Raw genomic sequence first — 144,179 nt, 5'->3', positions numbered from 1 at the left:
ACAGAGTCCATACCAGGATCTCTTCCAAATGTCAAGCGGTTAGAGCAGCAGTGGAGGCAGGCATCAAAGGAGAAAGAGGAGGTGATTAGACAAATGATCAAGCTAAATTGGGAAGCATACTAGCAGTTCTTAGTCAAACCATACAGTGAGTGGATGACCTTGCGATGCTTAAATACCTCCACACAAAAAATGGTGCTAGTACTAACGAATGTTATATTTGTTGGGCAGTTGAAATCTGCGATCGACCAACCGACGCAGATAAAGCCAATGCCAGATATTTCTGATCTCAAAGATCGAATGCAAAGGAGTTAGTTACTTAGTTTTATTTTCGCATAATCTGAGGAAGGTCGTTTAAAGCTCCTCAACTATTTTTTGTAATAATCTATTTTAGGACCTATAGTTTAGTATTTAAACCCCTCACATGCATTTAGAGAGGGGTCCTGAATTTTATCAGAATCATTCTTCAAGACATGCACTTTTGTACCTTTGGGCAGGTTCTGATGAAATGAATGGAACATGATCTAGTTTCTCTTAAATATCTAGAATGCTCTACTGAAATGCACTTTTGTACTCTTAGAATGTGTTGGATAGATTGGAATTAGGTGAATATTGCTCAAACACATGAGCAGGACTTGTCATAAATGGTACTTTTATCTTATGATCTTGTTTTATTTATGTATCAGGCAATAATTCTTCTTTAAATTGTTTTATGTGTGAAAGTTTGAATTATAGTTAGCATTATTGCACTTTTGTATGGTGTTGGCTTTAACTTTACTGTTGAATACATGAATGATTCTATATGCGATATATATTTGACAATCGTTTTGGCTAACTATTTATCCAAAACGATTATTGTTAAATGATTTCACTTCTTATTGCAGTTGAATGATCTTTATTTTTTTTATTATTACAGGAACGAAGCTTTTATATTAATCTTGGGCAAAATGCCAAAATCTGATTACATTATGAGCTTCTTTGTCCTGATGCATTTCTTCGCTAAGAATGTAGCTGAAGCTTACAAGTTTCTTCCTTGGATAGACCCCCGCTGAGTTAATTTCAGAGATTTTCCCCCACTTGAAAATACAAACAAATTGGTTTAGTAACAGACAGTAGAACATGGCAGCAGTCTATTTATGGAATGGGTTCCCATGATTCTTCTTCCTCTTTCAGCTTGATCCCGGCAGAGAGAAGGACAACTTTATTGGCTTCGATGTCCGCCTTTTTATTATGGATTCTCAACACGTGGTAGTACTTCAAGTCCTGAAAGTTGTTTTCCATACCTTTGATCCTGGTAATCAGCCTTGCTAGATTGAGGTCCGGTACTGGAATGTTGGAAACCATTGCATTTATAATGACTTGAGAGTCGCCTATGATAATTGCTTCATTTATGTCCAGTTCTTTAAGGGTCTTGAGTCCTTGGAAGAGGGCTAAGGCCTCAGCTTGAATGCTGGTAGTGTAACCTAGACCCCAAGTGTAGGAGTGAATTTTTTCCCCGGTTTGATTTAGGACAACACCTCCTGCACCAGATTTGCCTAGATTTCCCTTTGCTACTCCATCAAAGAAGAGGAAGTGCCTTGCTTGCGATTTAAGCCACTCCTGAAAGTCATTCTCTGGTTTTCTTATTTGCCATTCTTTGATAGTGGGGGATTTTTTGACTGTTGGATGAAATTGAAGTTCTAGCATTGATCCCCATGCTATATCCTGCTGTCTGAGATTGGAGTCGTCTTTTATATCAATCAAGCACTCCTTTATGTGACTTTTAATCTTGGTTTCTAAGACTTTGTGACTCTGTTTTGTATTTCTAAAAATTCTTTTGTTACGCTCTATCCATAACTGCCAATAGATAATTTTTGGGAGGACAGCCCATGTTGCTTTGATAATCAGATTTTTAGGAGGAGGACCTGGAAATCTGTTTGACCATTCAGAGAAAAGTTCAGAAGTGGAGCAAGGGACAGTGAAGTTAGGATCCAGATCATGAGTAAAATAGGACCAGATCTGCCTGGAGAAGTTGCATTCTAGAATTAGGTCGACTGTTGTCTCAACGTTTTCATTGCAAAGAGGAAAGATGGATGGGTCGTGGAAGCCTTTATTCTGCAAGTTATCATAAGTTAAGATTTTTCCGTGACAGTAAACCCAGGCAAAGAAATCAACCTTGGGCCATGAGGGCTGGTGCCAGACGCCTTGCCAAGGAGCTGGATTCGGAGGAACGTGAGGTCTCTCGATCAATTTAGCATACCCCTGTGCGACTGCATATCCTCTGGCTTTTGGCCCCCAGCCCATCTCATCTCTCTTCCTCGAATGCGTGGGTGCCAATCCATGGAGGGAGTCGAGCAGCGTGGTCCACTCGGTGTTCAGGTTGTCCGGCACATTTAATCGCTTCCAGCCTGCCCATATCGAGTCATTCCAGCATGAAATATCCCACAAAGTTTGCATTCCTTCTCTGTCCATCCAACAGCGCAGCGAATTAATGGAGGCTCTGGCTTCTATTGGCTCCTTGTTCATGATTCTGTCCGACCAGATATTGATTTTTTTCCCGTTGCCTGGTATCCAGTAAGAGTGGGCGGTGATTAGAGATGCGGCTCTGTCATAAATTTTGAGGAATGTCGAGTTTGGCAGATGAATCACATTTTCTAAGCATCTGGATCTTGGACCTCTGAAATATTTTTTCGAGAGCGCCTTTTGGGCCCAGCCAGGATTGGGGGCGATGATCCTCCAAATGATTTTTGTAGCCATTGCCACGTTCTGTTGACGAAGATTCTTGAAATTTAGGCCACCTTCCCACAGCGGCTTGGAGATGATATCCCAGCTGACAAGAGGGATCTTTTTTTCATTTTGTTTCCCTCCCTTCCAGAAGAACCTCCTTATGTATTCCTCCATTTTGTTTAGAATGGATGTCGGAGCGAGGAGTCCTGCGAATTGGAATAGAGGCAAGTTGTTGAGAATAGATTTTATTAAGACTGTTTTGCTTGCAGCATTCAGCCAGGAATATCCCCATGCTTGAATCTTTGCCTTGAACTTTTCTAACTGTGGGAGCCAATCTTTGTTAGTTGGTCTCTTGTGAGATATTGGGAGGCCTAAGTATTTAAAGGAAGACCAGGAGGAGGAAGCTTCAAATCCCAAACATCTGGAGATGGCAAATAGAAGCCTAGGCGTAGTATTCCAACTGAAAATATGGCATTTTCTCTTGTTAACAACACTGCCTGAAGCTTCACTAAACTCATCCAGGACCTCTTTCAACTTTGTGGCAGAGGGAATAGAGGCGGGACCCAACAGCAGTGTAGCATCCACAAACAAAGCATGGTTAATATTTTTGGTCCCTCGTGCAATGCATAGACCATTAATTTCTTGTTCATGCAACTTTTTATCTAGCAGGAAGCTGAGGGCTGAGGCCTGGATGACAAAGAGCAGGGAGGATAGAGGGCACCCCTGCCTGAGTCCTCTCGAGGCTTTAAAGAAGTCTGTGGCTCTTCCATTAACAAGAGGAGCTATCCATGGCTCCGAGATGCATGCCTGGATCCAATTGATAAAGTTTGTTCCAAAACCAAACTTACACATAACATTTAAAAGGAAGCTATGATTGACTCGATCAAAAGCATTTGCTAAATCAAGTTTGATCACCATACCTTGCTCTTTTCGAAGTAGACTTGAGTGTATTGCCTCCTAGACCAGTAGAAAGTTATCCACGATCTGCCTTCCATGGATGAAGCCTCCTTGATTCTCTGGAATTATTTTGGGGAGGATTAACTTCAATCTGTTTGCAATTACTTTGGTGATCAATTTGTACCCTGTATTACATAGAGAGATCGGCCGAAATATGTTGAAGTTATTGGCACCTTTTTCCTTGGGTATGAGTGCTAAAAACGCAGAATTAGTACTGCCTCCGATTTTCTGAATATTTTGGGATTTTTGTACCATTTTGAGTAGATCTTTTTCAATAATCGGCCAGCAAGCTTGGAGGAATCTAGCAGAGAAACCATCCGGCCCAGGGGCCTTATCCGGGTCCATGTCGAAGAGAGCCTTTTTCACCTCATCTTTAGTGACTTTGGCCTCCAGAGATTCATTACTTCGCTGAGAAATTACAGAGGGTATATTTTCTAACAGCTCCGAATAGTGGCTTGGGTCCTTGTCTTCACTATATAAGTTCTGGAAATGTGTAAACGCAGCTCTCTTTATGTGATCAAAATCCTTATGGATATCTCCCTCTTCTTTAATCTCTGAGATAGTGTTGAAACATTTCCTTGCCTGGGCTTGTTTATGAAAATAAGCAGTGTTCCTATCCCCTGCTTTAAGCCAGAGGTTCCGAGATTTCATTCTCCAATACTCTTCTTCAGCTAAGCAGGCTTTGTGATATTGTTGTTGTAGCTGGGTTTCTTGTTCTAGTGAATCCTTTGTGGGCATTGCGTTTTCCATACCATTTTGATGAGAAACAAGAGCTGCTTTAATGGTTTTCCTTATTGTGGCTGGATTGGACAGCATTTTGGCCCATCTTTTTAGAGCTCCTTTCACCCTTTTGAGTTTTTCCTCCCAAATATAGAATCGTGATCCTTTAACTAGTTGGTTCCAGCATTCCTTGACAGTTTGCATGAAATCAGGCTCCTTTACACAAAGAGGGCTGAATCTAAATGGGATGGGGTCCAGATCATGGTGAGCTAATAGATCTAGCTTTATGGGTTTATGATCAGAGATGCTGTTGGCAAGGATATGCATTATGGGCTCTAATCCTAGCAGCAGATAGCAACTTTGAATGATAAACCTATCTAACCTGGCAGCAATGTGTCCAGGGCCCACTCTTTTATTAGACCAAGAGTACTTACCTGAAGAGGGTTTGATGTCCAGCAAATCCCAGTCTTGCACTATGTCCTCCACCCATTCTCTAGCCGGATCTCTAACTATGCTGCCTCCCCTTTTTTCTGATGGGTGTAGGGTAAGGTTGAGATCGCCAGCAATTATTATGTTTTCCAGGTCTATCAAATCTGCTTGATGTCTTATAGAGTCCCAACAATCTTTTTTTCCCCAACGTTGACTGGAGAGTAAACATTGAAAAGGCAGAGAATTTCCTTAGTGTCCAGGTTCTGCATTTTCAGCATCAACCAATGGATATTTCTGGCCTCAAATAGAGTTATAAATTTATTGGCATTCCAAAGAGTACCTATCCCTCCTGAGGCACCCCGGGCGGAGATTGCTCTTGCTTCGCTTTTATTCCAGAGTTTCTTGCTTGTTTGAAGGAAGACTATGTCTTCCAGCTTTGTCTCCTGGACGAGAAGTAGATCTGGGGTTTCTGTCCTGATTAGACTTCTGATGGCTTCTTCTTTAGTTTTGCTCCCAATCCCTCTGCAATTCCAGGAGATGACCTTCATTATTTATGCTTCTGGTGGGCTCCCTTGGAGCCTTGGGGCGGATTTTTCAATATCTTTGGCTTTGAAGCTAGCATTTTCTCCAAGGTTGGTTGACTGCCCTGAAGTTTTTCTTTGTAAGTCTCCTGCTCCCTTTTTTCCCTATCGGTTTTCCGGCCTCTTGTTGATCTTCTTACCGGGGTGTGGGACTCTCCTATTTCTCCTTCCTCTTCTGATTCTTCCGTTTCCTGCTCTTCTTCTTCATCTTCTATGGTCATGCCTTTTGGATCTTCAACACTTATTCCTTTGAGAGAGACTGAGGGAGTACCTTTGCTTGTGGGTTGAGCTTCGGTCTCCTATGTTGCTTCTGTCTCCTTTTGAGCTTCGCCCTCTTGTGTGCTCTCTGGATGCGTACTCAGGGGATCAAACTTGTTTTCAGAGTTGGGTTTGGAGATGATCTGCTGAGTAGTGGTTTGCTGGATTCCTTTGCCATTGGGGCCTCCTTGCTTCTGATTCTTGGGGTAATTTTTGGATCGCTTGACTTGGTTCCATCCATCCTCTTTTCCCTGCTCAGCCTCTTTGTTAGATGGGCAACCTCTGGCGAAATGTCCGTAAACATGACATTTCCGACATTTGAAGGGCAGCTGCTCATAGTCCAGTTTCTGCATGTGCGTCCAGCTTCCGACCTTTATTGTGATGGCCTCTGGTAGTCCCACCTCCAGATCTACTTCTACACATATCCTGGCACAGTCGTATTGATCCTTGTTGTTCGCACGATCTATGAATTTTCCCAGGGCGTTTCCAATGTGTTTCAGTGAATCCCAGTTCCAGCAGTGCACTGGGAGATTTGGGAGCCTGACCCACACCAAGACTGCTTTGGGCACATCTGTTGCCGGGTCAAAGTTCGGGGTCCATTTGTTCAGGTAAATACCCTGAGGACCCATGAAGTAGGGGCCATTTTGGAAGATCAGGTCTTTATCTTCTTTTGATGTGAATTCGAAGAGGAAATAACCTCTCCCCAGAAAGTAAGAGGTGACGCTTTCTTTGATCAGAGGAGCCCAATTTCTGTTAACCCAGCTTTCTGTGGTTTTTGGAGACGGCCATAGCCCGGTGAACTGGCCGATGAGAGCCCTTTCAGCCAGTGACAAGGCAACTTGGATCGGGGTTTCTGGAGGGAGGGAGATCACCGGTATATCGTCCAATCTCTTGACAAACTTCGCAGCTTCAGTGTTTTTCTTCTTTGGCAGTCCTGCCAAAAGCCTGTTAAAAGCCTCAGAAGATGAGGATGGCGGAGGAGGCGAATGAGGCGCATGAGGGGTTCCCAACCCCTCCATGGTCATAATCTCTGAGAGCGGCTCTGTTAGTCTGCTGGACGATCCATGCAGGCAGACCGCAGCAAGCAGGAGGCTCACCAGCGGGCGGGATCGCAGGAGCTGGGCCAGCAGAGGGCGGGGCTCGCTGTCTGCACCTTGTGGGGGCTGCGGATCACGATTTGCAGGGCCAAGGGTTGCAGAGCATGATCCAGTCTACAGCGTTCGGGTGGGAGGAGTGATTGGCACCAGACAAAGTAGAAAGAATTGAATGAATGATCTTTATTACCAACTGCTATAGGACATTATTGTAGATCGCATACTTTATTTTATTCTCGGGTTTATTTATAGTTAAATAGTGTTTAAACTAGGATATATGCATGTGTTTAATAGTTTAGATTAAATTACACTTAGCTAAATCATTCCCTCTGTTACATCATATATCACCCCATCAACGCTATCAAAATATCTTTTGGGAAATTAGTCCCATCATCCCGAGTTAGATTCACTACACCAAATGGAAAAGGAGTTGCTAACCAAGGTCTAGACTGAGTGGTTTTACCCCATGTTGTAACAATGATTTTCGAGGGTTAAACATTTTGGTGTTGGAAGGAGGGCCCAACTATGAATGGAAAGTAAATTCAAAATAATAGATCATTCTAAGAGTAAAAATCCCTCACCCTCTCCTCCAACTTCTCGATCGCATTCCAAATCTTTAATTCTCAAACGAGAAGTTGCAAAGAAACCCTTAGAATCCACTACTGAGATCTCAAAGAAATCAGAACACTCTTCTTCTATAGAGACCCCTCAAGTTCAGTCTTTGATCCATAAGTTACAGGGGATTTCAATATCTCAAAAAGAATTTGATTTATCCCAAGCTAGTGTTACTTCTCAATTCCTTTCTTCTCAAAGGTTAACTAGATCGCAGAGTGAAAATTTTGGGATTCCCCCATTTGAATTTCCTCTCCCAAACCGAAGAAAATCTAAGAAGACATACTCTAAAGCTCATAGTGAGGTTCTCTCATCATCACCTCAAACATCCTCATTCATTCCATCCATTTCATCACAAGACCAACCATCCACCTCACAACTCCAGATCGTGATTTACACAGGTACTGGAGCACAAGCCCCCTCTACCCAATCACCTTCAACCACTGGAACATATTCCTCTATACAGATACCTACAATGGCTCAAAACCCTCCAAGGCCATGGATAAACCCAGGAGATGTACATATGGTAGGACCCTTACATCCATTGCTAGCCCATCCAGAAAAATGGTTACCAAAGTTCAATCCTGATGATGGCCTACCAGCTGAGGAACACATAAACAATTTTATGTTGTCCATAAATCTAAATGAGGTAGTGGAAGAAGATTCAGTTGTAAGATTATTCCCTTATACCTTACAAGGATCAGCAAGATCATGGTACTTTTCAGTACCATCAGATTCCATTAATAGTTGGGATGCCTTTCAAGAGTAGTTCCTAACCAAGTTTGGAGATGATAGATCAACGATTACTATTATCAATGATCTCTCCAACTTGAAAGCCGAATTTAGAGAACCAATAAAATACTTCAATTCTCATTTCAATAAGTTATTAAATAAAATCCCAACGACATCTAAGCCCAGCGATGAAGTCCAAAATGAATGGTACATTTTTGTCCTTCCCTCAAACACAGCTATCTCTGTCGATAGAGCTGCCAAACCAACCTTGGCAGAAAACATAAAAGAAGCCATAGCTGTAGAAAAAATGTATTTTGGCCTTAGATAAGAAAAATGCATTAAAAGAACGAAAATCAAAGAAAGTGACTTTTAGGGACAAATCCAAGAAAAAACCACCTAAAGATCCTTTTGATCTTGAAGTTTTACAGAAAGTCCTTAAAACCATGTCCAAAGAAATGGTTGATATCAAGAAACAAGTAGCTGAGACTTCCTCAAAGAAGCCTTTTAGACCATACAAAAAGAATCCCTCCTATGATCCTAAGCCTCCAAGCACCATATCAAATGTTGAATCGGATGTGGAGGAGTATGAAGTCTCAACAATAGAAGAGCAAACAGATGATGAAGAAGTAGTCGAGTTACAAAGAATGTGGGATTTTATTCCTCCCAATGAAGAAACACAAGAAGCACTACCTGTTGCAACCAGGAGTAGAAGCCCTATTGATTTGCCACAAACAAATCCAAAGCAGAAGGTATCAAATCCTAGTCCCAAAGACAAAACAATAGGTAATAAATCTTCATCTAAATCCACTCAAACCACTCCTCCTCAATTAAATTATTCACCTCCATCTAAAACCCTGATAGTCTCCGATGAAATGGAATAGAATATTGTAGATGATATGAAAAAGAATAGGGCAAACATTACCTTTCACGAGCTTAGCAAGTTGAAACATCAACAGAAGTTATTTCTCAAAGAACTAAAAGCAGTCCCTACTTCTCCTCTTGTTGTTGTTGTAATCTCACAAGCTACCCAAGAAATGGGAAGGCCTCCTAATACCTCATTAGACATCATTGATCCAACCGATATTGCTATAATTGGAGGAAGATCTAAATCTCGTACTCCTCCATTTCTTTTGACTTTCGAAGTTTTCAACAAGAATCTACACAACTGTTTAGTTGAATCGGGAGCTTCATCTAACATTTTACCCCGACAATTTTGTGCAAAGTTGAATGTTGAACCCCAAAAATCTGTTGTGCGCATTGTGCAATTAGACCAATCCCAAGTCGTAGTTATAAGAGAGTTAAATCAAGTTACTATTAGGCTCTCATATAATCCTAAAGTGTGTCAAGTCATTGACATTCTTGTGGTTGATATCCCCGAGTTCTACGGTTTAATCCTTAATAGAGTCTGGTCAGAAAAGCTTCATGGCTATTTTGCAACTGACTGGTCCCACATGTGGCTTCCCTATAATGGCAAGCCAAATCAAAAAGGGTTGACTGCGAAAAACACCAAAAGTATATCGTTACAGAACTAGAAGGAAAGAATGAGCCAATCGCGTATAGCAGCAATATCATCAAAAACTATTTAGTTGAAACATTTCTAGGGAGTTTTAATGCCAATACTTCACCCTTCTTGGAAAATTCTGTTGTATCGCAAGTTGAATTTGTTTCTCAAACATATACTTCTAAATGTATAAATTTTGTAAATAAACCTATAGTTAGCTCTTTATTTTGGAAATTATTTTTTGATGGATCCAAATCTAACGATGGAGCAGGAGCAAGATGCATATTAGTTAGCCCAGAAGGGGAAAAAACTATGTTAGCATGCAGACTTGAATTTGATTGCACAAACAACACTGTTGAATATGAGACATTGGTTCAAGGGTTGTATAAAGTCGTCGACCTTAATATCAAACATCTTCGAGTGTTTGGGGATTCAGAAATTGTGATAAAGTAGGTAAGAAATACTATACATTGTTTGTCTGGACATTTGAAACATTATCAATCATTAGTCTAAGACCTTACTTCTCACTTTACAACGTTTAATATTTCCCCTATCCCAAGACTCCAAAACACAAGTGCCGATCTTTTGGCTAATGTGGCATCCAAGCTCATTCCACCAGCAGATTATAGCCCTGATCACTTTTCTATTGAAAATTTTAGGCCTTCCATTCCCGACAATATCACCAATTGGTGAGTCTTTAACAATGATCCAGATATCATAAGCTTTCAAACATCTAAAGGCTCTTATGATGACCAGATAATTGATGAAGATCAACATGACAACCAGCTTAAGCAAGAAGCAACTATAAATGCCATACCTAAGTCTGTGGTTAAGCTGGAAGACTTATATGATCTTAAGGACAGATTCAAGAAGCCCACCAACTCAAAACTTCAAAGTTCAACTTTGAGGTTTGAATTAGTTAATCTTGGAACTGACCTTAAACCTCAAAATATCAATCTAGGTCTTGGTCTTACACCGAATGAAAAATCAGCCTTCATTCATTTGTTGAAGAAATACAAGAATGTCTTTGCTTGGAACTATGAAGATCTTAAGACATATGACACTTCTATAATTCAACATACCATCCCCATGATATCTGATGAAAAGCCCGTGCAGCAGAAGCTGAGAAATATCCTTCGAATTTAGAAAATCAGATCAAATTTGAATTGAATAAGTTGCTTAAAGGCAAGATAATTTTCCCTATCATACATTCAAGGTGGGTCTCCAACCTTGTCCCAATCAGAAAAAAGAGTGGTGATATCTGAATATGTATAGACTTTCGCAATCTCAACAAAGCTTGTCAGAAAGACAACTTTCCATTACCTCCTATGAAACAGATACTGCAATCAATTACAGGCTGAAAACTAATGTCCTTCCTGGATGGATTTTCAGGGTATAATCAGATTCTTGTACATCCAGATGACCGGCTAAAGACTACATTTAGGACCAAATGGGGCACCTATGCTTATCAAAAGATGCCATTTGGGTTAATCAATGTTGGTGCAATGTTTCAAAGAGCCATGGACATAAGTTTCAAAGGATTTGTAAACAAATCAGTAGTAATCTATTTAGATGATATAATTGTGTGCTCAAAAAGGCGCAGTAATCATTTAAAAGATTTAAAACAAATCTTTGAACATTGTCAGAGGTATGGAATTTCTCTCAATCCCAAGAAATATTTCTTTGCTTTAAGAGAAGGAAAACTCCTTGGATTTATTGTATCCAAATAAGGAATTCACATTGATCTTGATAGGATAAGAGAAATTTCTGAAATTCCTTTGCCTCATAACAAAAAATCTATGCAGTCTTTCCTAGGTTAGATAAATTTTGTCAAAAGATTTGTCCCTGACTTTTCACGAATTGTTTTGCCTCTCCAATCCATGATTAAGAAAAATTATATTTTTAAATGGAGACATATAGAGCATGAAGCCTTTAATCTGATTAAGCAAGCAATCATAAATGCTCCATCTTTAACAACTCCGAATTTTTCTAATCATTTCATTTTATATACCTTTGCTTCCGAGAAATCATATGCAATTATACTAACACAAGTCAATGATGACAAAGCCGAAGCACCAATTTCTTTCTTTAGCTCCAATTTGCAAGGGGCTGAATTAAACTATTCAGATGTTGAAAAACAAGCTTTCATTGTTTTCAAATCAATAAAGCATTTCACACCCTTTCTCCTAAAAACCCACACCAAGGTAGTTGTCCCGTTCTCAGTAGTGAGAAATCTGTTAATTCAAAGGGATGTAGGAGAGAAAAGGGAAAATTGGGTAACAACACTGCAAGAATGCGACATTGAGATCAGACTAGATAAAATCATAAAAGGTCAAGGTTTTTGTAGAATGTTAGCAGGAGCATCCAACTTACCAGCACTACAAGATTCAAATGATGATATACAAGTATACGAGGTAAGCCTTAATAATATTGAATCCAGATATGTTGATATCATCTTTTATTTGAGAAATGGGTATGCCCCTACGCAACTAAGTTACAAAAGAAAAAGGGCTTTGAGGCTAAAATCTAGACAATACCAAATCATCAATAATGTGTTGTTTAGAATAAATTATGATTCTGTTTTGCTTAGATGTCTTGAAAAATATGAGGTAAAAAAGGTTTTGTAGGAACTCCATGATGGACCAGCTAGTGGACATTTTGGAGGGGACACAACCGCACATAAAATCCTGCACACTGGCTATTATTGGCCAACCTTATTTAAGGATACACACAATTATGTAAGGAAATGTAAAGTTTTTCAAACAACTGTTGGGAGATAGAGGAAACCCACATTACCATTGCAACCAGTCAACATTGAACAACCATTTGAACAATGGGGACTGGACATAATAGGTGACATCGTTCCTCATTCGTCTAAGCAGCATAAATATATCCTTATAGCAACTAATTACTTCACAAAGTGGGTGGAAGAAATTCCACTTAAGGTAGCCAATTCTGAAAACATTATTGAATTTATTGATCAGTTTATTATTACTAGATTTGGTCTGTCATCTGCCCTTATGTTTGATAATGCATCTTATTTTTCAGGCAATGCTATGACAAAATTTGCTCTTAAAAGAAGTTTTGAACTTAAATACTCTGCTAACTATTATCCTCAAGGAAATGGCTTGGCCAAATCTACAAACAAAAATCTCATAAGAATTATCAAACGAGCCGTTGATTAAAGTTAGAAAAACTGGCATAAATCTTTAATATTTGGTCTATGGGCAGATCGAATAACATAGAAGGCCTCAATAGGCACTTATCCTTTTAATTTGGTCTATGGGAAAGAAGTTGTCCTCCTTACAAATGTAGCTATTCCCTCTCTAGCCTTAGTTCAATTTATTGAAGAAACCCCTTCCTCTTTTATAAAAGTAAGACAATCACAAATCCTTAAGCTCGAAGAAGAAAGGGAAAAGGCCAAAATCACACATGCACATCATCAACAGTTAGTCAAATCTTCATTTGATGCAAATTCTGTAAGTTCAAAATCCTTTCAGCTCGGAGACCTGGTATTGAAATGGGATAAAGCACATGAGGAAAAAGGTAAGCATACCAAGTTCCAAAGAATGTGGCTTGGCCCGTTTCAGATTGTGGAACAAATAGGCCCATCAAACTTTTTATTGCAAGATTTATCAGGCAAGAGAGATTCTCTGCCTATCAATGGGCAGATCCTAAAGAAATATTTTTCATAGAAGATAACCTCTTCTATCCCTTGCATATTATTGCTTTTACCTTTTCTTTTAGAAAAATAATAGTTAAGTAGCATTTACTTTTGGCCTTTTCAAGTCTCTTTTATATTTTGACTTTTCGCTTGTATAAGTAGAGATTGTTAAGAAGATGATTTTTACATTTGAAACATGGGTTAAGTTCTATTACTTTGAAATTACTTGTTCTCTACCGAAATTACTTGTCCTTTGCTAAACCTCAACTTTGTAAAGAAACCTTTGCTCTACCATCAATCAAGAAAAGTATTTGTAACAAAGCAAAGCCTCTCTACAAAAAAACATCTTTAACTCTATAATTGTCATCTAGAAACTCTTAAGGAGTCAATGATTCTCCCCATCTAGTAAGCTTTCATTTTTTAGAGTGTAATTCTAAAATATGCTTAAACTTAAAGGATAAGAGGTCTCATCAAGAGCCGACTTACCATGATCATAGGGAAATAACTAGCCAACATTACTAAACTGCATATCAAAATAGGGTAATGACTTGAAATTGCATCAATCAAAAGACAAGGGGTCTCATAAAGAGCCAGCTTGTTCAGTTAAGTTACGAGTGAGTGCCATTGTCAATTTTGGTCACCAAACTAAAACAATGGCCTTTAAGGAGTAAAATGAAAATTTTAAAGAAAAGAGAATTGTTTAGAAAAGAATAAAAAGAACGATAAGTATATGAAGCTGAACTTCTCTTTAAAAATTGCACTCTTATCTAGATGGGATACTAAATCTTTGTTGGTTAAAAGGTAACCCTGTCGAGGCTATGGACACCTGCTGGTAGTAGAAGCTCTACCTATCATAACTGAGCACATCTAAACGTTGGTTTGTGAGAGTCCCTTGTTTTTATCTTCAAAACCAAGTAATGACTGATGTAGACAAAACAACTTTCATATTGAAAAGGATGATAGTTAGGTAGATTTTGTTTTTATTATTCAGAGTAATGTTACTTATCTTATATTTCAAGTATTTTTATTTTCTGAACTATCTTTATTTTGGAAGTGTTTAGAAATTTCAAAAAATTGTCAGAGATAACTGGTTCTTCTAGCGAATCGCCAATTGTTGTGCTATTCAACACCCCACCCATTTGTTAATATAATAGCTAGTATTCTATTAATAAATGGGGACCCTTAAAAAATCCTTCATTTTTTTTTTAGCATTTAGGCATTTTCATGTTAAATTTTTGGAATAAAGCAAGATATCAAGACAAAACCCTTTTGAAAGCTAGCAAATACTCGCATTTTTGCATATCGCACGACCAAGCGTGTCAAAAGCCTTATTAACAAGCAAAACTCGCGAAAAGTGATAAAAAGGGATTACCACGCTTAACCTATATATTATTAGGCTTTTTCATTTTAACTAAGTCCTAAGGCATTTCTTATTAAAATAAAGCTTGCATCACAGATCACCACTTATAAAGGGTGCACCCTCACAAAGTATCTTTAACCATGCGAAATGCGATATTGCGATGACGTGGTTAACCTTATTGCATCGCATTGGAAATACTTAAGAAAGGTCTGAAACCTCACCAAACGTGCGATATTACAAAATGTGATAGAAGCCCGGACTCGATTGAAAACTATGTTATAAAATAACACTTAAGTCCGTTGCGCAATGAAAAAGGCTTTATAAATAAAATCCTATCAAACAAGCTATGCTTTAAAAACAATAAAGAGCGTCTCGTATTTCGCATCCCGTAGAAACCAAAGGAACTTTAAAGAAAGTGCAAACACAAAATGTGATAATTCGATTTCCGATATTTTATCGCAATCGCAAAATCGACATTCTCACAGCTAAATCTCGCCACCCTAAAAAGTTTATTTCCTGACTTATGATGCAAAACATTAATGAGCAATAAAGCTACAGATAAGGAACCATTAGTAGGCATTTAGTATGGGTTAATTACATTTATGTTTGAAAAGTGGCTCAACGTGATATGATATCTTCTCACCTACGTTTAATTAAAACTTATTTCTTGTCACCTTTTCAAGGTTATCTGTATCATTCATTCTTATTTTCATTCTTACTTGTGTCTATCTGATAGCTTCTACTTTGCTCCATTTTCAGGAAAAATCTGCAGCAAGAGCCGGTGGGAGCAATGGCAAAGAGGGGAAAGGCAACCGCGTCTGAAAAGTCATAAATGATCCCTTTATTTTCTGATACTACGTGCAGTAAAGACGAAGGAACCTCAACATGGGAAGCCATGTATAATTTATTAGAAGAAGAGAAACCAAGACCTCTGGTAGCAAAGGCCACAGCCGATGCTTATTTTTCCTCTGACGCCTCCTTCTTCGAGACATCATGCTCATTTCTACACCGCATAGCCACAAGACCGAAGATAATTCCATATACAGATATGGTTAAGTGGATAATTGATGTGGTGGACATCTCAGACAAAGAATTCAAGAATAACAGGCAGGAGGTTATGGGATCTTTTTCAGTAGACAACCTACGACTTATGTACCATTTACCAGAGCCACAGAAGCTCTACAATAAACAATTCCTTGAGAAATTTGATAAGCAGAATGAAGACCCAACAGACATTACGCGAGCCTGGACAAAAAATGAAAGCAAGATCAAAAGGATATGACGGGTATGTATTCTACAACATCTATCTCTCCCCCTTATAGTTTTGCAGCAGCGATTCTATGTAGATTGTTCGGCAAGCCCAATAGTACCAAATTTTCCCTATAATGGCTGTCATTAATAGATGTAGCTGTAAATGCAACAATAATGAATTGGGCCCAAATTTTCTCTTATAGTTTGGTGAAAGCCATTATGGAGTATAGGAAAAAGAGGAGTCCCTCTTTAAGGGTTTACCCTCCATTTTTCATGAGTGCCTATGTAATGGACGCAATCTATTTTAGCTCCAAATTTCCTATCATGGGATGGAAGTGGACTATGCAAGACCTGCTTCCTATCCATGTGTACCATAAGAGTTTGTGGGAGTCTCAGTTTCACCCCCATTTTTACAAGATTTGTCAAGGAGTTATGCTGCCCATCCATAAACAAGTCTACAACAAAACTGCCCCTAGGTTTTCCAAAGAAGTTGAAGTGGATATCTTAGTTGTAGCCAGATAGTTTGGGGAGGAAACATTTACATATATTAAAGTATTTGGGAGCATTGCTTCACTGCATGTCCTCCCATACTATGTCCCTGACAAGTTAATGGCCAGGGAGATAGCCTACCAAACGACAGGGGAAGGTGGGTTGAGCAAAGGATTGAAAGAACAAAAAAGGCCATTTGGCCTACATTTCTGTTGCAATGTGGTGCGTTTGCACTACATTATTTTGGACATGCATGCAAAGAGGTAGAGATTATGAAATATCTGAAATTAGATACATTCCCAGGAAGGCAATATGACCCAAATGGCACTGCCAAGGACTTCACTACTATGGTGAAAGTGAAGTCATTCACCCACGAGGAAGATGCCTTTAACGACCTCTTCCTACAAAAAGAAACATTTTCAAAATCTTTTCATGTGTACAGAAAAGAAGATTATTGAAGGTCCCATTGGACCTACTACAAATTGAACCAATAAAGGAGCCAACTCCCAGTGTAAGCTTGGAGGATAACTCCAAAGAGAATTCCAAAGAAGAGACGCAGGAGAGATCTACTCATGAGTCAGAGCACTCAGAGAAAGAATCTCAAAATGGGGGAGGCAATGAAAGCAAAGAGTCTGAAAAGGACACAGCTAGAACTATGGAGGAAACAACCGAGCAAATCTCGGCAAAGAAACAAACAGAGCTTCCCTCTACTTCCACTCGGTTAGCAAAACCCCAGTCACTGATTTGGAAAAGGAATGGGAACACTTCAACAAGAAGATTCATACAAAGGAACAAACATCTAAGGTTAAGAAATAACAGTGGAGAAAACTGTAAGCACTTAGGATGTTGAGCTCATTCGTGCCACCCCCTCTACAAAAATTGTTTTGAGAATTGAGGAAATTCCTCCATTAGATGTGTTTTATAGTCCTACCCACAAAGCCGTCATTAAAAGACAGAGGAAGAAAATAAAGCTAGATGCTATAGCTGTTACGACTCCCGACAATGAACGAATGGACATTGTATGGAAGGACTCAATGAGGACCCATTTGAAAACCTCACAAAACTGTCGCAATATGCAGGAGCCTATGCTACGGCCACTATTGATAAAGAGACAGAGGTCCAAATGCTGCTTAGAGAAAAAGAACAAAAGATTCTGATGTTGGAACAACAGTTAGCTCAAGAGAAATCCAACCAACAAGCAAAGTTATAGGTAGCCCAACTCCAACAACAATTTGAACAGATGCAACTACAACATCAGGCTAGCCTAGCAGAAAGAGATGCGCGGATACAAGCTACAACAGACAAGTATAAAGACAATCCACAAATCAATGAATTCATAAAGGAGGCACTCAGTATTAGCTCTGAACTAATGCATCAAAAGGAAGTTCTATGCCAGAAGATCTTGCAAACAAGTCCTTATTGCGAGATCAATGATAAGCTAATAAGCCAAGTCGTCAACATGAGACTTGAGTATGACAAAATCCATAAAAAGGATTTCTGACTTTATCACCTGGTAAGAAACAGAAGATGGGAGAAAGGTTGATCTGCCAAAGCTGGAGGAATCGCATAAAGATATCTTGTTCACAGACTGGGATTCTCAGCTCAAGCAAGCAGAAGGGGAAACGACGATCGCGGCGGCAGCAACAAACATTAGAAGCCATCAACGAAAATATACATGGCGCCAACCTGGTAGCAGAGTCCATACTAGGATCTCCTCCAAATGTCAAGCTGTTAGAGCAGTAGTGGAGGCAGGCATCAAAGGAGAAAGAGGAGGTGATTAGACAAATGAGCAAGCTAAACTAGGAAGCATATTGGTAGTTCTTAGTCAAACCATACAGCGAGTGGATGACCTTGCGATGCTTAACTACCTCCACACAAAAAATGGTGCCAGCGCTAATGGACACTATATTTGCTGAGCAGTTGAAATCTGCGATCAACCAACCGACGCAGCTAAAGCCAATGCCAGATATTTGTGATCTCAAAGATCAAATGCAAAGGAGTTAGTCACTTAGTTTTATTTTTATTTTTAGTTTTATTTTCGCATAATTTGAGGAAGGTCATTTAAACCTCCTCAACTATTTTTTGTAATAATCTATTTTAGGACCTATAGTTTAGTATTTGAACCCCTCTCATGCATTTAGAGAGGGGTCTAGAAATTTTATCAGAATCATTATTCAAAACATGCACTTCTGTACCTTTGGGGAGGTTCTGATGAAATGAATGGAACATGATCTATTTCTCTTAAATATCTAGAATGCTCTACTGAAATGCACTTTTGTACTCTTAGGATGTATTGGATAGATTGGAATTAGGTGAATATTGCTCAAACACATGAGCAGGGTTTGTCATAAATGGTACTTTTATCTTATGATCTTGTTTTATTTATGTATCAGGAAATAATTCTTCTTTAAATTGTTTTATGTGTGAAAGTTTGAATTACGGTTAGCGTTATTACACTTTTGTATGGTGTTGTCTTTAACTTTACTGCTAAATACATGAACGATTCTATATGCGATATATATTTCACAATCATTTTGGCTAACTATTTATCCAAAATGATTATTATTAAATGATTTCACTTCTTATTGCAGTTGAATGATCTTTATTACCAATTGCTATAGGACATTATTGTAGATCACATATTTTACTTTATTCTTGGGTTTATTTATAGTTAAATAGTGTTTAAACTAGGATATATGCATGTGTTTAATAGTTTAGATTAGATTACACTTAGCTTAATCATTCCCTCTGTTACATCACATATCACCCCATCGACGTTGTCAAATACCTTTTGGGAAACTAGTCCCATCATCCCCAGTCGGAGCCACTACACCAAACGGAAAAGGAGTTGCTAACCAAGGTCCGGACCGGGTGGTTTTCCCCCGTGTTGTAGCAACGATTTTCAAGGGTTCAACAAGAGGTTGTAGAGGTGATCATCAAATGTATGACATGTATTTTGTGTTGTACTTATTTCTAATATGACATTGCTCATTTGCAGGTTGCCCCCTTGAAGATGAATATATCCTTTTATAAAAGGATTATTGTATGGTGTTACCCTATCTCAAGGGTTTTGGATTTAATACGTATTTGAACTTTCTTGGAATATTCAAGAATATATGATTTGTTATTCATCTTAAACACAATGTTTATAACAATTTATTTGCAAAAATGATAATGTTATTTGCGTAAAACATGAAGATGATAACTAGCCTCAAGAGGTGAATGACTACACATCCTACTTCCTTCAGACAATCTTTTACCTTATATATATGTAAATTTTGAAAAGAGCAAGGAACAAAAGGCGTCCTTACTTGACCCTTATATTGTACCTAATTTATTTTATCCAACTTTCATTACTCATGACTCTTCCTATAACCTTATCCTTGCAATTCTTAACTAAAACAAGACTTAACATTTCCTAATCTCAATTAATTTAAATAAACATATTAAAATATTTGTAAAAGTCTATATTTTTATCGTAGAAAAAACAAATTTCTAAAATCCATCAAACAAATAAACAAATAAATAAATTTCTAAAATCCACGAGAGAAATAGATAATTGTCTTTACTATTTTCATCTTTTCATTATAATATTAAAAATAATTAAATAACCTAAACTCAAATAATAACTTTGAAAACTTATACATATTTCTTATCATAATTTTTTAATTGCAAATTAATTTTTTCACGAAAATTATATTATATAGTGTTAGTGGAAAAATTATCCCTATGTTACATGAATAAGAATTGCCAAATACCCCCAAAAATGTAAAATTATACTTACAATTTAGTGATAAAATAACCAATCATCTCTTTTTTTAAATAAAGATTATACTAAATTGTGTCTAAGTTGGCTTTTCTAGACTGTCTGGACTGTTTATGTCGTTGTCTGGGGCTGGTCGTTGTAGTTTTGCACGCCAATTTTAGAGCAGAGTTTCGAGCTAGTGGTTAGAGTTTTTTTTTTTCAGGGCGAAAATGAGCTGAGGAGGTAGCGGGGGCAGAACTTCTACAAAAACCCCAACAAATTTTCTCAAATCCATAAGAGGGCGCCCAATGGTTGTCAAACTCAACTCTAGCATAGATTACAGAGGTTAAGCTATATACCACTTCCACGTTTAAATTATGCATATACCACCTTAAAGTTTTGTTTACACTATATGAGCAGAGATAGTTCAATTGCTACGATTATTTGTTTTATAACGAACATTTGTGCGGTGACTATGAATATTTGTTTTGTAAGGTCAAAACCCTTCAAACGTAATGTATTTGTAGTTTATTTCAATAATGAGAAACAAGGGTTAGGGTTTTTGATCAAGGTTTGAAGGGTTTTAATGAGAAACAAGGGTTAGGGTTTTTTATCGCCAATTAGAAGTCAATTTTTCTTTCTTTAGGGGAAAACCTGGAATGTAAGAAAACCCTCCGCGCATAGGGTTGCTACTTGCTTCTTCTACTGGTTTAACAACTGGATCCACTAAATAAGATGCTACCCATGCCTTAGATGTTGTTATCGAACCAGTATCGGGGCCATGAACTTCAACTTATAATAGTGGTGGTTGAACCTCATTCGCTCTGCCCAGCTCCAAGACCTCAACCTCCTCTGTTATTTCAGGATCCTCGACGTTAGCTTCTTGACCCTATGCTCGAGTCTTCGCTGGATAGGATTTCTTTCCCATAGGCCACTAAAGTATAATCCACCCAGGGACTGTTCTGAAAGCTCGTTATCAAGATCGATCCCACTGGAGTGCCCCACAACTGGATAATCAACAAACCACCTCGCATCAGGCTTACGGATCGACAACTCCTATTTTTCGCACTTGAGAAGGGATGTGGAGTGAGTCTGTTAATTAGAAGTGGAATTAATAAGTCTGGACTGTTTATGCTGCTGTCCGAGGCTAGTTGTTGTAGTTTTGCGCGCCAATTTTAAGGCGGAGTTTCTTAATCTGAATTCCTACTCTAAGCTATCTAATTACTACTTCCTTCTACCAACTAAGATTGTGAAAGAAGACCCTAACCTTTATAAGGATAATAAAAGCTATCTAATCCCTAATTACTTATACCCTTCTAATCACTTTCTACTTTCTTTCTAGTCTAATATTACTAATATTAAGAATAGTAAACTTGATGAATTGTCCTTGTATTCCTTGTCTAGTTCTAGGAGTGTACCGGTAAAATACCCTTATCACGGTGGCCCCGATAGTACCGCAATCTCATTACCACATACCCATTCAGGACACATCCAGTTTTCCTGTCAAGTACACATCACCTAGGAAGGCACAATACACTTTTAGGAAGCCTAGTGGTTAGAGCTTTTTTAGAGCGAAAATGAGCAGAGGAGGTAGCGGGGGCAGAACTTCCGCAAAAACCTCGACATATTTTCTCAAACCCATAAAAGGGCACCCAGTGGTCGTCAAACTTAACTCTAGCATAGATTACAGTGTTTAAGAATATGTACCACTTCCACCTTTAAATTATGCATACAACACCTTAAAGTTTTGTTTACAATGTATGAGCAAGGATATTTCAATTGCTATTATTTGTTTTATAACGAACATTTGTGCGGTGACCATGAATATTTGTTTTGTAAGGTCAAAACCCTTCAAACCTAATGTATTTGCAGTTTATTTCAATAATGAGAAACAAGGGTTAAGGTTTTTGATCGCTCAAGGTTTGTCGTTAGTTTGCTGGTGGTTACGAGTTCAGTTACATTGAATTTGCAAATTACGGATTTTAGGTGTCGGTGCCTAATAGTGGAGGTCTTTGTTGGAAGTGAATTGATGCTTGCGATTTTTATGACACACGTAACCCTAAATAGTCACCAATGCGGTGCCAAACAATAAATTGTAGGAATTTACAGGGTAAGTTCCTTAGACAGAACACTAAAGGACACTGCTCACAAACAGATCACAGATCAATACATCAGTATTGTTGACGTGGTTAGAACCCTCAAAGAGGGAAACAGTCCACGGCCTGAGCCAACACAGCCACTTCAGGCAATTTATTAATAAAAGAATGAAAAATTTACATAAGCTTCTCTCATGAACGGTTACCCTACAAATGACCCTCCATGCTCTTTAAATAGAGATCATGGACCAATCGGGTGTTAAGCCACGGATCAAGTGTCGGTAATACCGAGAAGAGAATGAACCATTGGATCACTACATATTGTGACTGTCGGATTGTAAGTTACAAAAATACATAGTAAAGAAACACACTTTACCTAACTCTACACTAGACCAAGTTATACTTAACTATTTCCTATGTGTCGGAATATCCTAACATCCCCTCTTAAGAACAATTTGGGATAAGATTGAAGGATGTACAAATATGACACAATAGGAGAAGGAAGGAGGCACTAGAGCCTATCCCCCCTTAGCGACAACTTCCTGAACTCCAACCATAAATCGAAGTTTAGTAAACTTCGCCTTTGTGAGAGCCTTTGTAAAGATGTCTGCAACTTGATCATTTATTGAACAATATTGCACTTCAAGAACATGGTCGTGAATGAGCTTTCTGATGAAGTGCATGTGCAGTTCAATGTGTTTGTTGTGCTGATGTTGGACTGGATCTTTGCATAGTTGAATGGCACTTTGACTAACACACCAAAGTGTAGTCGGATGCTGCTGTTGAAAGCCAAACTCCGACAGGATCTGACGAAGCCACAGGGCTTCATTACAAGCTTCTACGGCACCACGATACTCTGCTTCTGCTGAAGAAAGAGAAATGGCACTTTGTTTCTTGCAATCCCATGTAATAGGTCCTGAACCAAGAGTGAACACATAACCTGCAGTAGACTTCCGAACATCAGGGTCACCAACCCAATCAGAATCAGTGAAACCAACCAATAGAGGAGATGCTTCTGCACTGTAATGAATCCCAAACTGGACTGTACCTTGAACATAATGAAGTATTCTTTTAGCTGCTTTCCAATGACTTTCATGTGGGTTTTGCATAAACCGAGAAATAAGGCCAACAACAAAGAAAAGGTCAGGACGAGTATGGGTTAGATACAAAAGTTTTCCTACAAGTTGACGGTATAAGGTAGCATCAACTTCAGGGGAAGTACAAGTGACTGAAAGTTTGGCTCCAGACTGAAAGGGAGAAGGGGTTGGCTTACAATCTTCCATGTAAAAATGGCGTAGAAGATCACAAGCATACCTGGACTGGGAAAGGGAAATACCTTCCTTGGATTGCAATAATTGAAGACCAAGAAAATAATGCAAGTGTCCTAAGTCTGCCATTTCAAACTTATTTTTAAGGCTGGACTTCACATGGTTGATAAAGCTGGGATCACTACCAGTGAGGATAAGATCATCAACATAAAGAACAAGAATGATAAGAGACTTGCCCACTTTCTTGGTGTAGACAATATTGTTAGAATGACACCTAGAAAAGCCAGATTCTAAAAGAAAGCTATCCATTTTGGCACACCAAGGCCGAGGAGCTTGCTTGAGACCATAAAGGGATTTCTTAAGCCGACATACAAGGCTAGAGTCTGTTTGTATAAAGCCAATAGGTTGTTCCATATAGATTTCTTCATGCAAGTCCCCATGCAAGAAGGCAGATTTAACATCCATCTTATGGACTTCCTTTTTGAAAGAGGCAGCAAGGGAAAGAATAAGGCGGATAGAGTTCATTTTGGCAACAGGGGAGAATGTTTCAGTATAGTCAATGCCTTCAACTTGTGAAAAACCCTTAGCAACAAGACGAGATTTATGTTTATCAACTTTCCCATCTGGTCCATACTTGGTTTTGTAAACCCATTTGCATCTAACAAGTTTTCGTCTCTTTGGTAGGGGAACAAGAACCCATGTATCATTTGCCAATAATGAATGATATTCTTCATTCATAGCTGCGTCCCAATCTGGATGGCCTGAAGCTTCTGCAAAGGTGTCAGGATCATAATTTGTTGAAGCTTGAGCCAGTAAAGAAGAGGCTCTATCGAACTGAGAACATGTACGTCACTGATCTGTAGGATCACCAGCAAGATCACCTGCTACATCCCGAGTAGCACGGACCCATTTTGGAAGCTGAGGAGCTGAAGGAGGATCCTAAGAAGGTGGGGGAGGATTGTCATCCTCGCTTTCATCATCTGAAGAAGAAATATTTTCAAAAGTAGAAGAGATAGAGAGAGGTGGCACATCCGCCGAACTAGGCTCATAGGCCGATATATTTTCAGCAAACTTTACATCTCTTCTAATGATAACATTTTTGGACTTAAGTGGAATAAGTCTATATCCTTTGACATCTTCAGAATATCCAACAAAAATACATTTTTCACTCTTAGGTTCTAAAGCTTTATGTTTTTCATCTGGAATATGGGCCCATGCTTCACTTCCAAAAACACGAAAGTGACTTACATCTGGTTTAATTGAGCTCCATGCTTCTTCTGGAGTGATATTCTTTAAAACCTTAGTAGGAGTGCGATTTATTATGTCATTTGCACAATTAATTGCTTCTACCCAAAAATTAAGACTATGTCCTTTAGATTGAAGCATACAATTAGCCATTTCCTTTAAGGTGCGATTCTTCCTTTCAGCTACACATTTTGTTGTGGAGTATATGGAACAATATGTTGCATTTGAATTCCATTCTCAGTGCAAAAGTTGATGAATTTGTTGTTAACATATTCTCCGCCGTTATCAGATTTTAGCTTAAGAATTTGATGTCCAGATTGTTTTTGAACAAAGGCCTTAAAGGCCAAGAACATGTTAAATACTTCACTCTTAAGTTTTAAGAAGTATACCCAAGTGCGTATGGAGAAATCATCAATGAAAGTTAAGAAATACTTGTAGCCAAAGAATGAAGCAACTGGAGGTGGACCACATAAATCACTATGTTCAAAACTTTCCCGATGATGTTTTCCGAGTACACATCCGAAACAAACACCATCTCTGCAAGATACCATTGGAAGACCTGTCACCATATTTTCTTTACATAGATTCTGAAGGGAGCAATAGTTTAAGTGACCAAATCGCTCATGCCAAAGTTTGCTCACTTCATCGTTATGAGCAACAAATGCCGAGGGAAGATTTGATGACCCAAAGTTGTTAAACTTATACAACCTTGTATAATCATCAGCAATGCCAGTAGCTGAAATTTGTCTAGGATCTCTCAGGTCTTTAATTACAACATTGTGAGGTGAAAATTCAACGATTTTATCTTCACCTGAATGAGTTATCTGATATACAGATATAAGGTTGCAGGATAAGGTTGGAACACATAATACATCATTAAATTGACCATTGTCTATATGAACAGTTCCAGTCCCTACAACACTAAGAGATCTATTATCACCAACATATATATTTTTGGTGTTACAATCATTTAAAGAAGAAAACATGGCTTTGTTTTTTGGCCATGTGATAAGAAGCTCCAGAATCAATGAGCAGCTCATGAGAATGAGAAGAAGAAGATACATTTAGTGCATAGCCAGACCGAGATGCTTGACAACCACATGTAGAAAGTGCTATTTCTGAAGATGAAGTTGAAGTTGAAGAGTGCTCCAAATGGATGTTATGCTTCTTCATTACTGCTTCCAAGGCTTCCATCTTCCTAAAGCATTTGGATTCTAAGTGGCCATCTCGAATACGAAAGTGGCAATGCCTATCAGTCTTCTTCTATTTGTTTTTATTTGCCTTATCATTTTGTTGAAATGATTTTTCATTTTGAGACTAGAATTGCTTAGAACCCTTGTTTGGTTTAGGACCATTCCTTTTAGGATACGAATTCTTAGGATTCTTTGAATTTGGTTGCTGCTGAGTGGCTAAGGGTTTCTTAGAAGAGTTTCCAAGATTAAGAAGACCAAGATGTAAGAGTTTTTCTTGTTCTCTTATTAAAGAATCACAAAATGAATCAAAGGAAGAGAACTTGTAGGCTTGTCCTTGAGAAATGAAGGCTTCTCTTGTAGAATGGAAGGTGAAAACAAACACAGAGTAGGCTGGTCCCAACTTAGTAAGAATGGAATAAATAAGGTTACTATCTTCTTTCTTAACCTTAACACCTTCCAAGAGAAGTCTAAGGGTCTAATGTAAGCAACTCATTTTCGAGTTGATGGGCTCTAAATTCATTTTTAATTCCAAAAACTTTAGTGATCTGTTTCATTGCTTCATCAGGAGTATCAAGTTCTGCAATATGGAATCTAAGATTTGGAGAAATAGACATCCCTATCAACCCACGTGCTTGATCTTGCCTATTTTCCCATTTAGCTACCTTATCTTCATCTTTCGGTTTGGTTTCTTGGCCTAAGGCTATTCTGTAAAGACCTTTACTTCTAAGTAAATCCACAATGTAGGACCACCATTGGAAGTAGTTGGTGCTGTCAAGAATAACTTGGCATGGATTTTCCATTTTAACAGAAACTGAAGCTATAGATGCTGAAACTAAGTGTTCCAATGGAAAGATCTCGAAAATTAGGTTGACTAAAAAAAACGGCTCTAACAACGACTTATGGATGAAAAAGTTATGGTTTTTTGAAGAAAAGTTGTTGAAGATGCCGACGAAGTGCGAGAATGTGGGGAAATGAATGATAATGTTATATTAAAAAAAAATCCGCCCCCTTTCCAAACTTAATCTAATAAAGTAGCTTTGGACCAAGAAGGATTTTAACTCAAGACCTCTATTTTCATAAAGTAGCTTTGGACCAAGTGAGCTAGATTAAAAGGTTAGTAATTTTTGGAAAAGAGGAAGGGTTTTTTTTTTTTTTTTTTGAGTAACTGAAGCTTTGGGCTGTGTGCTTACTTGAGAAAACTCTTTTCTCCCTACGAAACAAAAAACACAAAACACAAAACCCAACACGGACATACAAAAAAAAACAAACCCTACGGCTTGAAGTTAGCTTTAGCTGGAAACTAAATATTTTCTTCAATGTTTCTGATTTTCCGAGATCACACTAAGGTGCGGCGGAAAAGAGCATACGCATGAGAAAAATCTTTCCTCTCTGTTTCTGATTTGCTCAGATCGCATAGAGTCGTGGGGCAAAGAGCATACGCAAAAATGAAAGGTATAGATCCAGTAATAAAAAAAACAAAGAGCTAAATAAACCAAAATAAACAGAGAGAAAATAACTAGAAACTGCAAATAAACACTGTATACCTCCAGATCTTAGAAATGACGTAGCTAGGGCTATCAAAAACCTTTTCGCTTGAAACGAAAGGGGTTCCTCACTGGAACAAATGCTCCTAACACAATAGAGCAGTCCTCTCAGCCCGAAAGTAGTCAGAAACAATAGATCTAGGAAACAACAGTCGGATGCAGTTCTACCGGCTTCAGATTTGGATCACCAACGGATGCGGCCCTCAAATTGCTCTGATACCATGTAGGAATTTACAGGGTAAGTTCCTTAGACAGTGGACAGAACACTAAAGGACACTGCTCACAAACAGATCACAAATCAATACACCAATATTGTTGACGTGGTTAAAACCCTCAAAGAGGAAAACAGTTCATGGCCTGAGCCAACGCGGCCACTTCAAGCAATTTATTAATAAAAGAATGAAAAATTTACATAAGCTTCTCTCATGAACGATTACCCTACAAATGACCCTCCATGCTCTTTAAATAGAGATCATGGACTAATCGGGTGTTAAGCCATGGATCAAGTGTCGGTAATACCGAGGAGATAATGAACCGTCAGATCACTACATATCGTGACCGTCAGATTGTAAGTTACAAAAGTACATAGTAAAGAAACACACTTTACCTAACTCTACACTAGACCAAGTTATACTTAACTATTTCCTACGTGTCGGAATATCCTAACATAAATACATATTTAACCTTGCTCCTAACAGGGTAAATAATTATAGCTTTTTGAGTGATTGCTTTACACCTCTGCACTTCAGAAGGGATATGAAGTGAGTGTTAATTAGAAGTGGAATTAATTAGTCTGGACTATTTATGCCACTGTCTGGGGCTGGTCGGTAGCATACCCCAGGAACACCCATACGTTGAAATTATGACCTGAACCCGAGGGCATTCCTGGCATACCCGTGGTTAGTAGCATACCCTGACCTCCCACACAGACAAAGTGACCACTGTGGCCACCAAGGTAACAAACATAGTTCAAGCAAAGACCTAGGTATATGATATTGGAAATAAAGGTACTGCTCTATTTGACCCTACCAATATTTACCATACTCAGGACCAGGCCCCTTCGTATTCGCTCAATTCCACCATAGCGGTAGGGAAGATTGCACTGTTCACCTGGCCGACCGCTTTCCTTCAAAGTAGGCGAGTAGAGGATAACCAAAAAGTCGAGAAAGTCACTCGTACTCAAAGTCCAACCACCCGCACGCCAATTTTAGAGCGGAGTTTCGAGCTAGTGGTTAGAGCTTTTTGTGAGAGCGAAAATTAGCGGAGGTAGCGGGGCCGCTCTCAATGGTGGGAGAGGAAGCACCTAGTTTAGATTATGCCGGTTCTTTTTAGGAATCTTATTAGTTGCTTTCTCTACACCCCGCACTTCCGTATTTTCGCAACCCGAGCAACTTATGTGCTTTCACAATCAACGAACTTCAACTACACAAGTCGATTGATAAAATAAAGGGGGGACAGGGAGCAGCTCGTTGATTTACGGAATGATCCGTGCTATGGGCAGATTGAAATTGCATAACGCATAGAAAGTTTTCACATACAATACCAGCATATAAGCTACCGCCCGGCATCTTTTCTTTTCCTGCCCGCGCCGACCAGCTCTCGCCAACCAACCAGCCCACCAGAAGCAAGCCGTGTCTAGCCAGCAACTGTGCCTTCCTTCCCGGCATCTCCGTCTGGCCAGCAAGCAGGATCTAGTGGTTAGAGATTTTTCAGAGCGAAAATGAGCGGAGGAGTTAGCGGGGGCGGAACTTCTGCAAAAACGCCGGCAGATTTTCTCAAATCCATAAGAGGGCGCCCAGCGGTCGTCAAACTCAACTCTGGCGTAGATTACAGAGGTTAAGCATATATACCACTTCCACCTTTAAATTATGCATATACCACCTTAAAGTTTTGTTTACACTGTTTGAGCAGGGATAGTTCAATTGCTACGATTATTTGTTTTATAACGAACATTTGTGCTGTGATTATGAATATTTGTTTTGTAAGGTCAAAATCCTTCAAACCTAATGTATTTGCAGTTTATTTCAATAATGAGAATGATTAGGGTTTTTGATCGCTCAAGGTTTGTCGTTAGTCTGCTGGTGGTTACGAGTTCGGTTACATTGAATTTGCAAATTACGGATTTTAGGCGTCGGTGCCTAATAGCGGAGGTCTTTGTTGGACGTGAATTGATGCTTGCAATTTTTATGACACGCGTAACCCTAAATAGTCACCAATGCGGTGCCAAGCAATAAATATATATTTAACCTTGCTCCTAACAAGGTAAATAATTCTAGTTTTTTGGGTGATTGATTTACACCTCTGCACTTGAGAAGGGATGTGAAGTGAGTCTGTTAATTAGAAGTGGAATTAATTTTCATAATAATTTTATGGTCGAAATAGCCAGCAACAGATTTTGCTGCATAAGACATATGGTTCCAATAAATGTGTCAATTATGTAATTTGCATTGTAACATCAATGTTACTAGAATGTGATCAGGTTGAAGGGGGTAATCGATCGATTAGTTATAAATATTGTGGCAGGCAATGGGGCTGTGAGGGAGAATCCAGAAGTGTCGTCAGGATGGAAACCTACCTTATGCTATGTTTGCGGAGTAACATTCTGTAGATTATTCCTTGTCTGTGGTTCTTTATGTTATTATTTCTCATATATGTTCCAAAGTCACAAAATTTGGACTCAAGAACGATTGTAAAACTGAAGAGCAACTGAATAGCAAGAGTTTCACTTGGACCTGGTAAATAATCAACGAAATTTGACCGAGTAAGGAAGAGTAATATTTCTATGCTGGGTTTTACAGGGCTATATCCAAGTATGGTTGATTGAAAAAGGCTTCGTTGAGTTATGGTCAAACTCATAATATTATGGTGAATTTCAGTTGCAAGTGAGTTAACAATGCACATCTCCTTGAAACCTTTTCGTAACTCCAACACTTGAACACTTTATTTTGGGTTGTCCTCAAGTCGACAAGGCACACTTGCACATCAGCTTGAGTCCTGCTAATGTGCATGGGTTGAAGACAATCTTACATGGATAATTCGACTTCCATAGTTGATAAAAGAAGGTCGCTTTGGTGGCTGTGAGTTGTGTGTTGTGAGTTTTCTATTCTAGGCTGCTGCAATTTTGAGCTTAAGGTTAGATAATTTTGAGTATCCATGGTTTCAAAGAGACATATGGTCTCCCCCTAGTCAGAAGGGCGTGTTTTGATGGAAGAACTTCGGTTTGTGAGACCTTAGCACATCATCTTTTCTGGAATGCAATCAGTCATCAGGCTTAGAGGCCGATTTGGAAATAAATTTAGAGGACAGTTTCAGATTTGTGTTTATTTCAACAAGTAGTCTTCATATTTCTAATTTCTGATTTTTATATGCAAATAAAATTTCATATTCTGCCATGCCCTTCTTTTGGAAATATTGTTATTTTTCTAGGATCTCTATTTGGGGATATTATAGTGGTATTTGAGTTGCAAGACTTGGCAGCCTGTTTGGGTTAACTGTATGTGTGAAGAGGGTGGTCATTGATGAACTATGGTTGTCATTGATGTTAAGCCAAGCAACACGAGAAGATGCCCCACCTTTGTTGACCAATATGACATTGAAAATCATGGTTTCTTGCGTCAAGGCCACCCTTGTTGGATTCTCCTCATCATGCTGATTCTGATGGTATATGGCACATCACAAGGATCCTCATGGTTTGAGAGATATACTTGTTCAAATATGAAAGCCCCATCTCGTGGTCAATAGCCCCAATCTAGTTGATGATGTGGCAACTTTCATTTGGCTAAGATAATAAGGCTTTTCACTAAGAATTACATTAATTTTCTTATGTTCATGGAGGGTTTCAAATTTATTTTAAATTAAAAGCACGTGAGGGTTTTTTGGCTTTAAGAATTTGAATTTCAAAATTCAAATAACCCTCCAAGGCAGCCTCATCGCAAAGGGGTTTTGGCTCCGTCATCTTCAAAATTTAAAAATTTTGTTTCCTCCAAACCTCAAGTCGACTGCCTCTCATGAAAGCCCATCAAATCTATATAAATGCACTCATTTTCTCTCCAAAGAGCAAATCAAGAAATTCATTTGACTTTGAAATTGTCTGCGGCCGGTGTTGAAAATTGATAGCTCAGGGATGAATTTCCTTAGATAAAATTTTCATTTTTGACAATTCTGGAGTGACTTTCTAAAATTAGAAAGTCATATCTAACATTTCAAGCATGACTTTCCAAAAATAGCAAATCACCCTGCATAAATTGGTAATCAAGTATAGATGTTGGAAAATCACTTAACTTATCATTAATCAATCTTAATAATTTAATTTTTTGACTTAATTATCAATATTATCATTACCTTTATTATTATCCTTATGATATATGACATTATTATTATTAAAAGGAACTTCAAGTCGCCTTACCTTCATATTATCATTACCTTTATTATTATCCTTATGATATATGACATTATTATTATTAAAAGGAACTTCAAGTCACCTTACCTTCATCACTTAATCACTTCATACCTCTATGTCTCACATAGCACATCATAACTCTCTCTCTCTTAATGGATATGTTTCACTCTCATTAAGTCTTGTCATAAAATATTCTCTTACACTTTCATTAATGCAAACATTACTCTCTCTTACGCACTCAGTAAGACATGGCATATTCCTCTTACTAACAATAAAAGCATGTCATAAAAGATTCCTCTTACACCTCCTTAATGGCACGAGTTACAAAGGCATGCGTACCTCCTTAATGACATGAGTTACAAAGGCATGTGTACCTCCTTAATGGCATGAGTTACAAAGGCATGTATACCTCGCTAAATGGCATATGTAACCCCTACTCAAGGCATGTGAATTGCTCCTTCTTGACCCTATGCTCGAGTCTTCGCCGGATAGGATTTCTTTCCCATAGGCCACTAGAGTATAATCCACCCAGGGACTGTTCTGAAAGCTCATTATCAAGATCAATCCCACTGGAGTGCCCCACCACTGGATAATCAACAAACCACCTCGCATCAGGCTTACGGATCAACAACTCCTATTTTTCGCACTTGAGAAGGGATGTGGAGTGAGTCTGTTAATTAGAAGTGGAATTAATAAGTATGGATTATTTATGTTGTTGTCCGGGGCTAGTCGTTGTAGTTTCGTGTGCCAATTTTAAAGCGGAGTTTCTTAATCTGAATTCTTACTCTAAGCTATCTAATTACTACTTCCTTCTACCAACTAACTAAGATTATGCAAGAAGACCCTAACCTTTATAACGATAATAAAAGCTATCTAATCCCTAATTACTTATACCTTTCTAATCACTTTCTACTTTCTTTCTAGTCTAATATTACTAATATTAAGAATAGTAAACTTGATGAATTGTCCTTGTATTCCTTGTCTAGTTCTAGGAGTGTACCGGTCAAATACCCTTATCATGGTGGCCCCGACATTACCACAATCTCATTACCACATACCCATTCAGGACGCATCCAGTTTGCTTGTCAAGTACACATCACCTAGCAAGACACAATACACTTTTAGGAAGCCTAGTGGTTAGAACTTTTTTAGAGCGAAAATGAGCAGAGGAGGTAACGGGGGCAGAACTTCCCCAAAAACCCCGACATATTTTCTCAAATCCATAAAAGGGCGCCTAGTGGTCGTCAAACTTAACTCTAGCGTAGATTACAGTGTTTAAGCATATATACCACTTCCACCTTTAAATTATGCATACAACACCTTAAAGTTTTGTTTACAATGTATGAGAAAGGATAGTTCAATTGCTACGATTATTTGTTTTATAACGAACATTTGTGCGGTGACCATGAATATTTGTTTTGTAAGGTCAAAACCCTTCAAACCTAATGTATTTGTAGTTTATTTCAAAAATGAGAAACAAGGGTTAGGGTTTTTGATCGCTCAAGGTTTGTCGTTAGTCTGCTGGTGGTTACAAGTTCAGTTACATTGAATTTGCAAATTACAGATTTTAGGCGTCGGTGCCTAATAGTGGAGGTCTTTGTTGGACGTGAATTGATTCTTGAGATTTTTATGATACACGTAACCCTAAATAGTCACCAATGTGGTGCCAAACAATAAATTGTAGGAATTTACAGGGTAAGTTCCTTAGATAGAACACCAAAGGACACTGCTCAGAAACAGATCACAGATCAATACACCAGTATTGTTAATGTGGTTAAAACCCTCAAAGAGGGAAATAGTCCACGGCCTGAGCCAACACGTCCACTTCAGGAAATTTATTAATAAAAGAATGAAAAATTTACATAAGCTTCTCTCATGAACAGTTACCCTACAAATGACCCTCCATGCTCTTTAAATAGAGATCATGGACCAATCGGGTGTTAAGCCACAGATCAAGTGTTGGTAATACCGAGGAGAGAATGAACCATTGGATCACTACATATCGCGACCGTCGGATTGTAAGTTACAAAAGTACATAGTAAAGAAACACACTTTACGTAACTCTATACTAGACCAAGTTATACTTAACTATTTCCTATGTGTCGGAATATCCTAACATCCCCCCTTAAGAACAACTTGGGATAAGATTGAAGGATGTACAAATATGACACAATAGGAGAAGGAAGGAGGCACTAGAGCCTATCCCCCCTTAGTGACAACTTCCTGAACTCCAACCATAAATCAAATCTTAGTAAACTTCGCTGTCTGCAACTTGATCATCTGTTGAACAATATTTCACTTCAAGAACATGGTCGTGAATGAGCTTTCTGATGAAGTGCATGTGTAGTTCAATGTGTTTGTTGTGCTGATGTTGGACTGGATCTTTGCATAGTTGAATGGCACTTTGATTAACACACCAAAGTGTAGTCGAATGCTGTTGTTGAAAGCCAAACTCTGACAGGATCTGACGAAGCCACAGGGCTTCCTTACAAGCTTCTACAACACCACGATACTCTGCTTCTGCTGAAGAAAGAGAAATGGCACTTTGTTTCTTGCAAGCCCATGTAATAGGTCCTGAACCAAGAGTGAACACATAACCTGCAGTAGACTTCCAATCATCAGGGTCACCAGCCCAATCAGAATCAATGAAACCAACCAATAGAGGAGATGCTTCTGCACTGTAATGAATCCCAAACTGGACTGTAACTGGAACATAACAAAGTATTATTTTAGCTGTTTTCCAATGACTTTCATGTGGGTTTTGCATAAACCGAGAAATAAGGCCAACAACAAAGGAAAGGTCAGGACGAGTATGGGTCAAATACAAAAGTTTTCCTACAAGTTGACGGTATAAGGTAGCATCAACTTTAGGGGAAGTACAAGTGACTGAAAGTTTGGCTCCAGACTAAAAGGGAGAAGGGGCTGGCTTACAATCTTCCATGTGAAAATGGTTTAGAAGATCACAAGCATACTTGGACTGGGAAAGGGAAATACCTTCCTTGGATTGCAATACTTGAAGACCAAGAAAATAATGCAAGTGTCCTAAGTTTGTCATTTCAAACTTTTTTTTAAGGCTGGACTTCATATGGTTGATAAGGCTGGGATCACTACCAGTGAGGATAAGATCATCAACATAAAGAACAAGAATGATAAGAGACTTGCCCACTTTCTTGGTGTAGACAATATTGTCAGAATGACACCTAGAAAAGCTAGATTCTAAAAGAAAGCTATCCATTTTGGCACACCAAGCTCGAGGAGCTTGCTTGAGACCATAAAGGGATTTCTTAAGCCGACATACAAGGCTAGAGTCTGTTTGTATAAAGCCAATAGGTTGTTCCATATAGATTTCTTCATGCAAGTCCCCATGCAAGAAGGCAGATTTAACATCCATCTTATGGACTTCCCTTCTGAAAGAGGCAGCAAGGGAAAGAACAAGGTGAATAAAGTTCATTTTGGCAACAGGGGAGAATGTTTCAGTATAGTCAATGCCTTCAACTTGTGAAAAACCCTTAGCAACAAGATGAGCTTTATGTTTATCAACTTTCCCATCTAGTCCATACTTGGTTTTGTAAACTCATTTGCATCTAACAAGTTTTCGTCTCTTTGGTAGGGGAACAAGAACCCATGTATCATTTGCCAATAATAAATGATATTCTTCATTCATAGTTGCGTCCCAATATGGATGGCCTAAAGCTTCTGCAAAGGTGTCAAGATCATAATTTGCTGAAGCTTGAGCTAGTAAAGAAGAGGCTCTATCGAACTGAGAACATGTATGTCACTGATCTGTAGGATCACCAGCAAGATCACCTGCTACATCCCGAGTAGCACGGACCCATTTTGGAAGATGAGGAGCTGAAGGAAGATCCTAAGAAGGTGGGGGAGGATTGTCATCCTCGCTTTCATCATCAGAAGAAGAAATATTTTCAAAAGTAGAAGAGACAGAGAGAGGTGGCACATCCGCCGAACTAGGCTCGTAGGCCGATATATTTTCAGCAAACTTTACATCTCTTCTAATGATAACATTTTTGGACTTAAGTGGAATAAGTCTATATCCTTTGACATCTTTAGAATATCCAACAAAAATACATTTTTCACTCTTAGGTTCTAAAGCTTTATGTTTTTCATTTGGAATATGGGCCCATGCTTCACTTCCAAAAACACGAAAGTGACTTACATCTGGTTTAATTGAGCTCCATGCTTCTTCTGGAGTGATATTCTTTAAAACCTTAGTAGGAGTGTGATTTATTATGTAATTTGCACAGTTAATTGCTTCTACCCAAAAATTAAGACTAAGTCCTTTAGATTGAAGCATACAATTAGCCATTTCCTTTAAGGTGCGATTCTTCCTTTCAGCTACACCATTTTGTTGTGGAGTATATGGAACAGTATGTTGCATTTGAATTCCATTCTCAGTGCAAAAGTTGATGAATTTGTTGTTAACATATTCTCTGCCATTATCAGATCTTAGCTTAAGAATTTGATGTCCAAATTGTTTTTGAACAAAGACCTTAAAGGCCAAGAACATGTTAAATACTTCACTCTTGAGTTTTAAGAAATATACCCAAGCGCGTCTAGAGAAATCATCAATGAAAGTTAAGAAATACTTGTAGCTAGAGAATTAAACAATTAGAAGTGGACCACATAAATCACTATGCACAAGCTGTAAAGGGGTTGAGGCGTGCCAAGAGGCACGTTTTTCAAAACTATCCCAATGATGTTTTCCGAGTACACATCCGAAACAAACACCATCTCTGCAAGATACCATTGGAAGACCTGTCACCATATTTTCTTTACATAGATTCTAAAGGGAGCAATAGTTTAAGTGACCAAATCGCTCATGCCAAAGTTTGCTCACTTCATCGTTATGAGCAACAAATACCGAGGGAAGATTTGATGACCCAAAGTTGTTAAACTTATACAACCTTGTAGAATCATTAGCAATGCCAGTAGCTGAAATCTGTCTAGGATCTATTAGGTCATTAATTACAACATTGTGAGGTGAAAATTCAACGATTTTATCTTCACTTGAATGAGCTATCTGATATACAGATAGAAGGTTGCAAAATAAGGTTGGAACACATAATACATCATTAAATTGACCATTGTCTATATGAACAGTTCCAGTCCCTACAACACTAAGAGATCTATTATCACCAACATATATATTTTTGGTGTTACAATCATTTAAAGAGGAAAACATGGCTTTGTTTTTTGGCCATGTGATAAGAAGCTCCAGAATCAATGAGCAGCTCGTGAGAATGAGAAGAAGAAGATACATTTAGTGCATAGTCAGACCGAGATGCTTGACAACCACATGTAGAAAGTGCTATTCCTGAAGATGAAGTTGAAGTTGAAGAGTGCTCCAAATGGATGTTATGCTTCTTCATTACTGCTTCCAAGGCTTCCATCTTCCTAAAGCATTTGGATTCTAAGTGGCCATCTCGAATACAAAAGTGGCAATGTCTATCAGTCTTCTTCTATTTGTTTTTTTTTATTTGCCTTATCATTTTGTTGAAATGATTTTTCATTTTGAGACTGGAATTGCTTAGGACCCTTGTTTGGTTTAGGACCATTCCTTTCAGGATACGACTTCTTAGGATTCTTTGAATTTGGTTGTTGTTGAGTGGCTAAGGGTTTCTTAGAAGAGTTTCCAAGATTAAGAAGACCAAGATGTAAGAGTTTTTCTTGTTCTCTTATTAAAGAATCACAAAATGAATCAAAGGAAGGGGACTTGTAGGCTTGTCCTTGAGAAATGAAGGCTTCTCTTGTAGAATGGAAGGTGGAAACAAACACAAAGTAGGCTGGTCCCAACTTAGTAAGAATGGAATAGATAAGGTTAGTATCTTCTTTCTTAACCTTAACACCTTCCAAGAGAAGTCTAAGGGTCCAATGTAAGCAACTCATTTTCGAGTTGATGGGCTCTAAATTCATTTTTAATTCCAAAAACTTTAGTGATTTGTTTCATTGCTTCATCAAGAGTATCAAGTTCTGCAATATGGAATCTAAGATTTGGAGAAATAGACATCCCTATCAAACCACGTGCTTGATCTTGCCTATTTTCCCATTTAGCTACCTTATCTTCATCTTTTGGTTTGGCTTTTTGGCCTGAGGCTATTCTGTAAATACCTTTACTTCTAAGTAAATCCACAATGTAGGACCACCATTAGAAGTAGTTGGTGCTGTCAAGAATAACTTGGCATGGATTTTTCATTTTAACAGAAACTGAAGCTATAGATGCTGAAACTAAGTGTTCCAATGGAAAGATCTCGAAAAATTAGGTTGATTAAAGAAAACGGCTCTGAAAACGGCTTCTGGATGAAGAAGTTATGGCTTTTTGAAGAAAAGTTGTTGAAGATGCCGACGAAGTGCGAGAATGTGCGGAAATGAATGATAATGTTAGATTAAAAAAAAATATGCCCCCTTTCCAAACTTAATCTAATAAAGTAGCTTTGGACCAAGAAGGATTTGAACTCAAGACCTCTATTTTCATAAAGTAGCTTTGGACCAAGTGAGCTAGATTAAAGGGTTAGTAATTTTTGAAAAGAGGAAGGTTTTTTTTTTTTTTTTTTTTTTTTTTTTTTTTTTTTTTTTTTTTTCGAGTAACTAAAGCTTTGGGCAGTGTGCTTACTTGAGAAAACTCTTTTCTCCCTACAAAACAAAAAACACAAAACCCAACATGGACATACAAAAAAAAAAACAAACCTTATAGCTTGGAGTTAGCTTTAGCCGGAAACTAAATATTTTCTTCAATGTTTTGGATTTTTCGAGATCACACTAAGGCGCGGCGGAAAAGAGCATATGCATGAGAAAAATATTTCCTCTCTGTTTCTGATTTGCCCAGATCGCACAGAGTCGTGGGGCAAAGAGCATACCCAAAAATGAAAGGTATAGGTCCGGTAATAAAAAAAAAAAGAAGGAGCTAAATAAACCGAAATAAACAGAGAGAAAATAACTAGAAACTGCAAATAAACACTGTATACCTCAAGATCTTAGAAATGACGTAGCTAGGGCTACCAGAAACCTTTTCGCTTGAAACGAAAGGGGTTCCTCACTGGAACAAATGCTCCTAACATAATAGAGTAGTCATTTCGGCCCAAAAGTAGTCAGAAACAATAGATCTAGGAAACGATAGTCGAATGTAGTTCTACCGGCTTCAGATTTGGATCACCAATGGATGCGGCCCTCAAATAGCTCTAATACCATGTAGGAATTTACAGGGTAAGTTCCTTAGACAGTAGACAGAACACTAAAGGACACTGCTCACAAACAGATCACAAATTAATACACTAGTATTGTTGACGTGGTTAAAACCTCAAAGAGGGAAATAGTCCATGGCTTGAGCCAACGCGGCCATTTCAAGCAATTTATTAATAAAAGAATGAAAAATTTACATAAGCTTCTCCCATGAACGATTACCCTACAAATGACCCTCCATGCTCTTTAAATAGAGGTCATGGATTAATCGAGTGTTAAGCCACAGATCAAGTGTCGGTAATACCGAGGAGAGAATGAACCGTCGGATCACTACATATCGTGACCGTCGGATTGTAAGTTAAAAAAGTACATAGCAAAGAAACACACTTTACCTAACTCTACAATAGACCAAGTTATACTTAACTATTTCCTACATGTCGGAATATCCTAACATAAATACATATTTAACCTTGCTCCTAACATGGTAAATAATTATAGCTTTTTGAGTGATTGATTTACACCTCTGCACTTGAGAAGGGATATGAAGTGAGTGTTAATTAGAAGTGGAATTAATTAGTCTATACTATTTATGCCACTTTGCAGGGATATGAAGTGAGTGTTAATTAGAAGTGGAATTAATTAGTCTAGACTATTTATGCCACTGTCCGGGGCTGGTCAGTAGCATACCCCAGGAACACCCATACGTTGAAATCATGACCTGAACCTCAGGGAATTCCTGGCATACACGTGGTTAGTAGCATACCCTGACCTCCCACACAGACACAGTGACAACTGCAGCCACCAAGGTAACAAACATAGTTCAAGTAGAGGCATAGGTACATGATATTAGAAATAAAGGTACTGCGACCCTACCAATATCTACCATACTCAAGACCAGGCCCCTTCGTATTCGCTCAATTCCTCCATAGCGGGAGGGAAGATTACACTGTTCACCCGGCCAACCGCTTTCCTTCAAAGTAGGGGAGTAGAGGATAACCAAAAAGTCCAGAAAGTCACTCGTACTCAAAGTCCAACCACCCGCACGCCAATTTTAGAGTGGAGTTTCGAGCTAGTGGTTAAAGCTTTTTTCAGATCCAAAATGATTGGAGGAGGTAGCGAGGGCGGAACTTCTGCAAAACCCTGGCATATGTTCTCAAATCCATAAGAGGGCGTCTTTCGCCAACCAACCAGCCCACCAAAAGCAAGCCGTGTCCAGCCAGCAACTGTGCCTTCCCGGCATCTTCGTCTAGCCAGCAAGCAGGATCTAGTGGTTAGAGCTTTTTTCAGAGCGAAAATGAGCGGAGGAGTTAGCGGAGGCGGAAATTCTGCAAAAACCCCGACAGATTTTCTCAAATCCATAAGAGGGAGCCCAGTGGTCGTCAAACTCAAATCTGGCGTAGATTACAGAGGTTAACCATATATACCACTTCCACCTTTAAATTATGCATATACCACTTTAAAGTTTTGTTTACATTGTATGAGCAGGGATAGTACAATTGCTATGAATATTTGTTTTATAACGAACATTTGTGTTATTTCAATAATGAGAAACAAGGGTTAGGGTTTTTTATCGCTCAAGGTTTGTCACTAGTTCGCTGCTGGTTATGAGTTCGGTTCCATTGAATTTGCAAATTACAGATTTTAGGTGTCGGTGCCTAATAGCGGAGGTCTTTGTTGGGCGTGAATTGAGATCTTTGTCACCAATGTAGTGCTAAGCAATAAATACATATTTAACCTTGCTCCTAACATGATAAATAATTCTAGCGTTTTGAGTGATTGATTTACACCTCTGCACTTGAGACGGGATGTGAAGTGAGTCTATTAATTAAAAGTGGAATTAATTAGTCTCGATTGTTTATTCAGTTGTCCGGGGTTGGTCGATGTGGTTTCGCACGCCAATTTTAGAGCGGAGCTTGGAGCTAGTGGTTAGAGCTTAGTTTCAGAGCGAAAATGAGCAGAGGAGGTAGCGGGGCTGCTCTCATATGGTAGGAGAGGAAGCACCTATTTTAGATTATGTCGGTTCTTCTTTAGAATCTTATTAGTTGCTTTCTCTACACTCCGCACTCCCGTATTTTCGCAACCCGAGCAACTTTTGTGCTTTCAGAATCAACAAACTTCAACTACACAAGTCGATTGATAAAATAAAGGACACAAGTCGATTGATAAATTAAAGGGGGGAGGGGGAGCAGCTCGTTGATTTACGGAATGATCCGTGCTATGGGCATATTGAAATTGCATAACGCATAGAAAGTTTTCACATACAATACTAGCATATAAGCTACCGCCCGGCATCTTTTCTTTTCCCGCCCGCGCCGACCAGCTTTCGCCAACCAACCAGCCCACCAGAAGCAAGCCGTGTCCAGCCAGCAACTGTGCCTTCCCGGCATCTCCATCTAGCCAGCAAGCAGGATCTAGTGGTTAGAGCTTTTTTCAGAGCGAAAGTGAGCGGAGGAGTTAGCGGAGGCGGAACTTCTGCAAAAACCCCGGCAGATTTTCTCAAATCCATAAGAGGGCGCCCAGTGGTCATCAAACTCAACTCTGGCGTAGATTACAAAGGTTAAGCATATATACCACTTCCACCTTTAAATTATGCATATACCACCTTAAATTTTTGTTTACACTGTATGAGCAGGGATAGTTCAATTGCTACGATTATTTGTTTTATAACGAACATTTGTACTGTGATTATGATTATTTGTTTTGTAAGGTCAAAATCCTTCAAACCTAATGTATTTGCAGTTTATTTCAATAATGAGAATGATTAGGGTTTTTGATCGCGCAAGGTTTGTCGTTAGTCTGCTGGTGGTTACGAGTTCGGTTACATTGGATTTGCAAATTATGGATTTTAGGCATCGGTGCCTATAGCGGAGGTCTTTGTTGGACGTGAATTGATGCTTGCAATTTTTATGACACGCGTAACCCTAAATAGTCACCAATGCGGTGCCAAGCAATAAATATATATTTAACCTTGCTCCTAACAAGGTAAATAATTCTAGTTTTTTGGGTGATTGATTTACACCTCTACACTTGAGAAGGGATGTGAAGTGAGTCTGTTAATTAGAAGTGGAATTAATTTTCATAATAATTTTATGGTCGAAATAGCCAGTAACAGATTTTGCTGCGTAAGACGTATGGTTCCAATAAATGTGTCAATTATGTAATTTGCATTGTAACATCAATGTTACTAGAATGTGATCAGGTTGAAGGGGGTAATCGATCGATTAGTTATAAATATTGTGGCAGGCAATGGGGCTGTGAGGGAGAATCCAGAAGTGTCTTCAGGATGGAAACCTACCTTATGCTATGTTTGCGAAGTAACATTCTGTAGATTATTCCTTGTCTGTGGTTCTTTATGTTATTATTTCTCATATATGTTCCAAAGTCACAAAATTTGGACTCGAGAACGATTGTAAAACTGAAGAGCAAGAGTTTCACTTGGACCTGGTAAATAATGAACGAAATTTGACCAAGCAAGAGTAAGATTTCTATGTTGGGTTTTACAGGGCTATATCCAAATATGGTTGATTGAAAAATGCTTCGTTGAGTTATGGTCAAACTCATAATATTATGGTGAGTTTCAGTTGCAAGTGAGTTAACAATGCACATCTCCTTGAAACCTTTTCGTAACTCCAACACTTGAACACTTTATTTTGGGTTGTCCTCAAGTCGACAAGGCACACTTACACATCAGCTTGAGTCCTGCTAATGTGCATGGGTTGAAGACATAATCTTACATGGATAATTTGACTTCCATAGTTGATAAAAGAAGGTCGCTTTGGTGGCTGTGAGTTGTGTGTTGTGAGTTTTCTATTCTAGGCTGCTGCAATTTTGAGCTTAAGGTTAGATAATTTTGAGTATCCCTGGTTTCAAAGAGACATATGGTCTCCCCCTAGTCAGAAGGGCGTGTTTTGATGGAAGAACTTCGGTTTGTGAGACCTTAGCACATCATCTTTTCTGGAATGCAATCAGTCATCAGGCTTAGAGGCCGATTTGGATATAAATTTAGAGGACAGTTTCAGATTTGTGTTTATTTCAACAAGTAGTCTTCATATTTCTAATTTTTGATTTTTATATGCAAATAAAATTTCATATTCTGCCATGCCCTTCTTTTGGAAATATTGTTATTTTTCTAGGATCTCTATTTGGGGATATTATAGTGGTATTTGAGTTGCAAGACTTGGCAGCCTATTTGGGTTAACTATATGCGTGAAGAGGGTGGTCATTGATGAACTATGGTTGTCATTGATGTCAAGCCAAGCAACACGAGAACATGCCCCACCTTTGTTGACCAATATGACATTGAAAATCATGGTTTCTTGCGTCAAGGCCACCCTTGTTGGATTCTCCTCATCATGCTGATTCTGATGGTATATGGCACATCATAAGGATCCTCATGGTTTGAGAGATATACTTGTTCAAATATGAAAGCCCCATCTCGTGGTCAATAGCCCTAATCTAGTTGATGATGTGGCAACTTTCATTTGGCTAAGATAATAAGGCTTTTCACTAAGAATCACATTAATTTTCTTATGTTCATGGAGGGTTTCAAATTTATTTTAAATTAAAAGCACGTCAGGGTTTTTTGGCTCTAAGAATTTGAATTTCAAAATTCAAATAACCCTCCAAGTCAGCCTCATCGCAAAGGGGTTTTGGCTCCGTCATCTTCAAAATTTAAAAATTTTGTTTCCTCCAAACCTCAAGTCGACTGCCTCTCATGAAAGCCCATCAAATCTATATAAATGCACTCATTTTCTCTCCAAAGAGAAAATCAAGAAATTCATTTGACTTTGAAATTGTTTGCGGCCGGTGTTGAAAATTGATAGCTCAGGGATGAATTTCCTTAGATAAAATTTTCATTTTTGACAATTCTGGAGTGACTTTCTAAAATTAGAAAGTCATATCTAACATTTCAAGCATGACTTTCCAAAAATAGCAAATCACCCTGCATAAAGTGGTAATCAAGTATAGATGTTGGAAAATCACTTAACTTATCATTAATCAATCTTAATAATTTAATTTTTTGACTTAATTATCAATATTATCATTACCTTTATTATTATCCTTATGATATATGACATTATTATTATTAAAAGGAACTTCAAGTCGCCTTACCTTCATATTATCATTACCTTTATTATTATCCTTATGATATATGACATTATTATTATTAAAAGGAACTTCAAGTCACCTTACCTTCATCACTTAATCACTTCATACCTCTATGTCTCACATAGCACATCATAACTCTCTCTCTCTCTTAATGGATATGTTTCACTCTCATTAAGTCTTATCATAAAAGATTCTCTTACACTTTCATTAATGCAAACATTACTCTCTCTTACGCACTCAGTAAGACATGGCATATTCCTCTTACTAACAATAAAAGCATGTCATAAAAGATTCCTCTTACACCTCCTTAATGGCACGAGTTACAAAGGCATGCGTACCTCCTTAATGACATGAGTTACAAAGGCATGTGTACCTCCTTAATGGCATGAGTTACAAAGGCATGTATACCTCGCTAAATGGCATATGTAACCCCTACTCAAGGCATGTGTATTGCTCCTTCTTGTTAAGTTTAGGTATGTTCTATGCTTAGAGCAATTTATTTCAATTTTCACAGTTAGCTCAATATATTTTCCATATTAGCAATCACATCAGCATTAAAGTAAACTGCAGATAGAACATAAACATAAATCGCAGAAGACAAACCAAGACAAGAGGACACAAGATGTGGCGGTAGCCAGGGACAAACCCCAATGTGGGGAAACCCTTGATAAATTTCTTTATATGTTCTTCAATAGTTCAACAGAGAGAGAGATAGAGAGAGAGTACATTTACAACAGAAATCAACACTTTGACTTATCTTGATAAGAGCATAGATCATCTCTAAGAAGATGATACATGAGATCAATTGAAGACATGCTATTTCAACTGATTCTCCAAGGTGACTCCTTCACCTATCATCGTGCTGCATCTCGTCATCATGTTGCACCTCACCATGTTGCACCATGTTGAACCCATCATCACAATGTTGCATCTTATCATGCTTCATCAATCATGACAGTACCCATCATTGTACTGCATCATGTACCCTCATGTGCCATTGTTGCACCTTGTTTTGCCACGATGTGCCTGCTGCACCTTACTTACCATATTGTTGTCCCAATTGCTATTGCAGCACCATGTCTTGCTACTATCCCAATTGCTATTGCAACACTATGTCTTGCTACTGCCCCAATGCTTACTGTTGTCCATGTGCCTTTGCTGCCATGTCACAGTTGTCCCATGTATCTATACAACACTATGTACCTTGTTGTCCCATATATCTTGACAGCACTATGTACCTTGTTGTCCCATGTATCTTGACAGCACTATGTACCTTGCTATCCCATATATCTTGACAACACTATATACCTTGTTGTCCCATATATTAGCACTGCTGTACTAGTTGCCTTCTTGTCCCATGCATCTAACTATCAGTCCACAAATAACCCTCAATTCGCTGCATGCTACTGCTGATTTCTGCCTAGGGTTCTGTGCATGTACTTGACTGGTTAGGGTACACCAACAAGCCTAACGTACAGGGAGAATACCCCTGTTTGCCTCACTGTCCTTAGAGATGACTGTGGCCTAGTTAGGAGGTCCTTTCTCTCCCAACAGTTGATGTAATAGTCCCTTATTGCGTCCCTATAAACATAGATATACAACCCAATATCATGAATAAAACAATAATGAAACTCACCACTAGTCTGCGGCCTAATTTGCACGGTAAGACTGCTCCAATGTGTCACCTCAAGCCATCCTTCTTGCCTCATGCAATGACTAAGAGCTGCAACTCTTATTCTCTAAAATCCACACCCAAAATAGTCCACAAACTCGGACCTGCCTCAGCCTTCCTTGCTCCAAATTCGCACTATATTTCAGACCTTAGGATTGCATTAGGGCATCCAGCGTTAGGGTTGCTTTAGGTCTGCGTTAAGGTAGCCTTTAGGTCTACGTTAGGGAAACCTTCTATTTGCGTCTAGGGAATCCTTCCATGTGTGTCTAGGGCAGCCTTCCATCTGCGTCTAGGGCAGCCTTCCATGTATGTCTAGGGCAACCTTCCATCTGCGTCTAGGGCAGCCTTCCATGTGTGTCTAGGGCAACCTCTCTTCCTCCAATGTCTAGAGCTTCCACTCCTAGATTTCTCATCTACTAAAACCCAAGTCAAGTGGAGAGAAATCAAGATAGAAGTGTGTGTGAAATGACTCTCGAGTCATCTCCTTTTGTACTAAAATGTTGAGCACATGTGGGGTTTATTTGGTTCCTGGCTGACCTTGACGAATTGTATTATAACACAAATAAATTCATAACTCCATGAATACTTATCGGAATCGGATGATATTTAGATCAATCCTACACCTCTCGATGAGAGGGATCCAATAAAAATATCAACTGCCATAAATAAGATGACCCACATGGAGTTTGGCCCTAGTTGCCAATTTTAACACTCCCTCTCAACAAGGGAGAACTCCATCCACTGATCCATATGCCTGATTGTACTATCTCTGCCATCAGTGCCTTGCATTGCTCTGCTCTGCTAAACCATGAAGAAGAAGAATTGATCGAGAATGTCTGATACCATTCTTTATTGACCCGAAGTCAGTTTATTGATCCCAGATCAATATCACAAGAGAGTGTCTCAAACCACTCATACTGATCTCAGATCAGTTTCATTGATCCCAGATCAATGGAGGTCATCCTAGCATAGGGAGTATGACAGATACAACGATGCGTCCATCGATAGTACTACTATGGTTCCTAACCCCATTTCCCTGCTCATTGAATAGATGAGAGGTACTTCCCATGAGTCCCAGACTGCGTGGGTAGGATGCCTCGACAAGAGAACTAATCATCTTGTCCACAGGAGAACGAATCATCCTGCCTCACAGTCACCACAGGAGAACTAATCATCCTGGCCCACAGGAGAACTAATCATCCTGTTTCACAGTTGCCACGGGAGAACTAATCATCCCGGCCCACAGGAGAACTAATCATCCTGTTCCACAGTTGCCACGGGAGAACTAATCATCCCGGCCCATAGGAGAACTAATCATCCTGTTCCACAGTCGCCACGGGGTATCACAAGGGAAGGTTGAACCTGTCATCCTGTACATAGCACACCACGAGGGGAGGGTGAATCGCCCTGTGGTCATATGTTGCTCCAGTAAGTACCCCAAGCCCCCTAGAGCTCCCAGAGCTCAATGCATGCAACATGCAGGATCCTTATAAGAAGGTGTCTCAATGACTCCAAGTCGTTTGGGAAAGTCACAGATTTGACCTTTCCCGGGGCTTTGACAAAATGTCTACGACTTGTACATCAGTCTCAATGCGATGGAGCCTCCTCGCTCATCGACTTAACATATCCCAGATAAGGGAGTATCTGATGTCTATCTGTTGGAGCAATCATCGAATATGGGATTCCTCATTAATCGAATCCCCCCTCTAGTTGTCACAGAGAATCATAATGGTATTCATCATGTGTACAAACAACTCACTTTAAGAGCTTCCGCAACCAAGCAACTTCACACGAGATCATACTCGTAGCTATGTATTCGGTTTCGGCGGTGCTTATAGCAACCGACTTCTACTTCCTACTCATCCATGATATCGAAGCAGAATCCAAAGAGAACCAGCACTGAGAAGTGCTCTAATGATCCTCCACACTGCCTGTCCAATCAGCGTTCGAATAATCATGCAGTTTCATATTTCTGACAGTGTATCTCAATCCATGAGAGATTGTGCCCCGAAGATATCTCAGAAGATTCTTGGCACCAATCCAGTGAGGCTCAACCAAATATGAGCTCACCATGCTACCTGCAAAACATATATTCGAATGAAAGTTAACCAAGAACATCAATGCAAATGAGTTTATGAAACTCAGAGGCATTTCCCAAATCTAGTCTGTCATCACCACCATATAACTTCTGAAAGTTAAGATCCTCGAGGTAGTCACTAGCTTGTAGTTTACCATTCCACATCCGGAATCCAACTCCCTCTTACTTCTGCAAGTGAGAGGGTCTGCACCTGTCAGAGATCGGTCATCCTCAGAAGGTGCCGGTATGAGAGGTCTATCATCCACAACTTTCGAGAAATGGTTTGGATCGGTTTCACTCCTCGTGAACCTTAACTTCATCAGACAGCTATCAATCCTCTCATATTATGCCTGAGGTGTTTTGCTTCAAGCCATAGAGGGCTTTCTTCCACCTGTATACATGAGATTCCCGATCATGAATCTCAAACTCCTCGGGTTGTTCCAAACTTGTGGACCTGCTACATGAGGGGAATGGTCCCCTTGTGAGATTTTCCTTCGGTACATCTCAGACATGTACCTTCATGCTCCTTTTGAATTCAGGCATCCCTGTCATCATCTTTCCATCGATGAATGCCACCCTAAAACCTTTGACTTCCATTGCCGAAATGGACACCAGGTTCTTCTTGCGATCAGGTACATAAAAGAGATTCTGTAAATGAATCGAGTTACCCTCATTCAATTGAGGAGTAACATCATACAACCTTTTCGGATTAGGTGGCATCGGCTCCAAGTATAATCCCATGATTGTTTCCATCTCTACCAGATTCGAGAGAGCACCCTTCTATCCGATGAGGTGCCTTGAAGCACTATAATCAATAAGCCGGATTCCCAAAGAATCTGAAGGAGAGGGCCAATACAAGATAACGATTCTTTATATTATCAAAAACAACATTTGATTCTTCATACCTGGGGTTCTTTGCTTTCATTGAAGATTTGGCTGTATCCTTGATGACTTGCATTACCTGTCATTCCTTTGATCATTGAAGATGTCCATGGAATGATTGTTATCATCATCAAGTGATGTGTCCCTGCCAGTCAGACACTCCTTAGCATAATGGCCGAATTTCCTTTCCTTCCATCCTTAGATCTGGACTTCCCATAGAAGTGATCGTTAGGTAGGCCATCAGAAGCTTCCGTTATGCCACTCTGATAATATTCTCTGCTCCGACTTCACACTGTGTGAATTTGAAGAGGGATGAGGAACCCGTTGATCCTTTTGTCCTTTCCCAACTGTCTTCGATCATTTCTCTTTCATTCTTGCTTGGGCTTTGCCTTCACCTCGACACCAATACCATGTTAAGTTTAGGTATGTTCTATGCTTAGAGCAATTTATTTCAATTTTCACAGTTAGCTCAATATATTTTCCAGATTAGCAATCACATCAGCATTAAAGTAAACTACAGATAGAACATAAACATAAATTGCAGAAGACAAGCCAAGACAAGAGGACAAGATGTGACGCTAGCCAGGGACAACCCCCAATGTGGGGAAACCCTTGATCAATTCTTCTTATATGTTCTTCAATAGTTCAACAAAGAGAGAGAGAGAGAGATAGTACATTTACAACATAAGTCAACATGTTGACTTATCTAGATAAGAGCATAGATCATCTCTAAGAAGATGATACATGAGATCAGTTGAAGACATGCTGCTTCAACTGATTCTCCAAGGTGACTCCTTCACCTATCATCGTGCTGCATCTCGTCATCATGTTGCACCCATCATCACAATGCTACATTTTATCATGCTTCATCAATCATGACAGTACCCATCACTGTACTGCATCATGTACCCTCATGTGCCATTGATGCACCTTGTTTTGCCACCATGTGCTTGCTGCACTTTGCTTACCATATTGCTGTCCCAATTGTTATTGCAGCACCATGTCTTGCTACTGTCCCAATTGCTATTGCAACACTATGTCTTGCTACTGTCCCAATGCTTACTGCTGTCCATGTGCCTTTGTTGCCATGTCACAATTGTCCCATGTATCTACACAACACTATGTACCTTGTTGTCCCATATATCTTGACAACACTATGTACCTTGTTGTCCCATATATCTTGACAGCACTATGTACCTTGTTGTCCCATATATTAGCACTACTGTACTAGTTGCCTTGTTGTCCCATGCATCTAACTATCAGTCCACAAACAGCCCTCAATTCACTGCATGCTACTGCTGATTTATGCCTAGGGTTTTGTGCATGTACTTGACTGGTTAGGGCACACCAACAAGCCTAACGTATAGGGAGAATACCCCTGTTTGCCTCGCTGTCCTTAGAGATGATTGTGGCCTAGTTAGGAGGTCCTTTCTCTCCCAACAGTTGTTGTAATAGTCCCTTACTGCGTCCCTATAAACAGAGATATAGTCCCTTACTGCGTCCCTATAAACAGATATATACACCCCAATATCATGCATAAAACAATCATGAAACTCATCACTATTCTGCAGCCTGATTTGCACGGTAAGACTGCTCCAAGGTGTCACCTCAAGCCATCCTTCTTGCCTCATGCAATGACTAAGAGCTGCAACTCTTCTTCTCTAAAATCTACACTCAAAATAGTCCACAAACTCAGACCTGCCTCAGCCTTCCTTGCTCCAAATTCGCACTATATTTTAGACCTTAGGATTGCATTAGGGAATCCAACGTTAGGGCAACCTTTAGGTCCACGTTAGGGCAACCTTCTATTTGCATTTAGGGCATCCTTCCATGTGTGTCTAGGGCAGCCTTCCATCTGCATCTTGGGAAGCCTTCCATGTGTGTCTAGGGCAGCCTTCCATCTGCGTCTAGGGCAGCCTTCCATCTGCGTCTAGGGCAGTCTTCCATGTGTGTCTAGGGCAGCCTCTCTTCTTCCAATGTTTAGGGCTTCCACTCCTAGATTTTTCTTCCACTAAAACCCAAGACAAGTGGAGAGAAATCAAGATAGAAGTGTGTGTGAAATGACTCTCAAGTCATCTCCTTTTATACTAAAATGTGTTGGGTGTGGAGCATGATTGTTCAGAGGTCTTTGTTTCAGTCGGACGTATACCCCAGGAAGTTTGTACACTTCTCCACGCGGGGGCGGGGGGGACTTGTTCCCCCCACGGGGGATCGGGGGGGCCGATCCCCCCCAGCTGGGGAGTCCGGGGGCCAGCGGTCCCCTGGCGGGGGTTTGGGGGGCAGCGCCCCTGAAGCTAAAAACAAATGTAAAATTGCCTTGTAAAAGTATAGTAATTTCTTGTCAATCTGGGCCGTTCATTAGGCGGATGATATGACGGTAGAACTTATGTTTAGTTTAGGGTTTTTGCCCTAGAAGGCAACCCCTCTCTTTGTATGAGGGCATTGTATTTGAGGCTGTGTAATAGATGTGTATTCTCTGAGCGAGAAACAGAGAGGTGAGACTGTGAGAGAAAACAAAGGATATTATAGCGGATCTGTTGTAGGTTGTGTCTCTTCATTTTGCTAGATAATAGAAAGGAAGGACTGGATGTTCGGGGTGGACGTAACCCAAACTGGGTGAACCACGTATATCTGTGTCTCTCTGGTTTTATGCATTTTCTGTGTTTATATTTATGCAATATTCGATGTGTTCCATTGCTCTGTAATTTATAATTTTCTAACAAAATGTTGAGCACATGTGGGGTTTATTTGGTTGCTGGCCGACCTTGACGAATTGTCTTATAACACAAATAAATTCATAACTCCATGAATACTTATCGGAATTGAATTATCTTTAATTCAATCCCACACCTCTCGATGAGAGGGATCCAAGAAAAATATCAACTGCCATAAATAAGATGACCAACATAGTTTGGCCCTAGTTGCCAATTTTAACAACTTCTTTATGACTAGAATTTGTTGCTCCTCATATATATGTATCTCATATCATCTCATTCTCACTACTTGTGCATTGTGAAAGAAGGATTCAAACTTAAGAGAGAGAGTTGGAAAGGCTTGAAGAATGTTGTGAGAGAGACTTGGAGAGTAAGAGCAGAACTTGAAGGTTGATTCAATGTTTGCATCAGCTGCTGCTACCAGTGATCTTCATGCTACAACTTGTTCAAATTTGGGTGAACTTACTCATTCTCTTGATCTCTCATTGTACTTTGTATCTTTGTTGAAAATTGGTATCTAATACAAAAAGAATTTGGTTGGCTTTTCCCCTTATGGGTTTTGCCCTAGTCATTGGACCTAAATTCTCTGTGTCTTATCTTTTTCTTGGCTGTCTACAATTGTGCATTTGGTTTATGTTCTATTTACAATTGCTTAACTAATATTGCAGTAAAAAGAAGTTTTGGAATAAGTAATTGTTACAACATAGAACATCACAATTTTAACAACCAACATAGTCTTGATCAAATCTTAAGGAGGGTCGAAGAAGGGTTATGGTTTACTATTATCTTGGATAAGGGTTTCATTGTCTTTTGTAGGTGTTTTTTTTGTGTATTCTCAAGGACCAGCAAAGGAACAAGTCAGGGAAAACTTTGAATGTGATTTGAAGCATGCTTAATAACATTAAACCTGCGAACTTGTTGACCAATCTTCTACATCCATGGTTGTTCTTTGGTAGACGTATTATTTAAGCACTCCTAGGCACTTGTCTCTTGTTTAAATACTTATTGTTTGGCCTTCGTTTGGGCAGCATACTCATGTGTAGTGAAATCTTGAGATTTGGAAGTGATTTACTATAGTTTTGACCCTCGTATTAGGGTAACTCCCAAAGAAATACCTTAATTGTCTAGGGCTCAAATTCAAGGGCTATCTGTTGGCTAAAAGGCATGATAAATCTGTGTGTTTGAGCAAGTTGATTCAAAGAACTGGCATGAATAAATTTCTCTCCAAATTTCTGAAGCCGCTGGACACCATCTAAAGGTTCTCGACCCCATACTCTGCGACTTGATTAACCTCTTTCTTCTCTATGTCAGACCAGAACTGACTTGAGGAACTCGCATGGACAAATCTTGAGATTGATCTTGCAAAACCCCTTGAATTCGCTCATTGTTTTGTCCAACTAGGACTCATTGTTAATGTAGACTTAAGGGAGTTTGTGGCAGTTGTTCATGAGCAAATTCAAAGACTCTAAAAGGCACTTGACATAGGTTTGATCTAATTAAAGATTTGAACCAAAATTTTTACATTGATGACTGTATACTGAAAATGTTCACTTATGCCCTAGTTCTGAAGTTTATCTTGGTAAATATTAGCATATATTTGGAACAAAAGGAATTGCCTTGAACAACATTCTAGAACCAATTATAACTATTACAAAATGATTCAATGAACAAGGATCTTTCCTATAGAACTTGTGTAACGTGTAGGGGTTTTTGAAGCAACTCACCTGGTTCAAAAGAAGTATACTAAGTAAGAGGCATCAATAAAGGACCATTGCTCAGATTCATTGCCATACTGTTTGGTATCAAATTGTAAAACGTTGTTGTTTACAACAGTGAACAACTTACAGATCAGAGGTACACTAGTAAGGGTTTTTGTCTTGGTTGAAGAAGTTATTGAGTGATAGTAGAGGTTAACAATAGAGACAATTGATGTCTTGGGTTCATCTTCGAAGGCAATTTTCTTCAGCGGTTGTAAAAGGCATCTAGTCCTTGGTAGATTCATCACACTAACAAGTGAAAGGTACATAAGTTTAGTATTATGGGTTCATTGTCATTATTATTATTGAAGAAGTCTTACTTGTTCATAAGTAGAGGTTTTATAGTTAGCCGTTGTAAGTGTTTATAGTCAGCAGTCTCATATAATTTTCTAGTAGACTGGTAGTAAAAGCTCCATAGTCATACCATTTTTGTAGCATTGAAGATTTGCAGTAAGGGTTTCTCCATTTAAGCTGTAAGGGTTTCATTGTTTTATTGTAGTAAGGGTTCACTACACATTTGTAGTACATCAACAGTTATGGTTTTGTGGAAAATCATTGTAAGTGGGTCATTGTCCTTGGTATGGGAGCCCACAATAATTGGTCTATTTCTGGGTGGTTGGGTGGTAGGTGATTGAAGTCACCTTCAGGTTGTGGCAAAAAAACACTTCAAGGTGGTAGGGTGGTGCTAGGGGCAAGTTGGAGCTTGCAAGGGAGTTGGAGCATCCTATCAGTAGCAACTGATAAAACCAGGGAATTGGAGCATCCTTCCAATTGGAGTTGGAAAATAGAATGCTTTTCTAGAGTATTATGGAGTTTGGGCTTCCCTTTTAGTTGGAGTTGAAGTATAATATGTACTCATATTAGAAGAGTGTTTGCTGGTTTTTCTTTCGGAAGGGTTTCCTCCTAAAATTTATGGTGCATTGTTCTTTGATGTGTTGATGTTTTATGATTATTGTTAATGCTCTAAGAATTTATAAATACTAATTGTAATAAGAAATACTGATTCACGCCCCTTTCAGTGTTTCCAACAATCATAACTTGGAAAAATGGGAAGAAATAATGGCTAGAAATGATCAACCATTACCATTAAGTGAGGAAGCGGCAAAATAAATATTTGCAGAAATGTTAAAACTACTACAAATGAACAACCTTTATTTGAGTCAAATGATTCAAAACATAGCGAATGGAAGAAATTTGGTGCATATGGAAGGAGTGGAAAGTAGCAAGGTTGAAGAAAAATTGAAAAATTCTTTCAACAAACCTTCAAGTTTAACACAATCTAGACCTTTTATGCCTACTGTTGATGCCACCTAACATACACACCTAAGTTATTGTGAGAAATGTCCTTAACCCCACAAGGTGTGGCTTGGAGGCAAACCTAAGAGATGGGGCTATCACATGTTCCCAACTCTCTCTATTAAATCTCTCTCCTAGGTAAGCTAAGGGGGTGGTTCCTAATGAAAAGTTAAATGAAATGATGTAAGTTTCTAGGTGATTCTAAATCAATTGGACTACTTCAAGATTATGAGCAAGTTTAGTGAAAATGATAAGCAATATAAGATATGGATTCAATGAAAGGTATTTTTAACGATTATCAACACATAATTCAAAAGATAAGCACGTAAAACCAGTGCCTTAGTGATTGCTTCAAAAAATAACAAAGACTTGCCCAAATGTAAACAACAAGTTGTCTTGCAACACAAATCAATGTTAGATAAAGAGATAACGATTTGCAAGATATAAATTGTACTTTAAAGAAATGCTTTAAGCAAAGATACTATCATTCATGAGCATGTAAAGTAGCAATTTATAGGACAATGACTTGCAAAATGAAATGAAATAAACCAAAGCTTTGCCCAAAAAAAGATATTGCCCTTGCTTCAATAAAAATGATAACTTCAATGTATGTCCACCATAACAAGTACATGATATATATTTGCAAGTAAAATGCTTTAAAAATAAAGTGAAGTTAAAATGATATGCACTTAGTTAAGGTGAGATGCATTATCGTGGTAAGTTTTAGACTAAATGCCTACTCTAGGTGAGGGATTCTCTTTTCAACCTCTTACCAAAGGGTAAAGATTAGGGTGACTGCAAGGAAGAGGGGTTGAGGAAGCTCTTGTCTTCATTAACGATACCTTGCACCTAATTTTTACAAGCCATGCGTGCCTTCTTTTTTACAAGGGGACAATGCCACCTTCATAACTGCAAGGTCACACACTTTACCTTACTCCGTACCAGTTGGAAGAACTTTCAAAGAAAATCTTGGCCTTATTATTTCTATTCAACCAAACTTATGCTTAGGTAAATTTTAAAAAATGCAAGCTATGCTAATATGCCTAAATGAGATGCTTGTAAGTTCTTTCCCAGAAGAAATGTTGATTGCAATGCTTCAAAATAAGAACACTGAGATAGTGCTCAACACAAAATTAGCTCACACGTGTTGCATGTGCTTCACCAATTGATTGAAAGTAGACAAGCTAAATGAAATGAGGCAAGTAAATTGCTTAAGATAAAATTGCTTCAAGTGAAATGTAATGCTCCAATAATTACCAAAACATGTAGCATAAGTTGACACAATAATCAAGCATGTATCCAAATAATTATGGAATAATCAAACAACTTGAGTGAAAATGGAACAGGTCAAAGTTTATCAACAAAAGTAAAGTGCTTGCACATAAATAAAATTCCTCAAGGAGCAAATTGTCAATTTTGGAACTTAAGCATGCAAAAAACTAAAATAGCAAACTTAATTAGCAAATGAAATGTGATATGAGGTTGTGTTAATTCCCAATTAAGCATGCAAATGAACAAAGTAAGAACACTAAGAAAATGAGATGCAAGTCAATCCACCCACAGAGTCCTCCCTCCAAATGAGGAGGGATACCATGGGTAAAATCCCAAGCTCCCACAAGAAAATTTTGACCTTTTATTAATTATTACAATGAGTAGGAAGGCCTCTTAGAGGGATGCTCAAAAGATGAAGGATAAACTTTTAGAAAATAGGAATTATATGTTGAAATATGTAACTAGGTTTGGTCTTCATAAATGTACGAGTCACAATGAAATGTACATCAAAAAAATAAAAAATTATTTTTATTATTATCATTATGACTTATTAAAGCATGGGTTTCATGCTTGGGTCATCATGTTTTAGGTCAAAGTCCCCATTGAGGACTTCTAGGATTTATTCTGAGTCATTAGAGTCATTGTACATTAAAAGAGACCCTTCTTGGGCTTTCAAATAATGTAAGAATAATTATTTTCGAGTTAAAATGAATTTAGTCTCCTTCACACCAAGTCGGCCTCAAGAAGGGTACTTCGACCTCACTGGAAGGCTATATATACAAGGTAGTTCGAATTCATTTGGAGCAATTCACTCTCTCACATATAGTTCAATATTTGAAGTTGGAAGTTGGGAAGTGCGAAGTTGGAAGGGTTGGAAGGAGAGCTGGAAAGGAGTGCGAGTTTTTGGAGGAAGATAGAAGACACCAAGATCGAAATTTTGGCCATCTCTCTATCACTTCTGAGGTTTATCAAGGGAGATCGAAGTTTTCCTAGTCTGGTCAAAACTGCTGCTGCTACTGCGTCGAAGCGACTATTGCATGTTGATGCTACTAGGTTGAAGTTGATTTTGAAGGGTTATCATCTGCAAGAAGGATTGAGGGCTGACTTGGTGTGGAGGAAGTCTTTGTCTAGGTCAAGAGTCTTGGATTATCTTGAGAAACTATTGAAGGAAGAATTGTTGACTGGGTTTTCCCCTAGATAGGGGTTTTGCCCTGGCTGTCCGCCTACATCTGTTGTCCTTGTGTTATTGTTTTGGTAATTGCTTGATGAACTAAAAGATAAAAAGAAGAATATAAAGATAAAAGAATCACAAGTACTTATCGATATAAGAAAACCTTTTTGCCTTTTTGATTTTCTAACATGGTATCAGAGCTAAGGTGAAGGAGGAAAAAGACAATTTTGAGTATCTATTGGAAGGAATCTAAAGGATTGATCAAGGGATCATATAAGGAGCTCTTATAAGAGAATAAACTCACTATCTTCAAGGACAATGTCTAACACAATAAAGAGTGAGAACAAATTGGAAGGAGCATCAAACTACAAGTCTTGGAAGAAAAGAATTGACCTCATTCTTGAAAAGAATAAGGTCTGGATTTGGTCAAAGGAAAGGTGAAGAGACCTACCGAAGAATCTAGTGATGCAGACAAGGTGAAGTATAGAGAGTCAGAGATATTGGCTATGACACTTATGGTAGAAAGCATAAAGGAAAATCTTGTACCATACTTTTCCAATATAGCAGTCAAGTAGCAAGTTTGAAGAATGAGTTAAGGACTACAAAAATAACAAAGGATGATACTATGGCTTCCTTCTTTGTGAGGATATCTAGAATTAGAGATGAACTTCAATCCATAGATGAAATTGTACTAGAAAAGGAGCTAGTAATCACTGCATTATTGGGATTACCACCTACTTGGAGTTATTTTGCTTCAGGTCTCAACAGTTGGAAAGAAGCTCCTACCTTCGAGCAATTATGGAACGCTTGCACCTAAGACGAAATGAGAATCTCATTAGTATCCAATGATGAAAAAGAAAATGTTTCAAATTCATACTCCGTTTCTCACAAGAAAGGAAACTAGTCAAGAGGGCCAAGAAGGAAGGCTGATATGTCCAAGATAGAATGCTACCAATGTCACAAAATGGGTCACTATAGAAGTGATTGTCTTGACAATTCGAAGAACAAGAAAAGAAGCAGAGACCAAGCCAATGTTGCTGAAGAAGGAGCCACAAAGAAGAATAAGCCCAAAGAACTAGATATAAGAGACTTAAACTACTAAGTCCTTTATCTAAGATTTAGTTATTTTATTTTTGATTTTTAGTATTTGTAGGTTTAACATATTTTGGAAAAACATTTTTATTTTTTCTTAAGGTTATATGTATCCCTCAAGCTTGGAGGGAGCCCTCACCAAACTCCAAAGATAAGTATCTTATTACCCTTTTTTTTTTTTTTTTTAGTCTTCCTTACCTTTCTAGTTTTGCTTGCATTAAATACTAATCACATTTTTATTCATATTTTCCTTGTTTAGGAAAAGTTACTGAAGACTTATGGAAAAAGGCCTCACAAGACAAAGCATTGGAATTACAAGGTTTGTTAAGAAACAAGAGGTATGTTTTGAACTACAAATTTTTGCTCTCTTCATATTCATTCTTGATAAACTATTACTAATATCATTGTGTCTAGCTCTCTTGAATCTTAAAGATTCTTGATTGGGTGATTCATCACTAGATAAATCTACTCTCATATCTTTGATTATTCTTGTGGAACCCTATAAAGGTTCTTTATGAAAAACCCTAACTTAAGGGTATGTCGATGATAATATGTGAAACCCTAGCCTACTTAGGGTTATTGTTGAAGTCAAAAGAAAATGTCTGATGCTTTGATGATGTCATGTTTGGGGTTTTGGTATGGTTATGGAAACCCTAACTTGTTAGGGTTGAATGGTAATGTCTAAAATCTCGAACTTTTGAAGTGTTGGTAATTTAGGGTTTGCTATGTTTTGTATTGAAACCCTAAATCATTAGGGCTTGGTAGGGTGTATAAGCAAGACTCTTATAATGTCCTAGAAATGAAATCCCTGGAATGTATGTGTTTGTTCGATCAAACCCTAGTCTGATAAAGTTTGTTATATATCTAACTTTTATTGATATTTGTGTCTTTGGGTTTTACTAACACATGTTATGATATGCTTGTTCATGATGATGGAATCCTAGATGTATGAGTTGGCCTAATTATTGATGGTCATAAGTCTTATAGTTTGGAACTAAGCCCTAGTCAAAGTTCAATTCTCTAGGATGATAATATTTGTGAATTCTAGGGTTTTGTAACTAAAATTTAGTAGAAGATAAAATCTCTGATATATGATGGTAGACGATAATCTTGGATTTATGAAAAGTTGATAAAATTTGAGATTGTATTGTGGTTGTTGAGTAAAATCTAGTGTTTACAATAAATCCTAGTAGAAGCTAGTCATGTTGTTGATTGAGCTATGATTGGTTTTTGAATCTCATTTATGAAATCTAGGGTTTGTATGAAATCCTAGTAGGAAGTCTAAAATATAAATTCTTAAGTTGTTAGATACATTGTAGATTTATATTTGTTTGAATTGCTTCTAGGGTTTGTAATATGATGCAGTAGGGTATGTCATACCTCTAGAAGAAACATTGAAACCCTAGATGTAATGAAGGTTGTTATGAAATGCTCAAAGTCTTGATGATATAGTCTAGGGTTTATGACAAAAACCCTAGCAAGAAGTTGAAGAGTATGTTTCTCTTGTTTGTAACTAGGTTCGGGTATTTGATGTTTAAAGATGAATGCTTCGATTATTATACAAGGTTAACTTCATGCTTCTATAGATTTGGTTGTACTTGCTATCTAAGTTGTGCAGGAACATAATCTTCAAGATGGTGAAGTTGTTCGTAAGTAAAATTGATATGATAAGCATGATGAAGAAAGCTATATGGATGATGATGGTCATGATAACTCTGTTGAGGAGGGTGGAAGCCATGAAAGATTTTCTGATGTCGTAGAAAAGAAGTTGATCTCCCTAGGTTAAGAGGGAGCTTGTGTATATTCCTTGTATAGGAATGATTAGATCCTCCTTAGTTAAGAGGGAGTGATGGATATGGTTCTCTACTTCATGTGTCATGCACTAGACCAAGACTAACAACTGTAAGTCTTAGTGAAGGCCATGAGTGAGAGAAGAAAATTGGAGAATGTATTTTGAGGGGTTGCTAAGATGAGAAAAGCCGAATCTATGTAGAATATATTGCTGCATGTAAAGTAGGAAAAGGAAATGTATGATTTAGGAATCTTCTGTCAAGATTTGCTTGAAAGTCCTACTATGATAAATTGAGAAGCAACATCTAGTTGTCTGGAAGACCCTAGAGGTTTGTGTTTACTTATGTACACTTAAAGTTTGTTACTGATTGGGGTTGTGTTTGTACAGGTAAATCTCTCTAAGGTTTGATAACATGAAGGTTACATGAGAGAGATTTGTTACTGATCTGTTTGATCGAGATGGATTTGTTACTGATTGGAATAATCGAGAGTGTTGAGGCTTTGTGTGTAATACACATTATCTGGGAGGACATTTGGTTGGCACTTTGTGTTGATGTCTAGTTCCCGAAGTAGGGAGGGTGGCATTGGTCATAGAGCTCTGACCTCAGATATGCACCTAGATCCCTGGGTTGATGTTTAACAAGTAAGTTTGATGGTACCTAGAGAGGCTGAAATCTTTAGTCCATCTTTGTCCCATCTAGATAGATTGCCTTGGTTACGAATCTAGTCCATGGCATTGCGGTGCCTAAATTCTCCATGGTTCATGTGTTCTGAGATCTTCCTTGTACTTGAACTTGTGAATACCTCCCTAGTTAAGAGGGAGTATTGAAAATGTAAGTAGGTTTGGTCTTCATAAATGTATTTGAGTCACAATGAAATGTACTTATCAAAAGAATGAAGAAAATATTATTATTGCTATTATGACTTATTAAAACATGGGTTTCATGCTTGGGTCATCATGTTTTAGGTCAAAGTCCCCATTGAGGACTTCTAGGATTTATTATGAGTCATTGTACATTAAAAGAGACCCTTCTTAGACTTTTGAATCATGTAAAAAGAATTATTTGAGTCAAAAATGAATTTAATCTCCTCCACACCAAGTCGACTTCAAGAAGGGTAATTCGACCTCACTAGAAGGCTATATATACAAGGCAATTCGAATTCATTTGGAGCAATTCACTCTCTCACATATAGTTTGATATCTGAAGCTGAAAGCTGGGAAGTTCGAAGTTGGAAAAGGGCTGGAAAGGAGTGCAATTTTTTGGAGGAAGATAGAAGACACCAAGATCAAAATTTTGGGCCATCTCTCTCTCACTTCTGAGGTGTATCAAGGGAGATTAAAGTTTTCCTAGTCTAGTCGAAGTTGTTGCTGCTGCTGCTACTGGGTCAAAACTGCTACTACATGTTGATGCTGCTAGGTCAAAGTTGTTTTTGAAGGGTTATCATATACAAGAAGGATTGAGGGCTGACTTGGTGTGGAGGAAGTCTTTGTCTAGGTTAAGAGTCTTGGATTATCTTGAGGAATTATTTGAAGGAAGAATTTTTTATTGAGTTTTCCCCTAGATAGGGGTTTTTCCTTGGGTGTCCACCTATATATGTTGTCCTTGTGTTATTGTTTTGGTAATTGCTTAATGAACTAAAAGATAAAAGAAGAACATAAAGATAAAATAATCACAATTAATTATCTATATAAGAAAATATTTCTGCGTTTTTTATTTTCTAACACTCTATGGACTAGAGTCTCCTTCCAAAAATTGGCAACCACAATGACCAATGGAAACCTCTCAAAATATGAAAATTCCAAGGACTAATCCAACCCCAAAGGGCCATGACCTAGCTAATTTTCACCGTTATTCTAATGCTCACGACCTCCTTGAAATTGGTGCTCAAGTGTGTGAGAGGTCCTACAAAAAATAGTTAGAAGTTTTGAAAGTTTCTCCTCAAGACTCTTTTTGCCAAAAGCTCCAACTATGGGCAGCAAAGCAAAAGAGATTATTAGTGGAGAGAGCATGCAAAAGAAACAAAATATAGTACATGCTAATATACAAGAAACCAAACTAAGTAATGGGAGTGAACCCCCACACTTGTTTAGCGTAGAAAGTTGCTCTTAAGTAGCTTATGTAATCTTGAAAGGCTCTAGATCAAAGAAGCATATAATTTAAATAAATAGATGATTCAAGTAGATAATGAGAAAGAGGAAATTTGCTTCTCTTTAGATGAAAGACTTGAAGTGAAAATTGATGAGTCTTGAGCCATTTTGAATCCAGGAGTGAGTTGATCTATGTGAGACTTCTCCCACGCCCAAATGGATTCCTACACACAAATTCAAATAGATTTCTCCCTACACACTTGAAACAAATATTAGCTTGCAAAGGATTAGAGCAACACAATGGGTGAAATAGACCAAATATTCCTCCAAAAATAAATTGGCAAGCTCACTCCTAGAATGCTACTCTAAATCAAGGATATGTGCAAGATAGCTTGCACATATCAATCCAAAATATATGGCAAATAGAAGCTAATAACATTCAAATATGCAAGAAAATTGAAGCATAGTAACAAAATTATGGAAGATATCACCTCAAAATGCCAAAAAAACACCACCAAAATTGCCCCAAAGTTTGATTATTTTATCAAATTGCCAGTACAAAATGACAGAGTTTCCTCAGGCCCAATAGATCATAACATGAGTGAATAGTGACAACCCAATGCTCACTCATATAGAAGTTTGGGAGAAAATCCCAATGAGAGATCCAGGTGACAAGTGGAGTTGAAGAAGATCCCAAGAAGAGAAGTTGAATTCCAAGTGGAGAGATGATATGTCATGTGTGGAGCTTCAACCAGATAGAATTCCTTGAGGTGACCAATCAAATCTTCATCAAGCAAATCGAATTTTCATGTGTGAGACCAAGAGATGCCAAATATGCAACAAGAAGGAGTTAACTCCCCAACCATCAAGCCATGAAGTCCCACATCGAATTGATGTTCCCAATGTGCCATATGTTGAACCTCCATCATGATCCGTGTGGTCCTTCCTTGAGATTTGCGTGGGGCTAGAAGTGGAGCTCCTTGCCATGTGTGATAGTTGAGTGAAGTGAGAGTGGAGACGTATCTCCTACAAACTCTCACTCAAGAATCTCCTCAAATATTCCAATATCCTCCATAAAATCAAATTGCCAAGTCAACTAATCGAATTCCTTAATTGTAGCTAGGAAATTGATTTCTTCATGTGATAAATACCTTGATGATGTCAAGTGCCAAATTAACTCCCACTTGTCTGTTGACTTAACTCTTGACTTCAGATGATTTCTAAAATAGTGTTAAACCTAGTGATTTACCATTGGAATTAGAGCCAGATTATCTACTTGGATGGAAAACCCTCATGCAAGGTCCCTCACAACCTAGAAGTTCTCCACCATTATCACAAATGGCACACACTGAATTAAACAAATCATCCTGGATCTGCCTATCCATAGCCATCTTCTTTGGAGATATAGGAAATTTTGATTCAGATATTTCAAGCCTCCTACTACGTTTTTTTCTCCTTAAGTCCCTTAAAGACGCTCCTTTACTTTAGCTAGATTTTCCAACTTTAGGGAATGATTTTTCTCCCCTAAAACTTTTGACTCCTTTTGAATTATGCTACTAGTAGCTATGGGCAATGAACCCCATAATGCTCGTGTTCTAGCTAACTCAACTCCAGAAGATGATGAGGAGACTCCTTTTGAAATATTGTCAGAAGCATTTAAAAAGGCCTTTATATCCTTCCTTCCTTTCTTTTCCTTTGCCATGGATGTAAATTCAGGATTTCCTGTCAGGTCATCCCTGGTACTGTCCAATTGGGGAATCATATCTTCATGTGAAGAAACATTATTAGAAAACTCAGAGACAACTTGTCCACTTGAATGATCAACATGCTTTCCTTGCTGTGTACATTGTAATTTTCCAACATCCTCCATTGAGTTAAGGATATCCTCACATTCCTTCTGCGACACATCCACATAATCATAATGAGCTCTCTCCAATACCCTCTCTATGCTGTCAGAATGCAATATCGGGGAAAAAACTTCTTCTCCTACTTCACCTTGTTTCGTTTCTTCATCGTCGCTATCATCTTCCTTATTATCAATCTCCTTTATATATGATTTAACTTCTGCATATGATTCTTCCCATTGCTGAAACTTTTATTGAATTTTACGAAACTGCTCAATGAATTCAGGGTGAAAACTTAACGACATATTGTGCGGTGTACAACGTTCAAGGACTTGCATGGTTATATTGTGCGCCATGGTTTTGATACCACTGAAGCAACAAAACTTATAGCTTGTTGACTTTAATGTAAAAATACCCAAAGGTATTTGTAATAATAATTTATTATATATAAAAATGTACAAGTGATGTAGAATGTTACAATGAGGACCCACATATATACTAGGCAGGCGTCCATTCACGATTGGGCATGTCTTTTAGACATGCCTTTTCACTTAACTGATGATTAATTAACATAATCATTATTTGACTATTTGTCATTTACATTATTTATATTTATTTTCTTTTGTTATGAACTATATTTATAACAATTTCCAAGTCATTTTCTCACATGGAGTTATTTTTTTGTCTCCATTCATTTAATTTCTGGGTTAATTTATTCCCACATTTTCCACTAAACTTAGGAAAAATGGGTTTTGAGGGCCTAGAACTTATTTTTTACCGCTCAAAGTGTGTCATAGTAGAAAGTTGAGGGCGAAAGGTGTAATTTTGAGCACACATATCGCATACAACTTCTCTAGGCATCATTTATTACATTTTACATTCATATATTATTCAAATTTTCGCCCTGCGGGAAATAAATAAAAAAATAAAAAAACTGACCCCAAATCCATGAAACTTTATGAGTGATCCAGTATAGTAATATTCAATGAATCTAGGCACTAAGACTCACCCAAGTCCTCACCATCAAGCGCACTCCGACTTTGGGGCCATGCTTGGAGGAAAAAACTCAATTAATTATTAAGTCCTCGAAAGCACCTAATAATTAACCAAGTAAAAAAACCTTCCAGAGTAAACTCGATGACAAAGTCCCAAGTTACCTAGGCCTGTTACATACTTCAAATCATCTCACTAGCATCACTTTACATCATTCCCCGCAGGGCTTGTGGAATCTGAGTACAATATGAGAAGAAGATGAGAAGAAGAAATAGAGTTAAAAAACTCTGATGATATAGTGAACTCTGATGATACATGAATCCTTTGATACATCTTTGGGCATGGAGTCTTCAAAAAAATCTTTAGGTACACTTCAGTGGTCAACACCTAATTTTATAGAAGAGGATGAGACTTCATAAGAGGAACCTATGGAGGACAATGAGGATTTTGAAATATTAGTTAAGGATCAAGCTTTAGGGGCAGATTTTCAATCAACCATATATTTTAAGGACTACTTGGAGGTCACAAAGCGCTGAAAGCCAAAGCAATGGAACCATGGGAAGCATAATTATAGGCTGCAAAAGAGGTTGGGATGTCTATTCCCAAGTTTTGATAGATCATCCAAGTGTACAACTAAGGCTTGGATTGAGAAATTGTGTACTTATCTTGCCCTAAATCAGATGACGGAAATTGAGGGCATCAATTTTGTTTCCTTTCACTTTGAAGGAGATGCACATCAATTGTGGTATCATAGTTTAGTCAAGGACATGGTGCAAGGTACAATAGTCTCTTATGATCAATTTTGCACTACATTGATAAAGTAGTTTGACCGCAAGGATTTAGAGGCACACTCTAGAGAGTTGGCTCAGTTGAGACAAATTTGGTCACTTTTCAGAGTTTCAACAGTGGCCAGTAATGGTTTTTGATGTGATTGAGAAGAGATTGATTTTTGGGTTCATAGGGGCTTGTCAAAACCTCTTAGGGTTTGGGTCAAAGCTTTTGATCCACCAACTTTGTGGGGTGCTATTAAGTGTGTGAGCAATATGGAGTTATCCACACCACATGATAGGTTTCCTAGCAAGTTTCCGCATAAACCCTTGTCGCAAAGTTGGCTGTAAAGGAAGGACAAGAAGCAAGAGTATGATAGACCTATGGGTGAGATGTCTAGGCTAGTTGGTGGTGCACCTTGTGATTTGAGGGATGAGTTGAGACGAAAAAGGCTTTGCTTTGACTATCGTGAGCCTTGGACACCTAGACATAAGTGTAGAAGTGGAGGCAAGGCCCACTGGATTGAGGTATTTGAGGAGCCTAGTGATGATGAGTCAGAGGAGACATAGGTTCCTGATTAGCCACATGAGAAGATGGATGGAGACACAGGTATAGTTGTGCACCCAGATTATTTGGAACATATAGATGGTTCATTTGCAACCCTCATTACCGTTCCTCATTATAAATCTCGTAGAGTAAAGGGTGTTATACAAGGACAACGAGTTGTTGTGCTGATTGATAATGTGACTACCCACCAGTTCATTGACCTGCCCTATGTGAAGAAGTAGTGTTTGCAAGTAGAGGAGCATGATGGTATTTGGGTGCAGATAGCAAGCGGCCTGATGTCGCGTTCTGTTCATTGTGTTCTACAATCAAGTATAACTTTGGGTAATTACACCCTTATTGATGACTTTTATGTGGTTGACATTGAAGATACTAATGCTGTGTTGGGTGTTTAGTGGTTGCACTCTATATGCCCATTTTCTATGAACAAAAGACTATGCAATTGAGTTACAACAAATGGTAGGAGGGTGGTATTTTGGGGCTTAACTCTAGATGCTCCTAAAGTCATTTTAGCTAAGACGATGGAGAGAGTTTTTCGACATTCAGAGGTTAAGTGGGCAATGCAATGTTTCATTTCATAAAGGTCTATCGATACATGACAATATGGATATCATGTGGACATCTATGTTGCCAGGAAATGTGGGTTCGGGGATGAGGACGGGTACGTCACTTTTTGAAACAAGGCGTGTGGGTTCGTCGGTGGTATATTTTAATCTCTCTCTCTCTCTATATATATGTATATATATGTATGTATTTTTTTTTTATAATTATAATATATATGAATTTGTATATTTTCCAACTTTAAACAAGAAAATAAAATATTTATGATTTAAACTTTAAAGATTTAAACATGCACATCATTGAACATTCAACATTTACATTGAAATTTCAAATTTCTAGTTTGATATCAAGTGCAAATTGGATTTTACATATTAATAAGAATCATGAGATATGCCCATTTTCATACTACATTCAAAATTTGCCTCAGGCATCTCCAAACATGAATTAGGAAATTTCAAAATAATGAACAATGGCTTCCTCAAGCCATTTCATCAACATCCATGTCATCACCATCACTTAAAGCTTCAGTCAACATGCTCTTCAGCTACATCGCTACAATAGTAATGACATTCGGCCTACACAATGAATCTACAGTGGCCATGTCTAGGTCGAAACTGCAGAAAGAGGAGTAAAAAGGCCGAGCTTGAAAATAATTACAACAAAATCAGTAAAAAGAATTGACTCTAACTGATCCAAATTGGATCATTATATTGTTTGTCATCCATCTCGATGCATTTAGAGTAGAGTGGAAAAAGTGGAGGAATTAACTTACAAGACTATTTTTACCGACGGGACCTAGTTTGGCGAAATAGGGTCTGAAACCTTCCTGGAGCATTTTGAGTAGTGTTGTGAACATCGCGATTGAGATTAAATCGGCAAGGGTCCGAAATCGGGAAATACAAAAATATTCATTTTTTTTAATATCTAAAGCATCTACAACATAAAATAAATGCATTGACACATAAATATGATAAAAGAACTAATACATAAGATGTGTAATATCATTTCTAGTGCCACATCACACATAACAATGAATCGTGTCCTAAATACTAAGTCCTGTGTCCCACTCAACCTCAAAATATCAACAAAAATATAATAATGTATCTCATATCATGAGTCATAATGTCATATACAATGAAATGAACCAAATAACTAATACTATTGATTTCCTTTGCCCCTCTTGCGAGAAATGCAATAACTTTCCCTTTAGATGTAGATGGCGGTGGAGTTGGCAGTGGACTTTGCTGTGCTCTAGAAGCTGGAGAACTAGGAGCTATAGGAGGTAGACTGCGTCCTCTACTGGTGACAGGGGTAGCTTGGGTAGGTGGTGTCAGCTCCTCCTCCTTCTCCTCTACCCCCTCCACTACCTTCTGCTCTAACCAATCAGTGACCGACTCCATGAGAGGCCTCTCGACCTCAACCCTCCATGCAACAGTGGTGTCAATCCCATCCAATGATATGGCTTCCACATTAGGTGTCCTCTCAAGTTGTCTCACCCACAATTGAAGATTGTAGTAGATGTAGACCATGTCATTAAGTCGCTGGGACTCCAACCTGTACAAGGGTCATAAATTAATAAATTATAAATAATAAAATAATAATTATAAAAAAATATTATTTAATGAATTCAAAAAATTAATTGGAAATTTGGAATATTTTAAGTTTTAACCTGTTGCATTTCTTGGTGTGTATTTTTTCAAATACACTCCAGTTGCGCTCGCATCCTGAGGAGCTACATGTTTGGTTGAACACTCGAATGGCAAACCTTCGCAGATTGGGTACTCTGCCACCATAGCTTCTCCACCATGCATCTACAACAAATAAGATAAACATAAGAAAAAAAATGAAATTTGAAAGTTGAAGCAAAGTATGAAGTTATGAACTTGAAGAGACAATGAAATTTGAAACAAACTAAAACATACCTGGCATTTTAGTCTTCCTATCAACCACAGCCATGTCAAAGCTAAATGTGCCACCTGCCATCCTATATATCTCCATTTCTTTGGAGATTTCTTGCACGTTCTGCTGGAGATGGCACCATCTTCTAAACACAAGTGAAGAATCCATCCATGACCTCAGCATCAAATAAGAAACCACAGGAGTAAGCAAATGCGGGGTTCAGGTAGATCCCTGCAGCATGAATGGGACGATGGAGTGTATTGTTCCATCGCTCATCAATCACTTCCCATAGGAGGAGTTGTTTTTGAAACCCCTCATCCCCCTATCACCATAGTAGGCCCGAATGGGTTCTTTGGCCCTATCCATGGCCTCATACAAGTAGCCCATTGCGGGCTTGTCTCCATCAACTAATCGAAGAACCTTTACCAAAGGTTTAGTAATGTTGCACACCTCCTGCACTCCCGCCCAGAAGCTTTCCTGGTATGAAACTAATCTGCATATGGCCTCTCCCTTTGGTTTGTGGCTAAATGCCAAAGCACACCACTCATTTGAAAGAAACATTCTCTTCACATCCCACATAGAATTCAAGAGGGATTGAAGAGATATGAAACTGGTGGAAAACCGTGTAATGGCAGGGCGCAACAACTCCTTGTTGTTGGTGAATATTTTCATTAAATGAAGCACATATACATGATTATATATAAATTTTGTAATGCTTTTTGATGACTCACCAATATCCTTGACAAAATGATTTTTTCCTATGTCCTCCAACATCAAATCAATGCAGTGTGCAACACAAGGTGTCCAAAATAAGGTAGGATGCCTCTCCATAAGCATCTTGCCAACAACAACATAATTTGTAGCATTGTCCATTATGACTTGAACAACATGTTCTGGACCCACCTCTAGAATGAACACATCCAACAAATCACATAATAACCGTGCATCTTTGATATGTGCAGACGCATCAAAAGATTTCATAAACATTGTTCCCTTGGGACAATTAACCAAGAAGTTTATAAGGCTTCTACCCTTTTGATCGGTCCAACCATCTGACATCACAGTGCATCACGTGTGTGCCCATGATGCCCTAAACTCCTCCAATCTCTTGGTGCAGTCAACTTTTTCATTTTGAAGAATGCACTCTCCAAAGTCATCATAAGAAGAGACTTTGTACCTTGGGCCAACAATAATAACATCAACTGCGGGTTGGAGAAATGGATTGTTCCTTGCAACGCTGAAAGGAATATAACTCCAAAGAAGAAACTTGCCCAACAACTTGTCAGCTTCTTCCTTCTCATTTTTTTTAATAATTGAAGAGATAGATGGTTGTGAATCAGGTGTGGTTCTAGGAACAAAAAATGATGAGGCAACTACAGGGTTGGTTATAGATACTGATGCTGAAGTAGAACCAATACCACTTTCATGTTCACCTCCCAATCCTGACACTCTACTCCTAGTCCCTGTTGGTTGACTCTTAAAAGCTGCCTTGGACAATTTGGTTTGCTCTATTTCTTCCAATGATCTGAGGGCTCTTCGGATGATTTCTGGATTTGTATTTGTGCAAGGCCTTACCTCATGTCCAAGAATTTGTGCAAGGTGATACTTCAATTTGTATACCCTCCGTCTTATATGATGCCCACATAACTTGCAAGTCAAGTTTGATCTCTCAAACCCTCCATCAGGTTCACCAAATTCCCACATAGGGTCCAATTTCCTTGCCATGTTTGTAATTTTGTTGAACTCTCAAGTTTTAATGTAAGAGCAAGTTTGAAGTTTGAAGTTGAACCTAGGGCACAAAAAGAATTGCAAGTTAAAAAATTAAAATTAAAATTTACATATGACATATTGAATTTTTGACCAAAAAACCTCAACTCAATGCAACAATAATGGAAAAAATACACATTCAAACCCAACCAAAAATGATGGAAAAAATTAGGGCACAAGAAGAAATTAAACTAATAAATCTAACGATCAAGTTTTTGCACTTTTGACCAAAATAAACCCTCTCTACTATATGCAACAAAAATGAAAAAAAAACACAATCAAATCCAATAAAAAATCATTGAAAATAAATGGGTGATAGAAAACCAAGGAAAATCAAGAAAAAAACAAAAAGGGGCCAAATTTGATGCCCATATTTGAAAACCACGCTTTGTTGAAGAAATTTGGTCCAAACCTGAATTTTTCTTGCTTGGGATGCTAAATTCCTTCACTTTTCTCCTCTCTTGCCTTTGTAGATGACTTCTCCTCCTCCTTAGCTTTCACTCTTGCCCTTTGTCTGAAAAAAATGACAAGAAAAACCTCAAAATTGCATTTGTAAGTCGTTGTTTTTGGCGGTCACGGTTTATAATGATCGAATCGCGAAAAAATCGACGATTATATTGGCGCGACGAAAAAATCGCGATGTTCGCAACACTGGTCTTGAGGCATCAAACGCCGTTTTTTGGGGGTAAAACTTTGCCGCTTTAGCCAACACTTTTTCATGCTATTTACACAAAAACCTTTCCAACGAGACAAGAAGCACGTCAATCAGAGTTTGTATGCAAAAGTTATGCCACTTAGAAGTTGACCTCATTGTTTTCACACCCTATAGTTCGGGAGGATGCCGCGTCAACCCCCATTATTTATGGAAAAGGGGCTAGCCACGTGTTTATGATGTAAAAGACTCTAGAAGAGTCTTTTGTAACTTTAGTTAAGAGTTGATGTGGTCAAACTTAATCACTATTAGGCTATCAGGCTGTGTTATAACCAAACCATTAGGAGGAAGAGCATTCCATTCTTTCGAGAGCATTTTGTTCCATAGTTGAACAAAGATAGCTAGGAGAGATAGGAGGTAGAGCACAAAGAGAAGATCTATGCACTGTAGCAGCCCACGGGCCACATGCATTACTTCTTTGTACTTGCATCCATATTTCCAGACAGAGAGAGAGTGAAGCGAGCTCACCTTCCAACTGGGTTTTCTCTCGAAAGGGTTTCCCAGAGAGCATATCTTGTGTCTTATGTGTGTGTGAGCTTATTTTGTCGTTCTCTACTTTTCTGCATATTTATATTCGCATGCATGCACTAATTATAGTTAAATCCACAAATCTTAAAGTTTAATAAACTATAGTAGTGTAAAATTTCAGTATTTTAATATATTATTATCAGATATGTTGTGACGAATTGTCTAGTGGAATATCCATGACAGTTTATGGATCATTTGGCATCAAAGCCAGGTTTATTTGGGTATTTGCAGGGGATCTAGATCAACAGGGCCAAAAATCGTAAAACCCTAATCATGACCGACGAATCTGTAAATGAACCTCGTGATCCTGCAGAGGTGAGGTTTTTGCGGCTCGAACAACAAGTTGCGGATATAAACGCAATGTAAACCTCCTCATGGGATATAGAAGATGGGGGTTCAAATGCAGAGGACAAATCAGAAGGGGGATCGGGAGATCGGGAAGACACGGAGAACCAACCGAAGAAAGAACCTGGAAAAGATCAACCCAGTTCGAGTGCCGTGAATCAATCCTTGTTCAAAATGGAAGCAAAAGTCGATATCAAGCCGTACCACAATGAGATCGACACTCTGAAGCTGAACCACTGGTTGCAGCAATTGGAAGTTTATTTCAGCGTCCATCAAATCGAGGAAGGGCAAAAGATCTCATTCATGCAACTGAAATTAGAGGGCCATGCATTGACTTGGTGGGAGAGCCACACAGAAACCCTGAGGTTGGAGGGAGAACCTCTAGTGACTAAGTGGGAGGATTTCAAAACCCTCATTAAGTCATAGTTTTATCCCATTGGGTACGTAGAGGATCAATGGATCTGGTGGCATTACTTCAGGCAAAAGCCAGGCCAAAACATGCAGGAGTACACCACAAAATTCAAAAAGATGGTTATAATGCTAGTTATCTCTCCAAAGAACTCAAATGTACTCCTCAAGTATTTGGGGGGTCTGCATCGCCATTTGCGTGAGCAAGTGACGCTGTTCAAGCCCAAATCACTGGATGCGGCTTGTGTATAGGCACAATACCTGGAGAACATAGGCCCAAAAAGAGTGCAAACAAGTGGATCGAAGAAGAAGGAGCAATAGGAAGCTTCTAAGGAGGGGAAGGAGAAGCAAAAAGGGGGAAAATTAAAAGACGACAGCCACAACGCACCAGTACAAAGATCCTAACAATCACTGCAATCACTTCAACATTGATGGCCATACAGAGGACAAGTGTTGGAAGTTGCATCTAGAGCTAAACCCAAAGAACAAGAAGAAAGATAATAAGAAGAAGAATCTCATGGCCATTGATTCGAGCAACCAAGTTGAAAGCAGCTCGGACGTGGATGAGAAGATCGTCTGTACATCAGTGCAAAAGGAGGTGAATTTGAGTAGCCTTCAACAACAAGAAGAGAAAGAAATGACCAAACTCTTCCATATAAAGATATAGGTCAAGAAGACAAAGGTTGATGCTTTGTTTGACTCAGGATCGCAGGTGAATCTCATTGCAGCAGAGCTGGTCAAGAAGTTGGGGCTGGAAGTTGGTGATCACAGGGATGGGTAAATAAGGATGCAGAGTTGAAGGTAACAAAACAATGCAAAATTATATTTGCTATCAATGTTGATTTTATTGATGAAGTAGATCTGGATGTGGTTCCCCTTGATGTATGTGGAATCGTGTTTGGGAGTCCATATATGTACATGCATGATGCAATATTCATGAGGAGAGCTAACCAATACTGGCTCATCAAGGATGGAAAATCGTTCATCATCAACGTGCACAAAGGCAAGTCAAAAATTTCACTGGTAAGTGCCAACCAAGCCAAGAAATTGATCAGTTCCAACAAGAAGTATGTTTTATTGTTTTTAAGAGAAAGTCAGTTTGAAGAGGAGTCAATAAGAGGCAAGGCATCCCTGGAGGGGTGTACTAAGAAACAAAAACAACAATTGGAGGAGTTGTTACAGGCATACAAGGATGTGTTCCGAGAGCCTAAAGGGTTACCACCTAAGAGAGAAGTGGAGCACGAGATCCAGCTATTGCCAGACTCCCCATTACCAAATATTGGGCTGTACAAGCAGTCTGTTATAGAAGCAAGTGAGGTGAAGAAACAATTGCAGGCTTGCAGTAGTTGCTGGAACATGGTGTCATTCGACCGAGTACATCACCATGTGGGTCACCCATCATCATTGTGCCAAAGAAGGATGGGACTTGGTAGATGTGTATAGATTACAAGGCGTTGAATAAAATCACGCTCAAGAATAGATATCCCCTTCCTAGGATAGACGATTTGCTAGATCAGTTGCAGCAAGCAAAGTATTTCACCACGCTGGACTAGAAGTCTAGATATCACCAGGTTCGAGTCAAATAAGAATATATATGGAAGACCGCCTTCAAAACCAGGCAAGGTTTGTATGAGTGGTTAGTTATGCGATTTGGCCTATGTAATGCACCAACTACGTTTATGAGATTAATGAATGATACACTGTGCCATTTTATAGATTCATTTGTTATTGTCTATCTAGATGATATACTAGAATGTAGTGCTACTGGGAGGAGCATATTTCATATTTGATGCAAGTGTTAGAAACATTGAAGAAGCACCAGCTGCTAGCAAACCTCAAGAAGTGTGAGTTTGCGCAACAATATTTGGTGTACCTGGGGTATATGATTTGTGGAGGAGAGCTGAAGATAGAGCCTTCCAAGATGGAGGCCATCATGAAAAGGTCGGTGCCTACTAATGTTTCAGAGGTCAGGAGTTTCATTGGCGCAACACAGTACCTAAAGAAATTCATAGCCTCATTTTCAGCGGTAGCAGCGACGCTCCACACCATAACAAGTGGCAAGAGTTTCCAGCGGGGAAAAGGTCAGCAGAAGGCTTTCAAGGAGCTGGAGAAGAAGGTCAGTCAAGCATCAGTTCTGGCATTACCAAACTTGCAATGACCCTTTGAAGTGGAGACAAATGCGAGTGGGTATGCTATGGGAGCTGTCATGATGCAAGGATGAAGGCCCATTTGCTACCATTTTGAAGTATTTCATGGGGCAGTTCTTAACTACCCTACATAAGGAGCTCTACGCCATAGTGCAAGCTGTGAAGAAGTGGAAGCAATATCTGATGGGAAAGTAGATAGTAATCTGCATAGATCATCAACCGTTACAGTACTTGCAGGCCCAGAGTAAGCTACAACATACCAGGCATTACAAGTGGAGGGGGTTTTTACAACAGTTCCATTTGGTGATCAAGTATAAAAAGGGCAACACAAACAAGCTGGTCGATATGCTTTCAAGGCCACCCACATCAAAGATTACAACTTTGGGGACTCTTATGCACACAGAGCCATTCATCCATGATGCATACAAAGAGGCATATTCAAAAGATGAGGACTTCATGGAGGTGTATTAGCAGTTGCAGAGACAGAGTCATGTGCATGATGGCAACAACACCATTGACTACCATGTCTAAGATGGGTTACGCTACAGGCTGGATAAGTTATGTGTTCCTAAAGGTGAACATTGGCATCTGACTAGAGAGGCTCACACCTCCAAGGTTGCAGGGCACTTTGGTGTAGGGAAGACTGTGGCTAACTTGTAGAGGTATGTGTATTGGCCCAAGATGCAAGAGTAGGTATCTAGGTTCATAAGAGGATGCATGCTTTGTTGTACCAGCAAGCCTAGCAACAGGAAATAAGGTCTATATCATCCCTTACCTGTACCTACTCGTCCTTGGGAAAGCATTTCCATGGACTTTGTGGGAAGTTTATCGACAACCAGGAAGGGACATGACTACCTGTTTGTGGTAGTTGACAGGTTCAACAAGATGTGTGTTCTGATGCCCTGTAAAAAGACCATCAACGGACAAGAAGCAACAAAATTGTTCTTTGGACAGGTTTGGGTGCACTTTGGGATACCAAGGAGCATCATTTCAGACAGGGACACAAGATTTCTCAGTGCATTCTGGACTACATTGTGGGAGAAGATGGACACAAAGTTGAATAGATCTACAACATTCCATCCACAGACAGATGGGCAGACATAAGTAGTCAACAAGACTTTGGTGCAACTTCTGAGGGGATACAACCAGAAGCATCTAAAGACTTGGGATGAAAATTTGGTATATATACAACATTCTTATAACAGAGTAGTCCACACTTCTACAGGAAAGTCCCCATTTGAAATTTGTTTTGGATATTTGCCACCTTCACCTTTGGATATTGCATATGGGCAACAAGGAGGAGTGAGGGAAGATCTTACAGGAGATGCTTTGAGGGCTGAAAAATTTATAGAGAAAATCAGGCAGATCCATCTACAGGTACAGGAAACACTACAAAAATCGCAGGAGAAGTATAAGGCCAGGCATGATCAACACAGAACAGAGAAATCATTCAAGGTGGGAGACATAGTATGGCTACAATTGAATAAGGAGAGGCTGTAGGGGCCTAATAAGAAAATCAAGGCTCTAAGGTATGGTCCCTTTGAGATACTAGAAAAGGTGGGTGATAATGCCTATCGACTCAGTTTACCACCATATATGCGCATTTACTCAGTTGTGAATGTAGAGAATTTGAAACTCTATGAGCCTTCCATGTTAAATCAGGAAGAGGAACATGTCCTACCTTCTGTGGAGGATTTGGCACCAGACGCTCAGGTAGAGTTGACAGAAGATACAGTTTTGCAGAAGAGGTCTAGAACTACAAGATAGGGGCAACATGACCTTTGGCAGATTGGGTTGAAGGGACAACTTCCAGGCAAAGCTAAATGGTACACCAGAGAGAAGGTGGAGGAAAATTTTCCTCACCTCATTCAGTAAAATCTTTTGGGGACCAAAAGCCTCCCAAAATGGGGAGGTGTGATCCAAATTGGATCATTATATTGTTTGTCATCCATCTCGATGCATTTGGAGTGGAAAAAGTGGAGGAATCAGCTCTCGTGGCTGTTTTTACCGGTGGGACCCAGTTTGGTCAAAACAGGGTCTGAAACCTTCCGAGAGCGTTTTGAGACATCAAACGACGTTTTTTGGGGGTAAAACTTTGCCGCTTCAGTGTAACACCTTTTCATGCTATTCTAAACAGAGACCTTTCCAACGACACAAGGAGTGCGTCAGTCAGAGTCCGCATGCAAAAGTTGTGCCACTCAGAAGTTGACTTTCCTGTTTTCACTCCTATAGTTCGGGAGGATGCCTCGTCGACCCCCATTATTTATGGAAAAGGGGCTAGCCACGTGTTTATGATGTAAAAGACTCTAGAAAGGTCTATTTTGTAACTCTAGTTAAGAGTTTATGTAGTCAAACTTAACCACTAGTAGGCTATTGGGTTGTGTTATAACCAACCACTAGGAGAAAGAGGCATTCCATTCTTTCGAGAGATAGGAGGTAGAGCACACAGAGAGGATCTGTGCACTGTAATAGCACACGGGCCACAAACATTACTTCTTTGTACCTACAACCATATTTCTAGACAAAGAAAGAGAGCGAAGCGACCTCACCTTCCAGCTGGGTTTTTTTCGAAAGGGTTTCCTATAGAGCATATCTTGTGTCTTATGTGTATGTGAGCTTATTTTGTCGTTCTCTACTTTTCTGCATAATTTATATTCGCATGCATGCACTAATTATAGTTAAATCCACAGATCTTAAAGTTTAATAAACTGTAATAGTGTAAAATTTCAGTATTTTAATATATTATTATCAGATCTGTTATGACGAACTGTCCAGTGGATTATCCATGACAGGTTACGGATCACTAACGTTCCCAATTTTGGGGTTCCACGCACTCGATGTCGGCGTTCGACGCACCCAATTAGACAAAAGAACCCAAATTTTGGTTCCGAAGAACCCAATGCTTACTTAGAGAACCCGGTTCTTTTGGGTGCATTTTAGAAGAACCTATACTCGAACTCAGTACTTGGGGACGAGAACCCCACCCCTGGGTTCGCAAACCCGTGCAACGTAGGTGGACATACATGGCTTGTTGGATGAGCATAGTGTGGTGTTTTTAGATCTACCACATGGCCTATCTCTAGATTGTGGTTTTGAGTATGTTATTGAGCTTGTGGACAACAAGCCAATTGTTACGAATCCCTACCGTCATCCTAAACGATTCAAGGATGAGAGAGGACTATTCGGGAGTTGTTGGATGTAGGACATATACGACCTAACTCTAGTCCCTTCGCTTCCTCTGTTGTCCTAGTGAAGCAGAAGGATGGCACTATGAGGATGTGCATTGATTATCGTCCACTAAATAAGAAGACCATCAAGAATAAGTATCCTATTCTGCATATTGATGACTTGATGGATGAGCTACAATGAGCGGTTTATTTCTCAAAAAAAGATTTTCGTTTAGGATACCATCCGATTCGAGTCCAAAAGCTAGATGTGCACAAAACAACTTTTAGGTGCCACTTTGGACATTTTGAGTATTTGGTGATGGCCTTTGGGTTATCAAATGCTCCAACTACTTTTTACTCTTGCATAAACCATGTGTTCAACAGGTAATTGCAGAAATTTGTGTTGGTTTTCTTTGATGACATATTAGTATATAGCAAGTCATGGGAAGTGCGTCTTAGACACCTTGATGAAGTGTTAGGTATATTAGCAGCTAATTCCCTTTTTGTGAAAGCCTGTATGTGTGATTTTGACATGACTGAGCTATTATTTTTGGGAAATGTCATTGTGTTAGGAAACTAGTTCACAAAAAGATAGAAAAGATAGATCAACGCCTTAGAATTCAGCCTCTTCGAGGGGGCAACCTCTTTTACATTACACAAATGAACAATTCTTGGATGATACAAATGACAAGACCTCCTTTCTATATATAGGAGTAAGGGGTCATAATATAACTAGAGCCGACATAACAAGAATAATGTAAGGGCACAATAATGACAATAGTGGGCTTCTATGGGGCACAATAATAACAATATGGGGACTACATGGGCACAACGATATAATAAGGGGGTTGTACTAATAACAGTAAGGGGTTACACTAGTAGTATAGGGACCTAACATGCCCCTCTCCTTCAAAAAGTGTTTTCTTCAATGCTTGAGTAGTTCTTGATGCTTCTGTATAAAATTCTTGCCCTCCCATGTGGAATCTTCAGCGGGTATGTTCTTCCACTTGATGAGATACTCTGAAATTGATCGATTTTGTCGCTGTCGGGTTCTTGTTTCTATGACTGCTCCAGATTCCAATATGATTTTTCCTTCCTCGTCAAGTTTTGGCAATATTGTTTGAACTGAGATCTTCTGCAACTTTTGAATGAGTGGCCACACTTGTTCGCCCTTCTTCCATTCATCCCTTGCTTCGTTTATCCAATCTGGTTGGATAATAGAAATAACACAAAACAATGCTTCCACATCCTCATCCTTTCTTGAGAATGCATTTGCAACAACATTTATCTTCCCTTTTTTGTAGATGATTTCAAAGTCATAACCCAACATTTTTGTGACCCATTTTTTCTGTTCTTCTAAAGATAATCTTTGTTCTAAAAAGCATTTAAGACTATCATGATCCATTTTTACCTTGAAGTGTCTTCCCATTAGGTAAGGTCGTCATTTCTTAAGTGCATGTAGTATTGCCAACATTTCCTTCTCATAAATAGCTTGCTTGAGATGTAGCCGTAAAAATACCCAATCGCCTACATCAAAACTTTTTTCACTACGATGTTGATCTGCCTGTTGTTTCATTTGATTTTGCACCAAAGTGGCGTTATCCTTTAAAAGTTGGAGAACTTGGTGTTGATGCTCGATGTGATCTTTCACTGCTTGAATTTTTTTCTTCTTGATGTCCTTCTATCTTGAGAGTTTGAGGAGTGGTAATTTCTTCCAACGCATTACAAGATATGGTCGGATTCATTTCTTGATGCTCGATGTGATCTTTCACTTCTTGAACATTTTTCTTTTTGATATGTCCTTCTATCTTGATAGTTTGAGGAGTGGTAATTCCGGCCAATGCATTACAAGATATGGTCGGATTCATTTCTTCTTTCTCGATGTGATCTTTCGCTTCTTGAACCTTTTTCTTCTTGATATGTCCTTCTATCTTGAGAGTATGATGAATGGTAATTCTTGCCAATGCTTTACAAGATATGGTTAGATTCATTTCTTTTTTATCTGGGGTTGGTTCCTGGTGTATATACTCTTCTTTTGATGTTTCTTGATCCTTTTCGTCCTCCTCTTCACAATCAATGTAAAATAATTTTTTCTCAGCACACTTATGATCTTTAACGTATTCCTTATCACAATTGTAACAAAGTCCTTTCGCTCTTTTTTTCTTCAAATTGTTGTGGTGTCAACCTTGTAGGTTGTGGAAGGCTAGGAGAAACAACACTTCCATCTTTATAGTTGTGAGGGGTAGACTTCCTTGTTGCCATAATTTTGCTTTCCACTTTTCTTGCCAACCTGAATGCCTTCTCCAATGAATCAGGTTCCCAAAGACGAACTCATGTTGAATGTTAGCTTTTAAAGTCCCTATGGAGACATCAATCCTCTGCTTCTCTCGAATATCATTTTCCCTTATATTCAATTTTTGAAAGTCCTCAATGTGCTCTGCCATTGAACACTTTTGTTTGAGATTTATCAATTGGCTAAAGAAGGTGCTTCTCTTTGTATCTTCATAATGTGCTATCATTTCCTCCGTGAAAATTGACCATGTAACAAATGGTTTACGGGAACAAAGCCCTTTATACCATAAAAATTGATCCGGTTCTAAATATGAAGATGCAATACGTACCTTTTGTAAAAGTTGCACCTCATGTAGATTAAAATATTGCCCCATCTATAGTATCCAATTTACCGGATCCTTGCCATCAAACTTGCTCATATCGCCTTTTCTTGATTTTAGGAGATCGACCTTGAAACCACTGTAACTCTGTAATTTCGAATATTCCAGTTCTGAAATCGCGACCTGTAGTAGCCCTCTGCGTCCTCTTTCCAATGCGACCAGTCTGATCAAAATTGGATTCTCCAAGAAAGAGTTATGCACAATCTCCCAAGATGACTTGATTATATACCTTTTCAAAACAACGAACTTGTATGAAGTGCCACGTGTCACTGTTTTGACCTTCGGATCTGAAAAATATACATAGAAAACTACAGTTCGTCCTCTTTCTATAACTTACGAAATTTCAATCTGATGCTCAGAGAGACAGTTATGATGATTTTCCCCAGGTCACCTGTTTAGGATGTAATTCGGGAGCTTGCAAAAACCCTAAATGTGTTGGACTATATCTCCGAAAATATAGCGAAACAAGATCTGAAATTCGGGCTCGAGCTTCCCCACAATTTTGGCTCAAATGGGTTTTAATTTCTGTTAAAATTAGCAACTAGGGCCATAATCCATGTGGATCACCTTATTTATGGCTTTTGATATTTTTCCTAGATTCCTCTCATCGAGAGGTGTAGGATTGATCTAAAGATCATCCGATTCTAATAAGTATTTATGGAGATATGAATTTATTTTGATTATGGACAAATTGTCAAGGTCGGCCAACAAACTTATGTAGGCTCAGAAGCCCAACAGTCATGTCTATTCAACCTCAACGTTTGCATATAAATACAAGGAGCATTCTCTTCATTTGGACAATTCAATTCACTCATCTTCTTTCTCTCTCTCCTACGCATAAAAGGAGCCTCTCTCTCTCTCACACGTGTGGCTGAAAGGAAGATGTCCTAGGGCAAGGAAGATGTAGAAAGGACGCTAGGGCAGCAGGTCATCTCTTTGACCAACGTTGACCAAGCGTTGACCTTCCAAAAGTGTGAATTGGGTGTGGTTGCCTTTCCTAGGCAGGCTGCAATTTTTGGCACAAAAATCGAGGTGATCTGACCTTTGGTTTGACTGGTGTTGACTGTCCTAGTTTAGGGCTGCAAGTTGACTTCAGAAATTTGCGAATTGACTGAACTTTTGGGGCTGTTCAAGTGCTGTTTCTTCAGGCTGTTCGATGACAAGTTGACTGGAAATTGACCAAGTATTTTAGAGGTCAAACTCAGCTAGTTTGACCAAGTTTGACTTTGCTGATCTAGGGTCTGCTGCTGCTAATATAAAATTACAGAATTCAGATTTTGTACTATTTCTCTCTGCTGAACTATTGAAGATAAAAGAAGATTTGATCAAAGGGTTTCCCCGCATTGGGGTTTGTCCCTAGCTAGCCGCCACATCTTGTGTCTCTTGTCTTGGCTTGTTTTTTGTTGATCATTTAATGCTCTATCTGCACTTTACTTAATGTATATGTGATTGCTAATCTGTGGCTAATAAGAAGAAAAATAAGTAAATTGCTCTAAAGCATAGAACATACCATAATTTAACATGGTATCAAAGCGAGGTGAAGACAAAGCCCAAGCAAGAGCAAGAGCAATCACCGAAGAGAAGGTTGGCAAGGCTATCTTAAAAAGAAATCATGGGGTCCTCAACACACTTCCCTGCTGAAGACAAACTCCATGAGAAATCTGACTATCACGGATGGAAGATGTCTCTCGATCTAACATTAGAAGAGCAGGAAGTGTTGGACCATGTGAGAGGCGGGATTGTTGAGCCTCCATCAAATGCATCCGCTGCTGCTAGGAACAAATGGACCAAGGGAGAAGTCAAAGCAAGGAAGATCATCCAGGACTCTATCGACAAGCGCGTGGTGGCCTATGTTTCCGAGCTGAACACCTCCAAAGAAATCCACGATAGATTGATGAGTTTATTTAAAGTAAATGATGCAAATCAAGTCTTGTTTCTTAGAAATAGGCTGAAGGAAATTAAGAAGGGCAAAGATGAGAGTATGCAAGCATATTTCTTAAGGATCACCGAGATCAAGAACGATCTCCTATCTATTGGTGAAGTAATTCCTGACAGGGAAATGACACTCACAACTCTTGGAGGATTGCCATCTGAATGGTATATATTCAAGACTACTCTTCTCAACAATAACTGTAATTCCTGGATTTGAGGAATTAATGACCAGATGCATTCAAGAAGAAACGAGGATGGAAGAGTTAGAAATTCCCATACTTAAAGGTCATCCCTTTGCCTTTTCTTCTCATACTAAAAGAAGAAACAATTCTGGGGCTAAATTCAAAGGAAAGGCTGGACCAAAGGGTGGAAGAAAAGGACGATGTTACAATTGCAATAAAACGGGTCACTATGCAAGGGAATGCCTTGATAAGAGGGACTCACATCGGGACAATGATCAAAATCCATCTCAAGGCAATCAAAGGAATGGCAGGTCAAATGCCAGAGGTAAAAGAAGTGCCGGAAATCAAGGAAGAGGACAACCATTCAAGAAGGCAAGAAATTCCAGGTATGAATCTAACACTGTTAACAATAAGCAAGATGAATATTATCTACCAACAACTCTATCTACTATTGCTCCCCCGAACTTGCTGGGAAATTGGCTTATTGATAGTGGTGCCTCAAGACACTTCACTAGTTACAAAGAAGCTCTCTATAATCAGATAGAGAAGGAAACCAACCTGGAAATTGTTCTTGGAGATAATTCAAAATATCCCGTGAAAGGCGTAGGAAATGTCACCAAAGTATACCATCCACTTACAAGATGTATTATATGTACCTGATCTCAAAAAGAACCTGGTGTCCATTTCGGCAATGGAAGACAAAGGCTACAAGGTGGCCTTCAGCGATGGCAAGGTACGTGTATGGAAAAAGAACTTTAAAGATGCTTTTACTCTTGGGTTTCGAGTTGATTCATTATATCAGGGCGGTGGAAGTTTGTTGGGTGTCATGTCTTGTGACACATCTCTTCAGTTCGAACTATGGCATTGGAGGTTTGCTCACCTTCAGTATAAAACTCTACCCGATGTAAGAAAAATGGTGACCGGGATGCTCGAGTTCAAACTTCAGATTAGAGCAAGAAGGTGTATGTCCAGGATGTGCTGAAGGGAAGCTCAAAAAGGGACCACTCCCCTCATGCCAAAGCAAGACCTCTGATATATTGCAGTTGGTTCACTCAGACATATCCGATATGATGCCTGTGAACTCCTTGGGAGGATATTTATATTACGTCACTTTTACAGATGATTATTCTCGCAAGACTTGGATATACTTCTTGAAAAAGAAGGATGAAGTGTTCTGCTGGTTTCGACACTTCAAAGCCTTGATCGAGAATCAAACCGAAAAGAAGATCAAGATCTTAAGGACTAATAATGGGACTGAATATGAATCCAATGAGTTTCATGACTTTTGCAAAGAGGCTGACATTAAGAGGTAGACTACAACACGATACACTCCTGAACAGAATGGTGTGGCGGAAAGGAAGAATCGTACAATTGTGGAAGTTTTCTATGCTATGCTCCATGATCAAAGACTTCCGAAGTTTCTATGGGCCGAAGCTGCGAATACCATTGTATATGTACAAAACCAATGCCCTCATCAAGCATTGGGTTCCAAGACTCCCGAAGAAATGTTCACCGGTAAAAATCCTGACGTATCTTATTTTAGAATTTTTGGAAGCCCTGTATATTTTCATGTGCCTAAAGAAAAAAGGAATAAATTGGGTGCATCTGGAAAGAAAGGAATCTTCGTGGGCTATAGCGAAAATACTAAGGGCTATAGAATCTATGTCGCTAGTCAAAGGGAAGTCGAGATTAGTCATGATGTCACCTTTGACGAAGATATGGCTCTTAGCAAGGTAGACAATCTTCCTACTTTAAGGGGATCTAAAGAAGCTGACACCGGGGAACCAAAGGAAAAAGAAGATGAGACGATGCTCGATGTGGAAGAACCTACGGATCCTATTGATCCTCCTCCGCAAGAGCCTTCCTCTTCTAGGAAGAGGCCTTCATGGCTTAGGGGGACACTTGATGATGCTGAAGGACACATTGCACCCCGAGGAACCTTCCGTGAAAGTAAGAAGCCAAACAGGTATCAGGGATACCTGACCATCATGAGCACGATCATCCAAAATGAGCCTTCGTCATTCACAGATGTCGTCAAGCATCAAGTATGGAAGGATGCTATGACCAAGGAATATGAGTCCATTATGAAAAACGATGTTTGGGATGTGGTCCCCAGACCCCAGGACAAAGCACTTGTCACTTCAAAATGGATTTACAAGATAAAGCATGCAGTTGACGGAAGTGCAGAAAAGTTTAAGGCTCGTTTTGTCGCTCGTGGCTTCTCTCATAAGGAAGGTATAGACTATGACAAGATATTTGCACCTATTGCCCGATATACCACCATCCGCTCGATCATAGCCCTTGCTGCTTTGTAAGGATGGAACCTACATCAGATGGTTGTTAAGACTGCGTTCTTACATGGTTCGATCAAAGAGGAGGTCTATGTGGAGCAACCCGAAGGATTTGAGATTTATGATCGAGAATCTCATGTGTGCAAGTTGAAGAAGGCCCTCTATGGGCTAATGCAAGCACCCCGAGCACGGTATAAGAGGATCGATATCTACTTGATGAAGCTGGGATTCACTAGGAGTGAAGCCGACCCTAACCTTTACTTTAAGTTTATAGATGACAAGCCTCTCATACTGGTGCTATATGTTGATGATCTCTTTCTAATAGGTGCAGACCCTCTCATTCACGAATGTAAGAGGGAGCTGGATTCTGAGTTCGAGATGAAAGATCTAGGACTTATGCACTATTTCCTAGGACTAGAAGTCTGGCAGAAACCAAAGGAGATTTTCCTATCCCAAGGAAAATATGCGGTGAAGATATTGGAGAGATTCGGCATGGTGGACTGCAAGCCCGTAACTACCCGGATGGAGCTTGACTTAAAGAAGTTAAGCGGTAGTGCTGCCGAACCTGTTTTACGAAATGCTACCGAGTATCGTTAACTCGTCGGAGCATTAATGTTCTTGGTGAACTCCCGTCCGGATATATGCTTTGCAGTGAACACATTGAGTCGAAATATGGTTGAGCCTCACCACTCACATTGGATTGGTGCCAAGAATGTATTGAGATATCTTCGTGGCACAATCACTCATGGGTTGAGATACACTGCTGGAGATGTGAGACTACTTGGGTATATTGATGCTGATTGGGTAGGCAGTGTTGTGGACCGAAAGAGCACTTCCGGGTGTTGTTTCTCTTTGAGATCTACCTCGATATCCTGGATGAGCAAGAAGCAGAAGTCGGTGGCTTTGAGCATCGTCGAGGCAGAGTAAATTGCTGCTAGCATGGTCTCCTGTGAGGCAGTCTGGTTGCGAAAGCTCTTCAGTGAGCTGTTTGGGTTTACATTGGATTTACCGTGATTATGTGTGACAACCAGAGCGGAATTTGTTTATCAAAGAATTCCATATTTCATGATCTCTCCAAGCATGTCGATATCAGGTACCACTGTATTCGAGATATGGTGGAGTGAGGAGCAATAAGGCTCCAACATATCGGTACAGATGAACATGTCGTCGACATTTTGACAAAGCCCCTAGGAAAGGTCAAATTCCTGACTTTCTGAGAACGACTTGGTGTCGTTCAGAGACCCTCTTATGAGGGTCAAGTATGATGTATTGAGCTTTGGGAGCTCTAAGGGGGCGCAGGGTACTTCTTAGAGCAACATGTGACCATAGGGCGACTCACCATCCCCTGGTGGTGCACTATGTATAGGGTAAAGGTTCAACCTTCCCCTGTGACACCCCTGGCGACTGTGGAACAGGATGATTAGTTCTTCTGTGCCAGGATGATTCGTTCTATGTGGCGACTGTGGGCCAGGATGATTAGTTCTCTGTGGCATCCACTGGATAGGATGATTCGTTCTCCTGTGGACAGGATGATTAGTTCTCCTATCGAGGCATCCTACCCATGCAGTCTGAGACTCATGGGAAGTACCTCTCATCTGATCAATGAGCATGGAAATGAGGATAGGGACCATAGTAGTACTATTGATGGACACATCGCTGTATCTACCATACTCCCTATGCTAGGATGACCTCCATTGATCTGGGATCAGTGAGAGTGGTCCACACTCTGAGACTGACTTCGGGTTAGTGGAGGATGGTATGATACATCATCGATCATTTCTTCTTCTTCATAGTTCGAGCAGAGCAGAGTGGGGTCAAGCTGTACAAGACAATGCATTTGATGGATGGATAGCAGTGACGGTCTGATAGATTGCAGATGAAGTTTTCCCTAGTTGAGAGGGAGTGTTAAAATGCAACTAGGGCCAAACTCCATGTGGATCACCTTATTTATGGCTTCTGATATTTTTCCTAGATTTCTCTCATCGAGAGGTGTAGGATTGATCTAAAGATCATCCGATTCCGATAAGTATTTATGGAGATATGAATTTATTTTGATTATGGACAAATTGTCAAGGTCGGCCAGCAAACTTATGTAGGCTCAGAAGCCCAACAATCATGTCTATTCAACCTCAACGTTTGCATATAAATACAAGGAGCATTCTCTTCATTTGGACAATTCAATTCACTCATCTTCTCTCTCTCTCTCCTACGCATAAAAGGAGCCTCTCTCTCTCTCACACGTGTGGCTGAAAGGAAGACATCCTAGGGCAAGGAAGACGCAGAAAGAAGGACGCTAGGGCAGCAGGTCATCTCTTTGACCAGTGTTGACCTTCCAAAATTGCGGATTGGGTGTGGCTGCCTCTCCTAGGTAGAACACAATTTTTGGCACGAAAATCGAGGTGATCTGACCTCTGGTTTGACTGGTGTTGACTGCCCTAGTTTAGGGCTGCAAGTTGACTTCAAAAATTTGCAAATTGACTGAACTTTTGGGGCTGTTCAAGGGCTGTTTCTTCAGGCTGTTTGAGGACAAGTTGACCAGAAATTGACCAAGTATTTTAGAGGTCAATTTCAGCTAGTTTGACCAAGTTTGACTTTGCTGATCTAGGGTTTGCTGCTGCTGATATAAAATTACAGAATTCAGATTTTGTACTATTTCTCTTTGTTGAACTATTGAAGATAAAAGAAGATTTGATCAAAGGGTTTCCCCGCATTGGGGTTTGTCCCTGGCTAGCCGCCACATTTTGTGTCTCTTGTCTTGGCTTGTTTTCTGTTGGTCATTTAATGTTTTATCTGCACTTTACTTAATTTATATGTGATTGCTAATCTGTGGCTAATAAGAAGAAAAATAAGTAAATTGCTCTAAGCATAGAACATACCATAATTTAACAATTTCAGAGTCTGAACCTTCGTAGACAACAATTTATAGCAAAATTTCCATGATGACTTGTTTGAGATGAAATTTTGGAGCTTGCAAAAACCCTAACTTCCTCGGATCATATCTCCGAAAATATAGCGAGATGATCTGAAATTCGGACCCGAGGTGCAGACTGATTTCCTCTCAAATGGGTTTTTGTTTTAGCTTCTGAAACTTCGTAGCGAAAAAGTTATAGCGAAAATACCACGATGACCTGCTTGGAGTATCGAAACCCTAGAATCCAAAGCTCTGATACCAAATGTTAGGAAACCAGCTCACAAAAAGATAGAAAAGATAGATCAACACCTTAGAATTCACCCTCTTCGAGGGGGCAACCTCCTTTACATTACACAAATGAACAATTCTTGGATGATACAAATGACAAGACCTCCTTTCTATATATAGGAGTCTAAGGGGTCATAATATAATCAGAGCCGACATAACAATAATAATGTAAGGGCACAATAATAACAATAGTGGGCTTCTATGGGGCACAATAATAACACTATGGAGACTACATGGGCACAACAACATAAGAAGGGGGTTGTACTAATAACAGTAAGGGGTTACACTAGTAGTATAGGGACCTAACACATTGGGGGAGGTGGTGTGAAGGCACATTGGGAGAAGATTCAAGATATACTTGATTGGCCACCACCCAAGAATGTGTCACAATCGCTTTCACAGATTTGACCAAGAAGGATTCTTTTGTTTAGATGGATGAGACTCAAGGAATTATGGATCATCTTAAGAATGTAATGAGTACTTTTCCTGTTTTGGCTTTACTAGATTTCTCTAAATGCTCCAACTACTTTTTAGTCTTGCATAAACCATGTGTTCAACAAGTAATTGCAGAAATTTGTGTTGGTTTTCTTTGATGACATATTAGTATATAGCAAGTCGTGGGAAGAACGTCTTGGACACCTTGATGAAGTGTTAGGTATATTAGCAACGAATTCCCTTTTTGTGAAAGCCTCTAAGTGTGATTTTGACATGACTGAGCTATTATTTTTGGGAAATGTCATTGGGGGAGGTGGTGTGAAGGCACATCGGGAGAAGATTCAAGCTATACCTGATTGGCCACCACCCAAGAATGTGTCACAATCGCTTTGACAGATTTGACCAAGAAGGATGCTTTTGTTTAGATGGATGAGACTCAAGGAATTATGGATCATCTTAAGAATGTAATGAGTACTTGTCTTGTTTTGGCTTTACCAGATTTCTCTAAACCTTTTGTGCTTGAGTGTGAATCATCGGGTGTTGGTATTGGGGCTGTTTTTATGCAAGACAAGCATCCCATTGCTTATGAAAGCCGACAATTGAATGAAGTTGAAAGGAGATTCTCCACATATGATAAGGAGACGTTGGCCATCATGCGTACTTGAAAAGTTTTATCAATATCTTGTAGGCAACAATTTTACTGTGAGGATTGGTCATAACAACCTCAAGTATTTCATGGAGTAAAAAGGATTAAATGAGAGACAACAAGGATTGTTTTTGAAGGGGAAGAACAATGTTGTTGTTGATGCATTATCTAGAAATCCTTCGTTTTGCTCACTTTCAGAAATTTCAGCGGCTTGGAAGGATCACATACTTAGCAGAATATGCAAAAAATCAGCATGCTTGTGATATTTTAGATGGTAAAATTGATGATCGAAGGTATCAAGTGATGAGTGACATCATCTATTACAAGAGTAGAATCTACCGAGTGCCTGAAAGTAACTTTAAGCACAAAATTTTAATTGCTGTTCATAACAATTAACTTGCTGGTCAACTTGGTTATTTGAAGACATATAGGTCTATTCGTTAAAGGTTCCATGGAAGGGTATGAAGGATGATGTTCTCAATCATGTAAGGGAATGTATAGAATGCTAAAGAACAAGGCGCAAGTTTCCTTCCCTGTAGGGCTACTACAACCACTTCCTATTCCCAACCAAAAGTGGGAACAAATATTGATGGATTTTATCACAGGACCGCCCAAGGTAAATGTTAAGTACTGTACTTTTGTTGTAGTGGACTGACTTACTAAATATGCTCATTTCATGCCAATGACTTTTGAATCTAAACCTCCACAAGTTGTTGGTCTACATTTTGAACATGTATTCAGAGCAGTGTTGCGAACATCTCGATAACATCCCGATTTTATATTGAAATCACTATTTTTTTGGCCTAGCCGATGTTTGCTGATTTTTTACTAATATTTTCCTGATTTTTTGGTTTTCCGGACCCTTGTCGATTTTATCCCGATGTCGATATTCGCAACATTGATTCATAGTTCATGGTGTGTCTAAGAGGATTGTAAATGACAGGGACCGCATATTGATTAGCACTTTTTGGCAAGAATTGGTGAAGTTGGCAGGAATAATTTTTGATCATAGCACTAGTTATCATTCTCAAATGGATGGTCAAACTGAAATTGGTAATAGATGGCTCAAGGGCAACTTCAGGAAGTATGTGTTGGGATAGCAAAAAGTAGGGGTAAGATGGTTACATTTGGCAGAATTTTGTTACAACACTACATATCACATGAGCATCGACATGACTCCTTTCAAAGCCTTGTATGGTTATGAAGCTTCTACATTTGTGGATTTGGTCTTTTCTAATTCTAGAGTTCCAAAAGTTCTTGAGTGGGCTAAAGAGAACCAAGATATCCTCAAGACACTCAAGAAGAATATTCAGATTGCACAGGAACAACAGAAGAAATATGTTGATCGTCATTGAATCGAGAGGTCTTTTGAGGTGGGAGACATGGTATTTTTGCGCCTTCAACCTTATATACGATCTTCATTGAAGGTAAGCAAAGCTAAAAAGCTTAAACCTTAGTTTTATGGGCCTTTCAAGGTGATTAGGAGAATTGGTGAAGTAGCGTATGAGTTGGCATTGCCTTCTACAAGCAAGATTCACAATGTATTTCATGTATCATGCCACAAAACGACTCTTGGGCAGCATGTGACTCCTTCAATGAAATTACCTCCCATGGATGGAGAAGGTAATTGATACTTATACAAGAGACTATTCTGCAGGTAAGGGAGAAACAATTGAGGAATAAAGTAATCCCGAATATCCCATCAAATGGAAAAGCTTGCCCCAGAGGATGCAACGTGGGAAGGGGAGGAGATTCTTAAACATCCCAATCGACAAATGCTTGAGGACAAGCATTCTTTGGGTGGGGAGGATTGTAATGTCCCCAACTAAAACCATGAAAACTAACAACAAATCGGTTGTCCTTTCCTTGGCTTACCCAAGAGGAAAAGGACACAACCACATTGGGTTTGGCGCATGCATGTGGATTAGTGCACATAGTCTATAAATAAGATCGAGCATGGCTGGGAGTTATTTGGAGCGCATCCATGAGTGAACTAAAGACCATTGGGATGCATGCACTAATTTAGGAATGAGTTGACACTTTTCTTGGAGTTAACTATAGTGCATGCATGCATGGGGAGATAACTAAGAGTGTAGTGCAATTAAGTAGGCCCCTGGCTGAGATTTTAGTCCAATTAACTAGGTGCATGGATTTTTCTCTCCCACTTCACAGCAGTTTGACATGGGTTAGATCTAGACTCTAGGATATCTCCACTAGATTGAGCGGATGCTTCTTCTCTCCACTTCTACTTTAGTTGAACTCAAGCGTACTTCCTTAGCCCTGCGCATGGCCATCTCATCCTAGTTCACATCAGTTAATTGAAATGCATGGAAGAGAACTCCAAGAAGACCAGTGAGTTAACAATGCACATCTCCTTGAAACCTTCTCTTAACTCCAACACTTTAACACTTTACTTTGGGTCATCCTTAAGTTGACAAGGCACACCTACACATCAGCTTTAGTCTCGCTAGTGTGCATGGGTTGAAGACATAATCTTGCATGGATAATTTGACTTTCATAGTTGTTAAAAGGAGAAGGCCCCTGTCACTGCAATTTTGGGTTTAAGGTCTGACAACCTTGAATATGCCTGGTTTCAGAGAGACATATGGGTTCCCCTTAGCTAGAAGGGTGTGTTTCAGTGGAAGAGCTTCAGTTTGTGAGACCCTAGCACATCATCTTTTCTGGGCTGCAATCATTCATCAAACTTGGAGGTTGATTTGGAGAAAAAATTCAGAGGGAAATTTTAGATTTGTGTTTATCTCTACAAGTAATTTTCATATTTCTAATTTTTTATTTTTATATGCAAATAAAATTTCAGATTCTTCTGTGCCCTCATTTTGGAAATATTCTTATTTTTCTAGTATCTCTATTTGGGGGTATTACAGTGCACCTTGATGCGGGTTGGACTGGTCCATACTCTGGTTATCACCCTTACAAAATGCAGGCTCTCATAAAACCTTGAGTTCTCAAGAGAAGTCCACCAAAAGCTATCCAATATGACTAGGGATGAGAGTGCTTATGTGCAACTTTCAAGGGACGGGGCATGGTCTGACCAAAACAACTGAATACAGACACAAACTGACAAGACACACATCTAGCATGTCTAATACAGGGCCTCACATCACAATGGTGATGAATGCTACACTGAAAAAATGTATGTATACTTGTTGACAAGAGGAATAACAAGTCCCATTAAGAAGTTATTTTTCATTAACCCTTGTGCCCTTCTAGGGTCTTCCTCATTGAGTTCCTGTTGAGATGTCGTCATTGTTGTCATTGATGGTCCAAGCAAAAGGTCTCTACTACCATTAATTGTACTACATTCCATTACACTAAGTAGGGTTTGTTTTAAAATGTACCCGATGGAATAACAATCCTAAGGACTGTTGCAATAATATTACAAGGATTGTTGCTATACTGTTAAAAGGCCTCAGGTCTTTACGCTTACATAACTCTGTAATCTTTGATGAAGAGTTCCCTCATTTGTTGGTTGTTTATAGTGCTAAAACAATCTTGAAGTATCCTCATACCTAGGCTACAAAACACTTCTAACAATGGAGAGCAGAAATTATATTTTCCCGTCATCTTTAGTTATAGTGCATATAAAATTGTTGACCTTCATTCACTCATGAGAAGAAATTTATCAAATGCAAATATAGGTTCAAATGTACAAGCACTACCTTTGTAAGTCTACTATTTATCCCTTCTAAGTTCAAAATGATACCAGCTGAGATGGAAAACCAGCATTGTAAAGTTGGATGTGTATACTCCTCCGTGTACCGGCCAATTGCAAAAACGTTGGAAGCCTAAAGGCCTAAAAGGGCTCTAATCACCCCCACGTGTGAAGTTGTAACTAACTGCAGGAGGGCTGAAGTTGCAGGACTGCAGTGAAGGCCGAAGTTTGTTGCTGGAAGTCGAAGTTGAGCATTTGGAAGAGATTTGACTTGGTTTGACTTGGTGAAGAGAAGCGCAGATTCAAGAAGGTTGATTTGGTCTTGGAAGGGTCTTGGTCATGGGTCTAAGGGTCTTGGAATTCGTCATTTCAAGATTCTATAAAAAGAGGAGATTTTTGTGGGTTTTCCTCTCTAGGAGAAGTTTTGGCCCTGGTTAGCAACCTACATCTTGTGTCCATGTGTTCTATTGATCTTCATGTTTTGGTAGCTGTTTGATGATAAGAACACTATAATAATAAGAGAATAAGAAACTAATCAAAAAGAAAAATAAAATAATATCACAAGCAGTTATCAAGTTTAAGAGAAATCACTTCAATTTTAGTCCTATTGATTTCTCAACATGGTATCAAAGCTAAGGTTGAAAAAGGGCATAATGAAGATCACTACCTCCTTGGAGAAGTTATTGAAGTTCTCATTGAAGCAATTCTCTATCATATCAAAAATCTCAAGCAAAGTGTCAAATCATTTGGGGATCTCTTATTATTTATCAAGAACTATATGACCAAGACCTCCTTTACAAAGAATTTGAATGAAGGACTATTCTCAGCTCTTATAGGTACTTTTGAAGATGATAACATATGGGTAATTGACAGTGGAGTGTTTAGACATATCACAGGGGAACATGGACAACTAAAGACCCTATCAAAAGAAATATCTTCTCATTCAATCGAACTTGGAGATAAAAAGAGCTATGCAGTAAAAGGAATTGGATCAACCACGTTGGAGCTAGAAGATGGAGGAAACATACACGTCAACAACATCCTATATGTCTTAGGTTTGAAGAAAAATTTACTTTCCATTTCCTGTCTAGAAGATAAAGGAGATAGAATTGCCTTTTTTGATGGAAAAGTTATGGTATGGGGTAAAAGCTCTAACATTAATAATGCAAAAATGATTGGGATTCGTGAGGGAAGGCTCTATAGATTACTTACACCTCTCTCTCAAGCCTTGGTTCACCTTGAAATCAGCCCATGTGAACTTTGGCAAAGAAGTTAAAGACGGTTTGGACACCTTCATGATCTCATTCACTTTGATATTTGTGGTCCAATGGCTACAAAATCTCTTGGAGGTCAACTTTTTGTACTATGTAACTTTCATTGAGAACCACTCAAGAAAGACTTGGATTTATCTTCTCAAGTCCAAGGATGAAGTATTTAATAAATTTCAAAAATTCAAGGCAGAAGTGGAGAATCTTGCAGAAAGAAAGATAAAAGTGCTAAGATCTGACAATGGAGGGGAATACACATCAAAGAACTCATAGCTTTTTGTAAGGAGGCTAGAATTAAGAGGGAGCTGATAGTTACATACAATCTTGAACAAAAAGGAGTAGCAGAAAGAAAGAATCGTACAATTGAAGAATGTGTTAGAGCTATGTTACATGATCAAGACTTACCTCAATTTCTGTGGGGTGAAGCGTCCAAAACAATAGTCTACATTCAAAACCGAAGTCCCCATAGGATACTTGACAACATGACTCCTGAAGAAGCGTTTACCGGAAGAAAACAATGTGTAGATCATCTCCGAATATTTGGTTGCCCTGTTTACATTCACATTCCAAAAGATAAGAGGAAGAAATTGGATCCTACTAGCATGAAGGGCATATTTGTTGGTTATAGTGCCTTATCAAAGGCATATAGAATCTACATCAAGGAAGGACATCGAATTGAAGTAAGTAGAGATGTGATTTTTGATGAAAACATTGCCTTCAAGAAGTCTAAAGATCTCCCTATTGATTCTGATGATGAAGATCTACCAATATTTGAAGAAAGTCCAAGGGAAGAAGATACTATACCCAATTATGAAGAAGGTCCCAGTGAACCTGTGCAACAAGTCATAATCCTTGAAACTTGTAAGAGACCCACTTGGTTAACATCAACTCTTCAAGAAGTAGAAGGACATGTTGCAGCTAAAGGAACATTCAGGGAAAGTAAAAAGTCTAGAAGATATCCAGGGTATGCAGCCTATATGAAAAAATTAATTGACGCAGAACCATCCACTTTTGAAGAAGATGTCAAACATCAAGAATGGAAAGATGCCATGAAAGAAGAATATCACTCTATAATGAAATATGGAGTTTGGGAAATTGTTCCTAGGCCGAATGACAAATCTGTTGTAACTTCTGTTGGACACAGATTGTCATTGATGTCAATATGACAATATTCAAGAGGAGGAGACAGAGCCATCAGAGAAGCAGACGGAGCCAAGAGGAGCAAATGGAGCCAAGAGGAGCAGACCAAGTCAGAGGAGCCACAATGGAGACGAGAGGAGCACACAGGGTCATCAGAGGAACAATGGATGCATTGAACAGCTATCGGGAGCCCTTCGGGAGCCATCGGGAGCAGAACTCATAGATGCATGCTTTAACTCTATCAGGAGCTGTTCGGGCGATCAAAACCCATATATGCATACATTAATACTATCGGGAGGTGTTTGGGTGTTTAAATCCCATATATATATGTATTATATAATAAACAATAACATGTATGAATTTCCCCCTTTCGGCGGATAAACACAGTTATATGTGTTAATACATATATTTCGGCATATTACAATGGACCCGATGGCATTTCATATTTGGTTTATAATATATCGCATCCGCAGCATAAAGGGTCGCCCACCCCAAATCCTCCGATTGTGATAACTCCGCGGACCCGATGGTGGCATTAAAAATGGTTTATAATATATCGCATCCGCAGCATAAAGGGTCGCCCACCCCAAATCCTTCGATTGCGATAACTCCGCGGACCCGATGGTGGCATTAAAACTGGTTTATAATAATATCGCATCCGCTGTAAGTCGCAATGCATATAGGGCCGTCCACCCCAATCCTCCGATTGCGATAAGTGGTGGCGGACCCGATGGAAGCTTTAAAGGGAATATATATTAACATCGCATCCGTGGTAATCGCCCATATCTAATCGCCGATAGCGATGAACGGAGCGGACCCGACATACATATATATAAAGCATGCTTAATATTATATCGCATCCGGTTCATCGGAGCAGTGGTGTATCGGCCATTGGCGACTGCCGATTGCGATAAGGGAGCGGACCCGACAGGCACATAAAATATGGTTCAATACAATATCGCGTCCATAAGAGGATTGGCCCATCGGCCATCAGCCCATTGCGATCGCCGAAATCCGGACCCGCCGATAATTGTAAAGGCGGGTGCATAGTAATTGAAATCCGGCATTTGAATTAGAGCGGGGGTTTATAATATTTCCCGTGTATTATATGATACATGGCCGTGGGGTTAAGATATAGATTAAAGCGCTCGGTGATGGTTAATTAAAGCGCTCGGTGATGGTTGATTAAAGCGCTCAGTGATGGTTGATTAAAGGCTCGGTTGGTGGCTTCCGATGGTTGATTATAAAGCACCGATAAAAGGTGGCTGTGATTCAAAGTAAGTCCATGGGTAAGAGGTGTATAGTCTCGATACGCTTCCGATAAGGCTTGTGGGCCCTAACCCACAGGCCCAGGTTCGAGTGGTTGTTCGTTAAATAAATCAGTGCCCGTATATGCCTGCTATCATGAGGAAAACAAGGGCGCTGTTACAAGCTTATGAAAATGGTCCTCTATGTTGACTCAGTGCTTGCCATTGATTCAACGCGTCATGCTAGCATTGGAACACTTGTATAGACAGAAGAAGCAAAGGAATGGGAAGCTGAAGTACCAAGCGATCAAGTGAGTCAGAGGAAACGATTACCACTGAGGGGGAAGCCAAAGAGCCAGCACGTAAGAGGAAACGAATGGACAAAGGCATGGAAGCATATAAAAGCAGCAAAAAAAGAGAACTGATGTTGTTGTTGGCAGAGGGGATAACCTGAGTATGAGATAGTGGAAGCAGCAGAAGCAAAGGTGGCAGCAGAAGCAGTGGAAGCTGAAAAGAGGGCAGCAGCACACCAGTGTATACCAAAGAGGTTGGAGCCTCAGAATTGAACAGGATTGTAGTCCTTGGGAGTTGGTGCTCCTAAGTCCAAGATTGGTGTCTTGGCAAAGTAGAGTTGGTGCTCTGGAGGTTGGAGCCTCACCAAAGTCCAAGTTGGAGCTTGGCAACCAATTGTGACCATCTATATATTGTATTTATTTTTCTGCACAGTTATATTAATAAAAGCATTTATTCTTGCTGTTCATATTGTGTTCTGAATATATATGTTTTAACTGGTAAAACAATAGTGGAAAAAGAAATACTGATTCACCCCCCCTCTCAGTATTTCCAACAATTGGTATCAGAGCCGGCTTCTTCATTCTAGCCTAACAGCTTGAAGAAGGATCAGCAACCATGATGAGAAATCATGAAGCATCAGGAAAACCTCCTCTGTTCGATGGCACTAACTTTGGTTTTTGGAAGAAAAGAATGACTTACTATTTAATGTCCCTTGGACCTGAAGTCTGGCATTTTTGTCAAACTGAATACCAAGCGACTTCCACTCTTCCAACAGACCAAGACGAGAGGAAAGCCTACATTGCAAATGCAAAGGCCATGAACTCCAGCACTAGTGGAATCACTGATTCCGAGTTTACAAAAATCATGCACTGTAACTCTGCCAAAGAAATGTGGGAGAAGCTAGTTAGTTTGTACGATGGAGACTCAAAAGTCAAAAAGGGAAAGCTTCAAACTCACAGAAGACAATTTGAAAGTTTGAAGATGGAAGAGGAAGAAGATATTGCAGCATACCTCCTCCGAGTAGCTAAAGTGGTAAATTCCCTGAAAGGATTGGACGAAAAGGTTGAAGAAAGTACTATTGTACAAAAGGTATTAAGGTCCCTTCCAGACAGATTTGACTCCAAAATAAGTGCTATAGAAGAATCAAAGGATCTTGACACCCTCAAAATGGATGAACTCCATGGAATTCTCACTGCCTATGAAATGAGGAAAGGTGGACCTAGCCCCAAAGATGCAACATTCAAGGCCTCAAAGTCAAAGAAAGGGAAAGAAAGGAATGACTGTAGTGATGAGTCAGATGTGGAATCCGAATTGGCTCAATATGTACGAAAGCTGAAGAGAGGATCTAAGCTTAAAGGCAAGTATCCTCTTATCTGTTTTAAATGTGGTAAAATAGGTCATTATGCAGCAAAATGTCCTCATAAACATGACAGTGATGATGAAAGAAATTCTAAAAGAATGACATACAAAAAGAAAGGGTTCAATAAGAAAAACCTTCTCTCCAAGCAAGATGAGTCTGACGAGGATGAGTTTATGGTCATCAAAAAGAAATCAGACGAGGAAAGCGATCATGATGAAAGCCAAGAAGCATTATTCATGGCACTCACAGATGATGATGACTTGGAGCAAGAAGGAAATGTGGATGAACTGTTAATAAGTGCCATTGAAGAGAACGAGAAACTACGGAACAAAATTATCTCTCTCAAAGTGGAAAACGAGGAAATAAGAAGGAGAGAAGATCTCTTGGAAACAAAGCTTAAGGAAAAAGAAGAGACTTGTGAAGAACGTGAGGCCGAAGTAGTATCTCTGAGAAAGGAGTTGGAGCAAATTAAAAAGGGCTGTAAAAGCTCTCAAATACTTGATACTATTCTGAAAAATCAAAAACCTCAACATGATAAGTCTGGAATAGGTTTCAAGGGAGAATCCTCAAGCACTAAGAATAATGCGAAAAGCTATGCCGATGCACTTTCCTGCAACCCAAAAGATGAAAAAGTATCTTATCAAAAGTGCATCCCAGATTCCAAGAATCAAGAAAGAGTTATTCCAAAGAAGAATGTGGAGTCGAATCATGGACACTACAGCAAATGCAAACCTGTACTTCACCAAGGGCCCATCAAAAATCCAAAGGACGAGGGAGGAGTAATTCTCAGAAAGGAATGCGAGTTAAACCGTGGTTGCTTCAAAACCATATTTCTTGGACACTGTTTTCACTGTAAAAACTTCGGTCACCAAGCTAGACACTGCATGGCTCGCATAAGTGAAAAGACAACGCAAAAGGACCGAGTAATCAACTCATATGCTCCCAAAAGACAGGGACAAATCAAAACCTTCAATTCATTCGATCCTTTGACTAAATTTGATCCGACTTGCTCTTTTTGCTACAATAATGGACACTATGAACAAAACTGCCCACTCAAAGGAAGAAAGACGAGTAGCAAGGTCTCTGCAATGGACAAATGCGGCCTGGCTCTATTTGCACAAAATAATGGAAACCAGTGGTTTGTGGATAGTGCATTCCAGACACATGACAGGAGACAGAAGGAAATTTATCTCACTGAGCAAAAAGGAAGGGAATGTGTCCTTTGGAAGCAGAACTGGCAAAATTGCAGGAAGAGGAACAGTTACTCTGATCAATGGAAAAGGAAAAGATCAAGATGCTTTGTTGGTTGACGGACTCAAACACAACCTTCTGAGTGTCAGCCAAATTTGTGATCAAGGACACAAGGTTGTCTTCAGCACCAAAGACTGTGAAATAAGGAACTGTGTCTCTGGGAAACTTGTGGAAAAAGGAGTAAGAACACCAGACAATATTTACGTTCTGAACAAGATTCAGGAGAACAAATGCTACTTGAGTCAGGCAGATGAGAGTTGGCTGTGGCACAAGAGACTTGGACATACCAGCTTCGAAAATCTGGTCAATATCAACAAAATCAAAGCTGTACAAGACATCCCAAGGTTGTCTAAACCAAAGCAAGCGGTGTGTGGTCCATGTCAACATGGAAAACAGACCAGAACCAGCCACAAGACAAAGGAACACTGTACATCAAAGCCCTTGGAGATCATCCATGCTGATGTGTGTGGGCCAACTAGAAATCAAGCACTCCTAGGAGAAAGGTACTTTGTGTTATTTGTTGATGATTATACTAGAATGATGTGGATATATTTCATAAAGTATAAATCTGAAACTTTTGAGTGTTTTAAGAATCTAAAATCCCTTATAGAAAACGAAAAAGATTCAAAAATTAAGTGTCTCAGAACAGACAGAGGAGGAGAATTCACATCAAACGAGTTCAGTGAGTTCTGCAATATTCATGGAATTAAAAGGGAATTCTCGGCTGCCAGAACACCTTAGCAAAATGGGGTAGTTGAAAGACGAAACCGAACTGTCCAAGAAATGGCAAGAACCATGCTATTAGCAGCAGACCTACAACCTAAATTCTGGAGGGAAGCAGTAGGGACAGCTGTCTATACATTGAATTGGACTCAATTAAGACCAAATTGTGACAAAACTCCTTATGAGCTATGGAAAGGAAGCCCTGCTTCGGTGAAGTACTTCAAAATATTTGGAAGCAAGTGCTTCATAAAAATAAATGATGGTTCACCTGGAAAATTTGATTCTCGGGTTGATGAGGGGATATTTCTTGGATACTCTCCACGGAGCAAGGCTTACAAGTGCTACAATTTTCGACTGAAGAAAATAGTGGAAAGCATCGATGTTAAGGTTGACGAAGATCTTTTAGAAAAGGAAATTGAAGAACAGGAAGATGACTTTCTCATTGAAGAAGAAGAATCTAAAGAAGAAGAGATAGATGATGAAGAAGAAGAAGAGGAAAGAGAACCGTCTCATACTCCTTCAAAGATGAAGTATGTAGAAAGATACCATCCAGAAGAACAGATCATTGGCGATAAAGATGAAGGTGTGCAAACCAGAAGAAGGATAACAACCTCACCCAAGAGAAAAGCCATTGCCCTCCTATCTATGATAGAACCAGAAACATTCACAGAATCAAGTAAGGATCCTCATTGGGTAAAAGCGATGGAAGAAGAATTGTCCCAAATTGAGAAGAACAAGACATGGGAGCTGGTACCTCGTCCGAAGGACAAAAACATAATAGGAACCAAATGGGTGTTCAAAAATAAAATGAATGAGGAAGGACAGGTTATCAGAAACAAGGCAAGACTTGTTTGCAAAGGCTATTCGCAAATTGAAGGAGTTGACTTTGAAGAGACGTTTGCACCAGTGGCCCGTATGGAAGCTATCAGGATGTTTTTAGCATTTTCTTGCTCGAAAGGATTCAAAATCTATCAAATGGACGTGAAATCAACATTTCTAAATGGGGAATGTAAAATTTTCTGTTTTCCCACCCCGGTTTTCAGTTTCACCTTATTTCTCCCATGTAGTTAAATGCCCATTCCCATAGCCATACATTTAACAGACTGAAAAAATAAATATTGCTGAAAACACAAATTCTGGAAATTTTTCAGAGTGCTGGAAATTGCAGAAATAAAAAATCAGCAATTAAAACAGCCATTAAAACACATTTAAACTTAGTGATTTTTGGTCAACTTGACTCTGGAAAAACCCCCTACAACTCTTGGGGAAAACCAGTTTGAGAGCTCTTCTTTATTTCTGGAAAATGCCTTTTACAGAGAAAATTTTCAGCAAATAAATTTCAGCAAAAACAGAAATTTCCAGCAAGCAAAACTTATCTGTTTTCAGCCCAAACGACAATCTGAAAAATGCTGTAAGAGCTGTACGGACCGTACGGATGTACGGACTGTACGGAAGTACGAACCGTACGGACTGTACAGACTGTACGGACGGCCGTACGGACTTGTACGGACAACCCTCGGAAAAAGTGCAGAAAATCGTCTCCTCGATATTCGTGCTGAAAAATAAATTTTCCACTATTTTGCTCACAAAAACTGCCTTTTTCTGCTTGTTCTTTATGCTGTTCGGATTTGCTGAAGTGCTGCCTTGGTGTGTGTGCCAAACTGCTGCCTCTTTCTCCTCCTTGTCCAGAAATCTCCCTTGCTCTCTTGCTCTCCTTCTCCCAATCTGCTCATGAAAGAATGACTGATCTTTTTCGTCCTTTTCCTCCCTTAACCCAACCCTAAATGACTTTTGGGTGATCCCTAAATCCAATGGCTGAAATAGATTTAGATCAATGGCTGAGATTAAATGCTCATTTAAATCTCACTTTCTATTTTTTAATTCACCCCACTTTAATAAAGACCCACTTAGTCATTTATTTCCAAAGTCACTTTTCCTTTCTAATTTTTCATTGACTTTATAAAGTCACTTTAAAATTAGACTTAGTAACTTTATCACTTAAAGTCACTTTCAAATTAGATTTAACTTTATAAAAATTATAAAGTTACTTTAGGAGAAAAATTAAATTCTTTTGGACACTTTTCCCTAGGCCAAAGATCAAAGCCTTAGGGAACCACCTGTCCTCCGGTACCAAATTTCAACACTCCCTCTTACCGAGGAAGGTGTTCCTCACCACACCCATCTTGTCTCTGAAGTAGACATGCTTGCCCCGTGGTAAAGCTTTGGTAAGAATATCTGCAACCTGCTCATCAGTGGAAATATACTCAAGCTTCACAGCTCCCTTTTGAACATAGTCTCTGATGAAATGATATCTGATCCCGATATGCTTTGACCTGTCATGAAATACTGGATTCTCCGTGAGTTTAATGCAACTCTGATTATCACAGTAAATCACTGAAGGTCTCAACGGCTGACCAAATAAGCCAAACAACATCTTGCGAAGCCAGATGGCCTCACAACTAGCTAGACTGGCTGCCATATACTCTGCTTCCGCTGAACTCAGTGCTACTGACTGCTGCTTCCGGCTGAACCATGACACTACTGCTGAACCCAACCCAAAACAACACCCTGAAGTGCTCTTCCTATCAGAAGCACAACCTGCCCAATCAGAATCAGTGTATCCTGCCAATCTCACTCCATCTCCCTGCCTGTAGTCCAGACCATAATCCATTGTCCCCTGCAAGTACCGCAAAATGTGTTTTGCAGCCACCCAGTGAACCTTCCTAGGCTCACACATAAACTGACTCATCGTGTTGACTGCAAAACAGATATCTGGTCTGGTGTTGACCAAATACATCAAGGAACCAATCAGCTGCCTGTACAATGTGGGATCCACCAACTCAGAATCCGAAGCATGAAGCTTCTTCCAGTTGGTGATCATCGGTGTCGACATGGGTCTACAATCCTCCATGTGGAATCTGCTAAGGATGTCCACAATATACTTCCCCTGCCCCAGGAAGAAATGCCCCTCCTCCTGCCACACCTCCAAACCCAAAAAGTAATGCATCAAGCCGATGTCCTTCATCTCAAACTCCGCCGCAAGATCTCTCTTGCAGTGCTCTATGAGTCTCTCTGTACCTGTAATGATCAAGTCATCCACATACAGCACCAGAATGAGAGGCTCCTCACCAATCACAATAAAGTAAAGGTTCGGATCTGCCTCACTCTTTGTGAAACCCATCCCCTGCAAGTATGCATCTATCCTGGAGTACCAAGCTCTGGGAGCTTGCTTCAGGCCATAAAGGGCCTTCTTCAATCTGCACACATGGGACTCCTTCCCATGCACCTCAAAGCCCTGTGGCTGCTCAATGTACACCTCCTCCTGTATGAAGCCATTGAGAAATGCGGTCTTCACATCCATCTGGTGGATCTTCCAACCCATCTCTGCTGCTATCGATATAATGGAGCGGATCGAAGTATATCGAGCCACGGGAGCGAAGGTCTCCTCATAATCAACTCCCTCTACCTGGGAGAACCCTCTAGCCACAAACCTCGCTTTGAATTTCTCAATGCTGCCATCTGCAGCATGCTTTACCTTGTAAAGCCATCTGGAAGTAACCACGGATTCGCCCTCAGGCCTCGGCACCACCTCCCAAACATCATTCTTCATGATAGAGAATACTCCTCCTGCATGGCCTCTCTCCAGACCTGCTGGCTAGCTGCCTCCTCATAGCTAGAAGGCTCAGAGTCAAGGATGCTGGTAACCATCGCCATATAGCTACAAAACCTCTCAGGTGGTCTACTCTCTCTGACCGGCCTCTTCGGCTCAGCAACAGATGTGGCATCTCTCAAGGTGTCCTGAAGCCACTTGGGCTTCCTCTTCCCTGAGCATGCTTCTCCCATAGGAGAATGAAACTCCTCCTCCTCATCCCCATCAGTAGCCTGAACTCCTGACTGTCTGTCTGCTGTCCTCCTGCCTGCACCTGAACCTGTAGAAGCTGAGGTACCGTGTGAACTGTCCATCAGTGGACTCCCTAGTGAACTGCTCTGTGAGCTGCTCTGCATGCTGCCCGGAGCACCACCCCTCTGGCTCGGCGAGCCACTGCTCACTGATGGACCTGTCATCCTCATAGATGTACCTCCGGATCCTCCTGATCCCTGCCCACTGGATCCCTGCGACTGACTCAACTGCTGCTGAGGGTCTGGCTGATCCAGATACTCTAACTCCCGTGACCTCCTAAAGGCCCTGTCCTCCTCGAACTTCACATCCCGTCTGACAACAACTTTCCTCTGTGCAGGAATGTAAATCCGAAAGGCCTTTGAGGTCTCACTGTAGCCCACATAGATACCCTTCTCTGCGGTGGGCTCTAGTTTGGTCCTCTCCTCCTTGGGTATATAGGAGTATGTAATGCACCCAAGGATATGAAGATGACCAAGATCAGGCTTCTTCCCAAAGAAAGCCTCCTCCGGAGTCATGTGCCCCAAGGCACGATGCGGACTCCTGTTCTGCAAGTAAACAGCTGTGTTGCAGGCCTCTGCCCACAAGAACAATGGCAACCCCTGATCATATAACATGGCTTTGGCAGCCCCTATGATGGATCTGTTCTTCCTCTCCGCAACCCCGTTCTGCTGGGGGTTGTAAGGGACAGTGAACTCCCTCCTAATGCCTGCCTCCGCACAATAGTCAACAAACTCTCCAAGGGTGTACTCTCCTCCATTGTCCGACCTCAGGGACTTGATCTTTCGACCTGTCTGAGTCTCCACAAGAGCTCTGAACTCCTGAAACCGCTTGAAGACCTCACTCTTGGTCTTCAAGAAATAAATCCAGGTCCTCCTGGAGTGATCATCAATGAATAAGACATAGTACTCATATCCACTCAAGGAAACATGAGACATCCGACCGCTCACATCGGAATGAATCAAATCAAGTATCCCCGTCGCTCTGCTGTCACTGCTGGGAAAAGGGGATTTGGCAAACTTGCCCATCGCACAACCTCTGCAAGTATCATGGTGATCAGTACTGAAATCTGGCACACCTGTAGTGATCTCCCGCAATGTCCTCAAGGCTCCATGAGACATGTGCCCCATCCTGCGGTGCCAAATCTCACACAGCTCAGAACTGCTAGCTCTGCTGTCGGTACTACAGCTCAATGCCAAAGGGGGCTGGAATGCAAACTTGTACACCTTTGCATGGCGTACACCTATCACTCTAGCTGAATCAGCTGGAGAGCCCCTGGGATACATCAACACCTGTCCTTCCCTGAACAGTACCTCATATCCTCTGTCCTCCAACGCTGAGACGGATATGAGGTTCTTCCTCATCCCTGGCACATAAAGAACCTCTGACACCTTCAAGGGAGGTTTGGACTCCCTCTGAAATGTCACTGTCCCCACCCCGACTGCTCTAACAACTCTGTCATCACCGAGTACTACCTCAATATCAGTGCCACTCTCTGAAAGCTCTGAGAAGTACTCCCGGACTCCTGTCATGTGACGTGAAGCCCCACTGTCCACATACCAGATACCTGTAGATGCTCCGCTAATCGAGGGAAAAGCATGCTCCCTCTGAACCTGTGTGGCAGGTGATCCTGCACTAGAGGACTCACATGTAGTGAACGCAAACTCCCGGTCAAAACGACCTGCAAAGTCCTCAATCTCAGCTGACGCTGCCACATCCTGGGTCTTCCCCTTCTTCTTCTTCTTCTCCGGACACACAACTGCATAGTGTCCCATCTTCTGACAATTCCAACACTTCACTTTGGAATAGTCCTTTTGTGAGTTACCTTGTTTACCTTTACCTTTGCCTTTGCCTCCACCACCGCTTGTGGAAGCCTGCTTCTTCCCTTTGCCTTTCTTGCCTCCTGCCATCAGTGCTACGTCCTCATCCTGCTCAACTGGCTTGGCTGCCCCAAGCTGTCCTTTCCTGATCTCTGTCTGAATACAATCATCCCAAAACCTCTCCCATGTGGGAAGGGTCTCACGTGCACAAACCCCATCAGCAAAGTTCAACCATGAACGGGGGAGGCCATTCACTGCAATACGCACCAACTCAGTGGATGGAATGGCCTCTCCAATCGCTGCCAACTCATCTCTCACATTGGTAATCTTTGTGAGATATCCAGCTGCACTATCATTCCCCATCTTAATGTTCTTCAGCTTCTCCTTCAGGACCATCTTCCGGTTCTCATTGGTACTCTGGTAGAGATTGGACAATGCTGTCCACATCTCATGGGCATTGCTCTTTCCTCTCACATGAGGAATGCAATGGTCTTTGATTCCGTCTAGAATCATCCTCTTACCCTTGTTGTTCTTTTTATTATAAGCTGCCAACTGAGTAGCATCAGTGAGCACAACAACAGGGTTTTGTGCGGTATGCACCATGATATCCCAGACTTCTGCCTCCTCAAAGATACTCTGCATTCTCTCCTTCCAAACGCTGTAATTTGAATGCCCATCCAACCTATCCTCCACCCTCAATCCCAATGACATCTTGCTGTCCTAAAACTGAAAAATAGCACTGCTGTGGTAAAGATAAACCAGCTGTTTATGAAAAATCAGCTTGCTGGAATTTTCTGAGTGAAAAAATCAGCAGCTGTATTTTTTCTCTTTTGCTGTCCCAAACTGCCCTTCAGCACTCAAGCTCTGATACCATGTAAAATTTTCTGTTTTCCCACCCCGGTTTTCAGTTTCACCTTATTTCTCCCATGTAGTTAAATGCCCATTCCCATAGCCATACATTTAACAGACTGAAAAAATAAATATTGCTGAAAACACAAATTCTAGAAATTTTTTTCAGAGTGCTGGAAATTGCAGAAATAAAAAATCAGCAATTAAAACAGCCATTAAAACACATTTAAACTCAGTGATTTTTCTTCAACTTGACCCTGGAAAAACCCCCTACAACTCTTGGGGAAAACCAGTTTGAGAGCTCTTCTTTATTTCTGGAAAATGGCTTTTACAGAGAAAATTTTCAGCAAATAAATTTCAGCAAAAACAGAAATTTCCAGCAAGCAAAACTTATCTGTTTTCAGCCCAAACGACAATCTGAAAAATGCTGTAAGAGCTGTACGGACCGTACAGATGTACGGACTGTACGGATGTACGGAAGTACGGACCGTACGGACTGTACGGACTGTACGGACGGCCGTACGGACTTGTACGGACAGCCCTCGGAAAAAGTGCAGAAAATCGTCTCCTCGATATTCGTGTTGAAAAATAAATTTTCCACTATTTTGCTCACAAAAACTGCCTTTTTCTGCTTGTTCTTTATGCTGTTCGGATTTGCTGAAGTGCTGCCTTGGTGTGTGTGCCAAACTGCTGCCTCTTTCTCCTCCTTGTCCAGAAATCTCCCTTGCTCTCTTGCTCTCCTTCTCCCAATCTGCTCATGAAAGAATGAATGATCTTTTTCCTCCTTTTCCTCCCTTAACCCAACCCTAAATGACTTTTGGGTGATCCCTAAATCCAATGGCTGAAATAGATTTAGATCAATGGCTAAGATTAAATGCTCATTTAAATCTCACTTTCTATTTTTTAATTCACCCCACTTTAATAAAGACCCACTTAGTCATTTATTTCCAAAGTCACTTTTCCTTTCTAATTTTTCATTGACTTTATAAAGTCACTTTAAAATTAGACTTAGTAACTTTATCACTTAAAGTCACTTTCAAATTAGATTTAACTTTATAAAAATTATAAAGTTACTTTAGGAGAAAAATTAAATTCTTTTGGACACTTTTCCCTAGGCCAAAGATCAAAGCCTTAGGGAACCACCTGTCCTCCGGTACCAAATTTCAACAGGGAACTCAAGGAGGAAGTCTACATGGAGCAGCCAGAAGGTTTTGATCTAACAGCAGGAAAGGACCTAGTATGTAAGTTGAAAAAGGCTTTGTATGGGCTGAAACAAGCTCCTAGAGCTTGGTATGCAAGACTGGATAACTATCTCCAACAACAAGGCTTCAAAAAGGGAGTGGCTGGAAGCAATCTATACATAAAGACAGATCAAGGTAAGTTACTAGTTGCTCTTGTTTATGTCGATGATCTGATTTTTGCTAGTAATAATGATGAAATGAGCCATGAATTTTCTCAAAGCATGGCAAAAGAATTTGAGATGTCTATGATAGGTGAACTATCCCACTTTCTTGGACTTCAAGTATCTCAAACCAGAGCAGGATTGTATATATCTCAAGCCAAATATCTAAAAGACATGCTCAAAAAATATGGAATGAAGGACTGTGCACCCATGAGCACCCCCATGACCACAAACTGCAAACTGAGCAAAGATGATGACTCCCCTCTAGTAGATGCAACTCATTACAGGTCAATGATTGGAGCCCTCCTATACTTAACAGCTACACGACCTGACATAATGCAAGCAGTAGGAATGGTGGGAAGATTTCAATCGACTCCCAAACAATCTCATTTATTAGCTGTAAAAAGAATTCTCAGATATTTGAAGGGAACTTCTGATTTTGGTCTCTGGTACCCAAAGAGTTCAACATTGACTGTAACTGCATACACTGATGCTGATTGGGCTGGAAATATAGATGATCGGAAAAGTACTAGTGGAAATGCATTCTTCCTAGGAGACTGTTTGGTATCCTGGCTCAGCAAAAAACAGTCATCCATATCATTATCCACAACCGAAGCCGAATATATTGCTGTAGCAGACTGTTGTACTCAGATATTATGGATGAAGGAAGCGCTAAAGGATGTAAACATATGTACAGATCAACCAATTATTGTTTATTGTGACAACACTAGTGCTATTAGTCTCAGCAAAAATTCAGTGATGCACTCAAGAACCAAACACATACCAATCAAGTATCATTTCCTCCGTGAGCAAGTAGCTGAACAAAACATCGCTCTGGAATATATCAGTACTAAGGAGCAAATAGCTGATATTTTCACAAAACCTCTTCCTCGGGAAGCATTCGAACATCTGCGACAAAAGATGGGGGTTATTTCTTTATCATCACTTAAGTTCATTCATAAAGATGCAGCAGGACAGGGGGAGCAGTTCGACAGGGGGAGTTCGTATGCATTCCTTTGCCATTGATGTCAAAGGGGGAGAAAGCAGAAGAATATTGCCATCAATAACAAAGGGGGAGATTGTTGGACACAGATTGTCATTGATGTCAATATGGCAATATTCAAGAGGAGGAGACAGAGCCATCAGAGAAGCAGACGGAGCCAAGAGGAGCAAATGGAGCCAAGAGGAGCAGACCAAGTTAGAGGAGCCATAATGGAGACGAGAGGAGCACACAGGGTCATCAGAGGAACAATGGATGCATTGAACAGCTATCGGGAGCCCTTCGGGAGCCATCGGGAGCAGAACTCATATATGCATGCTTTAACTCTATCAGTAGCTGTTCGGGCGATCAAAACCCATAAAAGCATACATTAATACTATCGGGAGGTGTTTGGGTGTTTAAATCCCATATATATATATGTATTATATAATAAACAATAGCATGTATGAATTTCCCCCTTTTGGCGGATAAACACAGTTATATGTGTTAATACATATATTTCGGCATATTACAATGGACCCGATGGCATTTCATATTTGGTTTATAATATATCGCATCCGCAGCATAAAGGGTCGCCCACCCCAAATCCTCCGATTGTGATAACTCCGCGGACCCGATGGTGGCATTAAAACTGGTTTATAATATATCGCATCCGCAGCATGAAGGGTCACCCACCCCAAATCCTCCGATTGCGATAACTCCGCGGACCCGATGGTGGCATTAAAACTGGTTTATAATAATATCGCATCCGTTGTAAGTCGCAATGTATATAGGGCCGTCCACCCCAATCCTCCGATTGCGATAAGTGGTGGCGGACCCTATGGAAGCTTTAAAGGGAATATATATTAACATCGCATCCGCGGTAATCGCCCATATCTAATCGCCGATAGCGATGAACGGAGCGGACCTGACATACATATATATAAAGCATGCTTAATATTATATCGCATCCGGTTCATCGGAGCAGTGGTGTATCGGCCATTGGCGACTGCCGATTGCGATAAGGGAGCGGACCCGACGGGCACACAAAATATGGTTCAATACAATATCGCGTCCATAAGAGGATCGGCCCATCGGCCATCAGCCCATTGCGATCGCCGAAATCTGGACCCGCCGATAATTGTAAAGGCGGGTGCATAATAATTGAAATCTGGCATTTGAATTAGAGCGGGGGTTTATAATATTTCCCGTGTATTATATGATACATGGCCGTGGGGTTAAGATATAGATTAAAGCGCTCGGTGATGGTTGATTAAAGCGCTCGGTGATGGTTGATTAAAGCGCTCAGTGATGGTTGATTAAAGGCTCGGTTGGTGGCTTCCGATGGTTGATTATAAAGCACCGATAAAAGGTGGCTGTGATTCAAAGTAAGTCTATGGGTAAGAGGTGTATAGTCTCGATACGCTTCCGAAAGTCTATGGGTAAGAGGTGTATAGTCTCGATACGCTTCCGATAAGGCTTGTGGGCCCTAACCCACAGGCCCAGGTTCGAGTGGCTGTTCGTAAAATAAATCAGTGCCCGTATATGTCTGCTATCTTGAGGAAAACAAGGGCTTTGTTACTAGCTTATGAAAATGGTCCTCTATGTTGACTTAGTGCTTGCCATTGATTCAACGCGTCATGCTAGCATTGGAACACTTGTATAGACAGAAGAAGCAAAGGAATGGGAAGCTGAAGTACCAAGCGATCAAGTGAGTCAGAGGAAACGATTACCACTGAGGGGGAAGCCAAAGAGCCAGCACGTAAGAGGAAACGAATGGACAAAGGCATGGAAGCATATAAAAGCAGCAAAAACAGAGAACTGATGTTGTTGTTGGTAGAGGGGATAACCTGAGTATGAGATAGTGGAAGCAGCAGAAGCAAAGGGGGCAGCAGAAGCAGTGGAAGCTGAAAAGAGGGCAGCAGCACACCAGTGTATACCAAAGAGGTTGGAGCCTCAAAATTGAACAGGATTGTAGTCCTTGGGAGTTGGTGCTCCTAAGTCCAAGATTGGTGTCTTGGCAAAGTAGAGTTGGTGCTCTGGAGGTTGGAGCCTCACCAAAGTCCAAGTTGGAGCTTGGCAACCAATTGTGACCATCTATATATTGTATTTATTTTTTCTGCACAGTTATATTAATAAAAGCATTTATTCTTGCTGTTCATATTGTGTTCTGAATATATATGTTTTAACTGGTAAAACAATAGTGGAAAAAGAAATACTGATTCACCCCCCCTCTCAGTATTTCCAACAACTTCCAAATGGCTCTACAAGATTAAGCATGCAGTAGATGGAAGCATTGACAAGACAAAACAAGGTTTGTGGCTAGGGGTTTCTCACAACAAGAAGGCATTGACTATGAAGAAACTTTTGCTCCTACAACAAGATACACAACAATAAGATCATTAATCTCTGTGGCAACAACTATGGGATGGAACATCCATCAAATGGATGTCAAAACAACTTTCCTGAATGGTACCATTGATGAAGAAGTATATATTGAGCAACCCTTGGGATTTGAAGTACATAGTAAGGAAACTCATGTCTGCAAGCTGAACTAGGCACTTTATGGCCTTAAACAATCTCCAAGGGCTTGGTATGCTAGGATGGATTCATATCTACTAAGGATTGGTTTTACAAGAAGTTCTGTAGATACAAATTTTTATATCAAAGTAGTGAGGGATGGACTAGTGATCGTTCTTCCATATGTGGATGACTTACTCATAAAAGGTGTGGAAAGTTGTATTCAAGAATGCAAGAAACAGTTGGTAGTAGAATTCGATATGAAGGATCTAAGGCTTATGCATTATTACTTGGGGTTGGAGGTTTTGTAGAAACTTGACGAAATATATCTCGGTCAAGGAAAATATGTGATTAAGATGCTACAAAAGTTTGGCATGATGGATAGAAAAACGATGACAACTCCCATGATCACCAATTTGAAGAGATTGAGAAGTTTAGAATCAAGCCTTGTAGATCCCACAAGTTATAGACAATTGGTTGGCTCTCTGATGTATCTTGTAAATACACGTCCAAATATTTGTTTTGCAGTGAATATTCTCAGCCAATTTTTGATGGAGCCTAGACATGACAACTATATAGCAGGCAAACATATATTGAGATATTTGTGAGGGACAATAATACATCACTGCCTGAAGTATGATAGAAAGAACAATATCCAACTAATAGGATATACAAATTCAGATTGGGGAGGCAGTGAGACAGATGGAAGAAGCACTACTGGAGGATGTTTTAGCTTTGGGATCCTTTATGATCTCATGGATGAGTAGAAAGCAAGAATCGATTGCTTTAAGTAATTTTGAAGCGGAATATATTGCAGCATGTGAAGTTGGTAGAGAAGTTGTTTGGTTGAGGAAGCTGCTATTTGATTTGTTTAAAGGATAGATGGACCCTACAATTATACGTTGTGACAACATAGTTGCATAAGGTTGTCTGAAGACCCCATATTCCATGCAAGATCAAAGCATATAAACAACAAGTATCATTACATAGAAAAATTGGTGCAAGATGGGGTGGTACAACTACAATATATCTCCACTGATGAGCAAGTAGTTGATATTTTTGCAAAATCTCTTCCTAATAAGAAGCTTGAGTATTTAAGAAACAATCTTGGACTGGTTGATATCTCCTCCCTAGTTGAGCGGGAGAGATAGACACATCATTCTTGTCTTCACATCATGAAGAAAGAACGGAGGATTGGGTAAGCTTTTGAGAGCGATACTTCTTGAGGATAGAAGTAGTCTCGGGAACCAATACTTTTTTGAGGATGAGGTAGGGCATCCAATAAGAAAGAGTAGTTGAAGAGGAGATTCCTTGAGGATGTGTAATTCCAAGAGGGGAGTGGTCCTAAAAGGACATACCTTGTGAACATCCGGATGGGGTATGTGCCTTGAGAGAGAATGACGAGGGTGTCTATAAATCATTGTCTCCCCAATATTGTGCTCTATTCTAGTGGAGAGATAGAGTTGTTAGTCAAGGCCTTGCTATATGACAATGTTGGTTAATATGATGAATCATAAGATGCAATGATATAAGCTGAAAAGATAGCTTATGAGATGGCTTACCAATCCAACTCTTATGAGAATTCTTCAGTATGAGAATGTCTATGTACCATCAATGTATTATGAATACCTCCCTAGTTAAGAGGGAATGTTGAATTATGTAACTGGGTTCGATCTTCATAATATTCTTGATTTTATATATTTGATGTAAAAGAGAAAAAAAATATTATTGTTATTTGATAGCATGGGTTTCGTGCTTAAAGTCAATTTGTTTTAGGTCAAAGCACCAATTGTTTGCTTCTAGGGCTTGTCATTATTGTACAAAGTCAAAAGAGTCATTGTCACATGTAATAGACTGTATTAGGCATCTTGTAACAAGTCAAAAGAATTTATTTGAGTCAAAAGTGTCAAAATACCCCTCCAAGACCAAGTCGTTGTTGATTTTGGGTAGACGGATGTGCTCTAGCTCCGAAATTTTGTGGAGGGGCTAGAACACATGAGATCTCCAGATGAGGAGAAATTCCACCCAGATGAGGAGTTATTAAAATAATTAATATTTTTAATGGGTTCCTAAGTATAAAATTAGGAAAATAAAAATATTAATGGGTATTAATAAGAATATGGGTGAGAAACTTCTAAGTGACAAGGATCAAGTCTGTTTTAATCTTAGCTGTTGATTAGGGACTTAATCTCGACCGTTGATTCATCAATAGGAAAAGTATAAAGACGAGGCTTGAGGGTCAGTTGGATATACACTTGGGAGATCAGTGAGTTCGATTTTTTTGGGGTGACGTTTGCTGAGAAAATTGAACAAGTGATCTGTTGCAGTCATAGTATTAAAAACCGGCCTAGCTAACCGATTACCGGTCTAACTGGCTGGTTAGCAGGCCCATCGGTTGGAACCGGTGAAAAAACCGGGTTTAATAGGCTGTGGGGCGAAAAATTTGACCTAACCGGTCCTAAATTGACCGGTTACCTGCCATGCCCATAGAGGACCCACAGTGATGCTTTTCCAAGGTATTTTAGGGGTTTTAGAGGGAAATTAAGGGTGCTTTTCCTCCAAAAACGCCTTCTCCAAGCCTCTAAGGAACAAAAATGGTTAAATGATCTTGTTTTCGACATTCGTGCAATACAACCTTCGACTGAGGAGGAACCAAATGATGAGCAAAGCACCTGTTCTAGATCCCATTGTGTTGGACGATATTGATCCAACATTAGAATGGGTGGAGGAGACTGAAGATCTTGTGTTTAAGGCTGATTTTGATATCGACATGGCTTTAGCGGGGGATGAAGCAGATTTTGTGGCGGCATCAGAACCAGGATCAGTAGCGGCATCAACGAAAGGCAAAGAACCAATGGAAGGCACTAGTCGTGCAGGTCAACAAACTCGTGCTTCCATTAGGTCCACTTCTATTGTTATTGGTGGCATTGCTACTGAGGTTGCAGATCAGGCTAAGGCATCCTCAAACTCTGAACCAGAGGATGTCTATGTAGCTCTTGATGATGATCCTGTGGCTAGTTGTGGTGATGAACTTTATGATTGATCATGTGTACACTGTAGATTTGTAGTAGGCCAATGGCCTCATAGCTTGCAACATTGTTTTTGGACTTTATGGGCCATTTAGAGCCTCATTTCTTATGTATTTTTCTATTTTGTCGATGATATGTATTGCACTCGGTGCCATTTCGATATATTCACCTTTACATGGTATATAAATGAGCAAACTTTGCATATTTTGTCTTTATTGGCTTGGAATCATGGTTTTAAATCTTAAAAATAGTTTTGTTTCATTAAAAATTAAATTTTTAATGTATTTTTCTAAAACCTGTTTGTTTGGACCAAACCAGTCCCGGTTAGACTGGTTCCAGTTGGTAAACCGGTTCATTAGGTGGACCGGTCCGGTCACCGGTTCCGGTTTTAAAAACACTGGTTGCAGTAGAGGGGTAGGGATAGTTTAGGTCGGAGGATGTTCTCCAGGATCTTGAATACATAGCAGTGAGAGGCAAAGAGATGCTAGAGGAGGTAGGGCAAACCCAGGGAGATTGATGCTGGGCCAAGAAGGGCTCATGCATTTCCAGCGCTGGGGTGGAGCCACCCTCCAACAGAAATCTGAATTCAGCGGGGGAGCAGCAGGATCAACCGAGAAGGCTGACGTTAGAGCTCCATGAGGCAGAGGAGGTAGCGCAGTACTGACACAGTGTCCCAGTATGCTCCATGCAGGCCCACGCAGCTACTGCGAAGGGGCGATTCAGTTGTACCCGGGGACAACCAATCCTGCTGCCGGAAAGGAGAGATTTTGTCGGGTGAAGTCAGGTAATCTCACTTAGGTTTTTGCCAATGTATTTTTATCTCTATAACTGGATCGCTGAGAGGGCATCCAAAGTTGTATTCATAACTACTGCTTAATAATAGAAAACCCTTAGAGTTGCTACACTAGTTTTCCTGCATTGGGTTTTTTCGGGGACGTTTGTCCAAAAATAACGGTGTCCCTTGTGTATTTGTCTCATTCTATTTTCAGTTCATGATCTGTATGTATGTGTAGTCTGCAATAATGTTTTCATCGCTGTTTAATAATTAAATAACTTGTTGAATGTAAAAACAAGTAGGAGATGATAAACTAGTGTTTGCAGTAGGATTCCTGATGTGTAGATTTAGAAATTTTCACTTGGTATCAGAGCGTTGCAGATCATAGGAGATTGAAGACACCAACAAGGAGATCCAGAGAATTTGCTTCAGAGAGGCAGCTGTCTCAAGTGACAGCGTTGTTCCAGAGACGTAGAGGGAGAGTGACGCAGTGCAGAAGAGGTGATACAGAGGCTCACGCAATGCCTGCATCAACATTTTGAGCCAGGTGAGGTGACCCAATTGCTGGGAGGAGCCCACACAGTTACTGCGTCAATTGTCTAGGCCAGCGCAGAAGGAGAGTGGGGCAGATCAGGCTCATGCAGAGCCACGTCATCTTTCTGGACCACGAAGGAGTGAAGCAGTGGCCAGGAGGAGCTGATCTAGCTCACACAGTGATTGCGTAGAGCCAAAGGAGCTCAGATTCTTCGATTTCTCGGGTTGGGGGAGCAGAGAAGGTTCGATCTAAGGATCTAGTGGGATGCTGTTGCTGTTGGTGCAAAATAGTGCTTGTGGAGATAGAGTCGAGGTAGAGGGAGTCACTGCCTTGATAGATTTCTAGCCAAAGAAATTTAGATGCGGGTTGCAGTAGCAAAGGAGGATTGGAGAGGAGTCCTTCAACATTTGGTCGAAGGATTTCCATGAAGGAAGTCAGGACCCAGAGGGAGTCTAGAGGGGTTTGTTCCTTAGAGGGTTTCTTGCGCCAAAGAAATCTAGATCCAAGTCTTGCTGGATTAGTAGCAGGAGAGGGAGAAGGGAACTTGTCCTATATTTGTTGAGCAAAGATGGCAGTCAATGGACTGAGGGATCAAGACAGATTGGATGGAGTTTCCAATTTTGTCATCTGGAAGGCCAAGATCATGGCAATCCTAGACAAGCATCTTATCAAGGACTATGCCTTGAAAGTAGTTGTTGTTCCGGTTGACGCTGATCCACTGCAGAAGTACGAGGAGGCCCAGACGAAGGTTAAATGCATGATTCTAGATGGGGTCAAAGATCATGTGGTCCCACACATTGCTGAGAAGGACACAACAAGGGAGATGTGGGAAACGCTGACCACCTTGTACCATGGCACTTCCATCAAGCGGAAGATGTTATTAGAAAAACAACTGAGACAATATCAGATGCAGAAGGGAGAAGAGATCGATCCCTTCCTCCTTAGGTTGCAAGGGATTAGAGACCAGTTGACTTTTGTGGGGTCTACACCAGATCCTGAGTTCATGGTCAGGACTGCCCTGAATGCAGTCATCGAGGGCTGGGAGATATTTGTCCAAAGTATCTTGGGCAGAGCAACTCTCCCCAATTGGGAGGAGATGTGGGCAGCTCTTCGACAAGAAGAGATCAGGAGGTTGACCAAGGCGGGGGGTAGCAGCAAAGGAGCCCGGGTCAAGAAGGAGGAGGAGGAGGATGCAACTCTCGCATCATCAGACAACAAGGGCAGAAAAAGTGGAAGAAGAAGGATATTTACAAGGTCAGATGCTTCAAATGTGGGGAACTTGGACATTATGCCACTCAGTGCCATCGAAAGAAGGGCAAGGAGGAAGCTTCTGAATCGAAGGCTGCTCCAGTGAACGCTGACAGGGAAGGCGAGGATGACGATTGTGCCATGAGTGCTCATGCACCTTTGGAGAAGAGGTGGGGCGACATGGAGTTGTAGTCGAGAGGACTACATGAACTCGGGGCAGGATCCTTGAGGTGCCTAAACTCTTGGATTACATATGGCTACAAGAGCCCTTAACGACAGTAGAAAAATGACAAGTGTCGGTTGGAGCAAGGTGTGATGGAGTGACAATGGCAGAGCTAGAGTGCCAAAGTCCGAGGCAGCGCAATAGATGTTGTAGCAGTGCGAGAGGCACAAAGCAATTTGCAACAACGTAGTAGTAGTAGAGGGTCAACACAGATTAGCAGCAGAGGTAGTTTCAACATCACGAGGCATCTAGACTGACCAACATGTCAGTTTTTGGGTGAAGTTTCAGTTGCTTACTTCTCAGCAACTGAGTTGCAGTGGCAGTGCTATGGGCAGCACGAGGCAACATTTTGAGAGGGAGTTGTAGTACAGATGTAGCAGTGGTAGTGGCAGAGTCATGGGCAGTAGTACAGGAAGCAATAGTGCAGTGGATGAAGGGCATCAGGCCAAGCATCAACAACACAGAGGACCGATGCAGTCGATCAGTGTAGTACTTCTGTTGAGAAGTGTTACTAGAGCACATTCCTCGCTAAGAGGGAGTGTTGATTTTGGGTAGCATCAGATGTGCTCTAGCTCCGAAATTTTGTGGAGGGGCTATAACATATGAGATCTCCAAGACCCAGAAATCGTTTGGAGAAATTTTACCCGGATGAGGAGTTATTAAAATAATTAATATTTTTATTGGGTTGCTAAGTTAAAATAAAAATATTAATGTGTATTAATAAGAATATGGGTGAGAAACTTCTAAGTGACGAGGATCAAGTCTGTTTTAATCTTAGCTGTTGATTAGGGACTTAATCTCGACTGTTGATTCATCAACATGAAAAGTATAAAGAGGAGGCTTGAGGGTCAGTTGGAGATACACTTGAGAGATCAATTAGTTCAATTTTTTTGAGGCGAGGTTTGCTGAGAAAATCGAACAAGTGATCTGTTGCAGTAGAGGGGCTGTTGGAATTTCTAAGTCTAATCGTTAGAAATTCTTCTTGTACTCCCTAATTTATTTCTTCCTACTTGTTCTGTTAATTAACAAGTTATTTGCCATGTAAATACTGAAAATAAATACAAGTACAATCTCAACACATACAAATCATCAACTGAAGGAAACAAGCACACAAGTGACACCATTATTTTTGGATTAATGTCCCCGGAAAAACCCGATGCGGGAAAACGGTGCAACTATCTGAGGGTTTTATTATTAAGCAGTTTCGTAATACAATCTGGGTGCCAGAAATGGCTCACCCAGCAGAGAATGTCCTCGGCAGTAGTACCCCTCAGTCGGAGACAGATATTCCGGCTAAATCACCGGATGAATGATCCCACAGTAACACTGCAGCACTTCTGCTTCTCTTTGTCACCTTGATAGGGACTGCGTTACCCAACGTCAACCTCTAGGGTTTGCTTCAGCCTCTCTGGTCAACCGAGAAGGCTGACGTTAGAGCACTAGGGGGTAGAAGAGGCAGCGCAGTGTCCCAGTATGCTCCACATAGGCCCATGCAGCGACTGCGAAGAGGCAACGCAGTTGTAGCCGGGGGCAGCCAGTCCAGCTGCAGGAAAGGAGAAATTTTACCGGGTGAAGTCAGGTAATCTCACTTAGGTTTTTGCCAGTATATTTTTATCTTTGTAACTGGATTGCTGAGAGGGCATCTAGAGTTTTATTCAGAACTACTGCATAATAATAGAAAACCCTTAGAGCTGTTGTACTAATTTTCCCTCATTGGGTTTTTCCGGGGACGTTTGTCCAAAAATAACGGTGTCCCTTATGTATTTGTCTCATTCTATTTCCAGTTCATGATCTGTATGTATGTGTAGTCTGCAATAGTGTTTTCATCGTTGTTTAATAATTAAATAACTTGTTGAATGTAAAAAAAAGTAGGAGATGATAAACTAGTGATTGCAGTAGGATTTCTGATGCGTAGATTCATAAATTTTCACAGTCGCTTGGCAGTGAAGTTGATCTCATTAGGGCTATTCGTCCTCCTTGGAAGCCTATATATAAGTGATCATTCGACCTCATTTGAAGCAATCAATCAGAGTTGATCAAGGAAGCAAAGACAAGAAGAAAAAGGGCAAGTGAAGATCTAAAAGAAAGAAGAAAAGACAATTTTGATTTCTCTCTCTCTATCTCTCACATATGCAAAGAGGGCTAGGCTTTCTGCAACTACAAGGATGAAATTTCTGAACTATAAGAGAAGGGGCGAAATCTGAAGTAAAGAAGTCAAGTTGTTCATCTACAAGCATTTGAAGAAGAAGCAGCCCAAGCGAAGGAAGGAGGAAGCCTAAAAGAGCTCTAATCACCCACACGTGCGAAGTTGCAACTAATTTTAGGAGAGCCGAAGTTGCAGAACTACAGTGAGGGTTGAAGCTTGTTGCTGGAAGTCTAAGTTGAGCATTTGGAAGGGATTTGACTTGGTGAAGAGAAGCACATCCTCAAGAAGGTTGACTTGGTCTTGGGTCTAAGGGTCTTGGAATTCATCATTAGAAGATTCTATTAGAAGAGAAGAGATTTTTGTGGGTTTTCCTCTCTAGGAGAGGTTTTAGCCCTGACTAGCTGCCTACATTTTTTGTCTATTTGTTGTATTGATCTTCATGTTTTGGTAGTCGTTTGATGATAATAACACTATAATAATAAGAGAAGAAGAAACTAATCGTAAAGAAGAAAAAAAGAATTTCACAAGCAATTATCAAGTTAAAGAGAAATCACTTCAATTTTAGTCCTATTGATTTCTCAATAGGGGGCACCCTTGCCTGAGGTGTCATTGTAGAAAAAGGATTGGAATTCGAAAATTAATTTTGATGACAACAGAAGGATCCCCAAAGAGAACCCCAACCATCCTTGTGAACTTGGTGTTGAAGAATCTAGGGCATAGTAGTGTGGTGTGATTCTTTGTTACTTGATAACAATTTGTGGAGTCTTTTTACTTATCTTGTTAGCTTATGCTTCTTCTTCTTCTTCTTATTAGTGCATATGTCTGTGCTTCATCAAACTGCTACCAAAACATAAAAACAAGAACATAGGATGTTGGCTCTTTGCCAGGGCCAAAACCTATCTTCTCTTGAGAGGAAAACCCTTTGATGAATTTCTCTTATTGAAGCTTCTATTGATCAATGCCAAACCCTAGACCCCTGACAAGGAGACACTTCTTCCGGCACTTTGTCCTTCCTCTAGCACTTCGTTCTTCTTTCAACTTGTTAGTAACCTTGATGCTCTTGCTCTAGAGAAGATGCTATTGATGAGACCCTTCTTCTTATTATGGTTCCTTTCTTCTATCCACAAATCAACTAACTTGAATGACTGTAATGTAGGGCTGTTATGACTGCATAAAGGGATCTGATTCTGGCACGTGTGACTGTTTTCTAGCCTAGAAAACAGTCCCTTCAACTTCAATCTTGTCCCTTCGTCCTTCGTTTGTGAGGGCTTCTCCTTTGCTATTAGAGGGAGGCCTTGTAGACCTCAACTTTTAAACCAAACAGTGATAATGATTAAACTGAAGTATTACTGCTGTTGTAGCTGCAGATAGACCTTCTTCCTTCGCACGTGTGGCTGTATATGACCCTAAGAACAGCCTTCCAATCTTCGATTTTGTCCTCCCTTCCTTGCTGCACTAGAGGCTCCCTTACCTTCTTTCTCGGCTTGTTTTCTTCGCTTATTTCAGAGCTTGCATTATCTTCTTTATGAGGGAGTGGACAACCTCTATATATAGATGACTGTCCCTGCTCTAGGCCGAAATGTAGGCCGACTGGAAGACTAGATTTTAGATAGTTTCATGGTGGTGCAGCATGCTTAAAAGAGCTTCTTGATGGTGCCATGATGATGCCTTAGCTTAGGAGGAGACTTGACTTTGCTTGGAGGTATTCTCTGGACTATGTTGCAGGAAACGTGGCATAGAGATCCATTTCCGTACGGAAACGGGTACGAAACGCGGAAACACGTTTGGTACGGCCGTGAAACGCGTTTTCGGCCGTACTGCCACGTTTCCCGAAACGGAAACGTGGCTAGTACGGCCGGAAACGCGTTTCAGGGCCGTACGACCCACGTTTCCTCATTAACTTGTGTTTTTTTTTATTTTTTTTTTAAATTTGTTTTTTAACTTACTTTTAGGGTATGTTAGTGACTTCTAGATGTGTGTCTAAAGTTATAAAAGTGAATTTTTGCCCTAGTGTTGATATGCAGTTCATCGGAAGTTTGAGGCATATGCAGTTCATGGTAATGTTAAATTCTTAAAGTAAAAGTGATATTCTCCTTTATTTTTCATTTTCATCCTTTTACTTAAACTTTTAACATTACCATGAAATGACTCAGGATGTTTGAGAGTGGTTTCGCCCTCATTGGATTTCATATGGAGAAAGTAGAATTTTAGATCTCACTCAAAATCCAACAGACTTATTTGTTTTTCAGGATTTCAGGATTGGGGGGACTGCAATGTTTCCATTGGATTTTATCATGTACTAAGGTATGGAACTTGTATTTAATCAAGAGAATCAAGTCCTCTATGCAGGGGAAACTCCCAATAATCAAGATCATGTAGGGTACTAGGGTATGAAACGTGTATTTAATCAAGAGCACTAAGGTCGTTCGACTATGTAGGAAGAGACTCCCAATACAACAGTGGTCCTTCTAAAGAATGGGATGTGGATGCAGAAAATCCTGATTTGGATCTCTCTCTTGTAGCCTTATAGTCTTTATTGTACTTGCAGCCTCATATATTAATATAAATAAAGGCTGATTTTGAGATTTGGATATATAATAAACGTTGCTTTTGCATATTCCGATATTTTTATTTTCATTATGTGATCATTCATGAGTAAATGTGATGTAAATTAAATCTTAATGTTTAGGTGTAATAAATTATAATGTATCATTTATGCTTTATGATTGCACATATATATATATATATTTAAATATTTTCAATATATATATATATATATATATATATATATATTTAAATATTTTCAATATATATATATATATATATATATATATATATATATATATATATATATATTCGCGTTTCCCCGTTTCCAAAATTTGGGGAGGTCGCGTTTCGTATCACTTCCCGTTTCGGAAACTCGTACCCGTTTCCCCGTTTCATGCAACTTAGTCTCTGGACTTTAATCCATATTTATACAAGGTGTAACATGCCTTTAAGGTCTTCAACCTTTTTCTTTTGACTATTTGACTTTCGTATAGCACTTTAAATAGTGCTAGACCTATTTCAATGAGCAAAAAACTCATTGACCGAACCTAGTTACAAATATCAAAAGTACATTTATGAAGACCGAACCTAGTTACATTTCCTTCAACACTTGGCACCCATTCCCAATTTTTCATCATCACTGTAGTGAAAGGCTAGTCTATCCTGTCATAAGCTTTTTAATTTTGATAAAATGCTTATTTTAGCTATTAGAATAAACAAAGCTTTTTATAAAGAAAAAGTGGGTTGTGTTTACAGTCTACACAAATGCCACAAATGTAGAGTGCAAAAATTCTATGAGCCTAGGAATTTCATTCTGACATACATATGACAAAATTGTCTTAAACGCTAGATACCAAAATCTTCAAGGGGATACAAAAGGCAGAATCCAAAAGCAACTCCAGCTGGCTGAATTGTGACAACAAAGCGTAATGTAGCAGCAGTTGCCAGCTCAGGCCCATATAAGCTTTTTCAAAGTAAATAAGGCCCATGAGCACTTTTTACCCAATTCCTTAGCCCAATACACATACCCTCCCAATAAATTGTCCAAGATGCGGTTTCCATGCACAAAACCAGTCCAGTTGTCAGAATTAAATGCTTGAATATTATTCATTTCTTCAGGAAGTAAATTATCGAGAGCTTACTGGTTTTGAAGTTACCTAACCATACAACGAACCGAGTCACTTGGTTGTGGTAACACATTTGATTTTAGGATTCCCAGAAATGAGTGCAGTGGTTGATGAAGACTTGAATTGGCATGCCTTATTATCTTTATGTAATTTATAGTTTTTGTGGTAGCCATCCTAGATGGCTTGTCAATCCCGCTGATAGGCCATACTAGGTAAGAAAATTGTAACTATTTATTGCTGTAACATCACTTACTACAGTGTCAATGAATGGGTCCAGTATAAGTTGTGCTGCAAATTGTCTGCCTTTGTTGGTTGTCCACCCTTCCTGATCCAAGCAAGGTTATAAGGTCTACATGTAGTTGGGTAGGTAGGTTTAGGATGTAATCAAATTATGAGAAAATGCAATTTTCCTCTGCCTGTTATCAATAATACATTAGACTAGATGGTTTTGGAATTGACAGTTCTGTGTAAACAAAACCTCTCTATCTGTTTGTTACAGTCCTTGGCCATCAAAACCAGCTGGAGGTTAGTAATTTCTGGATTATTTACCAGTAATATTGATGGTTAGGTTATGCTACTTTTTCAATATTTTGAGTTGTAAGTGGTTGAGTGTTGACTATTTTTTGCTCTCAACATTTTTCATTCAAATGTCCATGTTTTGAGATAATTATGATATTTTCAATATTCCACCAAGTTTATAGGATGCAGGGACAATGGAGCCGGGAAACACAAACACATTTTGGGGAAGTCTGGAAGCACCCCTCAAATTCTAGGGAACATCATAGGGTACATTGTGTAGAAAAATTATGATCTGCACCCTTAACCCAGTTTACAAGTTCGCATGTGTTGTTTAGGCCCAACCCACATGTCTTGTCATGCTGATATAAATTTCAGTATGCATTGATTGTAAACATTCAAAGAGCACTTCTACAATTTTTTACTTTCCTAACAGTTGAAAATTAACACAATTTTTTTGGCAAGCATTTACACATGTAAGACACTAGTTTTTGGTCAAGGTGACACCGGAAAATCCCCACAGCCTCTTGGGGAGAACTGGTCTTCAAAGGAGGATTTTATTGCCTGAGAAATATAGTCTAAGTACATAAAATAATCACAGTACTTATCTCTCTTGTCAGTTGAAGCATTAAATGCAAATCTGGAAATTTGTGCCCACTGATATTTTTCAAATTTTCACAAAATTTTTGCCTAGAAATTTTCTGCACTTTATCATAGCTCAGTTCCTTTGTGCCAAATCTACCTCAAATTCTGCGCTAACGGGTGACTGCAGTGCCTCAAAATTCATGCGAGGTGACAGTTGGAACCCTCCTCGAAAATCATGCTGCCTGTAGCAGCAATCCCGAAAATTCTGCCTCGAATTTCAGGCCAGGACAGCGCATCAACCTCCTTTGAATTTCGTGCCCAGGTAGTTTGAAATTCATGCCGCAATTTGGATGTTGTGTTCGTTGATTTTTGTGCCCCTCTCCTAGAAATCCGAGCTTCTCTTCCTCCATCTCTGTGCTGCTTCCTTCCCCTCGAAATTCGTGCCTTAACACTTCTCTCAGAATTTGAGCCTTCCTCTTGTTGCAAATTCCCGTTGAAGTTTTTCTCCTCTTGTTCTCATGCTCTTTCAAATGTGAAGTGAAGAATGAACCTCCCTTTTCACTTTTTGTCTCTTAGAAAAGATTGAATCTCTAAACCTAGGATTCAATGGATGAGATTTAATCTCCAAATCTCAAGATGTGTGGTTGAGATAAACTCTACCATTGACCCCCTTCACACATTGGCCCCATTACTTAAAAGCCTCCTAGTACCTATTTCAAGTTGTGTACCTTTTTCTATATTTCTCATAGAGTGATTTTTCACCTCACTTTAATATTAGAAAAGTACACTATGTACTTTACACATAAAGTTATTTTATAAAGTACAAGTGACTTCAATATTAGAAAAAGTACATGGTACAATACTTTTAAGTACCTTTTCCACCCATGACATTAATTTAACTCATAAATATCATTAAGAAAAATGTTATGTGTCTACTAGGTTAAAAGGGATAAATGCCTACTAGTAACACCTCTCCTTGGCGCTATTTCCAACACTCCTCCTTACCAAGAAAGGTGTTGCTGATGACTCCCATCTTGTCTCTGAAGAAAACATGCTTGCCTCTTGGCAAAGACTTGGTGAGAATGTTTACTGCCTACTCATCAGTGGATATATACTCAAGCTTCACTGCTCTTCTCTGAACCTAGTCTCTGATGAAGTGGTATATGATCTCTATTTGCTTTGACTGATCATGAAATATTGGATTCTCAAAGAGTTTAATACAACTTTGATTGTCACAGTAAATTGTAGTTGGTCTTAGCATCTCTGACCAAATAATCCATGAAACATCTTGCGAAGCCATAATGCCTCATACCCTGCCTGACTAGCTGGCATATACTCTTCTTGTGCTCTGCTCAATGCCACTGACTTCTGTTTCCTTGTATACCATGACACAACTGCCGAGCCCAATGAGAAACAACATCCATAATTGCTCTTTTGGTCACCAACACTGCCAACCGAATCTGAGTCTATGCAACTAATCAATCTGACTCCATCACATCTGGCATAGTCCAAACCATATAGTCCACTGAGCCTTGTAAGTACCTCAACATATGTTTTGCAACCACCCAGTTTACTCTCCTGGGCTCCATCATAATCTGACTCAATGTGTTGATTGCAAAACAAATATCCGGTCTAGTGTTGACCAGATACATCAATGAACCAATCAGCTGACGATACAAAGTGGGATCCACCAACTCAAAATCAACATCATGAAGCTTCTTCCAGTTGGTGATCATAATAGTAGCCATAGCCCTGCAACCATCCATCAAGAATCTCCTCAAGATATCTCTTGCATACATGCCCTGGCCCACAAAGATGTGCCTGTCCTCCTGCCAAACCTCCAACCCCAAGAAGTAATGCATCATCCCCATATCAGTCATGTCAAACTCTGAAGCAAGATCTCTCTTGTAGTGCCGGATATAGTTACCAAGTTCGGCTGTACCGAGAATTTTTTTTCGTAAATTCGTTGAAAGTTTGGCTGTACTGGGAAAAAAAGTTCGTAAATTCGTTGATTCGGTTCGGCGCCGTGAATAATTCGTTCGATTCGAAATCCATACATTGGGCTCAAAGCTTTCGACCACTTCGACTGGAGTGGGCTGTCACTTCCAATATTCACAGGTAATTTCCGATATTCACGGGCCTCTGAAAAAGATGATGGTAACTTTTTCATAAATTTTCATTAAAGTTTGAAATATAATGATTGTTTATATAAATTAAAATATATATATAATGGTATGGGAAAAAATATATAAAATCAAATAGAAGGTCAAATATTTTCTCTATCTAATCAAATTCGAATTCGAATTTATATATTTTCTCTATCTAATCGAATTCGAATTTAAATTCGAGTTTGGTAACTATAGTGCCGGATGAGATTGTCCTCCCCTGTAATAAACAAGTCATCCACATATAGTACCAGAATGAGTGGATTGTCACCTACTAGAATAAAGTCTAGGTTCGGATCTGCATCACTCTTCTGGAAATCCATCTTCTGCAAGTAGGCATCTATCCTCTTGTAACATGCCCTCAATGCTTGCTTCAGTCAATACTAAGCTTTCGTCAACCTACAAACATGAGACTCCCTCCCATGCAACTCAAAGCCCTCAGCCTATTCAATGTACACCTCCTCTTGTATAACACCATTGAGAAAGGTGGTCTTCACATCCATCTGGTGAATCCTCCATCCCATCTCAACTGCTATAGATATCACTTCTCTAATGGAAGTATAACAAGCTTTCGATGGAAATGTCTCCTCATAGTCAACTCTCTTTACCTGTGAGAACCCCCACGCCACAAACTGAGCTTTTGAACTTTTCAACTCTGCTATCCGCAACATGTTTGACCTTTTAGAGCCACTTAGAAGTCACAACTGACTTCCCATCAGGACGTGGCACTACCTCCCAGACATCATTCTTCATGATAGAGGCATACTCCTCCACCATGGTATCTCTCCAGATCTGTTGTCTAGCAGCCTCCTCAAAACTAGTTGGCTCTGTCTCGACTCTCCACAACATCTGCCACAAAGCTACCCAACCTCTCTGGCGATCTACTCTCCCTCATTGACCACTTGGGTCTCCCCACTGCCTCGTAAGCCTCCTTCAGGGTCTCCCGAAGCCATTTTGGCTTCCTCTTCCCTACAATAGTCTCCTGTGGTGGTATGGGAAAATCCTCAATTGGTGTCTCTCCTCCTGGCGAGGAAGGCTCTGAAATAACCAAAGGAGATCCTGAACTTTGAGATACTGTGCCTGATGAACCCGCACCAGGGGAGTTGATACCAGGCGAAATTGTGCCCTGTGAACTTGTCACCCCTGAAGAAGGTGAACCTCTTGATCTTGATGTACCACCTAATGCCCCTGAAACCTGTGGTGTGGCCCCTCGCTGAGGAGTCTACTGCTCTACCTGATCAACCTCCCGAGACCTCCTAAAATCCCTCATCTCCTCAAATGTCACATCCCTCCTTAGGACTATCTTCCTCTATGCATGAAGATATATACAATAGGCTCTGCTGGTCTCACTGTAGCCCACTAGGATACCCCTCTCTGCAGTGGGTTCCAACTTCGTCCTCTTCTCCTCGGGGATGTGTGAATATGTAAGGCACCCAAATATCTTGATGTGCCCAACTTCCGACTTCTTGCCGGTATACACCTCCTCATGAGTCTTGCTCCCCAAGACTCCGTGTGGGCTCCTGTTCTGCAAATAAACAACAATGTTACATGCCTCGACCCACAAGAAGAAAGGTAAACTCTAATCATGTAACATAGCTCTAGCTGCACCCACAATGGTCCTGTTCTTCCTCTCTGCCACCCCATTTTGCTGAGGGTTGTAAGGCACAATGGGCTCCCTCTTGATGCCAACACTCCCACAAAAATCCCTCATCTCCGCAAAAGTGTACTCACCCCCATTGTCTGATCTCAACACCTTGATTTGCCTCCCTGTCTGGTTCTCCACAAGAGCCTTAAACTCTTGGAATCGCCAGACCTCATCCTTAGTCTTCAGGAAATAAAGTCAGGTCCTCTTGTAGTGGTCATCAATGAATGTCACATACTCATATCCACTCAATGAAACATGGGACATAGGACCACATACATAAGAATGAATCAAATCAGGGATACCTACAACTCTGCTGTCACTGCTCTGGAAAGGTGTCTTGGTGTACTTTCCCAAAGCCCAACCCCTGCACACATCATGATGCTCTGTGTTGAAGTCAGACAACCTTGTAACCATCTCCCTCAACATCTTGAAAGCTGTTATGTACCTAGGGGGGATAATATGGGGTACCAAGGGAGGTACCCAAGGTAATAATGGGATGGGCCATAGTAATAAATAAGGTGGTTAACCCATGTCATGTAAGGGACCACAAGTAGTTAATAATAATGTAATGGGCCCATGGTATTAGTTGATGGTATGAGGGAACCATGGTAATGACCCATGGTATTGTATGTATGAGGCCTATATAGAGGCTAGAGACTCCACATGGAGGGATAGGAAGATGAAGAGAAGTATTCTTGTATGAACAGGCATATGGCTTGTGGAGTGTTCTCCTTCCTTAAGGAGTGAATGTATGGTGTTTCCCTACCTTAAGGGTTTTGATCAATAAAGTATCATTTCATATTATTTCTGGGTTTATTTGCATTATATCATATTTTCATATCAGATCTATAATGTTTCTGGGTTAGATCCACAACAAGTGGTATCAGAGCTCTTTCTTGGGCAAACCGTGGAGAATTTTTTTTTATTTTATTTTTTGCAGAGATTTTTGGGTGGCGAAATTGCAGATCAGATCTGTACGTTTTGGTGCTAGATCTACAGAATCTAATTACAGATCTGTATTCCTTGTGAAAAAATACCCAAATAAAATAAAAAAAAAATCAGTTGAATCGGAGTCCGGATGAAGGAGATATCGCTGATTTAAAAATCAGTGGGGTTGCAAACAATTTTGAGGGCAGCGAGTTTGCGGCGCAGATCTAGACGTCCTGGTACAAGTTCAGTAAAATATAATTGCAGATCTGTATTCTTTGGGAAAAAACACCCGATTTCAAAAAAAAAATCGATCGAATCGGAGTTCGGATGAGGGAGATATCGCTGATTTAAAATCAGCTCTTTTTGCAGACATTTTGGGTGACGACGGGAGAGTAGCAGAGCAGATCTGGAATTCTAGTGTCTGGATCAGGATTTTTATCACATGGGCAGATGCAGAATGATTGTTCCATTTCCAAAAACAGGTTATAATAGAGATTCTGAGCAATATTGACGAAACTGTGACATTTTCAAATTTTCGCCAAGTAATTGAATTTTTTTCCAAACCATTCATGGCTTCTAGCAAGGAGACGCTATATTTTGCAGGGAAAGATGATGGTCCTACTATTGAAGAATACATAAAATACAAAAAGTCAGCATGGCCAAAACATTGGAGGGATTTTGTGTGGTTTGGTTTCAAAGATGAGGCTTACAAATGGTATTTCTCACTTGATCACAAACAGTTGACCAAACTCTCAGATGCAGAATTTGAAAAAGTCCTTTTAGACAAATGGTCTCATGCTAGAAAAAAGGAGAATGAGCCACGTAAGGGGTTATCTTCTACTGGTGTCTCTTTATTGCAGGTGCATGGATTGATTCAGAAAGAGAAGATCATTGTTTCTATCAATCCTAGTTGTAAACATAATTTTATCAGTGTTAATTTGGCAAAAAAATTGCAAGTCCCAACAAAACAAATTGAACATACACGGGTTGATAATGAGGATGTTCAAGTGTACAAGGATTTGAAGATTTCTATGGATAAATATGTGTTGCATGGTGATTTTTATGCTTCAGAAATGGATAATATGGATGTTGTTTTGGGATATCCTTGGATGGAATCCATGGGTACTATCAATATTAATGTGCAGAAGAAATTCCTCAAGCTATGGTATAAAAAGAAGAAAATTACATTACAGGATATTTCCATCCATAAACAGGTAGAGCACATGGAGGCTGAAGCAGAAGATGTTCAAGGGACTGACATATCAGATGATGAGCCTTTGATGATCGACAATCAAACACAAACAGAGGCTGCAGAAGAAAAGGTTACAGGTGATGATACATGAGAGGAGGGCTCAGTGGTTGAAGTCATATTGAAAAAGAAGACACCACAACAGGCACCACAGCAGGGTGAAGTCAAGCAAAAGCCATCGTGGGTTAAAACTTCAACATATCATCACCCACATCACCCCGCAAGACAACCATCATGGAAACCAAGTAGTCACATGATGGATAGAAAGGAGAGACGATCCACCTACTACACATCAACACAGAAGAGCTGCCACGGTCAACTTCCATCTCAAGCGAGCGAGGCACCAGCGAGATCGAGGGTTCACCTTTCTCTTGGATGGCTAGATGCACGTGCATGGTATCAGTGGACTACTCTTTTGAGTAGATCTTATTATTTGTGTTCTTCCCATGTTTCAGGGACGAAACATGCTTAGGGGGGTGGAATGTTATGTACCTAGGGGGGATAATATGGGGTACCAAGGGAGGTACCCAAGGTAATAATGTAATAATGGGATGGGCCATAGTAATAAATAAGGTGGTTAGCCCATGTCATGTAAGGGACCACAAGTAGTTAATAATAATGTAATGGGCCCATGGTATTAGTTGATGGTATGAGGGAACCATGGTAATGACCCATGGTATTGTATGTATGAGGCCTATATAGAGGCTAGAGACTCCACATGGAGGGATAGGAAGATGAAGAGAAGTATTCTTATATGAACAGGCATATGGCTTGTGGAGTGTGCTCCTTCCTTAAGGAGTGAATGTATGGTGTTTCCCTACCTTAAGGGTTTTGATCAATAAAGTATCATTTCATATTATTTCTGGGTTTATTTGCATTATATCATATTTTCATATCAGATCTATAATGTTTCTGGGTTAGATCCACAACAAAAGCTCCATGGTGCAAGTGGGCCATACTCCTCTTCCACAACTCACATAAATCACTGCTACTGGTGTGCGCTACCACAACTCTAAGAGGCTGAAATATAACTCTATATAGTCTCCCATTACGAGCTCCAATCACACGAGCGGACTCAATACTGGATCCTCTAGGATATATTGACACTTGTCCCTTTTGGAACAGTACCTCATACTCCTCGTCCTCCAAGCGAGAGATTGATATCAAACTCTTCTTCAACCCTGGAACATAAAGAACATCTTTCACCTTCAGAGGATGTGATGACTCCCTTTGAAATGAAACTGCCCCCATACTTGCCGTTGTGGCTTTGGTGTTGTCGCCAAGCACAGCTTCCAAGTCAATATCATTCTCTAAAAGGCTCGTGAAGTGCTCTCTAACTCCGGTCATATGGCAGGATGCTCCATTGCCTATGAACTATGCACAGGAAGATGTGACATGAGTGGCTAAACTCACCACCAAAGCACACTCTGAATCAAACATAGCCCCAAAATCATCCACATCTGCTAAAACAACAACTCCCTGTTTCTTCTTACCCTTTTTGTTGGGACACAGAACAACATAGTGACCATCTTCCCACAAGCAAAGCATTTCACTTTGCTCATGTCCTTCTCCTTAGCCTTCTGCTTCCCTTATCCTGCTTTGCTCCACTAGAGGATCCCTTGATCTTCTTGCCCTTTGGTGCAAGAGAAACATTCTCCTCTTCACCTCCCCCACTACTTTTGCTGCCACCTCTCACACTCCTCCCGATCTCCTCTTGGATGAAATCGTCCCACATCCTCCTCCAACCATGAAAGTGCTCTCTGGCCACCAACCCATGGATAATGCCATCCCACTTCTCGGTGAATCCATCTAAGGCAATCATGACCAATTGCTCCTCTGGAACAACCTCGCTAACGACAGCTAACTCATCCTTCACTTGTGAGACTCTAGTGGAGAAAGATGTCACACTGACAAAGTTTCAAAGGTATGGTTCACTGTTTGAAGACTTTAGTAGCTTGCTGCCCTCTTTATCAGCTCACTGAAAATGAAGATTTAAGCTTCAAGTTGGCTCAATTTCGCTTTGATACCATCTAGAAAAACTATGATCTGCACCCTTAACCCAGTTTGCAAGTTTGCATGTGTTGTTTAGGCCCAACCCACATGTTTTGTCACGCTGATATAAATTTCAGTATGTATTAATTGTAAACATTCAAAGAGCACTTCTACAATTTTTCACTTTCCTATCAGGTGAAAATTAACATATAATTTTTGCAAGCATTTACACGTGAGACACTAGTTTTTGGTCAAGATGATCCCGGAAAAACTCCACAGCCTCTTGGGGAAAACCGGTCTTCAAGGAGGATTCTATTGCTTGGGACACTAGTTTTTGGTCAAGGTGATCCTGGAAAAACCCCACAGCCTCTTGGGGAAAACCGTTTTTCAAAGAAAGATTTTATTGCTTGAGAAAATTAGTCTAAGTACATAAAATAATCACAGTACTTATCTCCCTTAGCAGCTCAAGCATTAAATGCAAATCTGGAAATTTGTGCCCACTAATATTTATAAGATTTTCACAAAAATTTTGTCCAGAAATTTTCTGCTCTCGATCACAGCTCAGCTCCTCGATTTCTGTGCCCATAATTCTGCCTCGATTTCTGTGCCAATTCTGTCTCTAATTCTGCACTGATGGGTGATTGCAGCACCTCAAAATTCATGCCAGGCAATAGCTGGAACCCTCCTCGAAAATCACGCTGCCTGTAGCAGCAATCCTGAAAATTCTGCCTCTAATTTTGGGCCAGGACAGCGTATCAACCTCCCTTGAATTTCATGCTCAGGTACCTTGAAATTTGTGCTACAATTTGGATGTTGTGTTCCTCGATTTTCATGCCTCTCTCTCTCTCTCTCCGCCCTAGAAATCTGAGTCGCTTTTCCTTGATTTTTGTGCTGCCTCCTTCCCCTCGAAATTTGTGCCCTCTCACCTCTCCCCTCCTTGGAATTCGAGCCTTCCTCTTGCTGCAAATTCTTCTTGAAGTTTTTTTTTCTCCTCTTCTCCTCATGCTCTCTCAAGTGTGAAGTGAAGAATGAGCCTCCCTTTTCTGATTTTGTCTCTTAGAAAAGATTGAATCTGTAAACCTAGGATTCAATGTATGAGATTTAATCTCCAAATTTCAAGGTGTGGTTGAGATTAACTCTCTCAATTGACCCCCCCTCACACATTGGCCCCATTACTTAAATGTCTCTTAGTACCTATTTCAAGTTGTGTACCTTTTTTTACTTCTTTCATAAAGCGATTTTTCACCTCACATTAATATTTAAAAAGTACATTATGTACTTCACACATAAAGTCACTTTATAAAGTACAAGTGACTTTAATATTAGAAAAAATACATGGTACAATACTTTCAAGTACTTTTTCCACCCATGACATTAATTTAACTCATAAATGTCATCAAGATAAAAGTTATTAATGTGTCTACTAGGTTAAAAGGGATAAATGCCTAGTAATACCTCTCCTTGTTACTATTTCCAACACATTGGTGTTTTTGACATAGGGGACCCTTCCTGAAATATAAAGAAATATAAATTGAATATATGAAAACTAAAACATAATTCATTGAAATCTTATACATAACAATGTGGCAATATCATTCATCATTACATGTAACCAAAGTTATTAGATTCAATGTATATCCAAACCATTAGGCACTGAATATGCGAGTTTGCTCATGTGTATAGCATATAAGTACTAATATAGCAAAATAGAACTAAGTGCGAATCATGATAAATATCTGAAATGAAATACATAGGCATTGAGGTTCAAAATGGCCTCTGTAATTGAATAGAACTTTGTACTACAATGCATGACTACATATCATCAATTTCATTTCTTATATTGGGTCCTCATCATTAGTATCACCCATTGCCTCCCTGTTTAGCCTTTGCCTCTACCTTGATCTTCTAGAGATGTCAATCAACACACTTCATTTTGGATAAAACTGTTTGTTACCACATGGCACCTGTAATGTCCCTATCCCCATAGGAAGCTTATGATGGAGTCCGCTAGCCTAAAGTGGTTCCCATAGGCTAAAGCAGTGAAATAATTAATAAGGGGACTTAAATTTGCCTAAGGAGACTTTATTAAAGAAGGAGAAAGGATGGAATTTCCTAAGCAAGTTGGATGTCACTTTAACTTAATAGAGTGGAGTATTATAAAGTAACTTTATAAAAGAGAATTCAATAAAAAGAAAACAAAATTAATAAAGAGAAAAAAATGGAAGGTGAAGATGAAAAGACAAGAGGGAAGGCGAAGATGAAAAGACAGTCCTAAACTCATTAAAGAAGGGAATTGAGGAGACTCTAAATCATTCGTGCATTTGGACATTGTGTGAGTTTGAAGAGAGAACTCTTGGAGATAGTTGGAAGAGGAAGCTGAGGGCTTTGGAGCCCTAGCTGCTATAGCAGACTTCGGTGTTGCGACGACACCCCCTAGTCCGAGAGTGAAATAACTCAGATTTCACGGTAGAGCTTCAATGGAGAACAAATTTCCTGAGAAATGTCGAGGTTGAGAGAACCATGGAGAACCACAGCTTCAAGCTCATCTGAACGAGTCGATTTTGTACCCAGACTTCATACTGCTAAAGAATACGATTTTTTGGGTCATTTGAGGAGCCGAGGCACCACTGTATGCTGAAGTGTTTTTGGGACGAGTTTATGCCACAAACTCTGGTCCAAACGTTGATAAGGGAGGACAGATTGTCTGCTCAAATAAGGGGCCAAGTATTTTACTCTCATCCTGGTCAAATCCACATCCAAAGAGACCACAATTTTTGGACTGTAAGAAGACTGCATTTTGTACACAGAGCTGGGTAAACGCAGTACACCAAGGGACATGTTTGCTGGGCTGATTCGAACCAGAGCCAGAGATTATCCCTACTGTGCGTGTATCAGTCCCCATTGCTTATTTTCTGAGCTGCATTGGAGTTAATGATAGCTGATATGGCCGCTGTTAGAAGAAAGTAGGTGCTGAAGCTTCCAGAGGAGAGTTCCGTAGCTTGTCTTGGTCACTGAGATTTCAAGAAATAATTTCTGGGTTTGTTCTTGGTCGTTGGGAGCTGAAGTCCTCCACCAAATAACCCATTGTATTCAGTTCTGCTTGCTGGAGTAATTATCAGGTTCTACTGTTCCTATTTGCTATCTGTATATTCAAATTTCAAGGAAGAAGAGACTGCTTGTGTGATAATACAATTTACATATTGTTATATATCAACTGTGTGTTAAATTCTGGGTCTGATATAAAGGTTTTTGAAGTCTGTTTTAGTGCTTGAGCACTGTATAATTTGTTCTGGAAAAACAAAATTAAAAGATACACCTACAGCAGTTTGCGTGTGACATGTTTGACAAAATTTCTAGCTGAAATATTCACTGAAAGAACTCAGAAATTTGCGGTAAATTGGGTAGTTTCCTTGTTTGGAATCTTACAGCACCCTTGGATTGAATTCCTCTGCACTTACTGAGGAAGAGGTTACTAGCCAATGGAGGTTTCCATATTGGTCACTATGTTCATTTCATATAGTATGAGTGGGAGTAATGTGAATCTAGCAACAATGAAAATGAAATTAGGAAATGGGAAAAATGGGGTTTGGTGTAATCATTGAAAGGGAGTTCAGTGCCTTATTTATTTGGGCCATGGAGTCATTTAAGCAACTTCAAAGGGTGTTCTAAAGGGATTAAGATTCAGCAGGCAATCAAGCGATGTGCACAACTATTACCCTCAACATCAAGGGTGTTCTAAGGATGGTTAGGGACTATAAGCAGCCAATGTGAGGGAGTGTGTCTATGTAGATCCACAACTCAAATCAACAATGAAGGTGGCCCCTACCAAAGATATCTATGAATATGCCTAATCAGAACTTGCAGAAAAATACTCCCCATGCTGCCACAAATATGCAAAGTCCTTTATCACTCAAGCCGACATGAGGGGTAATGCTGCCTAACCAAGCATGAAATTATGTTAGAAAAAGCTTGAGATGCCCAATCAGTCATTTTGGCTTGAGTGAAGGGTACATTTTTGTTAAAATCATGACAGGGGAGTTCAACAATCAACATCAACAACATCAGGGTACATGAAAGGCATGGTGCTCTTGATTAAATGCCAATCGTATACCTTCTTACATGATAGAATTCAATGGAAATGCTGCAATCCTGAAATCCTGAAAACTGTGAAGTCAGCTGAATTAGGAATGGAATATGAATTTCTACTTTTTCAAACATCTTGGAACAATTAATGATATGTTAAAACTTTTAGAAGTTGATATTCTCCTCTATCCTTCATTTGCTATCTTCTTACTTTAAGAAAATTAATATTACTAGTAATTACAAAAAACAGTGAGGGGTGTTCAAACCAGCAGACTTTTGTAAAAAGTGTTAGGCTGCAAACCACAGATAAAAGAATAGGTGTGAATGCTTTTTCATTAATATGATACACATTTAAATACAATGTTCTGACTGCGTTGGGTTCATCTTCCAAAGTCTTTTAGACTTCTTGTGATGCTTCTTATTCCACACCATAACCCTTATGGATTAGGTGTCTAACAAAAAGGTAGCATGGGATCTCCTTTTATGAAGGGGATGTTCCCTGTTGCATTTTCTTGCATCCCCCAAAAAGAGGATGTGGGGGAACCCCCTTTGGAGTATCCACGTCTTTGGAGCGTGTCCGGTACCCTTGGGGTACACGTCTCTGTGTAACACTGCATATTTTGCAGGGCCCTTGTTTTTAACCTTGGGTTTTACATATGAGACTGATGAAGAGGAATTTGGAAGTGCTGATAACAAGAAAGTTTTTGACTGTTTGAAACTTTTAAAATAGCAATATCAATAAGGTGAGAAGAGAATGATTCTTCTAGTTGCAAATATGGAAGAAGTCTCTGAAAAGTGCCCAACTTGTCTGTACAAGGATGTAGGGTGGTGGCCGTTATATACTGTAGGCTGGAGTTTAGAATGTGATGACATTGACATTGTTTGGTTCTTATAATGGGGCATTAAAAACCATACATCTAAGTGAAGTTCTTTTAATGCGACTTGAAACATATATGGGCAGAATTTCTGAGATGTCTCTTACTATTGATGAGCTCTTAGGAATATTCTTAATCAGTTAGAAAATTCAGTAATGTATATTTAAGGATTAGGGTGCCAACCACTAGTTCTCTCACCCATTCCATTGTTATTAGTAGAAAAGGCGAGAATTTACTGAATATGATTGAATTTATGTTTAACAGAATTCCTGACTGATTTCCTTATAATCTTTAGGGAAGATGAGTCTGCTTATCATGATTTATCTACCAGTCAGAAGTGGATCTGATTTTATTTTGTCTTGACATCTTGTTTAATTTTAATAAAGAATGTATCAATTGGTACAATATAACACTTAAAAGGGAAGAATTTAGTCAACATATCTGGAATTTTTATCAATAAAATTCTGGAAATGACTCGTTGTCTTGATTTATCTACCATTATGGCACAGACCATTTATTTTGTTTATGATCAATTGCATCAGCCGGTGCAATACGATGTTTTTGAGAACGTATCAGTTATGGTCTGGACAGATGCGTATTTTATGTCAGTACACTTTCCACTGGGGCATATTAGGGGAGGTTCAGTTGTCTGTCAACCAATCAATCTGCAGCTTAGTTTATGCCGTTGTAGTGGAAAATAGCCAGTTAGCCATAGTTTTCCAAACAAAATGATTAAGGACGGGCATATTGACAAAAACAATGGTGAGGTGGAACTCAAAACCTATCCAACGTTGACTTGTTTGAGAGGACTTAGAATGTTCAACGGGGATAGAAGTGGGTCGAATAAGCATTGATTTAGAAATAGATGCCTTGAAAAACTTAGTTTTTCAAGACAATCCTGACGCTTTTTTATTAAATGATTTCAAAGCTATTACTTTGATAACTGAAAAACTTTTCTTCTGCCTGCAGGCATACTGGCTTGTTTAGATGGGTATATGAATATAGCAATGGAGCAGACAGAAGAATATGTCAATGGCCAACTAAAGAACAAGTACGGCGATGCTTTTATTAGAGGAAATAACGGTAATATGCCATCTTTTGATACCTTTTTTCTTGGTTCATGAACTTCATAGACGTTTTCTGAGTTCTCATACCCCATATGTTGTTTCTTAAAGCCCATCTGGTATTTTCTCAGATTCTTTGGACAGTTGCTCTCTTAATTTGTTATGTTTGTCGGCAGTTCTATACATTAGTACTTCCAAACGGACCCTTGGAGAAGGAGCATAGCTTTGGGGACTTGCATAAAAATTTTGAAACCTCTTTTAAAAGTAACATCTGAAGAACAAGATTCTCGATACATATGTACCTACTATGATAAGTTTGTGTAACCTGGGACTGTTTGTAACTTTGTACATCCCTCCAAGTCTTGTTTTAGATTTTGGGTGGCAATCTGGCAACAGCACCGCTTGATGCATCTCACTCGAACTTCCAAATAAATAAATATATTTAGTGTGGACCCAAAACACAAAATCAAACTTTAGATCGATCCCACCATTACCTTATAGCTCATATCTCTAATACAAAACATCCTCATATCACATACAAATATTTACATAAAGCATTACACGAGGTTTTTACGTACAGGTGTATCCTCAACTTCTATTATGCAGTGTCCCATTGACTCCAACTTGGAGGTACGCATTCAAATCCAAATTTAAATGCACATTGTGTTTCTACTGTGCGCTTGAACCATCACGATTTTGTGATTATACATAGATCCAGACAAAATACAAATTATAAAATTTGATTACACAATTTTCTCGATTTTGTGATTATACATAGATCCAGACAATACAAATTATAAAATTTGATTACACAATTTTCTCAGTAATTGTTGATCAATCACAACATTGCATCTCAATGACACGGTGACCCCAGTGTAAATTTCTGGGTGAAATAGAATCTAAGGAAACGTTCAGCATAAATATTTTCAATAATTAGAAATTGAGATGAATATCAAATAAAAAGTCTATTTCATCTTATGAATTAGAGAGGAAAATGAATTATTAGAATTAAATAATTTCGTGTTTAAATTTTCATTTATAAACAGCTTGACTTTAATTTATAATATAAATTTTCATTTATAAATAGCTTGATTTTTTATGCATTGGATAGTTAAATTTGCGCAAATCTCATCAAGAGAATTAAATCTCTGTAAATTAGTTTCTTGATTTGGGTTGCATTTAGCTAATCAAATTGTTGAATTATTTTAAAAAATATTGTAAAGAAAATTAAAAATGATTTCAAAATTGTTTTTGTAAAACGTTCAAGCTTACAAAGCCTCACACAATCTTGCCCCTGGACTCAGCGTAGCATCATCATTTCTAGCGAGAAGCAGCCATTGTTGTAATGTCGCGAAGCAACTGCCTAACATGAGTACTGTATTTCTTCGCTGTATCACTTTGAAGAAAATCTGTAAAAACATCAATCTCTTTTTGTGTCAGCTTTCTACGACCGCTTTTCAGAAGTTCCACCGTAATTTAATAATTAAACCGAATCGAACGTGAGATGGTTTGAATTTGACTATATCCACCATTCCAACAATATCTTTCTTTGACTCTGTCCAATTGTTGAAGCCTTTTTTTCTGAGATGGTTTGAATTTGACTATATCCACCATTCCAACAATATTTTTCTTTGATTATGTCCAATTGTTGAAGCCTTTTTTCCTGGTTTCCATACCTATAAACTTCAGATTCTTCTACCTTCACTAAGGCTTCTTTTTGTTTGTGCTTGCCTAGTTGATCTCTCCCTTCACTTAGTGTTCCTTTTGTGTGTTTTCTTAGTTGATCTCCCTTAGTTTGTATATTTGTTAGTTATGGGCATGCTATCTAATTTATGATGTGTTTTTGGTATAAATGTTTATGACTTTTGAGTTACATCTTGTTTTTATATGGTGGTTATATCCCCACAAGTAATTAGATGATGGTATTTTCAAGTAGATGTTTAATGTTTGGTGGGGTTTTCTAGTGACATGCCCATAATGATGAGGTATTATTTTTGTTACTAGGAGGGGTGTTTTACATGTTCCTCTTATGTTAGATGTGGTGGGATATACTTGATGATTGGATGGGTTATCATTTTTACCACCTCCTTCTCCTATGACCTTGATGTGGTTAGATGATGCGTGTTGTGGTAGTGCACTTTCAATTGGTTGGACTTCCATAGGTGACATGACATGATATTCTAACATTGAGTGGCACCACCTAGGCGCAAATTTGTTTGATGATGAAGTTAGAGTGGGGGGATACTACATACATATTTGATGGAGAAACTCCCTTCTATGGTTTGAATAGTTTTTACCATGTTATTGTCCATTCTTGGTGTGTTGTAATTTTAAATCTAGGTGCAGCTTCTAGTTTTTCATTATGTTCTTATCAAGATGGGTTTTGATAGGAGATCTAACTTATTTCCATGGTACAACACTTACTCGAGACACCCCCCACCTCCTTGTGCAACTCATTAGCACGTGTTCATGTTGATTTTATTGGTTGGTGACAATTGGGAGGTTTGGTTATGGTTTTACTGAGCATTAAACTTTGTGCACACATTTTGAGGTTTATTTAACCATTCAATGCTTAAATTAATCCATTTTATTACCTTGGAGGTTATTAGCTTGAACACCCTACCTCACTTGGTAATTTTTCACACTTGAAGGGGTTATTTAGAGGTTATTTGAGGTTTTATTATGCAATAATCCTCTCTTGGGCATAGTTTCCATGGATTACATGATTGTTTTATTGTTGGAGAGGTTGGAAGATGTAGTATCCCCAACACTTAGCTCCCACTAATATTTTAATTGTGAATAATTATATTATTGATCCTTCTATGGGTGTAAATGTAAATGGGAAAATGACTTGGATCGATTGCAATTATAATTTAATTATGCTTGATGAAGAGGTGAAACCTTGTTATGAACCATGAGATGGCATGAGGAGGAAGGGAAGCCAAAAGAACGAAATTTGGAGAATTAATATCATCAATGAATTATTGGTTGTGCCAAAGGATCATGATATTTGAGATTGTCAAACTCTCTTCACCAGAATATCAAATCTGAAGGTGTAGTAATAACTACTGGTAGTTATGAGAAGACTGGGACAATAGTACCATCTTTGCTGAGAGGTGTGGGTGACATACCACTAGAATACTTTTCAGGTCTAAATAGGAGTTTCTGAAACCTTGGTAGGAAATGTATCAAAGAATTTGACCATGAATGAAAAAACTAGAGAAGTGTGCAGGAAGCATAAATAAAAAATTTAAGGAGCAATCATGGGTTATGCTTGAGAAATGCGAAATTAGGAAGATACATTTAGAGAGATGGGCATTCAAAGAGAAAAGCATGAGGAATCAAGGAGACAATCAAAGAAGACTAACTAGATGTGTATAGAAAAGAAAATACTAGCACTTGTTGGAGTGCATGAATATAGAAGAAAGAAATAAACTAATGAGTTAATTGGATGGAGGAGAATAGCCTTCATGACTCTACCCTATGTTGCTTAGCATGATCTTTCCCCATGGTTTAATGGTCTGGATCTAGGGTGACCAACTGTTAGAGAGTTTGTAGTGCAATTGAGCCTATGGTGGGGTGGAACATGGCTCACTCTTTCATGAGTTATAGGTAGTAGAAGCAAAAGGAATCAAAGGTCACAGAAAAAAAATAGCAGAGGAAGAGAGAAAAGCAGAGCTTGCAGGTAGTGGAACTGAGATCATAGCAAGAAGAGCAAGAACCGAAGGAAGGATGGGAGCTAAAAAGGAAAGAACAAGAGAGAAGTAGAAGCAAGAAGAAGAACAAAGGCAAGGCACAATGATAGAGAAAACAACGCCAATACAGGTTGATGAGTCGAAATAGCCAACAACTGAGGAAGAAAGTGAATAGATGCAGGTTCCCTCACCAATGCTAAACACAAGAACCAAGTTCGGCTAAAGATCGATGAGTACGTGGAGTAGCGAAGACGAGAGGCCATGAGAGAAGACTTGGAACTGAACGCATACAAGATGCAAAAGTACATCAATGGTCCTATCAAGGTCAACATCATGCTGCTCATGCTTCAGAATGAGTTGGATAAAGGTTCCAAGACCATGCACTCGGATGCCATGGAGACAAGAGTCCGCCTTCAGGAAGACAACATAAGGCAGTTGGGGGACACCATCATGCAGTACCAAGCTTGGCATGTGATTGAGAAGAACCAAGTGGAGGTTTCCGAGTTGGTCTTTCCCCAAACTTCGGAGTCATAGTGTTTTGTCTTGTTAGGCTGTCTCTAACCTATTTTGTCTTACATGGGTACATGTGGAACATGTGGAAAATTTAATATTTTTTGTAAATATTTTGTAAGTGAAATTCCAATCGTCATTAGTGGAATGTGAAAGGTCATCATGTTATGTAATGAGTTATTTGTAAAGAAGTTGAAGAGTCATGAGGGTAGTCAAAGAGTCACAAAGGGGAATATCAAAGGTCACCCCACCCTTTGTTATAAATAGAACCTTGTAACTCATAGAACGAGATTTTGGGAGCCAACCTTTTGGCTGGGACTAAGCTTAGAAAAGGCTTGGGAGTATTGTGACGAGCCTTGGCTTCTTAACAACATAGAGTGAGTATACTTCTTTGGAGGAGCATGTGTTCTTGACTGTAATGTCCACTATTGGGGCTAGTGGCTGTCAATGGTGTATGTATGGATGGAACTTTCACTTATAATAATAATAACTGAGCTAACACACTTTCATGCATATGTTTTTATTGTAGTTGGATTATTTTAGTTTCTTTAGCAATGTATGTTGTTTGACTTACACATTTTTTTATGAACTAATTTGTATGCAATTGTATGAATCTTGTTGAATGCATGTTGTTGGATTAACTTGTCACTTTGGTGTGTGGACTATTCCGTATTTCATCTTGTGATGTCATTCTGCTCATGTGTTCCTTTAAGGTTGTGTACTATTATAGGCTTCTAAGGAGCACACTTCCGTTTTACTCTCATCCTGGTCAAATCCACATCCAAAGAGACCACAATTTTTGGACTGTAAGAAGACGACATTTTGTACATAGAGCTTGGTAAACGCAGTACACCAAGGGACATGTTTGCTGGGCTGATTCGAACCAGAGCCAGAGATTATCCCTATTGTGCATGTATTGGTCCATTGCTTATTTTATGAGCTGCATTGGAGTTAATGATAGCTGATATGGCTGTTGTTAGAATAAAGTAGGTACTGAAGCTTCCAGAAGAGAGTTCTGTAGCTTGTCTTGGTCACTGAGATTTCAAGAAATAATTTCTCTCTTTGTTCTTGGTCATTGGGAGCTGAAGTCCTCCACGAAATAACCCATTGTATTCAGTTCTGCTTGCTGGAATATTTATCAGGTTCTATTGTTCCTATTTGCTATCTTTATATTCAAATTTCAAGGAAGAAGAGACTGCTTGTGTGATAATACAATTTACATATTGTTATATATAAACTGTGTGTTCAATTCTGGGTCTGATATAAAGGTTTTTGAAGTCTGTTTTAGTGCTTGAGCACTGTATAATTTGTTCTGGAAAAACAAAATTAAAAGATACACCTACAACAATTTGCGTGTGACATGTTTGATAAAATTTCTATCTGAAATATTCATTGAAAGAACTCAAAAATTTGCGGTAATGTTATAGATATTTTTGTGCCTTACAGCATGAAGCATGAAATGTCCATAATCTAAGGGATCCAAAGTCCCTAAACATGTTGTTCCTACCCCTAGAGGAACAAGGTCAGCAAACCACAGCACTGAATAACAGTTCTCCACCTGAAAACACTCAAAAACAAGGCAATTCTGGATCATGTCAACTGCTCCACTGAGCATCTGCGCTGAATGTCAACTGCTCCACTGTCTACCTGCGCTGAATGTCAACTGCAAAGAAGGCTACCTGCACTGGGCGAGTTGGGACATGTGGCACAGTCATTCTTCAAGGTGTCAACACCCAGGAAGCTTCCAAAATGACACTTGGATCAAGGAATTCGACTGGTGATGAGTAAGAGGGTCTAGA

General features: G+C 39.6%; 1 protein-coding gene across 6 annotated transcripts; it reads left to right on the top strand.

Annotated features, from left to right (window-relative positions):
* Positions 1 to 28,619: 28,619 nt before the first annotated feature.
* Positions 28,620 to 138,754, top strand: LOC149256766 (uncharacterized). Of its 6 annotated transcripts, none has more exons than XM_089460860.1 (3): positions 28,620 to 29,277; positions 138,081 to 138,194; positions 138,287 to 138,651. In XM_089460860.1, exons 1-3 carry the CDS (start codon positions 29,163 to 29,165, stop codon positions 138,448 to 138,450), a joined length of 393 nt encoding a protein of 130 aa, XP_089316986.1. In that variant the 5' UTR covers positions 28,620 to 29,162; the 3' UTR covers positions 138,451 to 138,651. The 6 variants fall into 6 exon arrangements, with proteins under 6 accessions (XP_089316986.1, XP_089316988.1, XP_089316990.1 ...); XM_089460862.1 differs by having other exon boundaries at positions 28,625 to 29,277; positions 138,307 to 138,651; XM_089460864.1 differs by having other exon boundaries at positions 28,639 to 29,277; positions 138,352 to 138,651.
* Positions 138,755 to 144,179: the final 5,425 nt, after the last annotated feature.

The sequence above is a fragment of the Pinus tabuliformis genome, chromosome 7 (assembly GCF_031772625.1).
Source record: "Pinus tabuliformis cultivar Carrire ecotype Pingquan chromosome 7, CPIR1, whole genome shotgun sequence".
Taxonomy (NCBI): domain Eukaryota; kingdom Viridiplantae; phylum Streptophyta; class Pinopsida; order Pinales; family Pinaceae; genus Pinus; species Pinus tabuliformis.
The sequence above is the reverse complement of the archived record's forward strand: the minus strand, read 5'-3'. Positions and strand labels throughout refer to the sequence as shown.

Coding starts and splice junctions, on each gene's coding strand:
- LOC149256766 (XM_089460861.1), top strand. CDS start 40,330: ATGAGCGGAGGAGTTAGCGGAGGCGGAAATTCTGCAAAAACCCCGACA. Junction 40,445..138,080: donor ATCTGGCGTAGATTACAGAG/GTTAACCATATA, acceptor TTCTGCCTGCAG/GCATACTGGCTTGTTTAGAT. Junction 138,195..138,286: donor TTTTATTAGAGGAAATAACG/GTAATATGCCAT, acceptor TGTTTCTTAAAG/CCCATCTGGTATTTTCTCAG.